At 40.6% G+C, this 129349-nt stretch overlaps 2 protein-coding genes across 4 annotated transcripts; one reads left to right on the top strand and one right to left on the bottom strand.

Moving 5' to 3' along the window:
* The first annotated feature begins 22620 nt into the window (after positions 1–22620).
* ARL1 (ARF like GTPase 1) lies at positions 22621–33999 on the top strand. The gene is made up of 6 exons (XM_037068127.1): positions 22621–22840; positions 25102–25239; positions 27757–27838; positions 28790–28901; positions 31807–31985; positions 32699–33999. The coding sequence occupies exons 1-6, from the start codon at positions 22837–22839 to the stop codon at positions 32727–32729; spliced, it is 546 nt and encodes a 181-aa protein (XP_036924022.1). The 5' UTR covers positions 22621–22836; the 3' UTR covers positions 32730–33999.
* A 3063-nt stretch (positions 34000–37062) lies between these two features.
* UTP20 (UTP20 small subunit processome component) lies at positions 37063–128717 on the bottom strand. Of its 3 annotated transcripts, none has more exons than XM_037067808.1 (63): positions 128634–128717; positions 127643–127723; positions 125059–125125; positions 124820–124952; positions 124313–124501; positions 121531–121612; positions 120697–120834; positions 120090–120245; positions 119333–119479; positions 119115–119249; positions 117616–117693; positions 117009–117187; positions 111122–111277; positions 110901–110989; positions 109291–109396; positions 107011–107161; positions 106678–106740; positions 105768–105926; positions 104385–104461; positions 102819–102898; positions 102336–102579; positions 98375–98557; positions 94513–94603; positions 93326–93411; positions 92593–92718; positions 88197–88363; positions 86133–86341; positions 81264–81407; positions 80486–80565; positions 75306–75523; positions 74653–74797; positions 73505–73592; positions 71524–71667; positions 71355–71405; positions 71095–71247; positions 69167–69322; positions 68701–68841; positions 68122–68259; positions 65069–65208; positions 64734–64816; positions 61823–62139; positions 60288–60427; positions 59889–60045; positions 56417–56515; positions 55092–55259; positions 53738–53904; positions 53049–53190; positions 52088–52204; positions 50499–50669; positions 50132–50263; positions 49595–49705; positions 47658–47737; positions 47163–47232; positions 46847–47029; positions 45976–46107; positions 45367–45499; positions 43708–43895; positions 42385–42456; positions 39335–39631; positions 39002–39128; positions 37674–37819; positions 37192–37391; positions 37063–37136 (listed from the first exon to the last, which is right to left on the bottom strand). In XM_037067808.1, the coding sequence occupies exons 1-62, from the start codon at positions 128676–128678 to the stop codon at positions 37236–37238; spliced, it is 8403 nt and encodes a 2800-aa protein (XP_036923703.1). In that variant the 5' UTR covers positions 128679–128717; the 3' UTR covers positions 37063–37136; positions 37192–37235. The 3 variants fall into 3 exon arrangements, with proteins under 3 accessions (XP_036923703.1, XP_036923704.1, XP_036923705.1); XM_037067809.1 differs by having other exon boundaries at positions 61823–62118; XM_037067810.1 differs by having other exon boundaries at positions 61823–62112.
* Between the last annotated feature and the right edge of the window lie 632 nt (positions 128718–129349).

Below are 129349 nucleotides of genomic sequence, written 5' to 3'. Positions count from 1 at the left end.
TTTTTTACTTCTTTTTAGAGAGAGGGAAAGGGAGGGAGAAAGAGAGGGTTAGAAACATCAGTGTGTGAGAGAAACATGGTCAGTTGCCTCTTGCACACACTCTGACTGGGGGACTGAGCTTACAACCCAGGCATGTGTCCTGACCAAGAATCAAACCAGTGACATTCCGTCTTGTGGGACAACACCCAACCAGCCGAGACATACTGGTCAGGGTAAATGTTTCTCTTTTTAAATAGTTTCAAACTTTAAAGAACTGCAAGAATAATACAGATTCAACCGTTGTTTTGGATTTGCTACATTTCCTTATCTCTCTCTTATTAAAATTTGTGACAGAGACCTTAACACAGAGAGGAATTGGGAGGGATTATAGGGAGGACACTCAGACCCTTGGCCATCACAGGAGCCCTACAGGAAGAACTCTATGGTTACAACAGAGCTCAGTGGTTGTAACAGCCCCTTCCCTTAATTTTCTTCTCTCTTCTGTAAGTACTTCCTCCCTCTTTGTGTGGGCAAAACTTGCATATGGCTCATCACATCTGCATGTTCCAGATTACAGTCCTTTCTTTTTCTCAAATAAGTCCTTTTTTGGTGGCAGAATACCTAGACAACTTCTAACAGTCAACACTGTATTTTTTATTTATGCCTATTATTTATTATGAACCACTTGAAAGCAAGTTTTAGACAACCATGATCCCTTTTTGTCTAAATAGCTCAGGGTAGCTGCCCTAAAAATAAAGATAACAGAAAATACATATTGGTTCCTGCTCCCTGTTCCTGACACAGAGCTCTTGAAATTCTTGTAGATTCCTAAGTAATAAGAGCACTAGGAACATCTTTGGTTGTATGGATCAAGGTGGCTCTGAATGGGCTTCTGGATGGTGCTGAATGGAGGCTAGTCACCAGAAAGGCCAAGTCATGATTCAAGGGAGAAGGGCTAGAAATACAGTTAGTATTTGGTCACGGCTCCATGAAATCCCAGTAGCATGGGGTCTGTGAGCTCTCAGGTCGGTGAACACATCCACACTGAGAGGGTGATTGATGTTCCCCAACCCCCTGGAGGCAGAGTTCCTGCGTTCAAACCATCCTTCCCACAAACCTCGCCCTACGTTTCTCTCTCTCTGGTTGTTGATCTGTATCCACTGTGATACCCTTTAATAAACTAGTAAATGTGTTTCCCTCCAAAATTAATTGAACATAGTGAACCTCCCACTTAAGGCAGTTAATGTGAACTCCAGTTGAAGGCAATTTGGTGCCTGCAACTAGTGTCTGAGGTGGTTTGTGCTTTGGGAGGGAACAGTCTGGTGGGATTGAGCCCCTCCTTCACCTGTGGGGTTTGATGCTGTCTCCAGGTAGGTACTGTTGGGATTGAGCTAAAAGGCAGGACACTGAGCTGGTGTGACAGAGAATTGCTTGGTATGGAGAAAAATCTCCACAGATTTGGTGACCAGAAGTGAAATGTTTTGTGAGTAGATAAATGGAGTTTATTTATAATCACACCAATAGATGCTATAACTTTTCTTATCAGTTATTATTATTAGAATCAAGCTGCTATTCTTCAAAACTTTATTCTGGTGAATCACATAGGTGGTACGAAGTCAGAGTGGCCAAGAATACAGACTTTTGCCGTCACTGGTGTGGCTCAGTGGATTGAGTGCTGGCCTGAGAAACAAAAGGTTGCCGGTTTGAAGCCCAATCAGGGCACATGCCTGCGTTGCAGGCCAGATCCCAGGTTAGGGACTGGTGAGAAGCAACCGATCGATGTATCTCTCACACATTCATGTTTCTCTTCCTCTCTTCCTCTCTCTAAAAAAAAAAAAAAAAGGAAAGAAAAGAAAGAAAAAAAAAAAGAACACAGACCTTAGGGAATCACACATTGGCTCAAATCTCTGATCCCACTTAGCAATTGTGACCTTGAGCAAATTAACTCATCCCTTAGTTTCCTCATTGGAAACTAATCATAATGAAAATTGTACAGTTCATTTGCCTGTAATGAGGAGTAAGTGAAGCAGTGAATACAATAAAGCACTTAGCTCTAGGCCTGGTACAAAGTAAGTGCTCAGTAAAAATTAGTGACTTTTAGCCCTGGCTCCTGTGGCTCAGGAGGACTGAGCGCCAGCCAGAAAACCAAAGGGTTGTCGCCTCTATTCCTAGATTGGAGCACATGGTTGGGTTGTGGGACAGGTTCCCAGTAGGGGGTGCATGAGAGGCAACCACTCATTGATGTTTTGCTCCCTTTCTCTTTCTCCCTCCCTTCCCCTCTGTCTAAAAATAAATAAAAAATTTTAAAAAACTACTGCTTGTTATTAGCACAATTAACCTATTCAATGGCAGTCAGAGACAGCTAGTTCTCCCTAAAACTTTCTCAGCCTTTTTCACCATTGGGACAGGGCCACCTGATTAATTCTGGCAAAGGACTATAGGTGGACATGCCATGTGCCACTTCTAGGCTGAGGTACTGAAAAGCCAATGTGCTGCTCTGTCTTGTCCTCCCCATCTTGTCCCCCACCATAGTGACTTTGGAGGCTGCCTTGTTCCAGGTGGAGCAGCTGCAGGGTGGAGACAGACTGCCTACCACCTATAGAATTTAAATAAATAAGAAGTAAACCTTTTTGTCTGAAACCACTGAGATTTCAAAGTTTCTATTTTACTATAGTAGAATCTAACATTTACTTGATCAGTTTAAGCAGCATGTCCACATAATAATGTGTGAAGGATGACTTGACAGTTCTTCAAAAGACTAAAGACACTGCTGATTCTGTTTACTGATAGCTGACTTTATGTTTACCTGACACTCGTTCAATGAATATTTCTACTGAGCACTAACTACGTGCCTGACTCTTCCTACAAATGGCGAACAACACCGGACAGAGTACCTGCGATCGTAAAGGTAACAGTCTAGTGGGGGGAGATGGTCGTTATTCTAATCATGACATAAGCAGATGCAGAAGTGTAACTGGTGTCTTGCTAAGAAGAAGGGAGAAGACCACGGTGCCGTAGAGGCTGAAACTGAGAAATGGGGTTTGCTACTAGCCGCATGATCTCAGGTAACTTGGCTTCTTGGCCTTCGTTTCTTTGTCAAATGAGTGTACCAGCCTAGCCGATCCAAAAGGTCCTTCTAGCTCTAACATTCTATTTATATTTCTCTGTGAATTCCTCTTTTTTTCCTTGTTTGTGTGAGCACTTTTGTTTAAAATTAAAAATTATCTAATTTAGCAGAAACATTGGCTAACAGAGAAAACAACGTGACTTCTCTTCATACAGCTAATTTAAATCCAATAGTGTTCGGCAGCCTCCCTCGATGTTTTTGCTGAAACATTGGAATGATGCTTACTAATCATCTTTAGGGGAACTTGGTGAACTGTGAGTCAGCAAGTTTCATTGAGTAAGAAAGACAGAAGGCTTACAAGTGTTTAGCGAAGACAAGCCTCTCTGGGGGAGGATCAGAACAGCACCTGAAGAAAACCGAGAGTGGGAGACATCTGTCCTTCTCTAGCTACCGAAATCCCATGTGACTCAGAACTCTTCAGAAAACCTTTGAACAACAATGAAAGTGTTTGCTTGGGAACAACACCATTCTTTGTTTCTAATACTTGAATGTGAATATCTTATGGAAGCTGGAAGTCGCTGAGGGATAAGCAAGGGAGAGAACTCAGAAAGATCTGGAGGCTGAGGGACTTGGCCAGAGAATGCAGACTGAGTCAGGGCACAGAGATACACACACTCCAGGAGGGCCCTGGCCGCCAGGTGGAAGAGATCACCCAAAGCAAAGGATCAAGGGACAAGACATTTCCTTTGCAATGTTGCTACGAGCCAGCAGCGAGTACCTGGCATGTGTATTACTAAGTAAGTTCACTACCTCCTACCAAGTACCATTGGAACATGGAATAGTGTTCATACATATCTAAAAAAAATAACAGTTGACGTGCTTCATGCAAGAGAAGAAAGGGGCATGGCTCCCCGCACCCGCACAACGACTAGAAGAGGTCTTTGCTGCGAGTTCCATACTATCCGTATGATGCCCTAGGTAGGTGTCAGAGGGGCAAAGGGCAGAAAAATGTTAGTACAAACTTCAGTTCATGTGACTTTGATTCCCACGTTGATGCCAGTGGAAAAACCAATACATAGCTGCAAAATAACTTTAAAAATTACATGATTAAGCAAAACTGATATTAACAAGTCAGTTCTTCTTTCTGGAAAGGACTCGAAACTTGCTAACATAATAGCAGCACTTTTCTCATGCCCGTAGCACCATTTTCACATCCCACATTTTGCCAGTTTGGTATTTCCTTCCCTATTGCTTAAAAGATTGTCAGATATTTGAAAAGGAGAAAAGAAGTCAATTAAAACTCACATAGGCTGTTCTTTAAAAATCCTGATAGTACAAGGGGAATTTAAAATATCAAAATAATTAAATATGAGGTTTTTTAACAAGGCAAGGAACTTAGGTTAATATTCCATATTTGTGGGTAGGGGAAATGTTACATTTGTGTGAAAAGTAATTTTTTTTCCAGCCCTGGCTGGTGTGGCTCAGTGGATGGAGTGCTGGTCTATGCACAGAAAGGTTGCTGGTTCAGTTCCCAGTCAGGGCACATACCTGGGTTGCTGGCCGGGTCCCTGGTTGGGGACATGTGAGAGGCAACTGATCATTGTATCTCTCGCACATCAATGTTTCCCTCCCTTTCTTTCTCCCTCCCTTCCCCTTTCTCTGAAGATAAAATCTAAAAAATATATTCTAACTGTATTTTAAAAAGTAAATTTTTTATTCATCCAAAGTAATTCATGTTATTTTATATTCTTTTTTTTAAAAAACTAAGATTTTAAATTTATTTTTGTTATTTTTTTTCAGTATCAGCTAGTCCCCTTATGCCCCCTCCCCCTTCATACTATTCTTGAGTTGTCTCAAACATTATATCCATATATAGCTTGTAAGGAATTCTAAGAAAATAAGAAAAATTTCTCCATAAAAACACACATATCTAGGATTACATAAGCCATGCTGGGGACCCAAGGATTTGCAAATCTTTTTTGTTTTTAATTAGTGGAACTAGTTTCTATAACAGACTCTCACATGAAATGCCAACATATAAAAGATATGAAAGCTGCCTTGGTGGGAGAGGAGACTGAAGACCCCAACACAATATCAATTTAATATTAATTTCAAATAAAAAATGTATTTGCCTTGCTACTTTATCATCAGAGTTTAGCAGAAGATCTGGCACATGGTATGTACTCAATAAATATTTGTTGACTATATTATGCTCTTAGTCAATATCAAACAGAGATCATTCCTTATATATTTGAAAATTTATAAAAGTAATTAAATAATGTAAAAATTGAAAATATTTTTATTAAAGATTTTATTTATCTTTAGAGGGGAAGAGAGGGAGAGAAGGAGAGAAATATCAATGTATGGTTGCCTCTCGTGTGTCCCCTGCTGGGAACTGGCCTGCAACCCAGGCATGTGCCCTGACTGGGAATTGAACAGCGATCCTTTGACTCACAGGTCTGCGCTCAATTCACTGAGCTACACCAGACAGGGCAGAAAATATTTTTTATAATAGTCATACACCAGGTAATAGTTGGCCTTATAATATTTTTAGGGAGAGGGGTATAAGGAGACTTAATGGTAATGGAAAGAAATATAGTAATGATGATATATTTAAGAAATATGATTTAGCACTTGACAAAGCAATGTGAATTCATCTTCATTTGAGAAGTATATATATTTTTCCATATGTTTTTTTCTTAAAAATTTTTTCAATTACACTTTACATTCGATATTATTTTGTATTAGTTTCAGGCATATAGGATAATGGTTAGCCAATCATACACTTTAAAAAGCGTTCCCCCTGGTATTTCCAGTACCCACCCGGTAGCACCCTTACTTATGACGGCATCATTGACTACGTTCCCTGTGCTGTACCTCACCTCCTCATGACTATTTTGTAACCGCCAGTCTAGAAGTGTATTTTGAGTTCAGCCCTGTGCCATGCCAAAGTGAACTGGAAAGATCAAGTAGCTGCCGTCCACTTCGTCTGGACGCTCTTCCCCTGTCTCCCCGTGACTGGCTCCTTCTCATCTTTCACCCTTCAGGCTTCAGCTAACATGTCACTTTCTTCAAGGCCTTCCTTGACCCTTCCATCTAAAATAGCCCTTTCTCCCCAGCTGGGTATTGCACTTCCTTGCCTGTTTCCTCCACAGTATTTATCACATCCCACAGATATCTTGTCTATTTATTTATTTGCATGTTGAACGGGACACCTTCTGCCTCCTTTAGGGCAAGGCACCAGGGCCAACCAGTGTCTGGCCTATCTCCAGGGCTCAATGAATATTTGTTCAATGAATGGAAGAATAAGTCATCAAACTTGTGCAGTGCCCAGCAATGTACAGCAGCCTGTGATGAGCTCAGAATATAATAGCGGTTTGAATAGAGGTTGTGCTTGGAATGGCTGGGGGTGGAGGGGTGCCCCCACCCCTGGGGAGGTAGTCAGGAGGAACACAAGACTCATCAGTTACTCATCAGTAACTCATCAGTTACTACAAGCCCTCTGTTTAAATCCCCAGATCCACTTCCTTCCATCTATGGTACTTATCCTCACTTTCCTAAGCTGCAAATGGCAACACTAACACTAATTTGATGCCCACTAATAAAGGTCAGTTTTGATGTCCATTAATAAAAATCCCTTTTCTCCAAGAGAAGGGCTCACCTGAGACAAGGAGACCCTTCAGAAGAGCTTCAGTGTGTGCATTTAGGGAATGAGAGGCTGGGGTTGGGATGACACACCTTGAGCCAATTAATATAGTTTCATTAAGTGGAAATGAGACTATTTAAACTTTAGTTGGAAAGGGTCCATCAGAGGTCTACCTGCATGAAAAGCTCGGATGCTTCAAGGGAATGACTTGGTTACTGGGGAAGAAAGTCAATTTTGAAGGTTGCACTGTTGTTTATCACTCAGATTTGAAGAGATGGTGCATCATGCCCCAAGCTGGACCTGGACAACTTGCCCAGGACGAGGTGGGGAAAGGGCCGCTTTGCTGTCCCATCAGTGTGGAGAGCGTGGTGTGCGGTGTGCGGCAGCTCCCTGCGGGATGGCTCCAGCGGGTCCACCTGCATCTTTTCTCATTACGGAAGCCGAGAGGCTGCACCTGTGGGATTTGCTGGGGGGCTAGGAAACTTCTGGTCTCACAGAGAAGACAGAGCCTAAGAAACTACTTAACAGTGTTTAATACTGTTAATATATTTCTACCTTTTCATTTTACTTTCTTCTCCCCAAACCTCCCCAATATATTTTGTCACTGTTAAAAAGAATGAGATAAATCTATATGTATTGATATAGAATGTTTGCCAAGGTACATTGCTGTTAAGTATAAAAAGATGCAGAAGAGTGTAAATATTATGCTATCATCTATATTAAAGAAAATTTGCATATATATATACAGTACATTTAGACAACTACACAAGAACATTTATAGTAATTAATTCTGGGAAGGTGACTTTATTTGCAAGCCAGAGTGGGCAAACTTCAGTGGGCAACCAGACTTCATTCTTAGCCCTTTTGTATTGTTTGAGTTTCTTTTTTAGAGATATATGTATATAAAATAGATACTCATATATGTGTTTAAAAAGCATGCATTACAAATCATAAAATTGAAATGGAAAATAACTGGTAAGTTAATCTGAACTTTCTCATATCAACTATTAATAACTATCCCAAATAAAAGGAAAAGAAGAACACATTGTTTATTATTATCATATTTTGAATATATCATTTAGAATATGATGTAGATATTTTCAATTTTCATATGCATCTATACTATTTTTAAAAATTATTATTTGTTTTAGACAGAGGGGAAGGGAGGAAGAAACAAAGGGAGAGAAACGTCAATGAATGGTTACCTCTCGTACACCCCCTACTGGGGACCTGGCCTGCAACCCAGGCATGTTCCCTGACTGGGAATCAAACCAGCAACCCTTTGGTTTGCAGGCTGGCACTCCATCCACTGAGCCATACCAGCCAGGGCTGCNAAAGAAGAACACATTGTTTATTATTATCATATTTTGAATATATCATTTAGAATATGATGTAGATATTTTCAATTTTCATATGCATCTATACTATTTTAAAAAATTATTATTTGTTTTAGACAGAGGGGAAGGGAGGAAGAAACAAAGGGAGAGAAACATCAATGAATGTTTACCTCTCGTACACTCCCTACTGGGGACCTGGCCTGCAACCCAGGCATGTTCCCTGACTGGGAATCAAACCAGCAACCCTTTGGTTTGCAGGCTGGCACTCCATCCACTGAGCCATACCAGCCAGGGCTGCATCTATATTTTTTAAATAAGAAATTAGCTTATGGTTAATTCAGTTTCTTTCTCAGAAGCAGAACACAACAATAGTGCTTGAGAGGGCTGGTTCTTATGTCAGACAGCTTAGGATCTAATCGCAGCTCTGCCACTTAGTTATGTACCTTGGTAAATAAAGTACCTAAGCTTCAATTTGGTTGTCCTTAACATGTGGGAGAATAATGGTATCTACCTTTTAGGGTTGTTTATGAAAATTGAAGGCAGTGAAGCAGTTGAAGGGACTAGCCCACTCACTGACCCAAAGTAAGCACTCGGTAAGTGTTATTATTAGAAAGTGTATACAGTAAAAATAAAGAGCATAAACAGTGGAAATTCATATAATAAAGTCAACATTTGTTTTTCTTTTTTGGAAAATGTGGACATCCAGTGATAGATAATAAAACACATTTAGAGAAGTTTCATTTGTATAATTACTGATCTAGTAATTCCTAGTTATTGTTTGAAGTTTAACTCTCCCAAGGGTGGCAGGCCATAGAGAGTTGAATGGGGTGTGGATAAAACGGCGGGGCTTACCATCCAGCCTAGAAGAACTCTGTTACCTCCTTCATCTACTTGTCTTTCTGATGCTCTTACGATTCTTAGTTTTTCTGTCACTCATCAAGCTAGAAAGAACGATGGACTGGAGGGAAAGAGTTCAAGCTTGTCTCTAACTAATGAGCCTGGTGACTAAACCCTAGTAAGAATAAGATTCATTGTAGTTTTATGTCTCCTATTCAAATGATACAGCACTTTTACTTAGTGTACTCATTTAACGTATATTTTTCAGCATTTTGCAGAAATTGAATACCTTGTGAATAATAACAGTCAAAATACTTACATTTGTGGAGCTGGTACTTCACAGCTTACCAAGAGATTTTACAGTTCAGTAGCTTAAAACCAAAATATCTATCTATCAAGAGCTTAATAATATACAATAAGCCTTTTCTCTTGTCAAAAATGATGAATTCATATTTGTGTTAAAACTTACTTTATAAAACAAATATTGCAAATTGGTAAAAAATTGGCAAAATGGGGTGGTATGTTCTGAAATGCTTCTAACTTTTTTCCCACAATAGTGAGTTAAGCAATATTCAAATATTCAAAGAACTTCCTTATTTTAACTTTAAAATTTAAAACAACTTCTCTATATCAATAATAAAGACTCTTTGTTTTTCACCAGTCAGGGAGTTCACTTCATTATTTGATATGCAACATGATATTTGGTGTAAAGTAAGTTGTTTAGTCAGGCTATTGAAATTATGATATAACACCAAGTCATATTCTATAGAACTGATTTTTTTTTAAAGATTTTATTTATTTATCTTTAGAGGAGAAGGGAAGGAGAGAAGGAGAGAAATATCACTGTATGGTTGCCTCTTGTGCATCCCCTGCTGGGAACTGGCCTGCAACCCAGGCATGTGCCCTGACTGGGAATCGAACCGTGATCATGTGGTTCACAGGCCCGCGCTCAATCCACTGAGCTACGCCAGCCAGGGCTAGAACTGATTTTTTTATCGGATATAATGTCATGTTCTCATGCATAATAAAATACGTATATTTGGTTTTGGAAAGTGGGACAGAAACAGCAGTAACAAATTTTATTACTTCAGAAACTGAAAAGAGAAATATGAATTTTAATGTAAATGCATTTTAGGTATTTTAATATCATTCATTTTTTAATAAATCAAATTGTTTAAATTGGACTGCCCCATTGAGTAGACTGGGGAAATTTCATTTTATCTCGTTTCTCCAAGTCCTGGAATACGATAAAAATCAACAGTAAAACACTTGATTTCTTTATGGAGTAGAAATGCCAAAATGAGCCATTCATTCATTCATATATTCAAGAACAATTTGTTGTGTACTTATTATACGCGAGACGTTACGCTGAGCCTCATAGGAAAGTAACTAGGTAACTGCATACACACAATGATAAATAACTGCTTGTAGATGGTGGGTCCAACCCCAAGCAACAACAACATATACTTTAAGACAATTTAAAAAATCAAGGAGTAGAGCACTAGAGTACCCAGGGAAGGCTTTGCCAAGAGAAAGTACCTGGAAATGTGGGTCAGAGTCATAGAGGGAAATAAATGGAGAGAGCACCCCAGGGAGGAAGAGCAATATACAAAACATTAGCGTGTCAGTCATGCAGAAGTCACACCCAGAAGATAATAAATAGGTTGTAGAACATAAAATGTTGTAATTATTCGAAGAGTGGTCTTTGGACCAGTAAATTAGCATCCCATAGGAGCTTGTAGAAATGTTGAATCAAAATCTGATTCCACATGTTCAAGGTCTTTTAGTGCTTTATATAGACAAGGTCTGTCCAGGAGGTATCCAGCAATGTAATATCAAAATAGACATGTATTGAAGAAGATGCAAGAAACACTGTACTTAGGACAATGATGTCACAGTCCCCTTCAAAGTAGGCACCTTGGTGCCTCACACAGATCTCTCCGTTGCTATCAGCTGTCCTGTCATATTTTCCTGAATTTCATCAACAGTCTGAAAGCTCTCCCCCTTTAAAGGTGATTTTAGTTTTGGGAAAAGCCATACGTGGCAGGACACCAAATATGGGCTGTACGGGGGCTGGGTCACCTGGGTCATTTGACGTTTTGCCAAAAAAACTCTGCAAAAGATGTGATGCATGAGCAGGCTTGTTTGTAATGAAGCCGCCAATCACCAGTTGCCCAGAGCTGTAGCCTTCTGAGTCATTCAAATAGTTTCTATGGAGGAATGTTCAACCTTAATGCAAAATTTGATGCAGATTCATTGTTCTACACACTCAGTAATTTTAATGTGATAGCCACACAGTACATACAGGCACTCAACGGTATCTACCTGCCCCCTGACTAGTATAGTGAACTCGTCATTGTTCTCATATGCACACTCGGGTCCATTCTCCTTGGCTGCCAGATTACATCAATGTCACGCAAGCTGCTCTTGTTATATTAACAATGGCTGGACTTTTTCTGGACAGACCTCATACATTGAAGTCAAGGGGCTTTAATCTAAGCCAATTGGTTCATTTTTCAGAGGAATCTGAACCACAGAATGGCTGGGTGGCTTCCTTGATGATAATGCAAACCTCGCTTTAGAGAGAACCCTGGAAACAGTGAATTTTTTCCTCAATTTTTCAATGTTTGCCTGAACAGAAGAGAGTTAGTAAGTGGGACCTGATGGTGAGGTATTTGAATGCCAAGTTAAAAGCTCAGGCCTCACCCATTCATGAATTCAACAAACATTTATTGACCTCCAACGTGGTAGCACTGGGGATAAAGAGAAGAATAAGAAGGGCCCTGCCCTTAAGGAGCTCACAGTCTTCTGGGAAAGTGAGGAACCAACAACTGTAAATATCTCTGTAGTGAGTTTTAAAGGTTTATAATAGAGAAATTAACCTGATTTATTCACTTAACATTTATTGAGTACCTGCTACATGCAAAATGATGGTGTTCAGGGTTAGTTAGGAGTGAAGAGAAACAGCCAGATGGATTCGTTAAGAGGCTACTGTGCAAGTGTAAGAGGCAAAGGAAGAACGAATGGGTTCTGATCACTGTGAGGTTGATGGAGGGCCAGAGAAAGAAGCGAGTCTGCATTAACCCAGAGGTTACAGTAAGGCGAGGTAGAATTCGAACCACAGAGCAGAGACATGGGGAAGTTGGGAGAGCAAACCAAATTATTGGGGTTTTGTTTGCTTTACTTTTTAGTTTAGGGGATAGAGATGTTTGGTTTTAGACATGTAGATCTTGAGTGAATATCCATAAAGGAGTCTCTAACGAGGTGTTAGAGATTCAGAACCGGAGCTTAAGGAAAAAGCAGGGCTGAAGAAATCCCTGATTGGATGTTTCATCTTCCCAGCAACCCACCTGAATCACTGGGGAATCAGGAGGATTCATTTTGCAGCTCCAAGAGATCTGCTGGTGGCCAGTTACATTATGTCTTTAAATAAAGGCCCAGAGCCTTTTGCTTTCTCAGCTGCTAGCAACAAAAGCTGGTTTAGTGACCTCAGTCACAACCATATGTTCACTAATGTCACTTCATTTCCTTTTCCTGTTAGTGCTACAGCAACGGCAAAAATTGCCAATAACCAAGCTGTTTTTTTCAACTCCATTTCAAAAATTCTACTCTAGTGCATTTTGTCTGTGAGCATTCACTTTGAAGATGCATTGACTAACTTCAGAAACCACAGCTATCCTATATCCCATAAAATTCAACCATCTGTATAAATGTTTATTATAGTTAATGCATACCTGGGTGGCTTAAATCCCTCTAAAGTTAATTGGGTAATTTAATTTTAACATTCCGATTTAGGAATCGCTACATGTACCTACTATGCTCTTGCTCTCTACCACCCGCCCACCCTGACCTCAAAAATGACTATTCAAACTTCTAGCTTCTGTAGGCTCCTCTCTCTGGCATGTATACCTGTGGGATTGACCTATCATCTAGCAGGGACCGAATGAATCTTGCTGTGGTGGATCTGGTGGATGGAGTGTCCGGGGTGATTCCTGGGCACTGATGCCATTGCTTAGTGGTACCTCTCTTCTATTTGCCATGTTGACTCAGTTCATATAACCGAGCTTCCGTATTGGTTTCCAACGAGATACTTGTGATCTAGGCAAACACAGCTTCGTGGGGGAGACAACAGAGACACCGCAGAAGAAAATTAGAGCTGTCATTGATGGTATGGGCTTTGAAGTTGATAGAATTCAGCTCAAATCCAGGCTCTACCACTTTTAAACCAAGTGATCTTGGGCAAGTAACTTCTAAAAAAAGCTAACTAGTTTACTTTTATTGGAAGTAATCCATGCCCATGGTGTAACATTCAAACAGTACAAAAGGTGTACAATAAAAAATAAGTCTCTCTGCGATTCAGATCTGCAGACTCCTCTGTAGAGCAAGCACTCTCAAGATTTTCTTGTGTAAACTTTCGGAATTTCCATGCATATACAAGCATGATACAATACAAATGTGGCTGTGTAAATGTGCAAGCATGTCTATATCAGTTCCTGGAAGTGGGATTTCTGTCACCTGTATGTGCATTTAGCATTTAGAATTTGGTATGTGGAAACTGCCTGATGGCTTGTCAAAAGATTGCACGGTTGGTGAGAGTGACAATTTTCCCACATGCCACTTCTAAAAATTTTACCAATTAGATAGATGAAAATGACATTATAGTGCAGTTTCTTAAAATGTTTTTGAAATATAACACATGGAAAAGCACACAAAGCATAAATGTGTGGTTTAATTCATTCTCAAAGGAGAAAAAAAGTCAAGAAATAAAACATTAGAACATCTCAGAAGCACTGCTCATGCTTCCTCCTAATCAGCACCCCCTTTCTCCTCTCTAAAAATTAACATCATAGTTCAGCTTTGCCTGCTTTTGAACTTGCGTACGTGGGATCATACATAGTACGCCCTCTTTGGTGCCTGGCTTCTTTTGCTCAATAATGTGTTTGTGAGATGATTTCTCCAGGTTGTTGTGTACGGCCCTAGTTTTTTCATTTGCATCGTCATGTAGATTTCCATTATGTGAACGCGTTGCAAAATCTGGGTCTCTTACAGTTTTTGACTTTTATGAGTAATGCTGTACAAATATTCTTGCACATGCCTCTTGATGCATCTGTGCATGCATTGTCTATGCCTAGGAATAAGGCCCTGCCATAGCCGCGCCAGATGGGTCCAGCTTCTTTAGGATGAAAGGCCCCATGGAGAGAGAGGCCAGCCAATTTAGCCCATGTGCCCACTGAATACAGCTGCATGAACAATCCCAAGCAAGACCAGAAAAAGAATTGCTCGGCCAATCCACATGACTTTGATATGTCATAATTATTGTTGGCTTAAGTCCCTACCTTTTGAAGCAGTTCGTTACATGGCCATAAGTAACTGAGATAGAAATCGGTACCAGAAGTGGTGTCTGTTTCTAAAAGAATTATAATCGTAGCCTTTGAAACATAGAATAAACCTCAAGAGGATTCTTTGGAAATCTATAGTTTTGAAGAGAGTTACATTGATGAAAGCACTTCCATTTTAGACGGAAAGAGACAGAGACCATTACAAATGAAAAGAGAACTACGAGTCCCCAACATTTTAGTGGCAGAAAGCAGGAGGACTTGGCCATGTAACTTGTTTTGGTGATGGGGACACCAGTAAACAATGCAAACAAAGGTTTATTAAAAAGCACACTGGATGTGGTCTCTTGGGACTTTGTTGTTTCAAGTCCCTCCGTTTGGAGCAGTTTGTCACACAGCGGGACATAATGGAAATACTACCTTCCATCTATACTAAGAATTAGGAGGAAATAAAGCAAGGAGAGAAAAGCTCTCACTTTGGGTATTAGTAACTCTGATAGAGACAAGCCAGTCTTTTCCATCTGAAAAGAAAGAAAATGAGGAGCTTAAGTCCTCCCTATTGAATGAGGATCTGAAATACAGTCCTGCTTTCAGGAACAATGAAGACAGTAACAGCAAACCATGGTTCAGGAGGAGCCGTTAATGCTGTACTTTATGCCAGCCACATGTGCTCCAAGGGACAAATAATGGCATTAGAAAATATTTATAGTGAATACCTATTGTGTCCTTAGCCCACTTTCCACAACAAACTTCCCCCTTTCTTCACCCTTAGCTACGCATATGGTGCGTAGGAAACCAAATGTGACCCTCCAGGGGGTTCCTGTTCCCTTAGCCACGGTCCATTAGTCCAAGTGTGGGTATCTGATGGCACAGAATTTAGTGTGAGAGTGTGAGGAGAGTGGATGCAAATGGCAGGGGTAATTATGAAGCCACACTGGCTATGAACTATGACCATGAGCTGATGACTGGACGGGTGTTGGGGACATGGAGGTTCACTGAAACTGGTCTCTCAATATTTTGAAATTATGCATTATATTCAGTATATTTTGAATATTTTCACAATGAAAAGTTTTTAAAACGTTAAACTGTTCATTTTTATTTTATGCAAACCTGTACTTATTTTTAAAAGTAAATTTAAACAATAAAAATTCTCAACTGTAGGTGGCAGGACCATCCTCAGAGATAGAGAAACCTTGTCCTAAAAATGTGATACCTCAAAACATCCTCCATCTTTAATATAAGGAGAAAGAAAAAAACCCATATGCATATAATCTAGAATAAAAGCACTTAATACAGTCTACAGGAGTAATTCTTAATCTTTTGGAATCACAGACAGATCCTTTGAGAATCTAATGGAAGTTCTGGACTGTTTTTTCTGGAGGGGAAAATGCATGTGCATACAGATATAAAATTCTGGAAACAATTTCAGTAGGTTTGCAGGCTCCCAGAAGTCTGTCTATGGATTTGTGTGATGCCATGTAAAGAACTTTTAATTTCAAAAAGGACAAAATACTCAGGAATGAGTTGAACCAACGTGGGATATCTGTACACTGAAAACTACAACACTTCTCTCTAAAAAATTAAATATATCTTAACAAACAGAAAGACATCCTCTGTTCATGGATTGAAAGACTTAATATTGTTAAGATGACAATACTCCTTAATGAATCTATACATTCAATACAATCTGTATCAAAATTTCAACTGCCTTTTTTTTTTTCCGGAAATGAACAAGTTGATCCTAAAATTCACATGGATATGCAAGGGGCCCTGAATAGACAAGAAGATCTTGAAAAACAAGAACTAAGTTGGAAAGCTCATACTTCCTGATTTCAAAACCTGCTACAAAGCTTCATGGCAGTGTGGTACTGGCATAAGGATACACAAATACATCACGGATTAGAAATGAGAGTCCAGAAAAAAATCTGTACATTTATGGTCAATTATTTTTGACGAGAGTGCCAAGACCATTTAATAGAGAAGGAATAATTTCAACGAGTGGTGCTGGACCCACTGAATATCCACATACAAAAGAATGAGTTTGTATTCCTAGCTCATGCCATACTCAAAAATCAACTAAAAATGTAAAAGCAAAATCTACAAGACTCGCAAAAGAAAATATACATGTGCATCTTCATGAGCTTTGATTAGGAATGGTTTCTTAGGTATGACACCAAAAAACACAAGCTACAAAAGAAAAAACAGATAAATTGGACTTCACCAAAATTCAAAAACACTTTTGTGCATCAAAGGATGCTCTCAACAAAGTGGAAAGGCAGCTCACAGAAGAAAGTATTTGTAAATCATATATCTGACAAAAGTCTTCTATCCAGAATATAGAAATAATTTTTAGATCTCAACATTAAAAAGACAAATAACAATTTCAAATGGGCAAATAATTTGAATAGACATTTCATCAAAGAAGATACACACATCGCCAATAAGCACATGCAAACGTGCTCAACATCATTAGCTGTCAGGAAAGTTCAAATCCAAACCATCCTTACCACAATAGCTATAATTCAAAAGGTGAGAAACAAATGTTGGCAAGAATCTGAAGCAATGAAAACCCTGAAACACTGTTGGTGCGAATGTAAAATGGTGGGGAACCATCCCGCCAAGCAACGCAGCCATTGTGGAAAACTCTGGTAATTCCTCAAAAAGCTAGAGTTACTGTATGACCCAGCAATTCCACTCCTAGATATAGGTGAAAGAGTACTAAAAGCATATATTCCCACAAAAACTTCTACACAAATAGTTATAGCATCATTATTCAAATAGTCCAAAACTGGGAATAACCCAAATGTCCATCAACTGATGAATGGATTAAAACAATTATATATCCAGTCATTAGAATATTACTCAGCATGAAAAGGAGAATGAAGTTGTGACACATGCTATGGATAAAAATTGAAAACACTGTGCTAACTAAAATAAGCCAAAACAAAAGGATATTGTATGATTCCACTTACATAAAATATCTAGAAAAGGCAAATTTACAGTGCCAGAAAGTGGATTAGAGGTTAGTAGAGACAAAGGAAGTGAGTAGTTATTGCTTAATGGGTATAGAGTTTCTGTTTGGGGTGATGAAAGTGTTTTGGAATTAGATAGTAATGATAGTAATGAACTTTGTGGGTATACTGTAAACTATTGATTTGCACAGTTAAAATTGTGAATATTTTTGTATGTGAATTATATCTCAATTAAATAAAACCTTAGTAAAGAGAAATTCTTCACTATTGGCAAAATATATGTTAATAAAAGGAAATGTTTGAAATATAATGCATATTTCAAATTGTGAAACTCCCACATCTTGTTATGATTTTAAAATGCTCCTTAGTTTAAAATGCAATTATAAATATACACTAAGATAAGTCCTCTGAAGCTTACATTGGTTACACTTATATATTTATACTTATATTCCATAGGTTTCTGCTTCATGGAATAAAATCTGAGCAAAATAATGTAAGGTTTTTTAGATCACAACAGAAACGTTACATTTTTAACTTTGGAAACTGCAGCTAATTATTGAGGCATGGACATGTGTTTAAAAATCAATTGACCAAATGTACAAGTCATTTGGTAAATGGCTCCATTACAAAAGACATTAGAATCCAGTTGCCCCAGACCTGGAAACCAGGTGATCACAGTTACTGCCGCTTAACTCGTTTCTAGTTTATCTGTAGTTGAAGTAGTTGAAACGGAGGTGCCTTCTAGCTTTAAAATTCCGAACTTATTTGATCTTTTTGTGACTTTATAGTAATAGGTGTTTTACAATTGTTTTACTTGCTTGGACTGCATTCAAACACTCACACTTTAAAATCCAGGAAATTATTACTGATGCCCAAGATTTGAAAAAGATTATACTGTCTACTCAACTTTTGATAGATTGGACTAATGGATCGCTTTCTACTGAGACTTTATGTGAAGCAATACCGCCACCTGGTGGCTTCTCTTCTAATATGACAACTTTCTTGAGGACGATAGTTTGGCCTCTCCTAACAAGTTAGGACAAGTGGTTCAGATAGGCCTATTTTAGGAAACGAGTCTAATAATATTACATGATATGTGTTTAAATCATCTAATGTTTGTGGCATTGGACCTACGAACTTATTTTACAATTCAAAAAAGTATCTCAACAAATGTGTAGTGCCAATGTACAAGAACAAAATAGTGAACAAAATAAATATTTGCATTCAAAATGTTACATTCTAGTGAGAGGATGTCGACAATAAATATTAAGCATAATAAATAAGTAAATAATAACATTAGTGGGAAGTTGTATTAAAAAGTCAGGATAAGGGGGCTGTAGCATAGGCTGCAATTTTAAATAGGGTGATATCTGAGCAAAGAATGGGAAGAGGTGCGGTCAATTCTACATGCTCGTCTGAATAATAAAATTCCACAGGCTTACAGTCTAAATATTTAGCTTTAATTGTACAACACTGCTATAATTCTGTTCCCTCAAGTATATTTTAGGAAGCAGAAGCTGCCATGCCAGGTCAATGTTAATAGGAATGACTACATTTTGAAAACTGGTATTTCTTAAAGGCACATACCTTTTCTAAAGCATAATGGCTATCTTTAGATATTCAGAGAAGATACATGAAATGGTTGTTTTCTTACATTATTTTTCACCACCTTAACATAGCATTTATGCATTGAAAATTGTGTTCCTGGGAAAGTAATTACTATAGTCTTAGGATTAAAGGGAAAATACGGTGGAGGTGGGATGTAAACACCAACAAAGATTTAATTTCTCTAGACATTTTATGGCTTTATTATTTATAGGTGTCTCACTTTTTGAAGTTATTTTGTGCTTTTTTTATATGAAACTTTTTTAAATAGTATTTTTCCATTACTGTTTAACCCCTTGGACTTCCTTCCTCCACCCCCTTGAAGCCATTTTAATTTTCTGTCTTAAATACCCTTGGGTTAATTAATGTCTCTGAGAATAGAGACTGTTTTAGACTATTTCCTAGGTGTAGCATATGTGTAACATAGTAAATAGTCAGAAGTTATTTGTTCAAAATCTATTTTAGAAAAATTTCAAAGGCAACACCTTAAATCTTAGTATGTTGGGATTTATCTTTAGATCAAAGCTTTCAGTGAATGGCAAAGAGGTTTTTGTTTTGTTTTTGATGCATCCATGAAACTGGACCAGGCCTTCACAAAGTAAAGAATTAAATGGATTCATTTTAAAAAATAAAGTTCTTGAGGACTTCCGCCAAGATGGAGGCATAGGTGGAAACACTGTGCCTTCTCCCACAACCAAGTTTGAATACAACAAAGGTTTGGAGAAACAAAGACACAACCAAAGGACAGAAAATTGAATTATACGGAAGTCTGACTACATCTAACCATTCAACGGGACGGTAAGAGGGGCGGAGCCAGCAGCGAGCAGGACAGGGCCCTGTCGGGCAGGACAGGGCAGGACCGGGCCTTGTCGGGCAGGACAGGGCCCCCGACCCAGGCGCGCAGGCAGACGGGAACCAGATGGGGTGCGGGGCAGACTGACCGCGGTCGCACATTCGCGCACAGTGAGATGGACCACGCAGGCCCCAGGGGGCGAGGGCTGACGGCGGTGGCACACTCGAGTGCAGTGTGACGAAACGCGTGGGCCCGGTGACGGCAGCAGCTGCGGCACTGGTGAGGCAGCAGCTGCGGCACCGGTGAGGGCCGCGGCGGCAGGCGGCAGACAGGACGCCATAGTCCCTCTTTGACCCCGCCCCCACATACAGCGTCACAACCCAGCGACTGAGTTGCCCTGCGCTAGTGAACACCTTAGGGCTCTGATCCTGCTATGGAACAGGCACGAACAGCCCAAAAGATGGCGCAAGAAGAACTCAAAGTCCCAGAGCCGATAACTCTCAGCGACCGAGAAATTGCCAGCCTCTCAGAAGCACAATTCAAGACACTGTTTATCAGGATGCTAACAGAACTGGTAGATTATAGTCATAAATTAGAGGAACGTAGTCACAAATTAGAGGAACATATGAAGGCTAAACTAATTGAAAGGAAGGGAGATGCACAGGAAACCAATAGTGATGGAAAGGAAACTGGGACTCAAATCAATGGAATGGACCAGAAAGAAGAACNATGCTAAAGGGACTTATCTAAGAAAAAGAAGATAAAAATATGAACAGTGAAAGGACAGCAAACACACAGTTATTAACCACACCTAAAACAAAAGCAAACCAAGAAGACAGCTAGATCAGGAGTGGAACCATAGAAATGAAGAACACATGGAGGGTTAGAAACAGGGGGGTGGGAGGGGGAGAAGGGGGGAGAAGGTACAGAAAATAGCATAGATGGTAGGTAGAAAATAGATAGGGGGGAGGGCAAGAATAGTGGGGGAAATATAGAATCTAAAGAACTTGAGACACGAGGTTATAAACTAAGGGGGGAAAATGGTGGGGGAGGGAGTGTGTGGGGGAGGGGAATGAAGGGGGAATAGAACAACTGTAATGGTATAATCAATACAATATATTTAAAAAAATAAAGTTCTTGATCAATTGCCTAAAGCAGGGGCATCAAACTCATTTTCACCGGGGGCCACATCAGTCTCACAGTTTGCCTTCAAAGGGCTGAAATAATTTTAAGACTGTACAAATGTAATTACTCCTTAACTGTTAAGGAGTTGAAGTTACATTCAGCCCTTTGAAGGCAACTGTGAAGCTGATGTGGCTCCCAGTGAAAATGAGTTTGACACCCTTGGCTTTAAGGGTCTAATTTAAATCACAGTATTGTTTCCATAGTGACTTGTAATTTGGGTGCTTAATGTGCATTATGAAAGGTCAAAATGCTGTCTAATCGTATTAACAACAGCTTTAAAAAAGATTTTAGTCATTTATTTTTAGACAGAGGGAAAGGATATGAGAAAGAGAAGGAGAGAACATGGTGTGTGGTTGCCTCTGGAGCAAGGTCCTCACCCAAAACCCAATGAGCCACACCAGGGAGGGTGTATCGACACACTTTTCAATTTGTATATAGCACTTCAGTTTACGCAACATCCTTACATATATTTCATTTGCTTATTTGGTTCAGAATATGCAGTGTGAATATAAAGTTTGCCATATCTTTCCTTTTAGTTCTCCTTTAAGCAGAATCTGTTCTCAGGGAACTATGTGCATTGCACTGGAAACATACATCTGACACGGATATAAATTTGAAGAAGCAGTGGTCAGGAAGTGCCAAGTGGTAGCAGCTGATCTTGGCAAAAGGAGGGTCTGGGGGTGGATGAAGAATAGGTGGGAAAGGTCAGTGGAATCACAGCATGCTGAGGTTCAGCAGCTGAACAAGGCAACCCTTCCAAAGCAGAGCCTTAAAGGTCCAGGTGTTTAGGTGAAGAGACCCTGAAACTCTGCCCTTCTCAAACAACAAACCAAAAACAAATTAACTAAAACCCAAAACTTTTCCTTTCAAGAAAAATTCCTGTGAATTTATGATTTGGGAGCAGAAGGGAAGCCAAAAGCAATAAGCAAATCTAGTTCAATGTTTAGGCAGCTGGAGCAGTCTGAAAATTGAACTCAACATCAACATAGGCAGCCCATAAACTTCTGTGGAATGGACAAAAATCTCTATTTGAAATAAATACATAATATGTAAAAATTATATTAGGAAGGAGACCCAAGAAAGTGTAACAGTAGTTACTTCTAGGGAGAACTGCAGGATGAGCAGTTAGGCAGTTTAGTTTTCGGTATCTTTACGACTTTTCAAGAGGCATGCTCAACCTTTTTAAAGAAAAATTAATGAGTCTAGGAGAATCCCGTCTCCCCCACTCTCCAAGCGTTGCTGCCTCCTTCCCACACACCTCACTGCCAAGACCCAGCCCATGCCCCTCGAGGAAGCAGGTGTCCAACCCTAATTCCCATGATCTGGATCAGCCATTCCACACACACCACAAATCACGGAAAAGTGGTCAGGTGCCCAGTCAGGTAGACTAAAGGGGGCAGGGCCTCTAACTCTGACCCTGCGGACCTCTGCGACGCCAAAAATATCCAGTTAGCGGCCTTAAGTGGAAGTCTGCTGCACATTGGTGGCGGAGGGGGTCTTCCTATTATTATTACGTAGAGCTATTGCTTTGTCGGAAAAAGCACCCAGGCCAAGGTGGGTCGCACCCGCAGGGCAAGTCAGTACTAGCAACTTCTCCGAAGCTGCAGACTGCGCCCGCGTCCAGTCTGGCAGCTTATCGAAGCCGACTTGCACTTGTGATTAGCGGATTCGCCACTTTTTGGTGTTAGAATTTAAAATGAAATTTCGGAAGCCCTTCCCGTCCAAGAAAGTAAAAGCAGGAGACACTGGGAATTCGTGACTTTTTTTTCTCCCTCTTCTGGCGTTCACAGTACCGACAACGCAGCTTGCGGCGAACTTGCGTCGAAAGCGACGACGCGGACGCACAGGCCGCCGCAGCTCCGGCGCGCAGTCGCGGTGGCCGCTCGCTCCCGCCCACGCCGGGTGGCCGACGTGGAAGTTACTGGCGGAGCGGGCTTCCTAGGAAACCGCCTCCGAGCCCGAGCCCGAGCCCGAGCCGGAGGCCGCGGCGAGCGGAGGCGGCGGCATCGGGTCTCGAGTAGGAGTCGCTGCGGAGGTCCGGGCATCTGACGATCTTCGAGGGCAGACAGGCGGTTCACCATGGGTGAGAGCTCTCAGACGGGCGCTCTGGCGCGCTTCAGGTGGCTGCGGCCGAGGCTGGGGTCGGGAGGAGAAGGGGGGCGCTGAAGACTTCGCTCCCCTTGGCGATGGAGCTGTCGGGGTGGACCCTGCCTGGAGCGGCCCCCCCGGCTCAATTTTCTTCGTCCCAGCGGTGTCGGGGTGGGGGCAGCGCGAGGCCGGGCAGCACTGCGCCCTGGGAGCCCAACCCCAAGTCTTTCCCTCGATCACGAACTTTCCGTCACCTCCTCGCTGGACGTAGCTGGACTTGCTGGGCTAGGCAAGAGTCGGTCTTGCAAAGCTTGGCAATGAGGGTTCTTGGGTAAAAGATGAGATCTGACCCCATAGTGGAAGCTTGATTCTCTGGTCGCTGACCGCATCCATTTAAAAATCCAAAGGGAGATGTTGCTCGTAATTTTGTGTTATAGCCAACTTGGCAGTTGTCTGCTTATCTGTAGCTTTTCCCGTAGAGAATAGAGTAAGATGGAGAAGGACGTGGGGAGGATATTACTGGTTAATAAGTGAAATTTTAATCTCAAGTTCTGAAGTGCCAGTTGAGGGAATTACTTTGTCATCACAGCGTCAGAAAAAGCCTCCTTCCCTGCCAGAGCCCAGAAGGAACGTACAGATTTTTTACCTTGTTCTGTAAATGAAGGTGGAAATTCTTTAGCTTACTTAAATCCCTCCACGGTTTCCTGGGGACTTTATTTCCTACACTGGAACATCACCAGCACTTTTCTGTCTTTTTCCATAACCACCTTCAGTTTTGCTCTTCCGCCTTTTTTTTTTTTAAGCCTGTAAGAGATAGAAAGGACTTTGCCAAGTCCCACCCCTTCTATTACACTTTCCCAGGGTTCTCTAGCCTATGGTGTGTTCATTTATCCAGACTCCCAGCTCTTAATTGTGTCATTTCTTTGTCAGATAACCATGTATTGTTGAATGGCATCACTTGCTTTCACCTTTTGTATATTGTTTAATGTGCTTAAAATCTCATGGGGTTTTTTTTTGGTGGAAAAGAATCGAGCCAAGGTGCTTTTTTCCCCATAATCATAAAGGAAAAAATAGTTGTTTCTTTTGTTGTAAAAAGAATAATAAAGACTCTAAATATCCGCTTTACTTACTCTTAGGGGTTTTCTTAAACACAGTCCATTTCTAAGAGCCCCTGCTGAGATAAAGAATAATTTTTTAAAGTTTTTTAACTTTATTTTTATGGTTGACACTATTATAGATGTCCCCATTCTCTTGCCCCTTTTCCCTCCTCCACCCAGCTCCCACCCCCCAAATAATAATTTAAATTTTTTCCATCTTTGCTGATATATGATTGACAAATAAAAATTGTATGTATTTCAGATGTACAATATATATTTGTGAAATAATAGCCACAATCAAATTAACACATCCATTACGTCACACAGTTGTCTTTTTGTGTATTGTGTGTGTATGCTGAGAACCTCTCAAGAGCTTTCCTAACAAACTCCAAGTGTACACTATATTATTATTAACTATAGTGGCCATGCGGTACATTCGATCTCCAGAATTATTCACCTTATAACAAATGCTTTAAAATCTCTCCCTTTCCCTGACTCAGCTACTGCTGGTAGCCACAGTCCTCCTCTCTGCTGATAAGTGCTTTTGTATTACACCACACCTCGTATATAGGAAGCCTTCTGGAGATATTTCATGATGCATTGATTGTAGTTAAATTTTTAATGATTTTTCTATCAGGTGTTTTGGGCTTCTGTGTCTCAATCTCTTGTGCTGGTTTGTTAATAGAAACCTTAGTGATGAAGGTAGTTATGGCGGCACAGCTGCTATAAGCTACAGTCATTACCTTTCATGTGCGAGGATTTCGTTGTCCCATTGTCATTCACACTCGCCCCCTGGTTTTTAGGGGTAGTAGGGGGGTCATACCAACATACTCACTCTCATGACCAGAAAGTGAGCTCCATAAGGGCAGTGGTCATATGTCTCTTATTTTTAGTGTATCTTCTGTGCTTGCCTGATATATTATCTAGGACATTATCTATATTTAGGTAATATATGTAGGATATATTATCTAAAACAAATAATTACTTGTTTGATATTGAATAATATATTTCAGTGGAGGATAAAATACTCATCTATGAATTGAGGAAAGTGATATAATATTTAATTTGGTAAAGCTGTCAGAGGGCAAGATCAAATGTTTTGTGGGCCTAGTTCATAAGGTGATATTTAATACATTTTTTTGCTTTTATTATTTTTAAGGTGGCTTTTTCTCAAGTATATTTTCAAGTCTGTTTGGAACCCGAGAAATGAGGATTTTAATTTTGGGATTAGATGGAGCAGGAAAAACTACAATTTTGTACAGATTACAGGTTGGAGAAGTCGTTACTACCATTCCTAGTAAGTGTTGATATGATAAATTGTAGGGGCTTTCTGTCTGCCATCTAACATAACTTTATTTCTGAATTAATAATGCACATAATAAAGTAATTATAAGGATTGGAAATGATTGTACACTTCCATTATGAGCATATTATTGATAATGCATTTTTTTCCCATAACTGAGCAGTTTAGTGTACTATATAGACCCTTGGGCACAATTGGATTTTGCCCTTTAGAGCTGTTTTAAAAATTGCTTGAGTGAACTCAAGCCACTTAATCTCACTGAGAGCCAATATCTTTAGTGATAAAATGAAGATAACAAATATCCACTGGTTTTGAGTGGCGAAATATGTGAAATGTATAAAATACTTGATAAATCTCTTTAAAGAAATAGATAGATTTTAAGTGATACTACCTATGGAGTGGTTTTTTCCCCCTATATTTGTTACTATGTATTTTAATTAATATCAATTAACATATCAATATATTTAATTAATATATTTATTAATTAATAAATATATAAATTAATTTTATTTATATTTATTAATTAATATATAGATTAATTTTATATTTAATTAAGTAATTGTATTGATTAGTTATAAAATCGGAGTTGAAAAGTCTGAGTGTCGAATTAATCTTGGACCTAAAACTATCAAGAGAAGAAACATCTCCACTTTAAATTAGTTGTTGATTGTTCTAGCTGACGTGGCTCAGTGGATTGAGTGCCAACCTGCGAAACGAGGGGTCGCTGGTTCCATTCCCAGTCAGGGCACATGCCTGGGTTGTGGACTGGGTCCCCAGTAGGGGGTGCATGACAGGCAACCACACGTTGATATTTCTCTCCCTCTTTTTCTCTTTCCCTTACTCTCTCTCTAAAAATAAATAAAATCTTTAAAAAAAATAAATTAGTTGTTGATACCTTAGAGAAATATCCCCAAGTAGTCCTGTTTGACTCCATAAGAAAATTGTTCTGTTATTTATACTTTTTTTCATTTGTTGACCTGAATTTCCTTATAGATTAATACATTTCAACTAAGTTCAGGTGTTGATAGAGTTTGTTCGAGTGTTTAAATTATGCCTTTAAAGTTACTCTGTCATTCAAGGTATTTCTATGTTCAGTACTATTTAAATTTCCAGATTGCAAGAAGGTGGCTAGTTTTCATGAAAGAACTTTTAAAACTCTGTGGCATCTTTTGTTTCTTTTTGCCACTTTTAATAAATTTCAGTTCCCTTATTTTTTGTTTCTCAAAATTGTGCATCACTGCCGAGTGTTGGTCATCTTCCCTGTGTGCACACAGTCTGCTGGGTGGCTTTTCAGGGAATGCTGATTGACACCACACGCTTGTCCTTTGCACCTTAGCTGTGTTCCTAATGTTGGTGAAGGTGGCCGTGACGCTCCTACCTAATGTGCTTTTTAGTTTTTCACCCCAATTTGTCATGTTACAGTTATGTTTTTGGTTGTAAAAGGCATACTTGCCACATATGCCTATGAATCATTTACCAATATAAACTTAAATCTAAAATAAAATTGTTTAGTTACAGCTGTCAGTTTGTAATACGATTTTTGAAGCTTGTAAAATCTTAGTGAACTTTGTGTATATAACTCCTGAGTTTGTTCTTTTTTAGCATCCCCTGCACTTTCCCTTAGACTCCTTTCCGTGAAAACAGTTGTATCCTGCCTTAGCTGTGCGGTAGCAGGGCTTCACCTGAGAAAGATGGCAGGGAAAAGGGATGGGACACCTCCCTTTGACCATGGAGCTGTGACTTTATCACAGATGAGTGCCCGAGCCAGTCCGCAGAGGGTCTGTGAGGCTGCCAGCCTTCAAGAGCCCAGCTTCCGTAAAGCAGGACGCAGCCGTTGCCGTGTCCTTGCCCACTGAAACCGAGAATCCAGGCTTTCTTGGTTTTGTTCCCTGTTTGTTTGCTACCTACCACAATTCAGGTTTTTGTAATATGCCTGCAGCCGTTCTTTTTAAATATATCTTTCTGAACACTTATATGCTAGCTCTGTANAGTCCGCAGAGGGTCTGTGAGGCTGCCAGCCTTCGAGAGCCCGGCTTCCGTAAAGCAGGACGCAGCCGTTGCCGTGTCCTTGCCCACTGAAACCGAGAATCCAGGCTTTCTTGGTTTTGTTCCCTGTTTGTTTGCTACCTACCACAATTCAGGTTTTTGTAATATGCCTGCAGCCGTTCTTTTTAAATATATCTTCCTGAACACTTATATGCTAGCTCTGTATTATGAGAGGAGTTGAACATAATAGAATGTCCATTGAGCTAAGAATTATGTATTTGCAGAGGTGACTGGGGATTCTTATGTAATCTGAGGGTGGTGCTGATCTTGCTAATTGATCGTGTGTGTGTGTGTGGGTGTGTGTGTGGGTGTGTCACATAGCACATTGTCTTGTCTTAAATGGAATAATATCTCAACCAATAATGTAGTTCAACAGTTGCCCTTTGTTGTGGGAACTCCATTAGCCTGAGTACTTTGAAGGTCAAATGCACTGGTGTTTGCATAAACCACTGATTTATCTTTCAGCTATTGGATTCAATGTTGAGACAGTAACATACAAGAACCTCAAATTCCAAGTCTGGGATTTAGGCGGGCAGACCAGTATCAGGTATGGTACAAAGACCAGATTATTTTGTAGTATGTAACATTGATTGGCTCTTGTAGGATTAACAGCGATAAACCAAAATATATCTTCTCTTGTCATTTAAATGGAAGCCACTTAGTTTAGAATGAGGTGAAACTGCCTGTTCTTTTCATTGAATTATAATCTAAGGAAACCAGTTTTTCAGATACCCCTTAATAAAAAATGTTTTCATAAGAATTTTGAGATCTAATTTTTTACTAAAAGAATCTTCCATTTAGTTCTTTGGTTCTTTCCTCTGTGAGACAGACTATTTTACATGTCATAAAAATGCCTTTCAGAGCCACTGCTTTGGGCTAATGTGAACATAGATGCCTTCCAGTGCTCACGGCTTCTGCCCGGCACCCTGTGCTTGACCCGGCAGCGGTTGCTCTCTGTGGTACCAACTTAAAAGGTCAACAGTGCGTTTCCCAAACATCCTGCTTCCTTTTAACTTGTATTATTTCGTGAACCACTTTTGAGTTTGGTTCAAACTTTAGTCATTCTGCTTCTTGGTATCTTTAGTGAACAGTTTAATGCCTATTATTTAAAGTCATTAAGCAATTTTTTAAAAGAACCCATTCCTCTTAAAGAGTTCCTAGTTAAAGACTTAAAGATGTAATGATTAGGTTGAGTATAAACTTTTTTGTCTGTACATTTAGTGGTTTAATAGGTTTTGAATATATTCTCTCAGCCTAAAGTCTGAATTCCGTGGTCCTGTGATTTAATGTTTATCAACATTCTTTCCACCTTCACGTCTGAGGGATTTGATATATAGATCAGTTAGAAACAATGCCTCATTATGGAGTTGATCCTAACATGGGTGGTGCAGGATTGGCACCTTACCCCCACCATCATTGCCAAATCCTGGCGTATAAATTAACATGATGCTTTCTTTTTTTCAAATAATTATATATTCTCTTTGTGAATTTTCTCTAGGCCATACTGGAGATGCTATTATTCAAACACAGATGCAGTCATTTATGTAGTAGACAGTTGTGACCGAGACCGAATTGGCATTTCCAAATCAGAGTTAGTTGCCATGTTGGAGGTAAGAAAATCTTACAGAGATGTGGGGAAATCATTTACAGTTGCTTGCTGTTTTCACTGTTTATTATTACATGCAGGAACCATTAAAAGGAAAGTAGGGATATCTCCCCCCATGCCTTTATTGTTTTCTTCTATGCATATTACTACCTATTCCAGAAACACTGTTGGGTGGATGATCACAGACAAAAAATATCCAGCCTTGTGACTTTCTTTAAATGAGAATCCTTGATTTCTAGGAAGTTCAGAATTGAATTCTTTTTAAACTGAACTATTCTGTGACTCCTATGAAGTGATTTTTTAGAAAAATGTATTCTAGTTATATAAATTAGTTTATGCATGCAGATATGGGTATAAAGAATAAGCATGTTTGTTTGCTGCAGAATTATTAAAGAGAAATGGATTTCTGGATTTCTGTCGTAATCTGGTCCCTGCGTATCTCTCCCAGCTTTATTACTCTTTACTGTGCCCTGTACCTCGGCCACAGGGACCTTTCTGTTCTTGGACTGCACCCAGCTGCACACCTGACAGCAGGCGTAGGGTCTTTTGCACTTGCTTAGCCTGCGTGGCATGCTCTCCTCGGCCCCAAGCCTTTGTATGACTGTCTTGTCGATGTATTTCATCTTCCATGTTTCTGCCCCAGAGAGGAGTCTGTTATTTTCAAATCCCTTATTCTACTTTGTTCTTTGTACCATTTATTATTTCTTTTCTTTATTTAAAAATATATTTTGTTTCCTTATATCTGTCTCCCATCTTAAAATGCAAATTCTTCAAATTTACCTTAATATCCCTTGTGTGGAACAGTGTATAGCACTTAAGAACTCCACACACTGCATTCGCTGAGATTTGTAAGATTATTTATTGGCTGATTGACTGAATTCAGAGGCTGCATTAAATAATCAATTTAAAGTTTAAAAAAACTCCATTTGCTAAATAAGCTTTTCAAATGTATTAATGATTAATCTAATTAATAATGAAATTGCCTATGCTCATAAAAATTCACTTTCTTTTTCTCACCAAAATTATGATTATGAATTGTGTAGCCATCAAATGTGCTAGGCCACTTGGTTTCCCAGGTAGAAGGATTCTCAGATTACTTCGGATGTCTGACTTGTTAATGACTTGCAAGTCACTGAACTTTGGGTTTTTAAACAAAATCGTGTAATATTTATCATAAGAGCTTCTTAGACCAAATTCAAGTATCAGGAATTTTAAGGGAATGTTTAATTGCCTTGGATATGATGGGTTTTTAAAAAATAAAAGCTTTGTTTAGATGTAATTCACATGGTATAATGCATTTTTATCATACAAAGTTTTGCTTAAAAGAAACAGATTATTAATGTCAGTTTTACAATTCTCAAGTTGTACTAGATTGTTGGTAGGTCATTTTTGCTGTTAGGATTTGACTTGCGTACACTTACGGACTAAGATTTAAAAATTATTCATTCTTTAGCAATTAACTTTTAATTGATTCAGTCAACACATACTTAGTATGTAATGTAAAGTACAGGTAAAGTACGAGTCAGGACTATTACATCAAAACTTATGGACAGCCCTGGCGGAGTGGCGTCTTGTGCACTGAAGGGCTGCAAGTTTGATCCCCAGTCAGGGCGTGGATGGGAGGCAGCCAGTCGGTGTTTCTTTCTCACATCACGATGTTGATGTTTCTCCCGCTTTCTCTCTCTCTCCCCTCTTGTCCCCTCTCTCTCCCTTCCTCTTCCTCTAAAATCAATAAACATATCCTGGGGTGAGGATTAAATTTAAAAAAATCCTTACACATAATTATTTTATTTTACCTTCTTTATACACAAAAATAAATGCTAAATGCTGTAGAGAATTAAATGTAAAAATGGTTATTAATTATAACAATATATAAGTAAATATGTATAAAGTTTCTGGATAAGGAAGGTCTTTCTAAATCAAAGGATTAGAAGGAATTACAAAAGACAGACTTAATTCTATTAATACATATAAAAATCCCCCAAAGCTCAGAGGCCAGATAATATGAACTAGAGTCAGACGGGGAACCGGGGCACCGTTTGAGAGCCGGAGACTGAGGATCGGTGTTTGTAATCATACTGACCTCTGCCACTCATTAGATAAGTGAGCATAAGGCACCAATCTACAGTTCACTGGAGAAAAACATATTGCTGATAACATTTATATTTTTCCTACCCCAATCATCATTTAATGAGATGCTGTGTCTGGGAAAATGCGTACTTTCCAGTTGTACCAAGGCTGAACTAAAGATAGACACTGTCATATCCTGTGGGTGGACTCAACATGTTACAGCTTTTCTGGGAAGCAGTTTGTTTATACATGTAACAAGAGACTGGATACATTTCATACTTTGATTTCATTTTTAGAGAATTAAGGAAATGGAGATTTACCCAAAGACTTTTATGTAGTGACTTTGGTCACTTGGGTTTCTCTAATAAGTGAAAAGAATCTAAAAAGAATTTAATACTGGAAAAGTTATATAGTTTATGGTGCATGTAATCATAGTGTAGAGTATATTTAACCTTTTTAAAAAAGTTTTTAATTATTTGGAAAATCATCCACAATATAATGTTTAGTTTAGACTAAAGTTCATAAAGCAAGGTATAGAACTATATGTAAATGTGATTGTTAGGTGTATAAATTTCTGTGTTAAATACACTATAAATATCTGAATTACAAAGCAGTAAAAAATACCCAAATTTTAACAGTGATCGTGTTTGGGAGGTCGGATTAGAGGTGAAGTTTCTTTTCTTCCGTACTTCTCTGTAATTTGAAATAACATATACTGCTCATTACATATTAATAATTAGGACATGTGCTTTTAAAATAAAGACGTTTTTGGCATGTCTTCCTCAACTTAAAGTGAGCACACTGATTAAAGGAAATTCAGTATCTTCTGTTTAATTTAGGAAGAAGAGCTGAGAAAAGCCATTTTGGTGGTGTTTGCAAATAAGCAGGACATGGAACAGGCCATGACTCCCTCAGAGATGGCAAATTCACTGGGATTACCTGCCTTGAAGGACCGAAAATGGCAAATATTCAAAACTTCAGCAACCAAAGGCACTGGCCTTGACGAGGCGATGGAATGGTAAGCATCATGTTTCCACAAGCCATCTGTGCATATGTGTGTGTTGTGTGTGTACAGCTGCTGTGTACATGTGCAACTTCCCCTTTTGTCTTAAAGGTGAAATTTAAATTACTTAGCAGCTCATCATATAAGTTCCTCCAGCCTTATGTTCCATTTTCCTTAACGTGCATTGGCTTTTATCTCGACCACACCTACCTGATTAGTTAGATAAGCCAACTTTCTGCCACTTTTGTCTTTTTCCTGCCTCACTTCGCCCTCTAATTGTTTCCCCTTCAGGACTTCGGTTAAGGCTGTCATCTTCCCTGATGTATCTCACGCCCACTGCCTACGACACACGTGGGTGTTCCTGGCACAGATCAGTGGTGTAGCACTTGTTACACTGTCTTGTGATTGACTTGTACATCTCCTTGTTGGGTGTATCAGCTTCTTGAGGACGGAGACTAGTTTTCACCACTGCATTATCTGGCTGTACAAGTAGCAGCCTGGAAAGTAGATGTTTGGTTTTTTGGATTACTCATTCAAAGCATAGACAAAGTGAACACTGTAAGACCCTCTTTGAAATGGAGTCCATAACGTCATTTTCTAATATAACTATCTTAGCCTTCATCATTTAAAGTACTTTGGAATCCACCTCCATTTTAAAGTGTATAAATGATCATACTCTATACCTGAACTTTTGAAGTTAATTTTATAAAACCATTTTCTCTTCACAGGTTAGTTGAAACCTTAAAAAGCAGACAGTAATCCAGTCACTTCTGCACCTCTGAAATGAAGACCGTATCACATATCCCTATGGAAACAGCTGGTGTGCTTCACACTAAGTGTTAGAGCTGTGTGTGATTGTTGGCATATACTGAACTGACTACAGCATTTGTAATAAATATGAAAAATAAGTATTTGGTTGGAAGGGTAGCCCATCGTGATCGAACCAATTGAGTATCTGGTCTGTGTAATGTAAAATATTCCTTCCTTTCTTGTGTTAAGGGTATATATTCTATTTGTGCAGAATTCTTATTCAAATATAGTCCTATTTAAAGAATGTGCTCAAATTGAGGGAGAAAACCTTATTTTTGAATTAGTGGTTACAGATTGTTTGTATAAACACTAATAAATATCGTAGCTCAGATATTTTTCCTCTAAAATGAATTAAGGTTTTCCAAGTTTGACTCAGTAGAGTAGTATAGGAATGTAGTGTGGGTAATGCAGTTTTCATTTACTTCGATGACCACTTTATTTAAGCTGTTCCATTTTAAAGCTTTTGGTTATAGGCATGAAGTTGAAATAATTATTTTGTGGTTAACTTCACTGACTCATCTGTAATTATCATTTTATAGTACTTTATATGGTTGTTGAAAAGGTTTTATGTATATTGACCTAGTCAGTTTGTGCAGGAGCCCTGTGATGTAGGTAGAACGGGTTGCAGTATAATGTTTAGGGCCGAGTGGTATGTTGGGTTGCGGGGCTGGCTTGCCCAACTGCTAGTTAGCTGGGAGCAGAGCTCATAATGAGACTTCAGGGTCAGGGTCAGAAACTGGTCCCATGAACTACACTGCAAGTTCCTGAAAATGTCATCTGTGCAACACAGGCGACCTAACTCCTTAAGTAAAATTATGCTAACTGAAGGAGACTCTGTACATTCAAAATAATGTCTGTAAATTTCTTTGTCCATACTAGTAGAGATAGTAAAAGCAATCCTAAGTGGTTATATTTGATGAATTCACAAGACATTAAAGAAAAAATACACGCTGAAGGAAATAAAGATGTATTTTAAGAAGCATTGTAAAAGATGTCTTGACTGTCTTTCATTCCTTTTATCTACTTTTTATTGGACATACAAGTTTGATTGAAGTCAAAATCATGTTGGCTTTACAGGGGAAAACTAAGCATTGTTGGTTTTAAAAATTAGGTTTACCACTAGGCTATCAACAATGTGTGTGCAAAGGAACTTTTCAGACAGCCCAGTCTACCACAGGATTGACTGCCGTGTGACAGAAGTAGACACAGTCCTCAGTAATCACCAAAAATGGGGAGAAATTATTTTTTAAAAAAATTAATGAGATTTTTATTTACTTTTAGAGAGAGAGTGGAAGGGAAGGAGAAAGAGAGGGAGAGAAACATCCATTGGTTGCCTCTCACACATCACACATCCCCAGCTGGGAACCTGGCCTGCCACCCAGGCATGTGCCTTTGGTTTGCAGACCAGTGCTCAATCCACTGAGCCACACCAGTCAGGGCAATTTCATTTTTTAAGTTGAACAGCTGGCATTAAAAAAAAAAAAACCAGATGCTGGTAAAGTGAGCTTAACACCATTGTGCACCTCATCTCAGAAACACGAGAGGTTCCTTTCCTGACCCCAACACTCCTATCAGATGTTGGCCTCTGGCCTCTTTCCTTTACATTTTTGGTCATTCTCAGCTCGAATGTGGCTTTCTCTTCACCTGTGGGACTTAGAGTCTTATTATTATTCCCCAGCACCCATTCCCGATTTGCTGTCAAGTGGAGTTCAGGATCACTGTGAGAACAGAAGTATGGGGAAGTGAGGCCCTGGCTGGCAGGTGCTGTCTGGCACAGGGGCCTCACGGTCTTGAATTCTGAAGATCCATGAAGCTGTGTTAGCTGAAGGCTGACCTTGGATGACCCTGATCTCTGGTTTATCACAAAGACTAGGATGGGGTATAAGAATATATGCTTGCTTTAATGTGGTATAAATGGTAAGTAAGGTCCTTTTCAAGTAGGAAGTAGCTATACAGGTATGTTACAGGAGTCTGTATGTTGATATTTGTAAAAATTCAAAAAATCGAGTTCTAGGCACAAATGGCCACTCCTTCAGTTCCCCATGCTCTATAAAACAGACTTGGCCAAGCAATATCAAAGGTTGGTTTCAGCTTTAACATTCTATTTTATAACTGCTGGTTAGTAGGTGCGCTATGATGTGATTACACTGAAGAGATTGAGAAAGTTCTATTTTCAGGATACTTGAGATGCACTTTGAATTGTGGAAACACAAGCTCCTTGAGAGCAGGAACCATAACTTTATTTATTTATTTTTTTAAAAGATTTTACTTACTTAGAGGGGAAGGGAGAGCAAAAGAGGGAAACATCAATGTGTGGTTGCTTCTCACGTGCTCCCTACTGGGGACCTGGCCCACAACTCAGCCATGTGCCCTGACTAGGAATCAAACCAGTGACCCTTCGGTTTGTAAGCTGGCACTCAATCCACTGAGCCACAGCAGCCAGGGCCCATACTTTATTGTTAGTATCCCTTGCATCTAGTGTGGTACACCTGGCACACAGTAGGCACTCAGTAAATACTGATTAAAACAAAACTGTGCTCCGTATACCTGAGATACTTGTTCTGATTTTTGCCTTAGTGTTAATTTTTGCTTTTGGTATAAAAGCAATACATGCACTTTAAGTTACTTAGAATTCATTGAAATTGGCCTTTCAAGATGTGCCACGTTTATCCTTCTGGCACATCTCATACTTGGAAGTACGAGAACTCCTGTTTGAGACACAAACTACTTGAAACAAAGGTGCTGAAGTTATGAATGTTTGAACATTTGATTCCCATGCCATCTGCTATGATATCTTAACCCCATAATTACAAGGAGCACCGACTTTCAGTCCTGCATGTGCATCTCAATTGTGCCACCTTCAACTTAGGTCACCCTTAGGGAAATTATTTAATCCGAGTCTGTGTCCTCATCTGTAAAATAACCAATTTCAGGAAGCTCTCAGGAGTACTAAGAGGATTAAAAAACTGTATGCAAAATGCCTGGCATGTAAGGTGGCTCTTCCTCCCCACCCCCTTCCCATTACAAAGGATATTGCTTCCACATCCAGTGTAGAATGAGGGAAGACAACATAGATGAACAAGATAATGCCCAATTACCTTCCAAAGTGGTTTATGAGAGTTCCCTCTGCTGTGCTCACCAACATTGGTGTCGACTTGACCAATAGGAAGTTTGCAAAATGGAATTTCATTCTGGTGTTAATTTGTAAATTTCCTTATTAATGAGGCTGAATACAGGCGTGGTTAAAATATTTAACTACTAGACATGGCTGATGCAGGGGGACCCTGGCAGGTATTGACCCTTTAATTTCTGGTGTGGGCGGAGATCCTGAGTCTAGGGACTCAAGCAGCCGAGGTGGTAGTTGGCAGTTTCAACGTAGTAACTATGTACCAACCAGTGTGTACATAACTTTACACGTCAGCTGAATGTTAATGTTTAAGGACCATTTGTCTTTCTTCTCTGCACTGCTCATTTCTCTTTTGCCACTTTTTTGTGTTCTTTGTTGATTCACAGATTCACTGTGATCCTTCATCAGTATATACCAGATCCCAGTTCTGTCTTGTCCTAAGAAGTCCTCAGTGTCAAAGAAGTAGAGTTTACCATGTGTTCCCTTCACAGACAGCACTTTTTGTATCTCCTTTGATATCTCACAGGAAAAGCCCCTTACCCTGTTCTCTTTTAAAAGCATCATGGCAGTGTTCAGCTTATCTCCTGTAAAAATTTTAGAATAATCAGCTTTTTAGGATAATATGGGGAACTCGGGGGATTTTGCTCGGATGTGTACTTCACCAGTGGGACTCAGCTTGGGAGAACCAGCACCGTATGACACCGAGTCTTCCCATCCACGAGCACGGTTGTGCTTCTGTTAGTGCAGATTTTTCTTAATGTCCTTTGATGAAGTATCAGTTTCCTCCAGAATGGTACTGTAAATCATCTGTTCAATTTATTCCTAACTTCTACATTTTGTCTTGCTATTTTTTTTAAGATTTTATTTATTTATTTATCTTTAGAGGGGAAGGAGAGGGAGAGAAACATCAATGTATGGTTGCCTTTCATGCGTCCGTTCCCTGTTGGGAGTTGGCCTGCAGGGAACTGGCTTGCAACCCAGGCATGTGCCCTGACTGAGAATTGAACCTCGATCCGTGTGGTTCGCAGGCCCGCGCTCAATCCACTGAGCTACACCAGCCAGGGCTTTGTCTTGCTATTTAAGGTGTATCTTTAAAATGTTTTTCAACTTCATTGCTAGTATCACATGCTTGTTAGACAGTGAAGATACAGTAGTAGTATGAAATGTTTTAATTGAAAAATAAGAGCATAATTATATTAAACTATATACTCTACAATCTCTGAGAAGTTTAGCTTAAATAACAGAGCCTGCTGTGGTATCTGCCGGGCAGACACACTGAGAAGTCATGCTGTGGGGTACGCGGAGACTCTGTCCACACAGGGGGCACGTCACTCCACCATCGCTAAATCTTTCAGGCTGTGGCTCTTTTGTCTCTTGGCCTTGTAGCCTGGACGCAGAAACTCGATCTTTCTTTTCTTTGCTTCACTTTTACTTTTGTGTTTCTTCAGCTTCTTCTTGGCAGCAATATCAGGATTGGTCACAAACTTGAAAAAGAACAGAAATTTTCTATTACTTTAAAAGTGCATGTTAAACCAATAAATATCAAGGTGCACATACAGACCATTCTATTCACCTTTAAACACAAGTGTTTGCACGGCCGCTAAAGAACACCTGGAGCCCCAGTGATAAAGTCCCCACTTCTCAAACACTCGGGTAAGTTCCTCTTTCCTCCCTGGGTAGGCATAATGCACAGGTGTGCACACAGCCCCAATAAAATTAGTTACTAAGCCTTACAGGCCACGTTGTATCTCAAACAGCAGACTCACCTCCAAAGCCTTTCTCTTCTTCCGAAGGGCCCTCTTCTCACTGGCTTGTTTCTGAACAGACGCAAAGGCTAATGAGAAGCTCTCCAGCCCAACCAGCTTTTTAAGTAATTCTATGATTTCCTGGGATAGATTCTTCAACAAAGGATCTAATCATACAAAAAGTAATAATCAGATACAGTGATGTAGGAAAGGATACATCTGAATATTTATAGAATCAACATGCATGATTTAAACTCCTGCAGCATTATCACTTTTAACCCCTACATTTGTGCAATGAGAAAACCAGCAGAAGTGTTGGACACAGCTCCTAGCCACCACCTCACCCAGGATGCAAGGAGAGATGTCTACTTCTAGTGGACTCCAGGCTCAGAAGAGCTTATTTTGTGAATGAGAAGGCAGTATTTTTGGTTACCTTTATTAATCTGCTCAGTGCTGCAGATGAGGGCAGGTAAGTGTGTTTCTCTAGGCCCTCTCCAATTCATAGGTCACAGAGGCTTAGCTCTGGCCATAACATCTGAGGGCGGGGAGGGCGGAGTGTTAAAGATTCCTTTGTGAAGCTTTGTTTCCCGTCGTTCCCTGCCTTCTCTCCCCCAAATGCAAATAAATCACTCACAGATTTCTGCATCAATTTCAGGAGAGTTCAGTATACTTGTTCAAGTTTCTTGAAAATAGACAATAGGCCTTTTCTCATTGTTGAACCCCAAATGCCTGGCAAATATTAGGTGCTCAGTAAATGTTGGCTGATGAGAACCAAAGCAGACCCAATCTTTACCACTGCTTTTTCCTCTTTAAAGAGGAAGGAAACTTTCAGGGTTTTAGGACCAATACACTTCATTTGTTTTATTTTAAAACCATGGAAGAGAAGAAGGTACTTTATCTTCTCTTTCTGGCCCCCAATTTCCCACTTTTCCTAGTATCAAAATAGGCATTTTAGGATCAGTGAGGTTGATATACCAAATGCACCAGGAAAGAAAAAAAAACATGAAAAAGTATTTAAATACTATTTCATACTTTTGCCTTATAATTCTTGAGAATATAATGACATTTCATTGCTCGTTACTGTTTATAGCACTATGAGGTTCAGAACCACCTCAATTTATAGTTTTCTTTAAGTATTTACGCTTAGGAGTAAAATATCTCTTAAGGAACATTCACTCTTAGACATGAGAAAGTATAAGGGAAAGTAGACAAATATAGCCTTATTTGTTTACTATTAATTGTCTTGATATTTAGCAAGTTTTCTTTCTTACACTTTGCAGGGAGGGAGGACAGAAAAGAAGAGGGCACTCAGGGGAGAGGTGCAAGTATTCAGAAGAGAGGCCAGTTACCCTGGTCTGAATAGGTGCTGTTCAGCTCTCGGAACAGAGGCGCTATGATCACTGGGAGATACGGCTTCACCTTGTCTACTCCGAGGTCCATCGCCACAGCTCCGAGAAACTTAAAGATGCATGTTCTCTGAAAATACACATTGCTTTCATTAGAAGTGTTCCTCTTATCCTTACAGCCCTACAAAGTTAATTTACAAAACAAGGTCCACAGTGGAGCAGATACTGCTGCAGTTCTGGGTGCAAAAGTTCCTAGCGACTTGGGAGGATCACTGGCACCTAGAAATACCTCAAATAGAAATGACCACTTTCAGTCACTCTGCACATTCACCCTACCTTTAAGAGGTTTCTAGGTGAGTAGGCCGCTTCCAGTTTTGCAATCCGAGACAACTTCTGGATCAACCACAGCAGTGTGGCTGGCGTGCTGTGCTCTCCCTTCCCCCCTTCATTCTGTTCGTCGTCGGAGTTCGCCTTCTCATCTGCAGGGGCCTCTTGTTCTGCTTCCTCTTTGGCTTCACCATATCCCACAGCTGCTTGTTCTTCCATGTCTTCTTTTCTCTCACCTTGCTTATCCCCAGAATCAGGTTCCAGTAAATATAAGACTTTGGCTACAAACAACAAATTCTTAACAACCTAAAAATAAAAAAAAAAGTTTGGGCACGCTAGCTGAGATCTCTCTTTACATAGAGCATTCACCTTGTTTCTGGGCCCCTGTCCCTCAGTCTACACTGCTACATCTGGTCCCTAACGAATCACAGGAGATGTGGTCGGGGCCTTGCTCGCATCCACATAGCACCCACATCACCTACCAGCCCAACCGCTCTGTCGAAAGAAGGTAAAAGGGAGCAGCAGACTAACTACTCAGAACTATTTACATTGACTGCTTATTTATAAATGCCTCTTCTATATTTAATTTTATATTATTGTTAAATTTTATACCATGAAATCACATAAAGCTTTTTAGTAAAAGAATTATTTGTCTTCTGCTGAGGAAAGACAATTCTCAGACCTTGTAGTAGTATGAACATTATTTGCTTTCTCTTCAAATTCTAAGAAAAGGAATTCAGTATTGTAATTTAATATAAAAACAATCGGAGCATTTTGGGACTTCCGGCCAAGATGGAGGCATAGGTAGACACACTGTGCCTCCTCGTACAACCAAAACAAGGATAACAACAATTTAGAAACAAAATAACAACCAGAAGTGACAGAAAATTGAACTGTATGGAAGTTGGACAACCAAGGAGATAAAACAGACACAATCATCCAGACTGGTAGGCGGGGCAGAGTCAGGCAGCCAGACAGAGAGGGGTCGAAGCACAGTAAGTGGTGGCACCGGGCGTGAAAGGCACCCTGGGTGTGCAGGCGGGCAGACCCTGGGCGCAGGGTGGCAACAGGCAGACCCAGCAAGGCGGTGATTCTGAAGCAATGCACCGTGCGCAAGACAGCTGACAGGGTGGTCCCACATTTGCGCGCAGATAAACCAGGCAAAATGGTAGAGCGAGCCAGACCTCGCAACCCAGGATCCCAGCGCTGGGAAATAAAGCCTCAAAACACGGTCTGAAAACACCTGTGGGGGTTGAGGCACAGGGAGAGACTCCCAGCCTCACAGGAGAATTCACTGGGGAGACCCACAGGGTCCTAGAATGCACACAAGCCCACCCATGTGGAAATCAGCACCAGAAGGGCCCAGGTTGCGTGGGTGATGCGACAGAGGGGAATGAAATCCGACAGAACTCAGAACAAGCGCCGTTGTTCCCTCTCGGACCCCGCCCCCACGTACAGCTTGCCCCACCCTGGTGAACACCTAAGACTCCAGCCCTCATACGTAACAGGCACAAGACAAAAAAAATGGCCGAAAAGGAAGAACAGATCAAAGCTCCACAGCAAATACAACTAAGCGATGAACAGATAACCAACCTATCAGATGCACAGTTCAAAGCACTGGGGATCAATCAGTATGCTCATAAAACTGGCTGATTTTACTCACAAATTAGAGGAACATATGGAGGCTAAACTAATTGAAATGAAGGGAAATGCAAAGGAAACCAATAATGATGGAAAGGAAACTGGGACTCAAGGGGGTGGACCAGAAGGAAGAAAAAAATGACCAAACAGAAAAGAAGGAAGAAACAAGAATTCAAAAAAATGAGAGGATTAGGAACCTCCAGGACATCTTTAAACATCCCAACATCCAAATTATAGGGGTCCCACAAGGAGAAGAGGAACAGCAACAAGTGGAAAACTTATTTGAACAAATAATAAAGGAGAACTTCCCCAATCTGGCAAAGGAAATACACTTCCAGGAAGTCCAGGAAGCTCAGAGAGTCCCAAAGAAGTTGGACCCAAGAACACACCAAGGCACATCATGATTACATTAGTCAAGATTAAAATGAAGGAGAGAATCCTAGAAGCAGCAAGAGATAAGGGGACAGTCACCTACAAAGGAGTTCCCATCAGACTGTCAGCTGATTTCTCAAAAGAGACCTTGCAGGCAAGAAGGGGCTGGAAAGAAGTATTCCAAGTCATGAAAGGCAAGGACCTACACCCAAGATTGCTCTATCCAGCAAAGCTTTCATTTAGAATGGAAGGGCAGAAAAAGTGCTTCTCAGCTAAGGCCAAGTTAAAGGAGTTCGTCATCACCAAGCCCTTATTATGTAAAATGTTAAAGGGACTTATCTAAGAAAAAAGAGATAAAAAAACTTGTACAGTAAAATGGCAGCAAAATCACAATTACTAACAACCACACCTAAAACAAAAGCAAACTAAGCGAACAACTAGATCAGGAGCAGAACCACAGAAATGGAGAACACATGGAGGGTTAGCAACAGGGGAGTGGGAGGGAGGGGGAGAAGTGGGGAGAAGGTACAGAGAATAAGTAGCATAGATGGTAGGTAGAAAATAGACAGGGGGAGGGCAAGAATAGTATGGGAAATATAGAAGCTAAAGAACTTGTGACACATGGACATGAACTAAAGAGGGGGAAATGCGGGTGAGGAGGGGTGTGCAGGGTGGAGGGGAGTGGGGGGGGAATGGGACAACTGTAATAGCATAATCAATAAAAATATATTTGAACAATCGGTGTCCTTCAAAGATGCAGCCAATGCAGATGAAAAGATCTCATCAACAGCCTCCCACTGCCCCATCTTTGTTGGGAACTTTAAATGGTGCCAAGGGTAATCCCACATGGACTGAGAGTCCATTAGAAATAAGGGCATAACTAACATGTATTTGAGTGTATGTTTATATTTCATTTAGTTCTCCAAGCAGACTAGGAAAAAAGCCCCCCAAAACAACAAACCAAGCACCAAATATGAGATGATTCCTAGAATGTTGGTAGAATAAGTCCCTTGTATTTACCCTGATAAGATTATAATTGTACTTACCTGCTCTCCTTGAGACTGATCCAGGAATTTGGAATGCAACTGATGGCAAGAAGCTAGGGAGATGCTTTTCATCTGTGAAAGAAAACGGACATCGGTACACACAGTACAAGGTATCCCTGAGTAACCATAATATGACAACTAAGAAACACTATTTTGCTCTGACCACTTGTATACATCTGGAGAGGGAAGGTCCATAACCAAAAATTGTTTTGGGTTGGCCAAAAAGTTCATTTTCCCCCCCATAAGATGGCTCTAGTATCACTTTATTGTCTTTAACTTCATTTGAAACAATTTTGCAAGATTGTATTGTGACAGCTGTCATGTCAACGGGCATTCAAAAAAACATCAAAATTGGTGAATTTTTGTATAACCATTTTAATACTAAAGATGTAAGAAAATAAGTAACATTTTCGGCATATTATGTTTTATTATTTCAAGAAAGGCAAAAACGCAACTAAAACACACAAAATTTGTGCAGTGTATGGAGAAGGTACTGTGACCGATCAAATGTGTCAAAAGTGAAGTTTAGTGCTGGAGACTTCCTCCTTGGATGATGCTCCATGGTCAGGTAGAGAGCAGCTGAAGTTGTTATCGATCAAATCAAGATACTGAGAAAAGTCAATGTTATACCACAACGGAGACAGCTGGCATACTCAAAATATCCAAGTCGATAAAGTTATTGGTGAGAATGAGACATGTATCTTTTACTTCATGGAAAACACTAAACATACTTTTTGGCCCAATGTAAGAGTTCCCTTCTATCTGCCACAAGCATTTAAACCAAAGGAAATGGGATACTTTCAAGCTTTGGCAAGATACAGCTCACGATCCCTTAGAAGAGAAATTATTAGAAGAGAACCTGACAACATCCCAATACTTTTTTTCTTCCCTTCTACTCTCCCTGCAGAGTTCCCACAATGAGCCTGGCGTTGTGTTAGGCCCTAGGAACTCAGAGACAGATACAACACGGTCCCTACCTAACATTTTCAGGAACATGATTGTATTTGGTTATCAATAAGGCTAAGTAGGAGGCAGGACAGACAATATTCATCTTAGTTTCCAATGCTGATAGCTTACGCATATAATGGAAAATGAATGTGCTAAATAAAGCAAAGGTCTGACTACACTGATAGTCTAAAAATTACCTTGGCCTTCAGGATGACCCCTCCCTGGTTCCTAATATTCCTACACACTCCCGCACGCAACAAGCTGCAGGCTGGAAGGACTCCTCCCAAGGGCCAACCCCAGGGCGGTTGCAAGAACCAGAATGAGTATCTCACACTGACCATAAAGAAAGAAAGAAAGGTTTTGGAGAAACCTTACCTTTTGGTGAAGGTCAGTTGTTAGGAACCTGACTGCTGCAGGTTCTGAGAGTTTCCTTTTAGTTTTTTTGGCATTCTGTTTTCTAATAAGCTCCTCGGGTTGGCAAGAGGCGAAGAGCAGTCCAAAAATCTGGGCTGCGGTGAGCCACACCCAGTTGTGTGGGTGTCTGAGGTGAGAGTGCACGTGACCTAAGGGAACCAAAATGCGTTCTCAGCCGTCACAGCTTTCCAGACTCTGGTGGTAAGTAGGACTAATTTAGGTACTTCTCCAGTACCTATTACACACTTGGATTTGGGAACTGAACGCAAACAAAACAGTCCCCGCTTCCCAGATGCCCTCACGTATCTGGGGCGCAGTGAGGTCACCCACGCTGGAAACCACTAGCAAACCAACCACCGACTCAGTCAAGTGCACGAGAGCGGGAAGCTCAAATCCAGTTCTGCAACAACTGGTTTCCAATTCAAGGTAGGTAAGATAGTACAACATTTACGATTTCTAAATTAAAATTAATGTGTGTATGTAATATACATATTTGTTTCTCATAACTATTGAAATTGGTGGCGCTAAGTCGCTTCCAGGAAAAGTGTCATTTATTGGTGCTTTCTGTGTGCCAGGCCCAGCGCTTTTAGACCTCACAACAGTCCCGTGAGGTTGGAGTCGTCGCTTCCATTTTATATGGTGGATGAGGAAACGATGTTTCAGCGGGGCTGTGTGCCACGTACGCTGTAACAGGCAGAACCAAGCCTGGGCTCCAGCTCCACCGACCACAGAGCGCATCCTCCTGGACATGCCTCTTTCAAGGCCACACTGTCACGCTGCACTGCTGTTCTCCACACACCCCACTTGGAGTGTGGAAAGCCCCGTGGTGTCGGGGAACAGGACTAAATTCTGCACTAGTGATGCCACACCTGAGTCTCAGTCTCTGTTGCTATATCTCATGGACGTGGTTCTACTTTGGTTGTGCACGAACCTTTGCAATAACCTGGTCGTGTCTCAGTGGAGCCACAGAGGAGGCCATACAGTGACTCAGTAATGGTTTGCCTTCACCTAGGAGGGTAGGGTCTCTTCAGACACACGGGCACTTACTGCACGCATTCTAATGTCTATTTCCTCCTGACTAATCAAAATTAAACACCTTAAGTTTAAAGTTCTGGGACATTATTTTTCATTCAAAGTGTGATATAGGACTATCTGTAGCTATTTAAAAGGATTATTTACTAACTGCATTATAGTAATAGTAATAGTAATACGATTACTTAGGTACAGGATATAAAAGTTTATATGGAATTACACAACCTCAAAAAGAAAAAAAAATCCAAAAGACTGAAGGGAAATATATACCAAATTACCACCAAGTAGCAAGGAGGAGTTCAGAACTTTTTCCCATTCTTATACTCCCCAGTAATTAATATTCTTTCTTTTATAAACAAAATGTATTACTTACAAAGTCACAAATACATGTATACATATTTTAGAAAGAAACATTTTCACTGTAATCAATATGAAAGGGCCTTTCAAGTCCTTTTTCTCACAGACTTTTTTCCTGACATTGTATACTTTCTGAAGTATTCATATTCTAATTTCCCGAATGTGCTCTCAGTAACTCTATCACAACCTCATGTGTTCACTTTTGGATTTAAACGAAAATGTAATACTCACTCCAGATTTTACTCAAGGTCTGAGAGGGCTTGGTAAACTGAATGACATTGCATTCCTTTATGAGTTTACTTATCAGTGTAAGAAAACTAAATAGAAGGCGATCTGCAGCTTTTTCTTCAGTCTCTTCCACGATCTAGAAACAGGACGGACGCAGACGAATTAGCACAAGTTCAGAGCACCTGACGGACACCTTTACTCCAGCGTGTACCCCTACACGGGGGCTCCTCCACCTCAGCACTGCTGACAATTAGCCTGGGAGAGCCTTCCCCGTGGGAGCTGCCCCGCGCATGGCAGTGCGTTCCGAAACACCCATGGCTCCTCCCCACTGGACGCTAGTACTGCCCACCCTGTCGCTGTGACGACCCAACTGCTGTCTGTCTCCTTTGGGGCAGAATCACCCTGCTTGAGGACCTCTGACTGTCCCGTACTACGGAAGGTAACTTACTTTAACCCTCATTTAACAAAGAAGATCCAACTGCATTAAATTCTTGCTTTTATACATACAAAGCATTTCTGAACACATTATTTAATCTACGGACCATACCATTGGAAGCAAAACTATAAAAATTAGCAAAACTTTTATCCCTTAGCTGCTAGCAAATAACTTACATCCTCAAAGTTTTCAGGATCAATTTCCTTCTCGATCACAGGGAGAACAGTTCCAAGTCTTCTTTCAAAAGCGACTCCTTCGGTTTCCACAAACAGGCCGCAGACCAGGGCGGCTAGCTGTCTATTTAACCTCTACCGAAAACAAACCCCCAGAAGACAAGGTCAGCACACCTCGGGAGGCCGTTTCCGGTGCTACAAAGTGAGGGTGGGCCTGACTCTGTTCTCAACCACCCTTCACAAAACCAGAAATCAAGGGAAAACTGATCACTGTGGCGACGAGAATATGGAGCGATCTTCACACCCACGGGCATTTCGACAAAGTGATATTCATCATTATGCACTGAGTAATACATTTTTCTCATTGTAAATTTTTTTAAAAATGGAAAGAAATTTCATATCATCCCCTACGCCACCCCCCACCCTGGACAACTTCTACCTTTAATACATAAACCAGCATTAAGATGTGATGTGTTGTTCATGTCCCACAAAAGATGGGCCAGTGGTGACAGTGGCAGAGTCAACAAGTGGACACAGTCACTGACAAAAATTACATTCCATCAATCAAATAAGCAAAAAGGCAAAACTGGAACCACACACTCAGCAGCGGGGCCTGGCAAACGACAAGACACTCAAACTGTGGAGTAACGGCCTGACCTGGCCCACGTGGCGGGACTACGGGGCACGCTTGTGTTACCTCTGTAACTTCTCACAGTTTCTGAAATTTCACTATGAAAATATATTATTAACATAATCAAAAGCAAATAATAAAGCTACTTGGGAAAAATTAACTCGACAATGAATATGTATTCTTAAAGCACAAACACCAAAAGCTAAGACTTTTCACTGAAATATGACGAAAAGCAACCCGAACCTTCTTTGCTCCAAACCAGTTGGTGACCATCTCGAAAAGCCAATCTTTCTTCTCAAGGCTGATTTTACTGAGTAAGGACTTGATTGTCATGGATGCCATCTTTTTACACAGGGCAGAGCCGTCATTCACCACCATCAGACACAGAGGGATAAAGAACGTCGCGCAGTTCTCGTGGAGTAGCCCCTAGAGGGAACAGGCCCCGGTGATGCGCACGCCCAGACTGGGAGCTTGCAGACGCCCCCAACAGGGAGGACCTCGGGCTCCCACGGGCTCCAGGGCAACCCCGCTGGCCGTGTGACTCGGTGACGTACGGTACCTGAGGGAACGTGTCAAACAGGTAAGCAATCATTTCCAAGGTGGACTCTCTCCCGGTCTCGTGTTCATAACTAGGGCAAGAACATCAGAAGGACCTGTTAGTGCCTTTTCATTTTACCAATAATTATTTTTAAGAATTTGTTACATTGTCTCAAGGTGCCAGCCTATTTCTTAAAAAGTGGAGAACACTCCATTTTCCCAATTTTTAATGCTTGTGTAGATCACACTACTGTGCAGTGTTAAATGTAACTTTGTTCGAACTTGACCCTTCTCCTGAGTGGACTCTAATGAAAGCAGCGGTCGGACTGAAGTGAAAAGCAACGTACAGAATCACTGCGTGAAGCCACACACGATGTTGGCCAAGTCAATGACTCACAGATCTTCCTCAGAGAACAAGCCATTAGGTTTGGGTCTGTTCTTCTCAAAACAGCCACCACATTCAAAGGAGAGAAGAAACTACCCCACTCCCTCTGAGCAGTTTATGGCTTAAACTTACTTCAGTTGGGCGAGCATGAATTCCAAGTTTGGTCTCAATTTATCACCCAGGGGGTAGTCAAGAATGTATTTCAGAAACACCTGGGAACAGAAGTCACACAAAAGATTACTGGGATCCTATCTCTCCAGGGTTCCTGCTTCCTCGGACGCTGTCTGGGACACGTTGGTAAGTTGAGAAGGCCTCTCCGAACAGCGACCGGTCAGGCCAAGTTTACTGCCGTGCCCCTTCCCCTCTCCTCCCTCTTTACCTGCAAAGGTCCTACAGGCCCGACTGAGAGTCCAGCCGGGGCCGGCCCTGGCATGCTGGTTAAGGGCTCCGAATCTGAGCTCACACACTGAAAACTCCTCTCTGATGGTGGGTGTGGTAGACTGAATACAGACTGTGGTTCAACCCTGTACTTACTTCCCCTTGAGTAAGAGTAACAATAGTGGTGATAGTAACATTAATACTGATAACAACTACTGCATAGTTACTAAATATCCTCTACGTGCCTAACACATAGAGGATATGGGTTGTTTCTCCGTTAATTTCCATTACTTCCTTCGGAAGCAGGTGGTTACCCCATTTTATAGATGAAGAGAATGATTTGGCGAAAAAGTAAGTACCTTGCTCAGGTGGCAGTGCCTTGTCTATCTGCAACCAAAGGCTCTGCTTTCAAACTATATGCCCCTCAGCCTCTTTTATTAATAAACTGCAAGAACCAGACACATCATTAAACTTCCCAAGCCTGTTTTTGCCCCCAGCCACAAAATGCGGGTACCATTTCCTCTGAAGGACTGTTACAAACAGAAGTCATGTGTGTAAAGTGCTGGGCACACAGCAGGTGACACTCCTTCCTGACAGTAGTTAAGGAACCTTTCCCAACACAAGCTTCTTCCCTTTCCTCCCTGGCCTCCTTGGCAGTCAAGCCCTCCTTTAACTCTGAGTCTGTATTTCCAATTCAGACCCTTCCACCTTCACGGCTGAAGGGCGCTCCTATGATTAGGGATGGACAAACGCAAGAACCCAAATCTGCTCAGGTCAGTCACCCTACTGCTGATTCCAAGTTTTTTGCTATTTTCAGAACAAAGCGCTAAATCTTTAACCAGACCACAGGTCTCACCACACCTGGCTCCCTTCCCCATCTCACTCACCTTCCTTTATCTCCTCCAACAAGCTAAGCTCTTACCCGCCTCAGAGCTCACCTTCCTCCAGCATGGGCCACCCCCTTCGCCGGGAAGGCGAAGCCTTCTTCTTCCCTCCAATTTGCTTCCACGCCAATGCTCAGGACAAGCCCTGCCCGACTCCCAGACTAGGGTGGTTCTCTACCCGATCGTATGCTCTTATTATACACTCTTCCATATTTCACTAATTTTGAGAAGCACAGTTTTTCACACTTTAATATCTGAAAGGGGGATGAGTCTTACAATAGACGACATGTTACTCCTGCGTCACAGGTTTGGTTTTGTCTGAGACCTATCAGTAATGGTGTGTCCTGTGATCAAATCTGATACTACTACCCACCTCCGGCACTATGTCTGAAATTAAATAACTATTTGTGGAATTTTGTTTTGTGCCTGTCGGGGAGGATTCCGCCACCCACTCTTCCGGCAGCAGTGACACGCAGGGGTGCACGTCAGTTGTCACCAGCTGAACCGCTGTTCGGAAATCCCTGCCGCAAGCTATCACGCCACAGAAGGAAAAGGTGCTCCTTCGTCTACCTGAACGTGCCTCATACAGGGGCTACAGTCAAAACGCTCCGTGTTAACAGAAAACCTAAAACGAGGCTGAGACACTGTCTCACGCTTGGAGTGTACAGGGGGTCCCGAGTCACAGAACAAAGCATCAATACGATACCAAGTTGCCTTTTCAGAATTCAGTCCATGTCAACATCTATCTAAAAACCACACAGAGAAGGCAGGGCCAGTCCTTGCTGTGGGATTCAGTTCCCCACAAACCTGTCTGCACTGGACTCGGACGGGTTCGCTCTGTGCAGAAACCGCTAACTTGGACACTTTCCGCATGATGTCATCAATTTCTGGAACCAGCAACTTCCTTGATAAAATGGCCTAAAATACAAAGGAAAAGACATATTCTTCATGTCCATTGCAGGTGGGCATTAGCTGACCTGATGTTAAAGTGATCACAGGCCACTTTCAAACATAATGCAAGTACCTCCAAAAGAAAAAGAACGTATACTTAAAAATCACTGAAACATGCGATTTTATGTTATATATATTTTACCATAATTATATAAAAGGAAAACAATGTCCAGCATGACAAATACAAATACATACCTGTATTTGAACAGAATTCCCAGGAAGCATTAATAGAAAGCTCACATTCAAGCATTTTAATAACCACCAAAATTGTCATCTTTATAAATTACTCAATTTTGAAAGTCTACAGGTAGTCAAAACACTATTCCATGTTATTTTAAATACCCGACGTGAGGCTCATAAACGGTAAAATCCAACATTCTGATGACACCACACCTTGAGGAGACCAAACGCGGTGGCTTGTCTTGATGTGTCGTAAATGTCCTCTTCGGCATATGCTAGGAGAACCTGAAGCTGCTTTTCGGTCACCTGGTAAGACGTCACCTTCTTCACAAGGATGGTCACGCACTGCAAGTTACAACAGGGAGGTGAATGGCCAGGACCTCCCACAGCTCAGGACCCAGTGAAATCATGAGGACTTAACACAGTATCAGTGCCTTTTCACACAGAAAACCAACCCTCTGGCCTTAGCAAATTAATCTAGAAAAAATTCTGACCAAGATGACAAAGGACAATGTGGAAAACTAACTTGGACGTTAATTCTGGGTCCGGCTTTTCCTCAGCGGAAGTGAAACCGCCTCACCTTGAAACAATTCACCACCAGGTGGAAGTTCTGGCCCTTGGCAGCCCCGAGTTTTGCATAGTCCTTCAGCAACAGGAAGAGGTGTTTGGTCAGCTGCTCCGCTTTGGTTTCTATGGAAGGCAGCGGGAACCTCAAGACCCAGATCAGGCACTGTAACGCACCCGTGATCACCTGAAAACAAAAACCAACAAAACCAATCAGCTTATAGTGACTGCACTCAGTAACCCGGCACCCGAGGCTGTGTACTCCACAGGCGATGGACGTGAAGGGATGCAACGCTCTGCCCAGCCCACTCTGGGTGTAAGAAGACAGGGCGGTGTCCCATCCCCCGCTGTGGAAGAGCTCCCTGCCGCGCCGACGCACGGGAAGACGCATCGCAAGCTCACTGCCCAAATTCTCAACCTACATGGGTTAAGTAATAGCATGGGTTGGCCCCTTTTAACAATGTTTTTGAAAAATACATTATAAATGACTTTTCTGTTTTCTAAAATGGTACATCAATTTAATCATTCTTATTAAGTTTGTATTATGTATACAAAACACTAATGAGTATTACAAATACAGAGACAAAAAGGATGCCATGGTCTGTTTATGGAGCACAGAGCTGGCCCAGAAATGAAGCATGGGAAACAACGAATTATAATTTAAAACAGTTAACTCCTGTGCTAAGGGCATTAAAAAAGTGGGCTGGGACCCAGTGATTTACAAGAGAATCCCTGAACCCCCACGCCGAACCTTAGAGACCGCCTAGATTGGTTTGTTCACCTAGTTCCACTCCACCTCACGGACTCCCACTGCTCTGGCTGCTGTGATGGCCCTGCTGGGCTGGGTTAGATGGAGACACAGAGGACAAAGCTCCGAGGTTAAAAGACAGGCACATAAATCCCAGCTCTACAGCTTTTACCTACTTGACTACAGAGATGTCCCTCAACCTCTTGGAACCTTCACCACAAAACAGACAAGCTGAGGATGTGGGAGGGTGGTGGCTTTGGCGTCTGAGACTGAGGTTCGAATCCTGTATCATAGGTGGCAAACAAGGCCCGAGGGCTGAATCCAGCCTTCCACCTTCTTTCTATCCTGCGGCAGCGCCAAGCTCCTTGCCCCTAGTTAAGGAGTAGTTACATTTGAACAGTCCTAAAATTACACTTGGCCCTTGGAAAGCAACCACGAGGCCAAAGAGGCCCCCAGTAAAGTAAGTTTGGCACCCCTGTCCTGCATCTCTGATCTGGAGCAAGTCACTTGTCTGAGGCCTAGTCTTCGCTCCTGTAAGGCAGAAACAATACTAGTGTATGCCCTTGGGTTGTTCTGAGGGTTCATGGCAGCGGGTGGTGGTGGTGATGGTGATCACTGACATAGGGACACCTCCACGCACCCTCATGAAGTTGCTGCGAGGACCAAATAAAGCAATTAATGTACCCAGAAGGGCTTTCCAAACTGTTAAGGGCTGCCAAAACACGTGGGATTACTAACTTGGGGAGGAATTTAACGCAGGGAATAGAGGCGGTTCAGGATGTCCTAGATCCCTTTAAGAACCCATCTATCTACCTTGTGAGGCACGACCTAGGTGTCCCGCACGGCCCAGCCCTCACCTTCACACCCATGGAACCCAGGCAGTCTACGAGGAGAGGCACAAAGGGATCCAACATTTCCAGAACGTGCTCACTCGAAGACTTGATCTTAGAAGTCTTCAAACTCAGATGCAGGAGCTAAAAGAGTTCAAAAGATATTTCACAGTAGGTACTCCTAAGACCAAATGAGTTAGGTAGAGGTGAAATGATTTTAAGGGACAACCTGAAATGTTAAGATGCTTCTATTTGATATACAAAAAAAATAGAAAAAGACAGAAAACTGCCCGGGAGAGTCTCAGCAGAGGAGGTGGGAGCTCACACTGCAGTCGAGGCTCTAAATTCATTTACCCGCTGGTTACGTGGCATCTACTTGCACCCCAGGCACTGGCTCAGCATGTGGGATGCAGCAATGACCAACATGGACACGGTCCCTGCATGGATGGCTCTTAGCCCGGGACACAGACTCTAGGAAATAATTCTCTGTAAATGCAGGGTTCTGTGGGGGATCTGGGTAGAGGGAGGCCTGGGCGATGAGGTGCTGGGCAGGAATGGTGTGGAGACTTTAAGAACTGAAGGGAAGCGGAACATGTGTTGAAATGGTGTAATAAGAGGCGAGGCCCTTGCAGCCCAAATGAAGGGCTGGCTCTCTCCTAGAAAAAATGGAAGTCAATAAAGGGTTTTTAAACGCTCACCGTCTTTTGAAAAAATTCAAAGTAGTTTACAGGTGCAAACTCATGGGCAAAGCAACAATGAAACCATAGTAAATATTAAGTCAGAAACATTAATTCTCAGGGAGTTATATTATCAAAATCAGTACTAGAAAAGATAAACAGCAAATGGACCAATGTACCTTTTAAAAAAAGTTCCATCATTTACTTACAGTAAGGCACTTCCAGTGGGAATAAACAACACCAGAAATTCAGCAGAGCAGTAAAAGGCACAGACGCACTGTGGGAGGTAAGTCTCACTTTAAGGCACTTACCCGAAGCCCAGACTCAATAAATATGTGCATGTTGGTCTTCCTGCTCACAACAGCTTTCTGCCCGCCTCGCACTGGAGTTGGGGGGAGCAGGAGACAGCTCTGGGGTGGCAGGCGTGGGTCTGGGGCCGGGGCTGCTGGATTTCTGTCAATCACAGTGAAATAAAAAATAAAGAAAAGGACACCTTACGTTGCATTCTCATAAGTTACTGTGGCCCTCTCTGGGGCTGAGAGTTGAGCACTAAAACTAAAGTGCTATTGGCTGTGGTTTTTTTCTCCCTTAACTGCAAGAAACAGAGGCCACCCCCAGCTTCACACGAACAGCAAGGGCACTCCTTTGCTTTGATTTCTGAACCCAAGGGCCAAGAGTCTCCTTTAGAACCCAAAAAATATAAAGGAAGCTTCCCAGGATAGTATTTTTAAATCTTTTAAGGCCTAAATTGCTATTTGATCAGAACACAAGGTATATATATAAACTCTATTTTAACTGTGATTCAATAAATATCCAAAACAGAGATGGTATCAGAGAAATGCAAAAGAAAAAAAAATGGCTAGTGTCACAGCAACCTCATTCATCAGAAAAATATTAATTTTTTTACTAAACAAATTATTAAAGTAAATAAGGACTGAATGGCTTAACCGAAGCAAACACCTAAATAATAGTTTTGGCTTTTTTTTCTTTTTAAACTTACTTTTCTTTCTCTGTTAACAGGGGGAGATTTTCATTGACCAAACCATAACTGAGCAACAGAATGGACTCTGCCATCATTTCCTGATTTACAATTAATCCTGCAATGATTCGGCGTAAGGTCTCATGAACTTTCCGGGCCAGTTTTAAACTGGTGGTATTTTGCAAGATCTAAAGGCAAAAACAAATGTCATTCTGAGGTAACACACAACTGTATTTGGATTTGTTGTAATGGTAGTTAAAAAAGAAAAAAAATATATATATACACACATATGATTTTTAGTATATATATTTTTTAATAAATAGCGCATTCTTAATAAAATTTCAAATAGATTTTGACTTTATATGTTACATACATAAAGTCAAATTTACCCATGGCCTCAACTCCGGAGAAAACCCCAACCAGCGGCGTGAGTGCCTGAATCCCCCGCACTCCTCTCTGCCTTTTGCTGGTGAGGCCTGAGGGTGCTGAGCTGGAGACACAATGTGACACTCAGAAGATGCAGACCCCCCAAGCACATTACAATCTATTCCCCTGCGTAAGACCTGGTAGTAATAACCTTCACGTTGGAGGGATTTGCTAACATGCATGGAAAATATATGTGCTCTGGTCAGTCTCCTTTACCCTCAAAACATATCTAACCTTCTTAGATCAGGCCAAATGCATTCTAGGAACAACTGTGGAGTTAATCTAGCACCCAAACATTTGGAATTAGTTAATTCATGCCATCAGATAGTGGTTTTTGCTCTAGTTTCAGTACATAATGGTGATAAAGAGAATTAATGTTTACTGGATGTTCAGCCATGCAGCAGGTACAGAGAACTTTAGGAAGGGAGGTGAACTACAGTCCCTGCCCAATAAGAGGCAGAAAGAGTTAGCTTCGGATCAGAAAGGTCTGAAACTAAACCTTTCAGACCTGACTTTCCTCCTTAACCATGTTCCTTGCTACCTTCATGAGCCTAAATTTCTGTCTGTAAGTTGGAAGTGCCACTGGTCTCAGAGGGCAGCCGTGCAGATCAGAACAGATGACAAACACGATGTTTGGAACATAATACATGTTCCACAAATGGCAGCTTTCCTCCTCGTGGCATTCGGGGAGCAGCAGTCTGACTCCAAAGGCTACATTCCTAGCTCCTGACTGGACCAGCTGTACTGTTCACTTGCTCTCTCCTCCTGCATCTCACGGTTCACATCAGGGACTCTGATTCTCGGATTAGAACACTCAACTCAGGGCTGCCAGCTAGTGGCCATCAGGCACTGGTGTCCTTACACCAGGGAAATCGCAATCAAACGCAGTATCAAGGTTTGCCCAACGAGGCTTTTTTCGAGATTCCCTGTACTGCAACCAAGTCCTCACCTCTTTTAAGGGAAGGATGAGTTTTGTGACCTGGTCTTTTCCTACAAACTTGCCCAGGATCTCATACGATTCGTAACTCTTGCTTCGTCGTGCCTCCATGACTTTGGAGAGGATCTGCTTTACTTCCTTCTCTTCGGCAATGGCACCAAACAGCTCGTGATTAAAAATCTTTAAAAGAGAAGAGCCAAATGGCAGTTAGGTACATTCGGCAAAATACACCAACATAAGCAGTCTTTGCAAAGAGCAATGGCAGGTCCAAAGCAAGGAAAGCAAGTTGGACTGGACTGAAATTAGATGGTAGGAATTTCTATTACATTTCACTTTTGTCAATGTAGTTTAGGGACCAGTTACTAAGAATAAATACAGAAACACCTAAAGGTTTATATCAGTGGGAAACAAAAGAAGAACATGGTAAGTTTTCAACATCATCAATAGGTTCTGCAACCGTAAGTGAAGTGATACGTAACAAAACCAGTTTTGCCATAGGCTAATTAATACAAATATCTCATCAATGTTATAACAAAATGACATCATTCAAGGACCTATTGCACTACAGAGATTTATACACAGAACTGTATAATATATAGAGAATCTTAGATATTACTAAATAGCTTAATTTCTTAAGAACTATGACATTTCCAACCTAGTTATTAAAATTAATGCATTTAATTGAAAATGTGTCCACAGTTTTAAATAAATGAAATGTGTGGCAAATTTAGTTTCTTCCTAATCTTATCCTCCTCCAAATTGTCAAATTATTCAATTTTAAAAGTTGTTATTAATTTTTCACTATTATAAATAAAGCTCTGGCCGTGGCTGGTATGGCTCAGTGAATTAAGTGCTGCTGGCCTATGAACCAAAGCGTTGCTGGTTCGATCCCCAGTCACGACACATGCGTGGGTTGCAGGCCATGTCCACAGTGGGGGCACACGAGAGACAACCATACACTGATGTTTCTCTCCCTCTCTTTCTCTGTCCCTTCTCGTCTCTCTAAAAAGCTCTGGTTAAACACACTTTTTATAAAGCCATAGACCACGTCTTTGATTACTGTTTGAAAACAGATTTTTGGAAGTGGTTGAAACTGTTGTCCATTTCCAAAGCTCTTGATACACACTGCCAATTTCTTCCCGGAAAGGCCATACCAACTCATGACTGCTCAGCTCACTTCACCAGACTCTTAGCTTTTTGAACCTGCTTGTTTGAGACATGGGACAGTATGTTATATTCATTTTCACAGGCCATTACTCTTGCTTATTTTGTGAACTGATTTTTTGGTGTCTTTTGCCCACTTAAAAAAAATTAGAATTCCTTTCTCTAAATCTTACCTCAATCATTATACCTAAAGAAGAGTCCAAATCTCCGACTTGCAACTTGCTTGTGAGGCCATGCAGCAACATGTGAACCGTGAAAGTTAGCACGTGGACCTAAAATGAATGCATTAAAAAGTATGAATGGGTAAGAACACCACACTAGAAAAAAATGAGAGCTAAAATCTACTGCAAGGGGAACACTCAGAATATATATGTCACTATTGCAGGCAGAAGCTTTGACAAATAACATACTCCATCTAAAATCTTTCAACCGAGTGGTCACTTCATACAAAGACACTCAGAAACACATGACCATGCTTAGGATGATGGCAACTAAACCAGTCCAGAAATTTATAAAAGCACAAGAGCCTTGAACTTTATAAACCAATCCCCAAACTAAGGTGTTTGCCAATGCTGAATGCAATCAAAGCTGGTACATAGTGTTACGAAGGACAAATACATTTTTGCCCTGAAGAGTAACCATAACTAATGTTCCTAAAAGCTTGCCATAGGCTAGGCACGTTTTAATACCCCACATGTACTGAATCATTTAATGCTCATCCATTCCATGAATGATGTAGGTGCTATGTTATCAGCATTTTTTAGAAGAGAAAGCTGAAGCACAGAGGTCAAGCAACTTGCCCAAGGTTGCATGGGCAGGAAGTGGTGGAGGCAGGATTTGAAAGCAGACGGGCCAGCACCAGAGCCCCGGCTCTGCATCGCTCTGCTGTGCGGCCTCTCAAGCTTTCTGATTCTTTGTACTGCTTCTCGAGCTGCGAGACCATCCAGATAAACATCAGACAATGACCACAGGGCAGAGACACACACGTGGTTGTAAGGACATAGACTGGATCTTAGGGGCATAATTTCATATACGTCTATATGAAATATGTCATATTGTGAACTTTCAGTAATTTTACATATGTAAAATTTTTATTAAGGGCTTTATGTGATTTTAAAAAATCCTTTTTGGAGGATGAGGAATGGCACCCAAAGAGTACAATTTTGGTAGTGTTTGAACAATTAACATAAAAATCCAAACCAGCTGTCCTCTATGTTATTATTTTTTTATTCAGTTTTTGGGGATGCATTGGTTAATGAAATTATATGTTTCAAGTGTTCAATTTTATAATACATCATCTGTATGTTGGACTGTTGACCCATTTACCCTTTACTACCTCTCTATTTTAGTTATTTTAGTAAATAATAGGATGGACTTGAAAAACAGGTGGTTAAAGAGCTACTCATTTAAATACCACCAGTGCCCCATTAAATTTTGAATAAATCCTCTAAGACAGAGCTGTACTTTAGTTATCTTTGCATGCATAGTGCTCAACCCATCAGATTCAGAGTTCAAAACACTGGTGATAAGGATGCTCACAGAACTCACTGAGTACAACAAAAACATAAAGGAAGATTGAAGGTCACACTAAATGAAATAAAGAAAAATCTACAGGGAACCAACAGTGAAGGGGAGGAAACCAGGATTCGAATCAACAATTTGGAACAAGGAAGAAATAAGCATTCAACCAAACATCAAGAAGGAAAAAAAAAGAGAATCTTAAAAGCAGCAAGAGAAAAAGCAGACAGTTACCTACAAAGGAGTTCCCATAAGACTGTCAGCTGATTTGTCCAAAGAAACTTTGCAGGCAAGAAAAGACTAGCGAGAAGTGTTCAAAGTAATGAAAAGCAAGGACCTACAATCTAGATTATTCCATCTAGCAAAGCTATCATTTAGAATGGAAGGGCAGAAAAAGTGCTTCCCAGACAAGGTAAAGCTGAAGGAGAACATCATCACCAAGCCATTATTACATTGAAGGAAATGTCAAAGGGACTTATTTAAGAAAAAGAAGATCAGGGCTTTGGCTGACATAGGTGGCATAGCTCAGTGGATTGAGCACGGGCCTGCAAACCAAAGGATCGCAGTTCGATTCCCAGTCAGGGCACATGCCTGGGTTGCAGGCCAGTTCCCAGCAGGGGACTCATGAGAGGCAACCATACATTGATATTTCTCTCCATCTTTCCTTCCCTTCCCCTCTAAAGATAAATAAAATATTTTTAAAAAAGAAAGAAAAGAAAAAGAAGATCAAAACTATGAATGGTAAAATGTCAACAAATTCACAACTATCAACAACTAAATCTAAAAAAACAAACTAAGCAAACAACTGAGACAGGAACAGAACCATAGATATGAGGGTTATCACCTGGGAAGGGGAAGAGGGAGAATCATGGGAAAAGGTACAGGGAATAAGAAGCATAACCGGTAGGTACAAAATAGGGAGGTTAAGAATAGTATAGAAAATGGAGAAATCAAAGAACCTTTATGCATGACCCATGGACATGAACTAAGGCAGGAGGATTGCTGGAGGGAACAAGGTTACTGAGCAGGAGAGGGTAAAGGAGGAAAACTGGAACAACTCTAACTGCACAATCAATAAAATACATATATGTTTTGAAAAGCTTCGAAAATCAGAAATGAAGGAAGAGCAGTAGAAATGATAAATATCTGGACAAAAAAACAGACCATTCTTCTTGAATTCTTTAAAATATGTTTGATGACTAAAAGCATAATTCTCACACTACCTGATAACATTTTCAACATACGGCAATGTAATATATAAACAACTATAAAAACAAAAAGAGAAGAGTGAAGGGACCTATATGGCATTTACATTCTACTTGAAGTGGTAAAATAGGGACACTCAGTAGGTCATTAAAGGTAAGTGTATATGGTAATTCCTAGAGCAGCCACTAAAAAACTATGCAAAGAGAGATGGTCAAAATGAATACTGATATTTTTAGTGTGTTAGACTTACAAAGTGTAGAACAGGAACCTTACCTATGAGCAAATAAGGACATGGGAGGGAAAGCTAACTATCAGGAGTCTTGGCTGGACTTGAAAAGAACAACTTGCAGAGTTTCTTTGACTTGAGATCACCCAGGAATCTTATTAAAATGCAGCTTCTGCAGGTCGGTTATAGGGCCCTGAATCCTGCATTTCTAACAGGCTTCCAGTAGCTACTGATGGAGCTTGCCCAGCGCCCACACTGGGAGAGGTGAGGAGGAGCTAGCAAGTCATGTGACTACTCAGAGAGCTTTGTATTCCCCCTGGAGGTATTATTTTTATGACTTATGTCATAGTTTTCAACTCTTAAACAGAGTGAATGTTCTTTATTCTACACATTTATGTCAATACATTCAATATACATTCAACAAGAATCTTCTGAAGAACTCAGAGAATGCAGAACTTGATAAGGTGATTTAAGAGAAAATGATAGGTTATGTAACCTAGATCTATAATTTTTTCAAAAATCAAATAAAGGAGCTTTGTAAAATGCTGATTAGAAATTTCAGGCCCTTCCTGATTGTGGTATCTCAGCTGATCAGCCACACTGAAGACTGACCCAAAGCACCATGACTTAGTGTTCACACTGCACACATGCAAACTCCAACCCAACTTGAATATGAGGCACATGACGCAGTTTACCTGATATCCGCGGACCAGCGTAGTCTGTAATTCTTTTAAAATATATTGTAGGTAGTGCACACCCAGATCTTCTATTATTTTTGCAAGAGTGCTGCGTGCAATGTCTCTGACTTCTTGTGCTCTGTTCTTGAGAAGGGCACACACTTTCAGCAAAACACTGGAAAATGAGAAAAGTAAAAAGTGACTTTAATTTAGAAAATTAAAAATAAAAAAGCACATAAAATATTAATGCCATTTCTCTCTTAATTGCTCATAAACGTGCACACTCCCAATCAGGATTATAAACCATAGCAAATTATTAGAGTACTTCTCTTCTTCCTGATAAAAGAGATTCAGAAGTCAGGAAGAAAGAACCAATTTTTGATTTCATGAAACTTTTCCAACTGTAACACAACATACCTTGGCAGGTTAGCTTCCATAACTTCTCGTGGAAGGGAATGCATTAGTTTAACCATGGCAAAAGCTAAAGGAACTCGAACCACCTCCTCATCATTCACAACCTTGGATTTTATGAGCTTGTGTTCTTCTTCCCTTTTAGTCTGGGAAAAAATTAGGTTAAAGTAAAATTGAAATAAATGGATCAGGGACCTACCAACACTGAAACCTTTCTATGAAAGATAAGCTCTTTTGATATAGCTGCCATCCGTTTTTAAGTCTAGTGCTTCAAAAAAAAAGACCTGCAAATTATTATGCTAAGGGAAATAAACCAATCAGAGAAAGACAAATACCATATGATCTCACTTATATGTGGAATCTAATGAACACAATAAACTGATGAACGAAACAGAAACAAGAGGCATGGATACATGGACAGCTGTCAAAGGGGGAGGGGGGGACTGGATGAAAGAAGGTGAAGGGATCAGCCAAAGAACACATACGTGTGACCCATGGACACAGACAACAGTGTGGAGACGGCCAGAGGGAAGTGGGGGCAGGAACTGGGTGGAGGTGGGCATAGGGGAGAAAATGAGGACATCTGTAATAGTACCAACATTAAAAATAAAGCAAAAAAACCCCTCTAGATTGTGGAATTTAAAGAATTAGCCTCTAAAAATTGTAAAAATAATAAGAACACAAATGTTTTTCCAGAGGAGCAACCAGAAAAATAATAAAGCCAAGTTTTTACTAATGTGAGTTATAACTGCTGTGAAATATATAAAACTCATATAAAATTTTTATCAGTTGGGACTTTCGAGTATCTGAGTGACATTGCTGTTACACAAGAAATAGTGTTTCAAATAAGATTATTTACTAAAATATGAAGTATTTTACCAAGTCAATATTTTACCAAGTATTTACCAAGTCAGTATTTTACACCAGGGGCTGGCAAAAGTTTTTCTTAGAGGGCCAGAAAGTAAATATTTTTGGTTTGCTTTGTAGGAACTATTCATCTCTGCTGTGGTAACACAAAAGCAGGATTAGACCACATCTAAATAAATAAGTCTAAGTGTGTTCCAATAAAATGCCATTCACAAACACAGGCTGCTGGCAGATTCGAGGCCAGGGCCACAGGTAGCCCACGTTTTGCACTTAGTAGGAAGGGCTCTGGCTTCAGGAGGACCCACTGCTAAACGCTCCCTGTCCGCCAGGGGAAAGGTAATTTTGAACAGGAGAGAAGTGGCCAAGAAGTAAAAAAGGGAAACGGACGCTAATTTTAATAACCTGTTTTAGAAACGGGAGTCATCTCACTACATACTTCAGAGATAAAAAAGCAGGTATCTACCACAGGAAAAGGACAATGAAGGAACACTACTGCCTAGTTGCAGCAGATGAACCTGAAGATGACAAGATGAGAAAGGAGGTGAATCGTGAAATGCTGAGATTAAAGAAAACCCCAAATCTGAAGTCATCAAGAGTTCGGAGCCTAAGGCTGACAGGGCCCCGCAAACAGCTCAATTCCCATAGACCTGCGGGGCCCCAGACACAACGATTACCGTAGATGCCAGGCACTTGTGTAGCCTGGGTAGGATATCCCCCGTTATGGCTCCCTGGATATTTTTAATCGTTCTCTCCAATTCTTCCTTATTCTGTGGCAGGCAAGAGGAGGACTTGGTGGGACACTCGGTTTCCCCCTCGAATGTGCCTTCACAATCGACTGGATCAGGGTTTCCTGGTTCTTCGATGTTGCCTGACACACTCTCACGTCTGTCTTCCATCTCTTCCTCACCCGAAGGCTCTAATTCCATGGCTTCGGGCTCTGGTAACTCAATCACTTCTGTTGTGTCTATGTTTAGTAAACGACAAAAGTCACCTTAAGTCAAATAAGGAAACTACACAGTTATGTTAAGCAGTCTTTTCTACCAACATCCAATAAAATACACCCAGTCACCAACTACGGCAAGCTAACTCCTGAGGAAACCGAAGTCAACGGGAGGGTTATGTTTTTTTTTGTCTGTCAGTTTGTTTGCTTTTTGCTTCCTCAGAGTTCAGTCTAAGATGAAGAAGGGAGACAAGCATACCATTATACAAGAGTGTGAACGCTGGGAACACACTGGGAGGTTAGTGAGGGAGGGGGATCTTAAGCAGAAGAAAAGCTTCCAAAGTACTGTGGTGGGTGGTTTCTAACAGTAAAAACCTACATTCACAAGCATGAAAATCACGATGCCAGGCATCAGTTCTCATGCAGAAATGCTCCTTCCTATGGGGTTCTGTTTATTTAAGAAAGTCCCACAGCCCGGTATGGTGGGTGGTGCCAGCCTTGGCTCTGCTCACCAGCCCTGTGACCACAGTCAGTTAACTCAACCCTCCGGGCTCTGGAGGCTTCAGCAGTAAAATGGAGACAGCATCTACCCTGTAAGGCTATCGTGGGGATTAAATGTGATAAAGTCTATAATGCGCCTAGAATACAGGGTCCGGCAGAAGTAACGCCTACTTGAGTGTGGTTGGTAGGGTAGTAATATGGGTGTAGTAATTCATAGTATTAATTTGAATATTTCACCTAAAATGTCAAATGGTGTACTTGAGTGTGATATTGTTATATTACAGAACTACATGTCTATGATTCTGTAATAAAAAAGGGGTGTTATCTGGGCCAGACCCTGTATGGTTCTGACACTTCACTGACTTTCCAAAAATGGAAGCGATTGGTCTTTGTTTTGCCTACTGGTTACATAGCTTTGGAAAGTTACTTTGCATTTCTGAATCTCAATTTCTCCTACCGAACACACTGGCTAACCAGTAACTAAGGTTCTCATGAGCACAAATGACAGACTCTATAAAACCCCAGCTCACAGTAGGAGCTCAAAAAATTACTTTGAACTTCATCATATCTAAGAAGAGACAGTCAAGCAAATTAAGTATTTTAAATTTTAAGTTTCTATTTATGCAAAATTGCAAAATGCAGATTCAACTGGCTAACGGTAAACTGAAAGGGCTTTAGTACATTGTTTAAGACACAAATGGTTCCTACACATCAAATCTTCTCTACTCATTACTGTGGTTCTAGAGTGTCTTTGCTGTGAATCAAAGAATTAGAGAATTTTGAGTTAGAATGTTGGAGAAATGCAAACCGAGGGCCAGAATATCTCAACCTTGTTACCCAAAACAATAAGCATACATACTTCGGCCTGCATGAGTCCCCATTCTTTTCCTTATTTTTCTGTGCTGGCCAGAACTGCTAGTTTGATATTCGATACAAGTAGTAGTGGCAGGTCCTTGCCTCATTCTGGCTTTAAAGCATAGACTTTTAAACCTTCACTACTAACTATGATGTTGCATTAGGTTTTTTAAAGGCATCTTTTAATAGTTTAAGTAAATGTTATTTATTCCTTGCTTGGTAAGTGCTTTTAAAATGCGTAGATATTGAATTAATTTAATTTTTATTTTTCTAAAAGATTTTATTTACTTATTTTCTAGAGATGGGGAGGGAGGGAGGGAAATATCAGTGTGTGGCTGTCTCTCATGTGGCCCCCACTGGGGACCTGGCTGGCAGCCCAAGCATGTCCCCTGACTAGAAAGTGAACCGGTGACCCTTTGGTTCACAGCCTGCGCTCAATCCACTGAGATACGCCAGCCAGGTAGATACTGAATTTAATCAACCGTTTCCCTTGTATCTATTTAGATGACCAACATTTTCGTATGCTAATGTGTTAAATTCCCGAAAGAGCTGGTGTTAAGGCTGAAATTATTCATGTCTTGAACGTTTGTAGAAGTTGCCTATAGAACAGTCTGAGGCTAGCATTTTCATCAGGAGAAAGTTCTTAACAACCGGTTTAATTCCTTTAGTGGTTACAGATCCATCTGGATTTTCTACTTCTTCTAAAGTCAGTTTTTAGATTTTATTTTTCTTAGATTTTGTACATTTCAGTCAAGTACTCAAATTTGTAAGTATAAAAATCATAGTATTATTTTACCTTTTTATTTAATTATGGCCTTTTAAAGTTCCTAATATTATCATGCCTTCCATTTTCAGTGATCAATCTTGTCAGAGGTTGGTCCATTTATAATCTTGACAAATACTTATTTTAGTTTGAGGATCCTTTCTTATTGTGTCTACTTCATATTTCATTCATTCTTACACTACCTTTTAATTCTTTTCTGATACTTTCTTTGCATTCACTGCTAAATAATCTTTTTAAACACGAATGCAATACTATTAGATTTCTACGTAAATAATCTATAGCTCAGATTTTTTTCACCTATATAGTTTAGATTGGCCTTCTCTATTGTTAAATAAGTTTTTGCAAGTATACTCAAATACTCATTTTAACTTCCACCTGATTCATTCACTGGTCATTGCTACAAGAGCAAAAAAAGACGAATAAGTTGAATTTTGCCATCTTTACTTCATTATCATAAATTATCCAAACACAAAATGAAAATCTAGTTTAAGTTTTAAAAACTTACTTTCTTCATTCTGAATTTTTCTCATTTGTTCTTCGAGAGTTTTGTGGTCAAAGTGGAATGCTTCTAACACTATTACTAGCAAGCTGTTAAGAAAAGACACACAAAATACTTGGTTGTTTAATAATATCATTTGATGATTAAAAGGAGAGGTAATTCAAAGATATAAAAACATCAAATTAATTTTTACCAGCTTATGGTATTTTTGACTTTAACAAACATTACCATAACCTCAATAATAAAATATAAAAGTAAATTAGATTACAGAAAGACTATTTGAGGAAATGACAAAAAATTACATTTTAAGAATATAACAAAAATAAGAAGCTTGACTGTACCTGACACCCAACTTTTGATTGACCTGCCCCGTCTGTAAGACGTGAATGAAATGTTTCAAGTAATACAAATACGCCGACCACGGGAGATGTCTGCACACGGCTCCAATAATCTCTGTGGCGGCGATGGTTATATTTTCATGCTGTAGAACAAACCAAGAGCATCAGCATAAAGAAGGCATTTGCAAGTAAAATACAGAGCTAACTTGGTACATTAAAAAGCTCAGACTAAAGGTGATTTGCAATTATAGAAAAGAATGTTCAAACTGTACTCCATTTCCACCCCTGAGAAAAAACGCTGCCTATTAAAGAAATGCCACTGTCCTTTCATTAAAAGATATTAACACATTTTGAACTTAGGCCGCCCTGATAGGTTCAAGCCCACAAACTGTGAATGAAGTTTAATTCAGTTTGGAAAACTTGGCAAATGCCCAAGGTGACTATATTCTGCACTGCTCAACGTTCGAAAGCACACTCCTCGAAGACCTCTCTTCCCTTCCATGACAGAGAACAGTGACTGGATTTGCCCTCACACGGTAAACCAGAAAAGCAGACAAGAACATACGAGACAATGGTTTTCAGACTTCAGGTATCACACAGGACAGGACAGTGTCCCGGGCAGGAAGGTTAACAAATGACAAGCACCTTGCAATCACCCCCGTCACTGTGTGGAGAGAACTGTCAGGTCCTAGACAGAAGGGAAACCCAGGAAGGCCCTGTCCTGTGTGAAGGAGGTGGAGTGGAGGAAACAGCTGTCAGAGTCCAGGGGCCTGAGCACCAGAGAGGAGAGCGCTACCTAGACAGGGAATCTGCACAGGTATAAAAAGTAGCAGAAAAATAATCTCTAACGAGAAGAAAAATACCAACTGCCAGAAACAGACCCAGGGGTGACAGGGGTGACAGACTTAGAAGGTGAAGGTAGTGAAACAACTGACATAATTTTATTCCATGTGATCAAGGATGGAGAGAAAAACATGGGCATATTGAGGAGAAACACGTAAGGTATAAAAACGGCCCAAACTGAACTTCTGGAAATGGAAAAAACAATTTGTGAGGGACAACACGCAGATGGAATTAAAAGCAGGTAAGATAGTATGGAAGAAAAGATGAGTGTGCTTGAAGACACAGCAATAGAAAATAAAACAAAATGAAAACCTTAACAAAATGTTCAAGGAAAGAGCTTAAATGAGTTATGGACAACTTGGAGTGGCCTAATATACCTGGGGTCTCCCAAGGCAAGACGGAAACCCAAAAATATCTTTGAAAAAACAAGCACCCAAACTTCTGAAGTTTGATGAAAAGTACAAACCCATAAATCCAAGAAGCTAAATTAACTTCAAGCACAAGAAACACGAAGGACTACAGTAAGATACATTGTAACCAAATGGCTCCCAAGGAGGGACAAAGAGAAAAATTTACAGGCAGCCAAGAAAAGCAAAAACTACATCATACTCAGAAAAACAGAGATAAGAATGACTTCTTGTGGGAAATTATATAACCCAGAAGACAGTAGAGCATTATCTTCATAGTACTGAGAGGAAAACCCTCGAAACATTATCTCCCAAAAGCAAAGGTGAGAAAAGACAAACACTGAAAGAATTGATCACCAGTAGAACTTTCCCACAAAAAAATTAAAGGAAGTCTTCCTTTTAGAAGTAAAGTGATACAGGATTACTATCTGGATCTAAATACGTAAGCAAATAATAAAGACCTTTTCCTTATTTTAGAAGATGTCTTTGAAAGATAATTGTTTAAAGCAAAAGTAACAATGCATTTGCTGTGTGAGTGGTTTAAATCTAATGTAGGGGTAAAACCTATACAATGATAACTAATAAATAGGCAGAGAGGAAACCAAATCTTTAAAGAATAGCTGACTGATCTGATACAAGATAGAAGAAAAGAAAAACAAACTGGGACAAGGGAAAAATAACCAACAAGATCACCGACTTACACCTGATCACATTAGTCACAAAGTTGAATGCAGATAGTTTAACACCAATGAAAAGGCAGAGACTGTCAGACTGGATAAAAACGTCATCCTACTAGAAAACAACTTTAAATGTAAAGTCACAAACAGGTTACAAATAAAAGACTGCTAAAAGATGTATCGTACTAAAGCTGGCCAAACCTAAATACAATTTCTTTTTCCATCTACCCCTCTTCCCTATTTTACTGCCATCACACTCCGAGCTGGTTGTGTTTACTAATTCTTTAAATTGGAATTTAAGGGAGTATTCTTTTATTTATTTACATGATTTTTAAACATTTCTTAATACCCTGAAACAATAGAACAAATATATCCTTGTACAAGACTACGTAATAAATAAAAGTAGAAATTTAAGCCACAAGTCCTGATACTACCTCAATCAGATTTTCTGGGTACTATCTTTCCTTAATCTATTTAATCAATACGTATTTATCACGTCCTTACTATGTGCCAAGCACTGCTTTCTTCTAAGCACGATGTAGCATAATAGTGAAGAAGGTCCCAAGTTCAAACACTGGGTCTGAAACTGCATGCCTCAGAGAAAGTCACATAACCTCACTTTCATCTTGCTCTCTTATGAAACCGTGGTAACAGTCTCTACCAAAAAGGGTTGAGTTGTGGTGAGAAAGAAGTAATATTATGTAGTCAAGCACTTACAATAATGCCTGTGACTGGTACAGTGCTACAGGAAAGGTAGCTGTTGTTTTATTTCATTTCTTATGAGCCCTCTGGGAAGACACCTACTCTGAGCAGTGGAGTTTACGCCCTATGATACAAAATTTAAAAGTATGCTGCCTCGGTAATGTGATCGTTCCTACCAGGGAAAATATCCCGTGGTTGGCCTTCTGTGAACTACTAATATCGAAAACAAAAAGAGCATTTTTTAATTTACAGAGCATTTACTATGTGCCAGGCACCACCCGAAGGGCTTCGGAACTGTCCCAAGCCTCTGAGGTGACATCATTCGTTTAGATGCCACGAAATTCAGATTCCATCCCACCACCTGCACTTTGGAAAGTGTGGCATAGCACAGAAAGAGGGTTATCGGTTTCTGGATCTAATGCCCTACCTTGAGCATTTTCTCATCAAAAACTGGAGTCATAGCATACGGCATGATGTAATTCTGAAGAGATTTAGAAGACAGCACGACTTTGCCTTCCATTAGTTGTTTTGCCAGTTTCTTCAGGGCTCTTGCTCTTCGGTGGATCTATGAGTTAGATAAAGTATGAATCAGTTACTGAATAATCTCACCTACAACCGGCTCCATGTCTGTATCGCGTTCCTTTCGCATGAAAAGATTAAGGAGTAAAACATAGTCTGTGTGTTACATGAGCACACACCTGTGCCTTGACTGGATTCCAGAGACATAATCCGTAGCACTGGTTTAACAACGGATCCCTAAACATTTAAACTTCTTTAGAAATGACAGAGAAAGGTAACGCTATTATTACAGTTTGTAATACCACCAAGAAAATCAGACTCCAGGAAACGAGCATCTCCTATGCAAAGTTGGCTGATAGCACAAAGACCAAGGAATGAGATGCTCACAACTTTCTGACAGATTAAAATACGCCTTTGTAAATGAGACAGAACTGTTTGCAATGCTTATGTGATAGGCAGGGGGTTAGGAAGCAGCAATGTCTTCTACCTGAATGTGCTTCATGTTCTCGAAGAAGTCCATCTCCGGGTCATGACAGTCCGTGAGCTGCACCAAGTCCTTAAACTCTGGCTGATTGGGAAAGGTTTGAACTAAACAAGAAAGCAGTGTGGTATAATCCTGTTGAATGCTCTGCAAATACCAAGTTGAGAAAAGGAACATTTAAAAAAGAATTTGCTTCCAAGATAATACAAAGAAACAGAGCCATTAAGTTTTTTTAAAAAGTAAACATTCCCACTGTATAAACAAACTACATAAAATCATAGAGTGATTGCTCTTTCCATGCCCACTCCCAAATATGTGGTAAATATTTTTACACAATCAAGTATTTTAACGAAATGCACCAATGCTGACTGCTTTTCTAAACAGAGAAAGTAGAGAGAAACAAAAACATACCGAAAAACCACGGACAGTAAGAAGTACATAAAAATAAAGTAACAACTGCAAAGCCCAATACCTCTGTTGGGCTCTTCAGTCCCTTCCTCAATTTCTCCAGGAGCGAACGATGAATGATTTCTCGGTAATCTTTCTCCGTGACATTCAGGGCAGCTAGCCTTTTGATGATACTCATCAAGCACATGCTGGCATTATCACTTAAAGACATGTCTCCTAACTGGAAATTAGAAAAACACCCAAATTATTCTCTGTAACTAAGTATAATAAGGAATACTCTCGTAATGAAAAAGCTCCCAAAATTCTGCCCCCGCACTGTATAAAACTTCCTACTAAGAAATGTCCCACAAGGACCTTATACCTAAGGAAGAACCACACATGGGGTTGTGAGGGATACAGTAAATGACTTCGAAGTACCAGGCTCACGTAGAAGTGTCCCCCAGTTTCAGAAAATGCTATGACATAGACTTTGTAATTCATTTTACTTCTCAAAGCAAACAGTAAATAAAAGGTTCGGTAAGCTGTTTTCAATATCCAGTACTAGATGACCAATGAAAATGACCAGTTGGCAGGTTATAATTCTGGTTAGTTGCACTTGAGTGCCTGGTTCAAGAATGTAAGCAGTGAGTAGGGTGGGGGGGGGGGCGGGGACGGCGGGGGGGGAGTATTTCCAAATCTGCCCAATAGGAGGCAATTTAGAATTCCCTGTGTTGGAGAAAATGAAAGAAAGAACCTCCCTCCAAAACAAAACAAAACAAAAACACACAAATAAAGAATTCCTTGCATTAAACTTGACATGATATATAGAGAATGAGACCCAAATGGTGAGATTACTTTTTCATATTTCAGATAATCCTTAGTATCAAATGAATAACTATAAAACACCACAAAGAAATTACTGATGCCATTACATGATTAACTATTAATTAAGGACTTCAGTCCCCCCAGTTTGGGGTCTCAATTCAGTTCAGAAACTTGGTACTTAATATAGTTTCACTTCTTTTTATTTCTACTATATCAATATGAGAGACAAAACTGTCAAGTACTTAGCTATGTGACTTAAAAAAATTGAGATATAACTGACATACCATAAAATTTACCCTTTTAAAGTATACAATTCAGCAATTTTTAGCATATTCAGAAGGTGGTGCAACCATCACCACTATCTAAACTCAGAATATTTTTTTTTAGCTTCACCTGAGGACATTTTTTTCCATGCTTTTAGGAAGAGAGGAAGGGAGGGAGAGAAACATCACTATGAGAGAGGAGCGTCAATTTGGTTGCCTTCCATATGCACCTGCATCAGGGATTGAACCTGCAACCTAGGCATATGTCCTGACCAGGAAATGAACCTGCAACCTTTCAGTTACTGGATGACGCTCCAACCAACTGAGCTACACCAGCAGGGATAACTTCAGAACATTTTCGTCACCCCCAAAAGAAACCCTGTACCAGTCAGCAGTCACTCCCCATCCCTCCCTCCCCCTGGAGCCACTGGTAACCCCTAATTTAATTTCTGCCTCTATGGATTCCTCTATTCTAATACACAGCTTTCTGACTTCTACATATATTATTTTATTCAAAATCTTAGTCTTTCAAATCATGCAAATAACAATCAGGAATATTCTGCAACTAAAATAAATTTTATATTAAAAAACCTGGCCCTGGCTGGTGTAGCTCAGTGGATTGAGCACGGGCCTGCGAACCAGGCGATCGCGGTTCGATTCCCAGTCAGGGCACATGCTTGGGTTGCAGGCCAGTTTCCGGCAGGGACTAGTTCCCTGCAGGGGATGCACGAGAAGCAACCATACATTGATGTTTCCTTCCTTTCTCCTTCCTTTCCCCTCTGAAGATAAGTAAATAAAATATTTAAAAAAAAAAACAAAAAAACCTTTGCCCTCCTCAAAACACAAGTTAAGAAATTAGATCATGCAGTTGTATTATCAAAACATTAAAAAAAACAATTCACAAAGTTCAGCTATAAACACCTACCTCCAGATTATAGAAACAATTATGCATCACTGGAACGAGGTAGTTAACGTCCACGGTCTGCATCTCTTTGATGTAGGAGGTGATGGTCTGGAACGCTGAGAAGCGGACATCGAAGTTGATGTCATCCAGATGTCTTTGATCAAAGGCATTGAGCTACGAGAAATGCCGTTGAAACCACGTAAGTGAAGGCATATAAATCTTAAATAAACAGAATTGACAGCATTATTGAAACAGAAGTGAAATAAGATTTTCTTTCTTACCTTGACAACATCAGTGATATATTTTAACCCACTCTCAAAATCAGAAAGAGTCTAAAAGGAATGACAACAGTGTATGAGTGAATAAGACCTTAACTTCTCTGCCCACCCCCTGTCAATTCCCTGCTCCCACTCCCAGAGGTGATTCAGGGTAAAAATGAGCATCACAGACCTGGAAAATTGTGCAAAGCAATTGTCTTGACAGCTTATTCTTAATAACCGAGAAGAGTTTTGCTAGAGGCTTGAGGAAGCTTGTAGGTTCCAGACAATGTTTTAACAGGTTTTGTACTGTCACCAGAATATCAACCTCTGTATCCTTAAGAAGGAACATTAAGAACAATTACAGTTCAGTGATTTATAAAACTGGTCAACTTGGCTTAAATACATTATAGCACAGAAAACAAATAATTATGTGCACAGCAAAGGAAATAATCAACAAAATAAAAAGACAACCCATAGAAAAGTAGAACATATTTGCCTATATATCTGATAGGGGGTTAATACCCAAAATTTATAAAGCACTTCCAAAACTCAATACTAAAAAAACCAAACAATCCAATGAAACATGTGTAAAGGACCTGAACAGACACTTCTCCAAAAAGGACATACAGATACAATAGACATATGAAAAGATGCTCGATATCATTAATCATCAGAGAAATGCAAATTAAAATCACAATGAGATATAACTTCGTACCAATCAGAATGGCTACCATCAATACATCAGCAAACAAGTGCTGGGGAGCATGTGGAGAAAGGGGAACCCTTTTGAGCTGTTGAAAAGATTGCAGTTTGGTGCAGCCACTGTGGAAAACAGTATGGAAACACCTCAAAAAATTAAAAATGGATCTGTCTTTTGACCCAGCAATTCCACTTCTGGGAATATATCCGAAGGAACCTTACATTAATTCAAGAGAACATAAGCACACCTATGGTCACTGCAGCATTATTTACAATCGCCAAGACATGGAAGCAGCCCAAGTGTCCATCAGTAGGATGAGTGGCTAAAACAACAATAGGATATTTACACAATGGAATATTATTTGGTCATAAAAAAAAATTCACCCTTCATGACAGTATGGATGGATCTGGAGAACATGATGCTAAGTGAAATAAGCCAGTAAGAGGAAGACAAATACCATATGATCTCACTCATATGTGGAATCTAATGAACAAACTGAACTAACAAACGAAAACAGAGATGGACTCAGATGGACAGCAGATAACAGCTAGTGGGGGCAGGGGAGGTGAGAAGTGGAAGGGCTGAGCAGAAAGGAACAAGGACTCATGGACAACAGGGTGGTCATTGCTGCGGGAGGGGGTATAAGGGAAGTAAATGGTACTGGAAAATACAATAAAGATTAAATTTAAAACAATTATGAATAAGAAGTAAAACTAGTTATGGGAAAAGTTATTCCATAGCCTTTTAAAAGTTCTTAGTCATCTTAACATAAAACCCACAATAATGTCCATTAACAATTTCTTTCTTTAATTCTAATAGAAAATACGCACGGTTTTGAAACAAACTTTCTTCTACTGCAAAGCCAAGAACAGCCAAGAAAAATGAGCTTGAAGAAAAACGCACACCTCAGATCGTCTCCAGATCTGTGGTCTTCTAACTGAATTACTATTCCATAATGGATGTTCAGTGTGACTACTAAGGCCTTACAAATGAGTTTGGGCCACAGAAGACTCTTTTTATCAAGTCTGAACTAGGGGTTGAAAATCATATCAGAAGCTCTTAGCTATGTCTACATATTAAAATAGTCTGACTTTTCATTCAGCTTTGCCACTGTGATCCACATTTAAGATTATACAATGCACTTCTTGGGCTCCAGATTTATTACTCTTCAAAGTCGGACAGGAAAAAAAAAATCCTGAAATGGATGAGAAGCTAAACAGAGGAAACCAACGGGCTAACACTTTTACTGTTATGGTAGATGGTGATGTCTCCACATTCCTGCCTGCTCGCATTCCTGATTCTGTCCCAATTTTTCTCTTCTATTTTCAATTTTATATTCCTATTTAAAGTCTTTTCACAAATACTTTAAGACAAATACATCACAGACGCCAACCAATAAAAATTCCTGTTCAGAGATAAGCCTAATAAAGTGCCACTTCAAAGACAAAGTGCATGCTCTGTGCATTTATACCTGAGGGACATTGCCACGGTGGAGGAAAGGAAGCAGGAGTGTGATGAGCAGAGAACTCTGTTCTTTGTCTTTCATCAGTTTGCTGATTCTAGAGAAGGAAAAAACCTGGTAGGTAAGAGAAGTACACAAACTGAGAGTATTTCTCTAAAGAGTTACTTTTTGTAGAAAAACATCAGGGAGGAAAGAAAGGCCCAGGCGACGTTTAAGCGTGTGTGCGTGTATAAAACGTCCCACTCAGTAGTGAGCAGTGCTGCTTCTCTCCAGCTGCAGACTCGGGCTACTGTACTATCGTTTTTTGTGACATCTGATTGGGCAGGGGGGTTAGGGTAAAAGCCAGGGCTGGAATCTGGCAATTAGTCATTTCTTAGTTCAAGGAAATTACATTTTTAAATGCCAAGATTGGTTCAAGAATATATAAAGCAGTACAGTGTAACTCCCACCACAGCTCTACAATGAAGGATTTACAAGCTCCATTTTCCCAGAGAAAGCGGAGACTCAGGTCGATTCACCCAGCCGGGCAGGGGCAGGACAGTTCTTTCAGACACTGACTGGTCTTTCTGGTGCCTCACCTGTCATCACCTTTGCACTACCACGGCCCGTGACAAAACTTAATGAGTGTATTTAGTGTGCTTCCCGCTCTGTGGGATTTTGAAGTACAGCAGTATAAATAAAATATTTCAAAGAAGTTTCTGGAAGGTTCTAACATATCATTTTGCTGTTGCTGAGAGTAACAAAAAAATAAAATAAACTTTCAACAATCAAGTCCTAATACAATTACAGCTTAAGGTACAATCATATTTTTGTACTCATGTTTACTGATCTTGTACTTTGGAGAAATCATAATTATATATACTATTAGATCTATTGCCAAAGAGAATCTTAAAAGACCTTTGTGAGATCTACTTGAAACAGAACAAACTTGTTCTTTCATGTAACTCAAAATTGTAACTGAACAAAACACAGAAAGGCAAATGAAGCGAATCTATGAGTCCACTTTAGAATTCTGCAGTCCATTCTTTTTTTAGTTATGAAGGCAGACACCATAAAAGGTTTCTAATTAATACTCCAGCAGAGAAACGCAACTCTACATTAACCTAAAACAAAGCCGTGGGCGGTAATGTTATCTTTTAAAGACATGTATCACTTACTTGGAAAGAATGCCAAGTTCCTTACTGACTTGTGTCCTGTGCTTTTTCTTTTTCACTTTCTCTGTGCTTATTGTAGTTTTGCTGAGATATTGGAGAATTGCAGGTACATGAGGTAGGATTAATCGTCCTCCTACTGTGATATACTCTGAAATAAACAGTGACAAAAGTTTTGGTTTTAACGAACTATTCTCTTAAAGGATAATTGTACAGTACCTTCATAATGACAGACAAGGGAAGTACTCAACTATGAAAATTTAACAAACTGTAACTCTAAAGATTACGTTACTTTTTTCTTAGACAAAATAGGTGTATCACCAGCTAACCGACAAATGTATATGAGACGCCCCCGAGGCGTTATTTCAACCATTTCTGGGGATGGTGAGAGAACTGGCAGGACAGCACGGCCGGGAGAATTCAGACTGGGCAGTGGGAAGCCCCTGGTGATGGCCTGGAGGACAGTTGAGCTTTCTGGAGCCCAAGTAACCTGCATTTCTACCACTGCAAAGAAAACTCAGTTTATATGAATTGTTAGAGAAAAGGAACTTAACAGCACAAGTTATTCAAAGAGCCAAATTCTACTGACTTTTTCCTTCTTGGGGGAAAAACGCTACCTCCAAAGTCCAGGAATCATATGCTTGGCGCCGCACACATACCATCTGCACTTTCTGGGAACACACATCCCGTCACGGGCAGGCTGGAGACTGTGTCCGTGGGCTCAAAGTCTGGGAGGGAGAGAAGGTCATCGGCTATGTCCATCACAATACTGGCTGTGGCTTCAGAGAGATTCTTTGCTGAGAGAATGGCAAAAACATTGAGCAGGATATCACATTCTGGGTGTCCAGGTTTCTGTTTAGCCAGGAAAGGGAAATATCTGCAATAAAAAAAATACTGAAATAGTCATCTTATTTCTCAGCATTTATTTCTAAAAACATCTTCCACATGAATTTTCATACTGAGTTTAACAAATAGATATGTTTCTGAACATTAGTAAGACACTCAAAAGGGAAATTACTGTAAAATGTAAAATTTGACGGAGAGTAATTTTAGACACCTTACAAACATACAAACTTAGGCACTTTATGTGTTTTTCTCATCTAATCCTCATCAGATCTCTGAGGTAGTATCATTACCTCTACATTCCAGATGAAGAAAAAGACTTGTTCAAAGCCTTTGAGCTAATAAGTGGTAGAGATGAGATTTGAACCACAGATCTCCAAGTCAAAGCCCTTTCTAAAACAAAAATATTAAAGGCGGGCCATTTTTTCCACTGTAAGCATTCTAGAATGTGAATGTTTGTACACGCACACAAATGTAATATGCTACAACATAGGAATTAGGGGCACAGACCAAAACAAACACTTGGTGTGCCAGGACACGCGCTGTTCAGAGATCCGTCCGGGGAGGTGAATGAGTCCATCCCCAACACGAAAAGACTCACGGAGGATGAGAGCACCCTGGCCCACAGACCGGGCAGAGGGCACAAAGGCATGCCAGCCAAGGGCAGATCAGCAGTTGTCTTACAGTTAGAGATGCAACCCTACCACCAGTAGGAAGGTTCAACCTGAAAAATTCGTTACTGGACAAAGAGCTCAGGAACTTTCACATACTGATAGAAAAGTCCTAAGAAATATTCTTCAAACATTTTTGTCTAATAGGTAGTGGGCATAGTATGGACAGACACCAAGGAAGGCACTCTAGATATTATTTCCATTTTACAGGTGGCAAAACCAAGGCTCAGAAAGAGCAGAGGGATGCTAGGTCTTGAATCTAGGTTTGTGTGGCTTCACAGACCCCTCTTACCCATTATGTTTAGTTTGTCTTAAATTTTTTTTCAAGCAGAAAAGGTGAGAGAACTGCTTTCTTTTTTTCAAAGTTTTATTTTTTTGAGTAATTTTATTGATTATGCTATTACAATTGTTCCATTTTTTCTCCCCTTTATTCCCCTCTTCTACCAGCATTCCCCCACTTTAGTTCATGTCCATGGGTCATACACATAAGTTCTTTGGCTTCTCCATTTCCTGCACGATTCTTAACCCCCATCTGTTTTGTACCTACCATTTATGCTTCTTATTCCCTGTACCTTTTCTCCCATTCTCCCCTCCCCCCTCCCCACTAATAACCCTCCATGTGATCTCCATTTCTGTGATTCTGTTCCTGTTCTAGTTGTTTGCTTAGTTTGTTTTTATTTTGGTTGTTGATAGTTGTGAGTTTGTTGTCATTTCACTGTTCATTGTTTTTGATCATCTTTTTTTCTTAGATAAGCCCCTTCAACATTTCATATAATAAGGGCTTGGTTGGTGATGATGAACTCCTTTAACCTGACCTTATCTGGGAAGCACTTTATCTGCCCTTCCATTCTAAATGAGAGCTTTGCTGGATAGAGCAACCTTGGATGTAGGTTCTTGCCTTTCATGACTCGGAATACTCCTTTCCAGCCCCTTCTTGCCTGTAAGGTCACTTTTGAGAAAACAGCTGATAGTCTCAAGGGAACTCCTTTGTAGCTAAGTAACTGTCTCCTTTTCTCTTGATGCTTTTAAGATTCTCTCCTTCTCTTTAATCTTCAGTAATGTAATTATGATGTGCCTTGGTGTGTGCTTCCCTGGGCCCAACTTCTGTGGGAATCTCTGAGCTTCCTGGACTTCCTGGAAGTCTATTTCCTTTGCCAGAATGGGGAAGTTCTCCATGATTTTTTCAAATAAGTTTTCAATTTCTCACTCCTCCTCTTCTCTTTCTGGCACTCCTATTATTTGGATGTTGGAACATTTAAAGTTGTCCTGCAGGTTCCTAAGCCTCTCCTCATTTTTTTGAATTCTTGTTTCTTCATTCTCTTGTGGTTGAATGTTTATTTCTTCCTTCTGCTCCAAATCACTGATTTGAGTCCTAGTTTCGCTCTCTTTACTGTTGGTTCCCTTGTCTATTGCACTTTATTTCACTTTTCATAGCCTTAACATATTTCTCCATTTTGTGACCATACTCAACCATTTCTGTGAGCATCCTGACCACCAGTGTTTTGAACTCTGTATCTGATAGGTTGGCTATCTCTTCATCACTTAATTCTATTTTTGGAGTTTTAATATTTTCTTTTATTGGGGCCTTTTTTTTTTGTCTCAATGCCTGTTATGTTGTAAGGAGTGGAGCCTTAGGTGTTCACCAGGGCAGGGCAACCCATGTCACTGCATTGTGGTGCAGGGGTCCACAGTGCCATTTGCTCAGCTCTTGGCCAGCTTTCAGTCATTTCCCCCACTACACACAAGCAATTGGGTCCTTCTGGTGCTGATTCCTGGTGGGTGGGTTTGTGTACATTCTAGGACTCTGGGGCTCTCTCCAGCAAACTCTCCTGTGAGTCTCCTGTGACTCCCAGGAGGGAGTTTTGAGGCTTTATTTCCTGTGCTGGAACCCTGGGTTGCATGGTCTATCTCGCTCCCCAGTTGCTCCTCCCAGTTTATCTGCACATAAAGGTGGGACCTCCTGGTCTACCAGCTGCTGCCTTGCTGTATGGCCTCTCTGCCTGTCTCCACCCCTCCTACCAGTCTGAATGAATGTTTCTTCTTTAACCCCTTGGTTGTCAGACTTCCATACAATTTGATTTTCTGGAAGTTTTGGTCTCTTTGTTTTTAAATTTGTTGTTGTCCTTTTTTTTTGGTTGTGCGAGGAGGCAAAGTGCATCTACCTATGCCTCCATTCTGGCTGTAAGAAGAAACTGTATTCAACTTCAAGGTCCTAGGCAAAGGCCCATCAAATCTAACACAATTTCTAAGGGTGTTTCTTGAACACTGTAACTGATGTTCCACTTGGACATGCTCCATGCTTAAGTGTATGGCTCAATCAGAAACTTTGATCACTTATTCAATGTGCAATGAATATTGATTAACCACAGATTAAGAGAGGTAACCTTCTGCGGAAGAAGATACAATAGTGAACACAAAACTGTCTCTGCCCAGACAGAGACAGCTGCAGGCAGGGAAGCTATGGAGACAGAAGAGTGCAAGGCAGTGTGCAGTCACAGGGCCTTCCAGGAGAGGTAAGAGCTCAGGGGAAAGGACTGGGCCATATGGGGGCGTCACGGCCAGAACCAGAAGAGGTATTAAGAAAGTGGCCAGGCCCCTAGCTGTGTGGCTCAGTTGGTTTGGGCATCATCCTGCAAACTGAAAGGTCTCTTGTTCGATTCCCGGTCAAGGCACATGCCTGGGATACAGGTTCAGTCCCAGGTTGGGGTGCATGTGGAAGGTAAGTGATTGACGTTTTCCCCTCACATCCATGTTTTTCTCCCTGTCTTTCTCCCTCCCCTCCCTTCTCTCTAAAATCAAAAATAAAGTAAAATTTAAAAAAAATAGAGAGTGTGGCCAGGGACAATTCTGTTTATGGCTTAATAATCTGTAGCATCTCTTTTCACCTTCAGAAATGCTTTAGTTTGGACAAGTGAGGTGGATCTACACTCTGAGAAGGACCCAACCAACAGAAAACTATTGTGAGTCACTATCGTGAAAGTCCGTCATGGATTATTTGCATAAAAATTACACAAACATAAAACATTTCTCAAGTGTGCCTGTGAAGTGCTGCTTATAAATATCCAGCGATAAAGCAAGATAAGAAAGTGCATTCTCAAATTGAGAAATAAATGAAAAGAGCCCTTCCTACCAGTAATAAGTATACCAGACTTTCCCATGGAGAACAACGTCAAGGGCTGTGGTTTGGTTTTGAAGACTATTTAACCACATGGGGAAATGTTCATGACATTTCCATGAAAAAACAAAAATCATGGTCCATGAAAAAACAAAATGGTCCATGAAAAAACAAAATCAAAAGATCATACAGTATGATCCCAACTTTGTAAAAACTGATGCCAAGATTTTAACATCATTGAATAATTCTGAAAAATATTTTATCCGATCTTTCCTTCTTCAAAATAAATTAGAGCAACATTAAGTCAGTTGCCATCACCAAGATAACTGCATAGGTGAGTTCCCACACTTCTCAGTAAATATGCACTTGGTCTGTAACATGGCACCTCTGAACCATCAGGAGATAAAGGCTCTGTGCACGGCCTTTGTCAGAAATGAACATCCTGTATGACAACCAAACAGTATGTATGGTTCAGTGGGACTTTACAAAGAACAGAAGAGATGCAGAAACATCTAAAATGCCTGTGAAATTTTTCTGATTTTAAAGGGAACTGGGAAAAGGACAAAGAATGCCAATTACAAACCAGCTTTTATTTCCAAGAAAGCATGCAGAAAGCGGTAGTATTTATGTGCTGATTTCACTATCTGCTGTGTTTCACATTCTGATTTTCCATTTGCCAGCCCAATCAAACTGCTAACTCAATTATTAACCAATGGAAGAAGATCCCTATCAATTCTGGTACTTCTGATTTTCAAGTTTTAATGAAACTGTAAAAAGAGCAACATGAAAATTTTGACAAAAATGCTTTACAACTTTACATTAAATTGCAAAATGTTATTTCATCTATTTTCTCCTTTTTGGAATCATAAATCATGCAAATGCTCAAAGACAAGGCATGCAAAGCCCCCCCACCCCCACTCTGGCCCACCCAAACCTGCACGTGCCACAGCACCTCAACAGCGTCTTGTGTGTCCTAGACATTTTCTGCTGCATTTCGCATCTGCACACGTGTACATGCACTTTCAGGAACTACACTACACATATTGGTCAGCAGCAGTGTTTTGCTTTAAACCATGTTTTTTGAGATTCAATTTCCTTATTCTCTTTAACCGCACTTTCAGTAGTTCACTGCGTGGAAAGACCGTAAGTTACATTATTAGTGACCCTGACTAACATAATCTGCCCTTTTGGAAGGGGGAGAAGGCCATACCTCGCATTTCTGCTCCAGACACTTATTAGTTTCAGCAGAGGAGTAGGAGAGTATTGGCTCTCGGATCCAAGCCTGCTGATCTAGGACACAAAATAAAAACAGAATGTAAGATAAAAACATACACAGAATTGTAGAAATATAACCACCAAAAAGCTTGAACAAGCACAGAAACTGCACCAGAGGATGAAAGAGCCAAGACGCAGAGATCAGCGGTTAAAGGAGAGACTGAGGAAAACGCAGGCAATCCAAAATAACACCTACAAGGGAAACCGGCAAAGCAGCGCATGCACACGCTAGACACTTGAGGAACCAGGCAGTTGAGGCTTCGCCTGCTCAGAGATGACAGATTCAAGCAGCTAGAGATCCTTCCTAAAGTTAAGGCTCTGCTACAGTCTGCTTTGCTACAACCAGTCTTAGCTATTACCAAGTGGTTACAACCAGAGAATCAAACAAGAGAATGTGTAACAAAAACATGTGTATTTTCCCTCATGCTAAAAATACACAATGATGTGTCTCTTGTTAAAATCTAGAGACACATCATGGGAGATGCTAAAAAGGTATCTTACATTTGCTTAAGAGACACAATCAGATTCAAATTAGCCTTAAGAATAAATGCCACGGTATTGCAGAAACTGCTCTTGAGCTTTAGGTGGTAGCCTTGATGTAAAAGAAAAGACCATGACAGGCATTCACATGTGGGTTTGAAGCCCATGCTGGTACAGTAATGACAAGGGAAGAAGCAAAGGTATCCAGGTGGAATGTAGAAATCAAGATTTACCTGAGGCCAAACTACACCATGAAATACGGCATCAATTTCTTCTGTTCTGAACTGATAGGACTCCCAATCCAAAAAGATATCAGTTACCATTTTGATTCCAAGACGTCTTAAATTTTTCAGTGGGTTGATAAACCTCAGCTGTATCTGTAAAACAAAGATCTTCTATTTAAAAAATGTGATAGACATCATTTTAATCCTTGACTTCTCAGGGAAGTGCTCTTGCTCAGACAGCCAAGAAACAAACTGGAAATCTTGCTATTAAGTCTGTTGACTTTGGTTCTGATTCACAAGGAAAGGTCAACTGAGCAAGTCATACTGGTTTTTTCATTGAACAAGATGTGGAAGCAGAGACCTAAAAAATCTGATGGAGAGATATGCTCCACCATCACTGCCCAGTAAAATCACACTAGAGTATCCTCAGAAGAAAAAAACCCACAACTTGAACAACTGTTTTGTTTCCACATTGTTTTACTTTTCTATTGAAGGCATTGTCTCAAATGAAATTCTGATTTCTGCCCTGGCTGGTCTGGCTCAATAGACTGAGTGCCAGCCTGTGAACTGAAAGGTCACCTATTCAATTCTGTCAGGGCACATGCCTGGGTTGCAGGCCAGGTCCCCCGTTGGGAACATGCAGGAGGCAACCGATCGATGTATCTCTCACGCATCCATATTTCTCTCCCTCTCTCTACCTCCCCCTCTCTATAAAAAATAAAATAAAATAAAACATTTTTAAAATCCTGATTTCTTCCTATGAACAGAACATTCAACCAAAAACCGTATTTTTTTTGCCATCACAAAGCCTTAGATGAAAGAAAAAACCTTCATTTCAAATAAAAGTCACATTCTTTTAAAAAATGTATTTATGTTTAGAGTGAGGGGAACAGAGGGAGAAAGGAGGTAGAGAAACACTGATGTGAGAAGCACTGACCAGTTGCCTCTCGAATGCCCCAACCAGGAACCAAGCCTGCAACCCAGGTATGCGCCCTGACCAGGAATCGAACTACTGATCTTCTGCTCCACAGGACTACGCCCAACCAACAAAGCCACACTAGTAAGAGCCCTTTTTATTTCCACATTTGTATTATTATTTTTACCTAAACTAGGTGTTTTTAATTATCCTTGTTAAAACTAGTCTTAAGATTTCACGCTTTCTCCATACAGTGGAATACTTTGTGCGGTAAAAGAAAATCAGCCAAATAAATTAAGGTATGAGAGGATCTCCAAATATGTAATTCAAAGAAAAGTACAATTTGGAAGACAGTGACATTTGTCCCATAGAGGCACTGAGGCTGGACTGGGGGACGTCTGAACTGACAGAGACTTCTGCTGTAGCAGAGACGGCGTCTTCCGCTGGCACCCCCTCCTCTGCGCAGGGACAGCAATCACAAAACACGGGGGTGCCCTGTTCAGGGTCCGAGCAGGACAATTCATCGAGCCCCCACCTATGGGTCTAACGGTATGACAGCCACTATCTTGGCCTCAGCTTAAAATCTTTTGAAGGAAAATTTGTTAAATTATATAAGAGACTGAAAATGCCAAAGACATCCAAGAGGGAGGAATTATAAATTCGAGAAGGGTAAATAAAGTTTCATGGAAGAGGCAGAATTTCTACTGGATCTCAAAGGATGCAGAGGTTCGGGCCAGGCAGAGAGAGAAAAAGGCCAAACAGGGCAGTTTCTCCCGAGCACAGAATGTTGCAAAAACCAAACATAGTGGGGAAGATTCAACCCCTAAATGTTTTTCTACTTGATGAATATACTGTGAACTCTGGATTTATAAGTGACAACTTATTTTTACATATGACTTTAAATACCTCTATCAAAACCTAAAACCCCCCTGCATATTAGGAAGATCACACTGATGCTCTAATAAATAAGTATCAAGTCTCACGGACAAGATATTAAGAAAAAACAAATAGGGGAGTTATTTGTCATGAAAATCTGATATTCTGAACAACAAAAGTGCTTGAATCTGAAAGAGTACATTTTTTATTATTTTTATTTTTTAAAGATTTTATTTATTTACTTCTTAGAGAGAGGGGAATAGAGGGAGAAAGAAAGAGAAACATCAGTGTGCAAGAAATCCACCGACTGGTTGCCTCTCACACGGCCCCAACTGGGGAACTGGCCCTGAACCCAGGCATGTGCCCTGACTGGAAATCAAACCTGCAGCCTTTTGGTTCGCAGACCAGCACTCAGTCCATTGAGCACACCAGCCAGGACTGAAAGCACATTTTAAATTCCAGTGAATAGGAATAAAGATGCCATTACTGTACAAGTTTGAGGAATTTTATTTCACATATCCATCAACTTTCTACCATGTATTTGTGATTAATTATTCACTATACAAGTTATAAAGATAGAGGAAATGACAGGCAAGGATCAGAAGGTGACACAGTTACAAGTCAATTCTGCTTCAATTCTACTGGTAATATTTTCATTATCAGTTGTATCGTGTTTGATAAAAGATAAAAACTGTTACTGATATTTGAAAACAACCTGGTATCATGAACCCCTGGAGCCAGTGTGAAACTAATCTTAGCACACATGGCATCAAATCAGACACCACCCCCGCCCCCAACCTCTTCCCAAATCACACCCATAGACCCCTCTCTATGGGGCAGGATCCCTGAGTTCTAGTCACTTCTGTAACCACAGCACCAGCCGCCCAGTCTACTCAATAACTATTGAGTAAGCTGGAAAAAACTCCACAAGTGAGCAATTGCAAACTTTACTTCCTAGAGGAATAACCAGCATGAGTGAGTTTATGTGTATTTTCAAGTTATTCCATTGTTTAAATGTAGAGAAAAAAACAAAACTAAACCAAAGCAATCCTCACAATACATATTAGATCCTTGGAGGATCTGAAAAACACAAAAAACTAAATGTATCACTTAGCTCAAACACACAAATGTAAAAATGTTATTGTGAAATAATTCTTTACAGCACCTCAAAGAAGTCTTTACATTTGTCCGAAAATTTAGTAAGAAAATAGGAGAACTGCCTACCGCTCATGAAGCTTAGCACCTCACTGGCTAATGAACTGTGACATTGCACAAATGATCCTTTGAGTTACTGACTGTTGACACAGGAGTAAGGCTGTCTTACTGATTAACGTCTAAGTTAACCATAAATTTGGAGGGCTTACAGAGGGTTTATAACATCTTTAACCATCCAGATTTAGTATATCAACACAGAGATAAAGTCACTGTCACTTGCTTTAAAGCATAAAAGGAAATTCTCACATAATAACTGCCTGCTCTTTTCCGGTGGTTTTCCCACTTCCAGTCAAATGGAGCTGGGGACCAGGTTTAGCTCCCCTCTCAGACACTGAACAACTGAACTGAATATATGAGACAACAGTTTTCAGACACTGGACAGCAGGCAGCAGATGGCAGTAGTAAGCCCCAGCAGAAAAGAAATAGATGAGGTGAATGAACCCCACACATTCCCGTCACCCTGCCTGGCCGGTTTCAGGCACAGCGTGAGAAGAAAGAACCCAGGCAGCATCCGGCCATCTCTCTAAGATGGGAAGACACAGCCTTGTGGCTTGAGGGGGTGAGCCAAGGCAGCTAGAATTCACAGGGAAAAGTGTACCAGGAAAGAGAAAGCTACACACAAAAATGACTTTAGAGATCTGTAGATGGGTCTCATTTTATTTTCCTCTCAGAATTTACCACCAACTGACATTATCCTAATTATTTATCTGTAACTTTTCTCCCCATGATACTGAGTCCTTAACTTTCTCATTCTTCCAACCTAGAACAATGCCTGGGACTTCAGTACATAATGTGTACAATATTTACTGAATAAGGAAATGGAGAAATGCTTTGTTCACTGCTCCATTCCCAGTGCTTACAACAGTGGCTCACACATAGTAGGGGCTCAATTAATATTTGCTGACGGAATGAATGAAAGAACAAGGAAGACAAAACCATGCCTACCAAAATGGAAGGTGTGTGTTCCGAATCTCTGGATCTTGTCAATCACAGAATATTATTTCATTACTAAAGCAGATTTATATCTATGCATAGCCCCAAAAGCTGCACAAAATTTTGGCTCTCAATTTTTGGTTATTGTGACTATATTTGAGAGGCAGTTCCCCAGGCATAGCCATAAAACAAAGGAAATAAATTTCAGCCCCATTAAAGCTGTGCCTGTTTATCCTGAACTGAGAATTAAGGGCAGAAACCCGAGTCTGGATCTTCACTTCAAGTCACATTTTCTCCAAGAGCCTTTAGCCCATAAAGACAGTAAGTTTCCCTAAACTCCGAACAGTGTACTCTGGCCACATGCCTATTTCCACAGAATATGCTGTCTTGAATACAGTTCAGAAAACACTCAGCAGCACCTTGTGCACCCTCTCGCTTGGCAGTTGGCTAGCTGACTTGTTTGCCCTTGCTTCTTGTCTTTGTTCAAAACATTGCACTTACACAACAATTACGCATTTACTGCCAAGCGAGCTCTGGGAACTCTGTGAAAATAACAAAAGGATGCGAACAGTATTCTATTCACTCCCCAACTATTCTGGATAGATGCGCATGGGAAGATGTCCTACATCTCTAGGCTCTTAAAATGGAACTCCGTCTGACTTTGATTTCTGAGATGGATGCAGAACTCACTACTTTACCTCCTTGTAAGTTACATGTATAATTGTTACATACTTGATATAATGTACATTTTCTGGCTATACATAAATATTTATATAAAAATGAAGAGCCACATTATGTGGAAAACTGTTTTCAAGACATTTTGCATAAGAAAGATTTAACCTGGAAAGATGTTAGGGATCCAGGTCCCCACCAAGTTCCCCAATAAAACACAGACTCATACTGGCCACCAAAAAGCACACGTGGCGGCTCTCTCTCACCTTCTCCCGCTGATCAAGGATGTGCGACACGGCCGCTGTCATGCAGAGCAGGATCTGCAAAATGTTTGGTAAGTAGGCGCCGATCAGGTGACTAATGTTCCTCAGCACCACCTCAAGGCTATTGAGGACTCCGTGCTGGCGACCTAACGGGAGCACTTGGGACAGGTCCAACCCTTCCACTGCCCGAGTGACGGCGGAGTGGCACTCTCCTAGAAACACAGGTGGACAGAGATGTCGTATTAAAAGGAAATATTACTGCTATTCTTTATAATTATGCCTCCTTTCGACTTCCCTCAGTAATACAGTATTTCTTATTATTATAATACTTAATAGATAACACACTTTTGTCATTTATCCTGATCCTTACCAAATATTCATTCGGTGGTCTAGGTATGGTGGGTTTTACTACAGGATGAGGCAAAGTGGGTTTACACTTGTTCGTTTGGAAAATAATACAAAAGTTAATTAAGAATGCAAGAATAAACTCTGTGTTTCACGTACTCACAACTATAAACCTACTTTTGCCCCGACCTGTATCATCACTTTATAGGTGAGGAAACCGAGATACAGAAAGAGTAAGAAACCTGTGACAGAACGAAGTCTCTGAGCCTGACTCTCACCTCCCCCCGCCCCAAATCTGAGTTCCTATGTCCTTCCTGCCATCTGGAAACTTGCCAAGCATTTTTCTCAATCACAGCTTTCCCTGCCTACGCAGATTACAGTAATTTTATAGAAAATGTTTTGCTACCTATATTTTAAGCTCCCTGAAGGCTAAGAATCAAATGTTTTCTCTTATAGACCCTGGGAAATAAGTAAAACAATAATGCTTTGTTGTTTTATTTATTCATAAATTTCGAGCAGCCCGTCAGTAAGAGAACCATCCACCGCACCCTCGGAGGCTAATACAGAAACTTGCATTCACTAGAGCCGACTTCCTTCACGGGGCAGTTTTACACTGAGTGAAAACCTTTGTAATGGCTAGATCCATTACCACAGAAAAAAATAGAGAACAAATGCAACACATTACCCTACACATAAGTACATACATGCTTGCCTCAAACAAAGCAATTATGGAACTATGTTAGAGGTTTTGTAGTCAAAAAGACCTGGGCTGAATCCCAACCATTTTCTAGCTGAGTAGTCACAGATGAAATACTTAACCTCTCTAAGCCTCGGTTTCTACATCTGTAAAATGGGGCAAAAAGTAATGATACCCCATGTGGTTGTTTTAAGGTTCAAATGAATTGTCCATAAAGGGGCCCATCATATCTTCTGGCAGGAAGTAAGCATTCAGTGTTAGCCATTACTATTATTATTACGAATTACTAGAATGGCATGCCGGAGAACATACCACAGAGCATTTACAGCTCACCGAATACACTTACTATACTTACTTCGTCTAGACTAGGAGGTTGGGAGAGGAGATTATAAATACTGATATTTCTATTTTCAACCGAGTTTTGGATCACAGGGTATATTCAACAAAGCATTACTCCATAGATGAGTTACTTGGTGAATGAAAAATACCAAGGCAATTAAGATTAATTTTGTAGCATGCTTTAAGTTTCCAAGGAGAAGCCTATTTGTTGTATGTAGATAAGTACCACTGTATGTAGATAAGTACCATTCTCAAATGGCCGAAGGGCACAATCACAACAACACAAATACACGTTTTCTAATTTGGAGCTTAAGAACACAGATGCTGATCAGGTGTGCTCAACTGTGAGCTCCACCCAATCAATCAAAATTTACACTGAGTAGCATTTCAGTAAAAAAAAAAAAAAAAACACCAAGACCGGGGGTGGGGGGGCAGGGGGGGCAACCCCATTAGAAAGACACCAAAGAGCACGGGAGACCCAGCCTGGAACATCAGGCGTCCACAGCAGACAACACCCACTCAGAGTGTCAGANAAAAAAAAAAAAAACACCACCAAGACCGGGGGTGGGGGGGCAGGGGGGGCAACCCCATTAGAAAGACACCAAAGAGCACGGGAGACCCAGCCTGGAACATCAGGCGTCCACAGCAGACAACACCCACTCAGAGTGTCAGACAGCGGTAGTCACCATTTCTGAAGTGCTTCACGGGCTCAAACAGCAGGTCTAAGAATATTTCAATCTCCTCAGGCTGGGTCCCGGCGAGGAACCTCAGAACAATGGCCATGCGGGTGCCTGATGCAGATTTTCCCTGAGTTTTACTCCCAGTCTTATTCTTCATTCGGCCATACAAAATCCTAAAAGTCAAAAACAATTATTTTGTTTGAACATTAAACCTAAAGTATAATACCAGTTGTTTTATTTTCCTGGAAGGGGTAGCAAAGCAACTCAAGAGTTTAAACTATAAACTAGGCTATACTATAAAACAAGAAAGAATGAAACAGAAATGAGATATTTAACATAAAGATTTGCATAAACGACATCAACCACAAACAAGGAAGCAGGAAGAAAGAAAGAATAAAGGAGGAAAAAATAGGGGTAATAGGAGTAAAGGAGTAATAAAATAGGCCAGCAAACAGTAAGTCTAATCAGAGCATGCAAATAAGTATATATAGACTAAAAGGAAATAAAATAAGGATACAACTGTAAGTAAGATAGGGAAACTATAAAGATTTCAATTAAATGGGTAATTTTCTGGGGGAAAACACCACACGTATAAATAAGAATAAGAACTTAAGAAGAAAACTAAATAGGCCAGTAATCATGAGTAAAAGCGGAACTCATAGTTTTCCAAAAGAATTTTTAAACATTCAAGAAAAAACAATGTCTATGCCATAAACTTTCACAGAAGAGAGTAACTAGGAAGCAGTCCTTTACCATTTATGAAGATGGTGTAACTATGATACTGCAAAGGGTTAAGGAGCAAAAATAAAGCTATACACCAGTCTTCCTATGAACATGAAACATGATGTTTCCAAATACAGGATCCAGGGCTGCAAAAAGCAAGCCACATAAGGATTATCCCAGAAACGCAAGAAAGTATCAGTAAAATCTATTAGGCTAATATAGGCAATGGCTCATAGGAAAACGTTTATATGATCATTTCAATACATGCTTAATAGGCATTTTAATAAAACTCATCCATTCCAGATGAAATATTAAGTAACCTAATAATGAAAGCTGCTTCCTAACATGATTAATCCTTTTGACTTCATTAATAGCCTCGTGAAGAAGGTTTTAACCTTGTGGACCTCGTGACATTGTCTCAGCGACAGCCCAAGTCAAGAAGGACCAGACCGCACTTTAACACCAGTAGCTGTTTCAGAAGCACTGCTGTGAAATCCAGGAGCAAGACAAGAATAACCACCACCATAGTTAATTCCTCTAGGCTATGTAGGTAATACGTACATTCAAAACAAAAGAAAACAAAACAGGACTTCCTGTCAAGAGTGACGTGTAGGTAGACATGCTTCGCTTCCTTGTGCAACCATACAAAGAATTACAACTAGATCTCAAAACAAATAACACCCAGAACTGTCAGAAAACCGAGCTGTATGGAAGTCTGCCAACCAAAGACTTAAAGAAGCCACATTCATTCAGACAGGTAGGAGGGGCAGAGTCATGGGGACAGGGAGGCAATATGGTACACGGCGGTGGTGGCAGTGGAACGGACAGTCCCATATTCACCTACAGTGGGTAAAAATATGGAGGGACACCTTGGGAGTGAGAGATCCCAGCCCCAGGCCAGACGGCAGAGTCCAGGGTTCCAGCACCGGGAAGCTATATCCCTACTACCCCTGGAGGAAAGAAGAAACTGCCAGATTTTTGCTGCTAAAGGGCCCACACAGACTTAGAATATACACAAACCCACCCACTCTGGGATTCGCCACCAGGGCAGCACCTGGACAGGCACCAGTCGCATATGCAAAGTGGGTGAAGTGACTGGAAATGGGGTGAGTGTCAGGCAAACCCCCAGAAGCCAGGCAGTGGCATCGTCCCCTCTTCAAACCTTCCCCCACACAGAGCCACAAAGCAGCGGGGCAGGCTGCCCTACCCTGGTGATTACCTGAGACTCCACCCCTCACAATTCACAGGTGTCTTTCCTACAACAGGCCACACTACTAAGACAAGGAGTCAAAGCGACTCTACCTAATACACAGAAACAAATGCAGAAAGGCTGCGAAATGGAGGAGACAAACAAATGTGGTCCAAATGAAAGAACCGAACAAATCCCAGAAAAAGAACTAAAGGAAATGGAGACTGTTAACCTATCAGATGCAGAGTTCAAAACACTGGTGGTCAGAATGCTCAGAGAAATCATTGAAAACAGTAAAAACATAAGGGAAAAAATGAAGCCTATACTAAGTGAAATAAAGAAAAGTATTCTGGGAACTAACAGGGAAGGAAAGGAAGCTGGGACTCAAAACAATAAATTGGAACAAAAAGAAGAAATAGACATTCAACCAGAAAAGAAAGAAGAAACAAAAAATTAAAAAAAAACACAAAAAACAAGGATGGCACAAGAAGCCCCTAGGGCATCTCCAAATGTGCCAACAGCCAAACCGTAGGGGTACCAGAAGGGGAAGAGGAAGAGCAACAAACTGAAAACTTGTTTGAAAAATAATGAAAGAAAACTTCCCTAATTTGGAACAGGAAATAGACATACAAGTCCAGGACACACAGAGAGCCTCAAATAAGTTGGACAAAAGGAGGACCACACCAAGACACATCACAATTAAAATGTTAAAGGTTAAACACAAAGAGAGAACCGTAAAAGCATTAAGGGAAAAGCAGACTTCCTACAAAGGAGTTCCCCCAAGGCTATCAGCTGATTTTTGAAAAGAAACTTTGCAGGTAAGAAGGGACTGGCAAGAAGTAATCAAAGTGATGAATAGCAACGACCTATAACCTAGATTACTCTATCCAGCAAAGCTATAATTTAGAATGGAAGGGCAGATAAAGTGCTTCCCAGATAAGGTCAAGTTAAAGGAGTTCATCATCACCAAGCCATTATTACATGAAATGTTAAAGGGACTTATCTAAGGAAAAGAAGATCAGAACTATGAACATTAAAAAAGCAACAAATTCATAACTATGAACAACTGAATCTTTAAAAAAAAAAACTAAGCACACAAGCAGAACAGGAACACAATTATAATACGGAAAACATCTGGAGGGTTAGCAACTAAGACGGGGAGGGGAGAAAATGGGAAAAAATGGTGCAGGAATTGAGAAGCATAATTGGTAGCTACAAAACAGACAAAAGGACGTTAAGAATAGTATAAGAAATGGAGAACTCAAAGAACTTACAGGCATGACCAATGGACATGAACTAAGGGGGCAGGATTGCTGGAGGGAAGGTGGGTACCAGGTGGGGGGCAAGGGGAGAAAACTGAGATAACTGTAATAGCACAGTCAATAAAATATACTTAAAAATCAGAAAAAAACATTTTATATCATAGAAGAAAACACAAAATTCGTACTGAAAACCATAGAGTTCACCTCCTGGCTAGTGGGGTAATCAACATGAAAGAAGCTATGTTGAATGCTTTAAATTGTGAAGAAAAATAAAGAGAAGTAAGGGACTAAGAAGTGATAATGGGGAGGTATGATTTTTATATCAAGAGGCCAGGGAGGCATCTCTGAAATGGTATCTGAGATGAGGCTGAATGAAGAGGAGTTAAGTGTCACATGTTCCAAGCAGAGGGGTAGCAAGTCCTCAGACTCTGAGGTGGTCTCTGATGGGGTAGCAAGTGGGAGAGATGTGGTCAGGGAGTCTGTCTGGGGCTAGGCCATGCTAGGTCCTCTAAGGAGTTGAAAGGACTTTCTATTTTATTCAGTAAAATGGTTACCTCTAAGGGCTCTTTAAATAGGGACTAATAATCCAAGAGATGACTATTGTTTAGTATTATTTTTTTGACCAAAAAAATCCAATGAAAACTATTAAAAGTAATAGAAAAGTTTTGTGGTGAAGATGGTTAATTAATTAACACAAAGTCAATAGCGTTTATACCCCATACTTATTTACATACAAAATAAAGGAATTAGACCTGACTGGTGTGGGTCAATGAGTTGGGCACTGTCCGGCAAACTGAAAGGTTGCTGGTTCGATTCCAGTCAGTGCACAGGCCTGGGTTGCGGGCCAGGTCCCCGGCAGGGGGCATGCGAGAGGCAACCAATCAACGTTTCTTTCTCTCTGTCTCCCTCCCTTCCCCTTCCTCTAAAAATAAGTACATAAAATATTTTCAAAATAAAGGAATTATTTTTATTATTTCTCAATAATAAAACTTAGAGCAATATTAAATTTAACTTTATCATTATTATTTAGGGACAAAATATTCTGAAGTCTCTACAGCAGACCTCAAAACATCCAATTAAAAAAAAAAACTATGAACAACTGAATCCCAAGAAAATGCAAAACGAAACATTCCACTACAACTACTGCAAGAACCACCATACCACCAATACTCACGATTGTTTTTGTGATCAACTATTAAAATAATCAGACTTTAAACAGTCCAAATACCTCATCAGAATAGGAAAGAGATCCGCTCGGTGGGCTGTTTTCACTACTGCAGTATCTTCTGAAATGCTAAAATGCACTATCTCTTCCTTAAAGCTTTTGTCTTCAAGCAATCTTTGCAAGTTTTCCCTTTAAAAACAGAACATAGTACAAATCATCACTCAATAACCAACGGTATTTTATTTTAAATGCAAGGTAGCAAGAAGAGTATATGTGTAACTAAAACAGATATTAAATAATAGTCTATATAAAGTAGTTGACATCCATAAAGAAAAATCTTATAGAAATACCTTTCAAAATGGCAAGCTTTCAAATTTTAAAGGATAAAATTTGAAATGGATAAAATCCTTTTATAAAGGGTTTATAAAGAGTTGGACTTAGTTGATAATTCAGCTGTTTCAAAGAGCGTAATACAAAGGCTTTCTTCAGGTCTTAGACTGATAATTATAATTTGCCAAGTAGTCGCCAAGATTTTTAAGACATTATATAAGCAAGGAGAAATGATATAATTTTCTCAACACATACTTTTCAATTAACGTTCTCTTTCTTACCTTATTACCTATGGAGAGGCACTCTTAGCAAACGAATACACTCCCTGTTTTCACTTCTTACCTAAAGTACCATCATGACTGCCTTAGACAGGAGGGAAATTTCCCAGGCTTTAACAAATATTTTAGAAGAGGCCCTCAGGTAAAAAGATAAAAATCAACCAAAGAAATAGCTTCAAATAACTCACCTGTAAGGGAGGAGGTGCGGATGTTTATATGTCATTATACAATCCAGGGTGATTTTCTGAACTGTTTGATCTTGGTGTAGCAACAACTAAGAATGATATTTCATTAATAAATCAATGAAGTCACATATACACATGCCATACGATAGTAATTCTTTTGTGTTAATCTGCAAAATTAGATTTCTTACAATCTAAATTTTTAGACATGGTTTAACACTAATTCCTGACAAAAGCCTAGCATGTTCCTGGGATCAAAGGGCCAAGAGAATGCGTGCAAAGAACAAACAAACAAACAAAAAAACCCCCCAAGCTCTGACATCCGCACCCTGCATACCAGACTTTCAGGTTCGTCAATCTTTTGGCCAAGACCAGTTCTCTGCATAATCAGGAGTCGCACCAAATGAGCCGGCCCTGTGCTGAGTCAAAGCTCTTTATGATGCCATGAAGGTAACTGCTGTCCGTGAAATACTAGGGAAGACCTGGCTCTGAGGCCTCTTTGATCAGCAGTTCAGAATTTTGCTTCCTATAGACAACTGGGACTTTTGAGTTCTGACTTTACAAACAAGTTATACCTGAATTATGGGCAGACATAGATAAAGTCTGCTAAAAGGAAATATTTAATCTACAAAGCACCCAAATGAAAGAAGAAAATTTTGTTTCCCAGTTAGCTAAGAATGATATTCAATTTTTATCTACTTCTGACATCAAATTTTTCCTTCAACCTTTTCTAGAATTGGGGTCATAAAATGGTGACTGTAACAAACTGCTACGCCAGCTCTCTGTTTCCACCTAATGTAAAAAATCCTGAAACGCTAGCACGCCACCAGGCTGACTTGCCCAGAAGTGAAAAGTAACCAACTGCTCTTGGCACAAGCTCCACCACCTTCTAAAGCTACTTCCTGAGATACAATTATGCTTCATTCTACCCAGTATTAACATAGCCAGCCCATCAATGTCTGGTCACCCAAAATGCCTTTAAAGTCAACTAAATCAGTACTGTCCAAAACTTTCTCAAGATACAGAAAATGTGTACTAGTTTAAAATATAAATATATATATATATATATATATGTACACTTAAAATGCAGACATGGGCTCTGTACAATAATTATTGAAAGCCAAAAGTTATTTTGACCAAGAAAATGGTAGAGAGTAGTGCACAAAAACTGCAGAGGCAAGAAATTTACTTACCTGAAGATAGAGCTCATATAATTTGGATTCCAGATATAAGGCCCGTGGATTTGAAAACTTAGAGAAAACTTGCAAATGAGCAATTAACTGCCTAAGAAAAAGAGACAGAAAGAGGGGGTACTACAAACTTAACCCGAGATTATTTTCTTAAGATAGCATCAATTTTCATCTAACAATGACTTCAAAACCCCTAACTATAGTTTTGCTGTTAATTATATACGGTGTTAATTATTTGCATTTAGAAAATTCTTCTCCAGAAATTCCAAATCTCAGGCAGCCCTTCCCCTTAAATTCACACTCCCCACTGCAGAAAAGCATTCAGGATGTGCTGGGAATGGCTTCAATCAAGCCACAAGTAGACAGAAAAGTAACCAAATACTAATGCGCTCCAAAGTTGTGTATATATGAATGTTGGAATGATTCCTCGTCTACTTTCTATGTAGTAAGCAGGAAAGTGGTAAAATATATTCTTCCTCACGTTCACGTAACATAAATACCGATGTCAGGCAACAGAAGTCCAAGTTCAGGTAACCACGGCTCTTGCTTACCAAGGAGGAAGAAAGAGCAATGCTCTGTGGCTGAAAGTTCAATTAGAAGATGGGAGTGACTCAGGGTTAATTACATCAGCTACTAAAATAATGAGAAGAGAGCTTTTACTGCACTTACTAAACTTTCTAATCCACAGAGGCTATAAAGCTTTAAAAATACTTCAGAAAACTGTTCCCTCTCTGTATATAATTTATAAGATGTATTAAAACTTAAAGAAAAAAAAAAACCCTGAATGAGTAAACCGCTATGACTTGGAGAGGTTTCTTTTGCCTATTTCAGGGAGAAGTGAACAGAGGTAGAATCAAGCTGCAGATGTACGACCCTGTCCTTCTGAGCTTTGGGACACTGGAGAAAGTTAGTTAATTCAGGTCTCAGACTCTGTTTCCTCATCTTGACAAGGACGAGACCTCCCACGGTGTTAGGTGAGAATTAAATGAAAGAACACAAGTTGTGGGGCTTCTGCTGCTAACAATGCTTTTCTCTGCCCCTGCACTAGAGAAAGCAAAACTCAAAGTTCTACTAGTTAATACAGAGAAAACAAAGGGAAACTGTAGCCTCATTAGATACTGCAGAGAAACTGGGGGAAAGTAGCATAAATGTCTGTGCTGGAGAGTATGATGTGTCCACTTGCTTAAGTTAGGGTACACACTCGTGTGGGTTTTCACTGCAGCACTGATCAAGGTGCTGTGATTAAAGTATTCTGTAGATATTAACATCTATAATAAGTGGACTTTTAGTAACAGCTTATCCTCAATAATGTGGATGGGACTCATCCAATTAGTTGAAGGCCTTAACACAAACAGGTATTTTCCAAAGAAGAAATTCTACCTCAAGACTATAACATAGAAATCCTTCCCTGGCAACTGGTGATTGGTACCTTCATCACAATAAGACAACCACTCATGCCTCACTCGAAGCGCAATGGTTTTTGGCGACACATCAATTCACCCAGGTGACTCAGACCCCATACAGCCCAGATTTGGTGCCCTGTGACTTTTGGGCTGTTCCCAAAATTAAAATCACCTTTGAAAGGGAAGAGATTTCAGACTGCTGATGAGATTCAGGAAAACATGAGGGGGCAGCTGATGACAATTAGGAGAACAGTGTGAGGTCCCAAGGTGCCTACTTGGAAGGGGACCGAGGTATCATTGTCCTGTGTACAATGTTTCTTGTACCTTGTATCTTCTTCAGTAAATGTCTCTACTTTTCGTATCATGTGAATGGATAGTCTCTACAGACCTTACACACATATCTCCATTGTACTGGTTCTGTTTTTGAGTGCAATGTCCTTCTGATTACTTAGCATGGAGTGCTTACGCTTTAACAAGTAAACTTTAAAATCTTTTCCACTGAGACATCCATTCCTCTCCCAACATTTATTAAGTATTTTTTTATGCACCAGTGAGCCTTTCTTAAATAGCCATATGCAACAGAAGCTAACCTCCACGTTCTCATTAAATACTTATCAGTGAAGAGCATGTTCCATGAAGGATTATGAAACTGGACTACAAATACACTGAGAGGCACCAAGAACGTCATCACCAATTTATTCATAGTTTCAATCCTGTGTGTGTTAGCAACAGCCTAGGTCTGACTACATGGGACAGGAAAACCAACACATGGTGGACCTTATCCTTGAAGACTTTCTGATTTTCATGTAAGACGTATAAAAATTAACTACCACTCAAGGCAAGAAGTAGCACCAGGACAGAGGCTTTCATGAAAGGCTGTTATGAGAGTGGGATGTCAGGTAAGAAAGCTTTCAGTTTAAAAGACAAGAATGCCTCACTGAGGGAGCTATGTCTTGAAGCATGAAGAGAATTTCACTGGGCAGAAGTGAGGCAAGAATGCAACAGAAACAGGGAAGGTTCAGAGTGAATAAGGAAGAGATCTGACAGGATAAACAACTTACTCACTGATTCACCAAACAAATAGGAGGACTAACCCTTTGCTGGCTATTACGCTGAAGGATGTGAAGAGGAAAACAGCGATCTGACTTAGAGAAAGCCATGGGGAATAGACCGGTGAGGGCTGTGAAAAGGAAGACGCAGGGAAGAAACTACTTTCCACGCTCACCCTGGCTGGCGTAGCTCAGTGGATTGAGTGTGGGCCTGCAAACCAGATGATCGCAGTTCGATTCCCAGTCAGGGCACATGCCTGGGTTGCAGGCCAGTTCCTGGTGGGGGACTCATGAGAGGCAACCATACATTGATACGTCTCTCCTTCTCTCCTTCCTTTCCCCTCTAAAGATAAATAAATAAAATCTAGAAAAAAATTCTTTTAAAAAGAAAAGAAACTACTTTTGACGCTTGGCCATGACCTTTCTTGCCTCTGTGCTTTACACACTATTCCCAGTAGCTGGCAAGTCCTTCCCCGCCTTAACTGCCAGGAAACTTTTGTGTTTCAGGGTCAAAGGTGTCTCACACTTTGTAAAAGTCTTTGCTTTGTGGTAGAATTGCCACTTTTTACTGACAACTTGTAACACCTTTAAAAATACTGCCCCTAAGAAAATATTTCACCAGGCACTAGACTGTGCTTCCTCCATCACAGGGACTATGTACTGTCTGTCTTTGCAGCCCAGCACCTGGCAAAAGGCACTCACACAGTTGCTGAATGTATGAACTAATAAATGGCTCATGGGAACAACTCAAGAAATCAACGTAGATTCAGATCAAAAGTGTTAAAACAACACAACAGCATCAAATCCAGTGGATCTCTGACACCCCAAATCAGGTAATCTTCCAATAACTTTTATCAGTATGATCACTTATTTCCCTAAGGTTTCTAACAACTTTGGTAAGCAAATTGCCCAGAGAATGAGAGAGAATATAACAGCATGAAAAAAGAGGACTCGGAAGGAGACAAGTCAGAAGGCAAAGTAAAACTGCGGACGCGCATATCCAAAAGAGGAGACATGTTCCATTCTGCATCTCCCTGGACACAAGGCCCGGGCACTAGGAAAAGCGAACAACACAAGTCAAAGAGCACTTAACAGCTCTGGGGCCCAGCGCTATCTCACATAAAAAAGGCTATGATCAGGTGAGTCCAACTCGAACATTCTGTGGACAAACAAGAAAAAAAAAGCAAACAACCACAAATTTTGGAAGACTGAGTTTTGGGGGGCTGTAAAAACCAAACCAACAAACAAAAACCAGGAAGAAAAAAAACCAAACTAGGGAGATACAGCACTTATGCTTTCTGAGCAGGTCATCTTGCCCAAGGCCATCTCCCATCTGAGCCCTAGGAGATCGCACCCCTTTCCTCTGAGAACCCAGAACCAGGGACTGTGATCTGGCAGCAATGCTGAACTCACTTCGTTGCAGCTCTTCTCGTCCTTTTCTTCTGCAAGGGTTCATCTTGGGGCAGTGCCTCTTCCTCCAGCTCTTCATCATCTGCAGCAGCAGGTTCTTCTGTTTCCTCCACCACCACCCCTTTGCTCTTTCTTCTCAAATCCTGGGTTGGAGCAACCTGCAGATCTGCAGGGTAATACTCATTGCTACAGCGGAAAGAGACACACAAGGGGGATGAAGCCGAAATGTCCTAATTCTGTTTGTGACAGATGTAAGCCCACAGTTCACAGAATCACACATGGAAGAGACATTTGAGGCACCTTAGTCAAGCCTGTGCAACAACATTATTCTTTTGTAGTCAGCCCCCACTGAAGTACCCTATTTAATGAGTCAATCACTAATTGCAGAAGACAGTCCATTCCGCTGTTACACTGTTGAAAATACTTGAAACATGTGGTTTGAACTGAGCTGAAATCAACCTCCCCATCTCTGAAGAGACAACTGGGGAAGGCAGGTGTAGGGGTGAATTACAGTGAACACTGAAAGTAGAGCATTAAGACCATGTTAATCACTTTTAAACCAAATATACCTACTTTGTACGGGGCTGTAACAAATTCAGTCCTCTGGGCACCTGGTCTGATAAGACAGGTGGAACTAACACCCGCATTGCCTTTTGGGCAGTCACAACATGACCCAGGCTTAAACTGAACATCCAGGTGATAAAAATCTTTTAAGTCTTTGCGTTTGTCTCCTCTACACTAAGCTTGTGCAGCTGGTATTCACATTTGTTCTCAATGAATTCCATCCTTGAATTTCAGTCCGCTGCTGAAGGTAACTGACACTATCTTGAAGGCTGTTTCGGCCATTCCCTTCATTTGTTGTGTGTTCCTCTAACCCATTCATCCAACAATAATGTTTTCGTGTCTGCTTTGTGCACAGCACTAAGATACAGGTGTAAGAGAATTAATCGGACATTAAAGTCCTCATTCAGAAATACACTGATAAAAATAGCATGTTTTAGGATATTACCTTAACCCACACACCTGCAGGAAAGTCCAGGTTAATACACTAAACCACTACAGAGCGTTGACATGCTACCATGTTCAACTTTGTGTTCTTGGGTACTAGGATCTAGCAACTAATAAATCAAAAAAATGGATGAATAAATGAAATGAGCCAAGTCACTCATTTATAAACTGTATCATCATTGATTTAATAACATCCATATTATACTCTCAATAGTCAATTAACCACATGACATATCTTTAACCTTTATCTCCATGCACAGCATGCTCACTTATTCATGTATTAAATAAGATAATTCACACAAAGCACTTACAAGAGTGTCTACACAACAAGTACTCATTCATTAAATGTCACTGTTACCTATTATTGGGATGTTTTTGCCATTGTTAGTCATTCATTCCTGCTTGATTCTCATATAATTCTTCTCAGAGAATGTTGACAAGGGATTCACAAATTAGGTCAACATCAAATTATCTGACACATAAGTAGAAAAGTAAATTTCTAGATAAAAATTAAAAAGCCCCCAACATATTTCAAAGCCAGAATTAAAGGTGACATTTGGGTTTTCCATTAGTTTGGACCATCTGTAAAAGTATTAGTTATAGGTAGTCAGTGTCAACTAGTTTTAATTCACACATTTTACGAAACTGTCTATTTTTCATCTCTACGTCTTCTTAAATTCAGAGACCCACCTCCTGTCATTGGCTCCTTTCTCTATTCTCACCCTCACAGCATCTTGTACTATTAGAAGAAGGTCTTTATCTTTAGGCTAAGGGGTAATCCATTTCTTTTTTGAGGGAAAAACTTAAAAAATTAACATAATAGGAAATTCATATTCTAACACCATTAATACTAGCTTCCATATGCATGGCTCTTTGCAATTCACAAATAACTGATAAACATTATTTTACATGATCTTCAAAAGAAGGCAAGCTTGCTAAATATTACCATTCTCACCTCTATCAATAAATTAAAGACTAACAAGTTATGTAAAAAAATAAAATCATTACTCTTTTCCCATCCCATCTACTGACATGCCCGCATCTTCGCTTGTAACCTTTGCCATAATGAATTATTCATATAATCCTTTTCACTTATTCATGGAATCCTGTTTCATTTTAACTATTCAAAGACATGGCTTTAGCAATTTTATCTCCTCTTGCGTTACAAATTTCCCCCTCCCTTCTGGGTCTTTCATAGCAGCATTACATACATACATGCTGCTTAAATCTTAAACAGCAACCTTGACCATGGCTCCCTCTGTTCCTACATCTCCCTCCACTTAGGTCTCTTAAACTCATTTTAATCAGGCTTTCATCCTTACCATATTAACACAAACAACTCATGTTAGGGTCACTTCCAAAGACAATGGGCGGGGGGAGTCATTTCTTACACATCACCTGACTGATGTCTCAGACACATTTGATTCCACTGATCACTCCATCCTTGAAATCCTTCCTTCAAAGAATACTATGTGGTCCTGGGCCTTCTTTTATCATTCTCCTGGCCTGCTTATCTCTCAGCCTCTAAATATCATTGTCAATTCTCAGGAATCTTTTTCTACATTTACACACCAAGATGTGATTTACCTCCTTGCCCATAATTTTTAAAAGCCATCTGTATACTGATGAGTCTCAAATGTATTATCTTTAGACCAAACTTTTCCCTTGAACTTGAACTTCCAAATTCAAGAACCTACAGGACATCTCTAACTAGATGTCTAGTCAGTATTGGAAGCTTACCATGTCTAAAAATGAACTCTTGATCACCTTCCCCCGCCGACCCAATCTGCCAACTTCTGCTTTTATCCCAATCTCAGGAAATGGTAACTCTAAGGCCAAACCCTCAGAGACATCAATGATTCCTCTCCTTCCTGCACTTCTCCTGACTTGGCCTCATCACGACACACCTGATCTGTTGGCAAAGCCCGCAGGCTACTGTAGTAGCAATTCTTCAAAAAGGTATCTTATTGAATTGAAATCCTTCAAAACCATCTGGAGTTCAACCACCTCTCATTACCTATACCACCTTCACGTTGACCAAGTCACCACCTACCCTTCACCAGATTTCTACAGCCTCCTTCAAACTCTCCCCCTCACAGCTCTCACCACCACCATCCCACTGTTGACTCTCAACACAGCAGCCAGAACACTCCTGAAGAAACCTGAAGTCATGCCATCCTTTTTAAAGCTCCCAGTGGCCTCCCACTTCACCAACAACAAAAACGCAGGTCCTTACTATCACTCAAAGGTCCTACACCACTTGGTCTCGTTAGCTGTTTGCCCTTGTTTCCAACTACTTTCTCAGGGGTCATTTTCTCAGTGGCTGTAGCCACTCAGACTTCCTTGCTGTTCCCTGCACCAGCCCTCCATGTGTGGTCTGTAGCCTGCTGAACTCAACCCTACAGCATCTTCCGTCGGAAAACATGCACCGATTGATTAACCAGGACCGTTCTGTACACTGCCTTACCTCTAGTTTTAAAGCAACCCGATTCTCACACAGCTTATCTAGTCAAAATGAAGCAATCCTCCAGAATGTTGCTATTTTTTTGAGAGCACATTCCTCAGCATCATGGGAAATGATGGAAAAGAGGTTTGAAACAGAGTGGCTGGGTTACTGAAAAAAAACTCTGAAGCCATAGGCAGACAATAAAACAATGAACAAACAGAGAGAAATAGCAAGGTCTTTGTACACTGAGCTAACTCAGTGTGGCCATTTTTATTTTGTAACGTGAAATATTTTATTAACATTCTTTGTTGGCCAGTTAAATTCATGTAAAATTAAGTGGAGAACATAACTGGTTTAGTTGTTGGCTGTCAGAGCCAGGGCTTTACAGATGGGCCAATGACTTACAAACATGGCAGGTGGACAAAGAACTCAGCCAATCTGATACGCTGTACCTTCTCTTGCAGGCACTGAGGACATTCAACCAGGAACATATTCCAGGAGATCACTTACCTGATAAATCTCAAGAAAAGCGGGGAAAGCTCCCTGGACCGTGGCTCTACCCTTTCTGGAAATTTTGCCAGAGCTTGCCACAGCAAGAATCGGAAATTGGTGTGGTCCAGTCTTTCCTGACAGTTGGTTCTCAATGTCAGCTGCTCAAGATAAAGTGCTCCAACATCTCCTTCCTGAGATCGCGCCCAACTTTCACCTCCAACAGACTTCTCCTCATCTCTTGTATCATTTTGCAGTTCTTTCTCTGAAAGAAAAAAAAGTCACATAACCACCAGAGAAATGTTAACATTTGTCCTTTCTGTTTCCTTAAGTAATGCCATTTCTTCCTCTAGCAATACAAGGGAACCAAAAGCCATACCCAAAGGCTACCGAAGACAATATAGTTCTCATTTCTGCTCCCCAACCCGATGAGTAGTTGAGCAATAAAATTCGGCTGAAACAACCACTGCTCTCCCCAGTCCCACCTGACACCTCCTTACATACCAGCATGTGTAGCTGCATGTTCTAGATGTTCATAGTAAACTTTCCAAAATTTCTTATTTTCCATTTCATGTGCATGAGAGCTAAGAAAAAAGATCACAAAACAAAATATGTGAGATGATCCTTATTTTGAGAAATAGGGGGAAAAAAGAGTGAAAGGATATAACTAAAATGTTAATTAAGTCATCCCTAAATGTGAGGTTATAAAGAACATTTGTATTTTTCTGTATTTCTCAAAATGCCTGCACTGATCACAAATTATTTTTATAGTCATAAAATACTAAAAGACATATTTAAAAACCTAAGTACATATTCATAAGAAGGCTATTTTTAAAGCTCAATAATGGGAATGGGGCCTGGGGTGTGAGATATAACCCATTAAGTAAGGATAGGCCTGTATTTAGGAACAAAAAACAATCTCAGTTTGTTTACAGATAACTTTAAAATGTTGGCTTTTCTCCCACCAAATTCAAATATACTTATTAACACAAAGGCAAAATAAATATTCACTAACTGCACGAAACATACCTTTCAGGGCTTCAAGAAATTAGCTCAAACATATGTGTTCACATAATTTGATATCCTAGCAATAGTATTCTCAAAATGTTTATATTCTTTTCTGTACTTAGTTTTCTAAGAATATGCATAAACTTTACACAAGAAACAAACTGTGTATGTTGCTGACTATTTGTAAAAGACAAATCAATTTTTAGCCTGAAGGATGAACCCAACAGTGAGCGAGCCCAGCCAGATATGGAGGACCGTAAAAAGCACTCAGGAACTAGGGAGCTAATAATTTTGATAATGGGCTACTGGTAACACATGTCAGATTCTTCCTTAAGGGTAAGAAACAACATTATGAAGTTGGTGTCAGAGGCCTCGCTTCCATCCAGCATGCTGGTCTGATGACTTTAAAGGCCAGTAAATGGCAGACAAGGTGGTTCCAAATTGGCAAAGGGTTTGTTTATTCTGCTTCTGTCAAATAAGAACTAATAGTTAGGGTTTTGTGAGGCCACACGTGAGATATCTCCAGTCTGACAAAAGGCCAGAGCAGACCATCTGAAGTCAAACAACTGCCAAAGAACAAATTTCTACATATGAGGCTCAACATACATATTTTCTATGTGATGATTAAGGTCCTTTTTAGAGATAAAGGAATTTTTGGATACTAGACAACAAGAGTTTTTAAGTCCTTATTTTTATATTAACTTTGGCTCAATGATTCAATATATATAAATAAAAGTATGAAATTATTATAGAGTACTTTGTTACTGAAAAAATTCAATACAGATGTATCATAAAAAGTACAAATAGACAGTCCTTCAAAGTTATTTCAGTTTACAAAGAAACAGACATATAACATTTGAACTGTTGAAAAACTTGGCATCAGACAGAATAATTCATATTTCATAATTCATATTTCTTTCCCTTGTCCCACAAGGATTTATGGTACTATAAATATTGTACATGCTTATTCATTTAAATCACACCTAGAAGGAGTATGATACTGGTTGCACCACCCTGCAGTAGTTAAAACGTAATAGCTTCATCCATTTAATGCCTGCTTACCTTATGAGTTCAATAACAGGATCCCAGAGAGCACTGAAGTTAACATACAACATGCCTAATAAATAGCGAAGTGGCACCTGCAATTAGACTCATTTAGTAAATGGGTAATGAACTACAACAGAACAGCATCGAGATGCGAATACCCCAACTCAGACAACTGGAGGTCTGGAAAGAGGCTTACGCTTTACAAAAAAGTTGTAGGTACAAATTTAAAAAGCAGTGAGTAATAATGTTCCGACTCTCCCCAAAATGCCCCTTGCTATTTAACACTGAAAAATCACTAAAGCAAATGTAGTATTCAAACTCACTCCACATGTTCATGCTCAAAGGATGTATTTAAATAAACAGATTCAACTCATGATTGAATTCCCTAACAAACACTGCCATCCCATCACCTTAAAAGACAAAATTTGAACCATAATCAGTAAAGCACAGATGGCAAGGAACCCAAGCAAGTCTGCTGGGAACGGCAGCTGTGGCTTCACAAGCAGATGTCTGTGTTCTCAAAACCATGCATTAGCCCTGGCCGGGTGGCTTAGATGGTTGGAGTGTCGTCCCATACACCAAAAAGTTGCGGGTTCAATTCCCGATCAGGGCACATATCCAAGTTGTGGGTGTGATCCCCAGTTGGGGAGTGTGCGAGAGGATCGATGTTTCACTTTTACACTGATGTTTCTCCCTCTCTCTCCTTTCCTTTCTCTCTAAAAATCAATAAACATATTCTTGGGTGAGGATGTAGTAAATAAGAAAAGAAAAACCATGCATTCAAGGAGTTGCATTCGAGGGCCTAAAGTTTCCTCAGTCACCTTTTGAAATGAGAGGCATTGCTGGCATCCCCACGTGCTGGGAGGCATCGTGCAGAATGGCAGTTCTATTATAATTTGGGGATGGGTGTTTGTAACTATTTTAGCAGCAGAACATAACACAGGACAGTAATACACAAAGCAGAGTAGGAACAGAACTGCTCTGATGGAATGGGGACTGCCTCCAACTTGGCCTTCTTCCCAGAGGGATCCGTGATGTATCTTCAAGGATCATGGACAGAAAATCTCCCTGCTGACTTTGTGCAGCAATGAACAAATCTGGAGAAGATCAGGCTTTAAACTTCATGTCCAGTCCTCCTGTCGTCACTTACTACCTGCCTTCACAAAGGACACACAGCCTCGGGAGAGGGGGAATAGGACATTATTTCCGCCACTGCTGAAGTGGCTGACAGAGCCATCTAACTCAAAGGACCTAAGAGAACTGAGGATTTATCCAATTTCAAAAATTACTATTTTGGACGGCCACTTGGTATGTTTCTCTTTTCAAAGGTCAGCCAAACAGATCTAAAAGCAAAATAGAGAAAAAATAGATTAAAAAACAAAGGACAGTGTCTTATACCTCCTGCAACGGCCCATCAGGGACTGTGGTCCGCACCACATCGTGTCTGAGCTTTCTCAAATGCAGAAGCTTCTCTCTGTAGTCATTCACAGTTGCTGGGACCAGCTCTGCCTGGCGCAACACAGCGAAGGCAGACTGGCGCTCCGAGGGCCCATCATCCTGAACAGCCAGGGAAAAGAGAAGAGACGTGTCAGTATCGCGATTCCCCAAAAATGCATTAAGTGTGACCAAAGGTCTAAAACATAAAAACTGGGACGAGTAATGTTTTAAGTAAAATAAGTAATACTTTTTTGTGGGGAGGCGAGGGTAAATGATTCATTTTTCCTCACACCACTGACTTTCCGGTAGGTAATTCAGGTTTAGAATCTAGCATAGAAATAATGCAAAAAACAGGAAAGTAATTCTAAAAATGATTTGAATAGATTGATAACATCTGTTGAAATGAAAAAAATGTGTGTGCATTTTCATTATATAATCCTACCCCTGATACAAGTAATTTCTACCTCAAGAAACAATATCCTAAATTACGGAAATACTTCCCTATACAAAAATATCTGTGTAAGGATGTTCACTGCAGTATTACTGGAAATACTGAAAAACTGTGAATAACCTATGTAAGCAGCCATCAACAGGGAGTTGATTAAATAAGATATTTTAAACTGTGGGCTGCTATTCAAACTTCAAAAGAAATGATGTAGGATGAGAGGTAATGACATGGAAAAACTTTCGTGACACCATGAGTTTAAATTGCATATATATATATATATATATATATATATATATATATATATATATATATGGTAGATATTTATCAAGTGAATGTTCTATGAAAGTGTAATTTTGGAAATAAAAACATTTATCAGACAACATGTTCAAAAAGTTATCCAAATTGAAAAACTACAAATAATACCTCCATTAGTTCTGGAAGTCGAACCTCGAAGTGGTTTAGGATCCTTATTGTTAAAAGCCGAATCTGGAGAAAGTAAAAGGCACATTTCAAAGTCCAAGGTTTAAACGTAAGAAGAAACTGATAAAGAGTCAGTGGGATCCAAGTTTTACAGGATTATGAAAAATGCACCCCAATCAGACCTGCTGCAATCGGTGTGCATGTCAGTGCTCAGGAATCACTGCTATAACCAGAAATCACCCACAGCAGCCGCTTCTGAAGAAGGGGCTGTTACAACCGCCAGCAATCCACGCAAACAGAAACCGAGACAGGAAGCATGCCAGGAACCAGCGTTACCTTGGATATGCCAGTTGAAATGTTTGCTTGTAACTTGGGAAATAATTCCATCAAAGCTTCTTCAGAAAGTGGCCCTTTGCAGCCACATAAGGACAATCTCTGATAATAGAGATCAGCCAACAGCAACACAGCTGGCTCCGAAGGAAACAGTCTGCAACAAGATATTTATTAGGCCCAAACTGTCCCGTACACCACAGAGCAGTTGGACTACAATACAATCCACAGAAAATTATCGCTGATGAAGGGAACGGAAAAGGGAACAGATGAGTTTTACTAAGACATTTACCACCATTTTAGACATACACCTAGTGACAGTGAGTGACATGCTCTAGGACACACAGCAGGTTAGAGGCAGAGGAAGGATGAGAAATGCTGTTTTGACTAAAATCCAATGTGGTCTTTTCAGTCTGCATTGTTGTAAGTGACAAGGACTCTGAGCTACCGAGGGAGGCAGTGCAGAGGAGGGGCCCAGCACCGCAGCCTGGGCAGGGCAGCCCCATCACCACCAGCAGGATAACCCTGGGCAAGCTGCGCAACCTGTATGTGCCATCCTCCTTTAACAAACATTTGCTGGGTGTCTGTTATGTGCCACTGACTCATCTGGACACTGGGTACATGGGTAAACCAAAGACAAAGTCCCTATCCTCCTGGCACTCACATTTTAACAGGGAAAGGCAGCCAGTAAGTAAATAACAATCAGTGTGACAGTGAGGACTGTGGTGGAGAGAAGTTAATCGGGGAAAGGAGCCTAGACTGAGACTGGGTTGTAAGGGTGGAGGGGAGTGGGGGAGTCCGGGTGAGGAGTGCTATTTGATATGGAGGTAAATGTAAAGAGATCCTAACTGGTTTCTCTTATTCCCCTTCAATCTCTTTTCAATACATCAGTCAGGGTGATCCTATTTAGGCCTAAGTCACTCCCCTGCCCCAAATTCCCTTGTCTCCTTTCACTAAAATCAAAGTCAAGGCCCTACGAGGGCCAAAGGTCATACACTGCCTGCCACCCCCACCCCTACGCCCTCTTGTCCTACTGCCCATTCCTTGCTCAGCTCAGCCTCGAGTTCCTTGTTGCTCAGACCGGCCCTCTCCCCCAGCCCCTGCCATGGACACTCACTTCTCTGCGGGTTGGAAGACAGAGAGCCCCAGCGCCCCAGCGCCCTCGCTGCTTCCAGGTTTCTGCTCAGATGTCTCCCTGTTGGTGAGGCCTTCCTCCATTTCTGTAAAATGCTATTGCCCCCAACCTCTGGACTCTCCCTGTCCCCCGCCTCTGCTTTAATTTTATCACCACCTAACATGCTATTTATTTTACTTATTTACTTGGTTTATTGCCCCATTTTGTTAGCTCCACAAAGTCGGGGAATTTTGTGTTTCGTTCACTGTCTCCCAGTGCTTAGAACAGGGGCCTGGTACAGGAGAAAAGCGAATGAATATTTATGGAAAGAAGAACATGAATAAATCTGTTTTTAAAACACAGGAGAATAAAATGTCCTGAACTTCAGAAACAGAAATGAACTATTTTACCAGGTTTTCAGAAGGCCTGTCCTTTAGAAAGGGTGCTAATAAGGGTGGGCGGTGAATGGCTAATGGTCATGTGCTAATACCCTAGCCAGAAACTCAGGAAAACTGGACTGTTCTGGCATTCGAGAGGGCCACAGGGAAGGTTTCTGAAATGCCGATCCCTTCGAGATGAGAGACCACATGAAAGTAGCAGGAATGTGTTATGCAAGAGCCACGCAACTCCTGACAAAAGGTCGGCACTGTGCAGTGTTATGGCCGGGGGCAGTCAGCATTAAACACCCTCCATGGACCCTACAACACCAGTTCACACACACAGGAAAACGCCCCTCTACCAAGATAAATCTGTATTTAAAGACTGCTAAGAACTGTATTTATTTTAGACAAGGTTTTTTTTTTAAAAAAAAGATTTTATTTATTTATCTTTAGAGAAGGGAAGGAGAGAAGGAGAGAAATATCAATGTATGGTTGCCTCTCGTGAGTCCCCTGCTGGGAACTGGCCTGCAACCCAGGCATGTGCCCTGACTGGGATGGAACTGCAATCGTGTGGTTCACAGGCCCACGCTCAATCCACTGAGCTACACCAGCCAGGGCGAGAACTGTATTTATTTTAATTGGAGCATTTAAATCAATTATAAATCTGCTATGTGAATACAGCTCAGGTATAAAATAGATCAATATAGGACTTATTATGCCCAAGAGTTAACAAAAACCTCAGCCTTTACAGTTTATTTGCTATTAAGGTAAATGGAGAGTATGTTTACTCACAAGAGTAAATTCTTCACACGTTCCACAGGAACCAAATTAAGAAGTTCAGAAGATTCTTCTAAACTTAGCAGAGTATTTACAGCTTGACAAAGAACAAATAAGATTCCTGAAGGCAGAAAAAAACAAAGAAACCACATTACTGACACAGTATCTCTGACACAGTAACTACCAGACATCTCATGTATATGACACTTTATTTACACCAACTTCTTCAATTTGAGCCTTCTATAGAATTACCTGTCAAGCACCAGAACTTAACAGAAGGGAACTAAAACCTAAAGGTTCAAAATCTTGTATTTCAACTTTCTGAAGAGAAAAAACAGATTTAGAATTAGAGAACAAAATGTACGTTCCGTGAACTGAGATGAGGAGGAAGTTCAATGGTCCCACTGATTGGCATGATCAAAATGAGAACTTACGAGGAGGGGAGAACGGGACTTTGTAAGAGCTAAGACACTATCTTTGTACAAAACCCACGTGGATTTCATGCCTCTGATTTATAAGGCGTCACATATCCAATAGCTACTACCCATAATCCACTAAAATAACATTAGCGACACCTTCATTTAATGCTAGAACAGACGTTGGCAAGCTAGGACCAACAAGTCAAATCATGTAGGTAAGTCTGTTCTCATGTGGCTGGCAAGGTCAAGTTTTCTTCTACGTTGTTAAAACGTTTAAACAAACAAAAATATACTTCAAATCTGAATGTGGCCTACAAACCCTGAAGCATTTACCAACTAGTCCTTCACACAAACACTTGCCAAGCCCTGCTCCAAGAACGGTCTGTCCAGTGGAACTTCGCGCACAACGGTAGCAATGTTCTCACTCAGGCCAAGGGGCAGCCATGGTCCATGTGGCAGGCAGGCAGCAGTCACATGCAGATGCGCCCTTGAAACGCGGTGACTCTGCCTCACACTCCAATGGGTGCTTACTATCTCACACAGAGTCTAGCATCTTAATAGTTAAATGAATGAATGACTGCTGCTAGAAAAAAAATACTGTGCTAGAATAAAACAAAACATGTACTTTTAAACTGCTGTTCTCAGACTAGTGAGGAGTGATGTACAAGAATACAACAGGAAATGATGTTTTGGGCAGACTGGCCAAATTCTGCCTGCAAGAGTCGTGTTCCTAGAGGTGTGTGCTTAAGCTGAGTTTTGAAAGAAAAGTGAGAGTTTGCCAAACAACTGCGACCTAGAGAGAACTGCAGGGAGAAGGGACGTACACGGGCGGCCAGAGGGTTGGAAGAGAAGTGCACTGCTCGGGACAAGCACATATCTGGAGCATAAGGTACATACCAGGGACAGACTGGGCATAGAGACGGGGAATAAAAACACAGGCTGGGGTTCAAGAATTGCGGGAGGGGGGGGGCTCATTTCTTTGACCTTCAGATGCAGCTTATGTTCACGCTGCCCTAACCTGGCCACCAGGTTTCGAAGTGCAAGTGCAACACCTCCCCCTTGCCCTCTTTTTCCCCAGTATCTCTCATAGGCGGTTATGCCGGGATACAATGCTAATACTGTTCTCTGGCATTCTGTGGATTTATGGACACACAATGACAGGGTGTGTCAGTGAAGACGAGAGAACACACGGACATTATGACTGACCTTTACCAAAGCGGCCTCTGTCAACAGCCATGGAGAGTGACTCTGTGAAGCACGTGACCAGTGGTATCACCTTCTCTTTCTCAAGAGGTCTATGCAGGAAGTGGGGAGGAAAAGGAAAAGTTCAAACTGGCTTTTCATGCAACAGCAAGGAATGGCTAAAGAAGGTTTTACTCAACATGCTAAGCGTCTCTTTGAAAGTAACACCTAGTGCATTTTCTTACCTAACGTGAGGTAACACGACAAGGGCTGCCCAAGAACGTGAAAGGAAAGTAGCATCTTTGTTGGGGGGCAACTGAATTATAGATAAAAGATGGTCCAGTACTGGGTTCTGTGCCTTCCCTCCATGAGATCTGGTCTTCTTCTGCCTTACATAGGATCTGAAAGACGAAAAGATAAACAAACATTCTAAATAGAACAGAATGTAATCGCTCTTGCCTTCAGAAGTCTGAAATTCAGTGGGGCTCCTTGCCACGCGTGCAGCACCTGGGGAAGGAGGGAATGACGGCAGTGGTGGCTGAACACGAACCACCAAACAAATGTGTATCATTTACTGATTTTCGGCGACAGCCTTTTCAACCCCATTGGTTCTGCTTTCTTCTATTTTCTACTTTAACTTGCTTCGTAACTTAAAGTATTATCTAGTTTTAAGTATTTCTGAATGTTGTGCAGATAAACATTCGGAACAAGGTCCGGCAGAAGTTGACGCCTGTTGAGTATGGTTGGTAGGTTAATAACATGGGATAATAATTTATAGCTTTAATTTGAACATTTCACCTAAAATGTCACCTGGTGTGCTTGAGTGTGACATTGTTATGTTACAGAATTACATGCTTATGATTTTGTAATAAAAGGCTTTGTAATAAAAAGGGGGCGTTATTTGTGCTGGACCCTGTATTTTTAAGAACTGGAGAGTTAATCTATTGGAATAAACTGACTGCACCATCCTTTTTCCTTTTTGACTTAATATTACCATAGTATTCCCCCCACCCTTTATCTGCAGTTTTGTTACAAAATTCCGTAAACAACTCATGCATTTTACACTGTGTGCTGTTCTCAAAAGGGTAATGGAATCTTGCACTACCCTGCTCCAGACCACCCAGGATGTGAGCTGTCTCCTTCTCCAGCTTCTCCACACTGAAGAGCAGGGGCCACTGGCCCGTCAGTCCCTTAGAAACTGTCTTGCTTATCAGATGCACTACCAAGATATCACAGTGCTCTTGTTCAAGGGACCCTTATTTTACTTAATAAGGGCCCCAAAGCACAAGGGTAGTGATTCCGGCAATTCAGATATGTCAAAAAGAAGCCGCACAGCGCTTCCCTTAAGTAAGAAGGTGAGTGCTGTGCAGTGAACTATTTTGTGAGAGGGAGGCTGCACTCACCTAACATTTAGTACAGTATATCGTTGTAACTGTTCTATTATTGGTTGTTGTTGTTCATCTCTCACTGTGCCCGAACTGCAAATTAAACTTTATTATCAGCATGTATGTACGTAAAGGAAAAAAGAACATAGAATACATAGGGTTCAGTACTAGCTGAGGTTTCAGGCATCCACTAAGGGCCTTGGAATGTGTCCTCTGCAGCTAAGGGGAGAGACTGTACTTCAGAAATGTACAATGATGTCGCAGACTTACTGTAGTACACACGACAGAAGCCACGAAAAGGATTAGAATTAAAAAGTAACTTTCTATGATGCTTTAATCTGATAAATGGTTACTCGATGACGTTTTCTGAGCTGACCTTCCGTTTTAAGTATCTGTGACCTTGGCACTCGTCTCGTTAGTTTCTTTTTATTTTTGCCAATGAAATATACCTCAGTCCTCTTTAAAATGGAAATGTTATCAAAAGAAAAAACATAGGGACATGTAAAATGATATTCTTATAATTTATCCACTGTGTGCCAGTTTGCTTACCTTGTTACACAAGAGAAACGGAGTATCGGGTTTGTATTCTTTTTATCATTAAAATGAACCATAAAGTTGCATTCCATCTTGTTTCATACTTACCAGGATATTGAATGTTTGAAGATTATGACAGTTAATTTCCCTTGCAGTTTCTAAAAGTTACTACATCTTGGTATATAGTCTAATGCTAATCGTGACTGAATCATCTGCAAAAATCTGACAAGTAAAATATCAAGACGCTTTGAGAAAGCGTGTCCTTGTTCACTTTGCCGTCCCCTCGTTTCAACCCATCTGCCACGGCTCCTCCAATAAAATCCACTCCCCTCGCTTCGTTTTGGGAGGTTCTCAGCCATCTGACCCTCGCCTACTTCGCTCATTCCCTCATTCCATTCTCCTCCTAGGTCAATGCTCCTCATCCACACGGGCTTTCTTTTTGTTCCTCGACATCCTGGGCGTATCGCTGTTCCGGAGCCTTTGCAGTAACTCTCCCCTCTGCCTGGAAAGCCTACGACCAAGCCTTTCTTGGCCAGGCTGGCTCCCTTCATCGTCACAACGGACTCAAAGGCTCCTCTCCAGAAAGGAGTACTGCTTTTCCACCCCGTCTCCCTCTCAACACGTGCTTTATTTTCCTTTTTATCACTGTCTAAAATTATCTTGTCTGTTTCCCTGCCTCACACACTCCCCCACCCGAAGAATGTCCTCTTTTCAAAAGGAGAAACCTTTTGCAAGGTGACTGACCATTCACAAGTACCCTACTTCTGTGAAGGTGGCAGAAGGTTTTCTCAGAGAACTAAACACAGAAGTGGTGGCACTTGCCTTGTTAATATGCCTGCACTAATTTTTTACACTTATCATGTCACATTCTAAGAAGGATCTAAGATGGCTGAGACCACAGTGTGGGGAGGTCTGACCTCCAGCCTCAGTTGGGCCCTGGGCTTCACCTCATGGAGGGCTGACAAAGCAGCTCCCTCCCATTGCCTAGAAACCATAGTTTCGGTGACTTGCAAGGAATCTGTCTGCTGGAGATTGGCTTGGTGTTGCAATATCAAGAGAGAAGTTCCATGGGAATAATTCCATAGGGGTTACTCATTACCTATTCCTCAGGAATCAGAGCTCCTCGAAGTTGAGCATGTGCTCAAAGAGAGGTCGGCAGGACCAGCAAAGTGTGAAGAAGACGGGTTTCTTCAGAATCACAGGCTGTTTAGGCTCAAAACTCACTCTGTGGTGTGACTGTGGGGACAGTGACACCCACCTCTAGGGATGTGCTATTGCTTCAAAGCTGATTACTCAGCGCAAACTCACAGAATGCAGCTACAGATCCAACCAATCCAAAAGAAGTAAAAGAATCCTTTATTCCTATGTATTCCCATCTATAAACTCAAAATGGAACTGGTTTCCTAATTTATAATTTCTAGAAGCATACCCCCTCCAACTATCTGAAAGATGGTAAGAAGGATTCTCCCACATGTACTTTGTTTTCATGGTCCAAAGAAATTGTTTAGACCATGCATTGTTTTTAATAGAATTAAGAAAGTAATCCACGGCTATTTTAACAATTCAAACATTGCAAAGGTATAAAATCTAAATGTTAACCGTCACTTTGTTCTTCCTCTTGCCAGCCTTGTGACGTAAACAAAGCCAATGGTTTTGCGTTTCTTTATGGAGATGTCAATCCTCCCCAAGTTCATCTACAGACTTAATGAAATTCCAAACAAAATCCTGGCGGGGTGTTCTTCTTTTTTGCATACATAGGTAAATTTCTTCTAAAATTTATATAGAAATGCAAAGAAACAGGAATAGCTGAAACAATTTTGAAAAAGAATAAAGCAGAAGAATATCGTCTCAAGATTTTAAGTCTTATTTTAGAGCTACAGTCACTAGACAGCGTGGTATTAGAACAGGAGAGACACACAGATCGATGGGATGGAAGAGAGAGCCCAGAAACAGACCCACATGGAAACGCCTGACTGACTTTTGACAGAGGTACAAACACAGTTCTGTGAGGGAAAAAAGCCTTTTGGCAAATGTTGTCAGAATAGTGGACATCCATTGGCAAAAAAAAAAAAGAAAAAGAAACTTGACCCAAACCTTATACCTCACATAAAAATTAACTCAAAATGAATCATGGACTTACATGTAAAACATAAAAAGTATAAAACTTCCAGAACAGGAGAAAACATTTTGGACCTACAACTAAGCAAAGAGTTCTCAGACTTGACATCAAAAGCATTATCCATAAAAGAGCTGATAAACGACCTCATCAAAATTTAAAACTCTGCTTTTTGTGAAAAAACTTTAAACAAAAAAACACAAAAGAGCTCTGGTGTGGCTTAGTGAACTGAGCACTGGCCAACAAACAAAAGGGTCGCTGGTTTGATTCCCAGTCAGGGCACGTGCTTGGTGTGGGCCAGGTCCCCAGTAGGGGTCATGTGAGAGGCAACCACACACTGATGTTTCTCCCCCTCTCCCCTCCCTTCCCCCCTGTCTAAAAATAACTCCACATAAGGAAAAAAGCAATGTTCACAACAGCGCTATTTACAATAGTGCTGGAAACAGCCTAAGTGCCCATCAGTAAATGAGTGGATCAAAAAACTGTGGTACATTTCCACGATGTATGGATGGAACTGGAGAGCATCGTGCTAAGTGAAATAAGCCAGACCTCGAAAGACAAGTACCACATAAGTGGAACCTAATCAACAAAACCAACAAATGAGCAAAACAGAGATTTGGAAATAAAGAACAAAATGAGAGTGACCAAAGGGAGAGGGGGATGATGGGGGAAAGATGGGGGCAAGCAAAGGAACACGAATAGAGGACTCATGGGCATAGACAATGGAGCGGGGTGGGGGGTGCGGGGGGACTGGGAAGGAATGGGGAAAAAGGCAGGACAATAGTAACTGAACAACAGTAAATAAAAAAAAAGAAACAAAAGAATCAGAAAATGGGTCAAGGAAGCCAACAAGTACGTGGATGACAAGCACATGAAAAGATACTCAAATCATCAGCCATTAGTGAAATGCAAACTAAACTACAATGAGATACCACTGTGTCCTGAAAGACCGGTAACCACATAACAGTGTCACCGCCCAGTGCTGCCCCTCACACTGCTGCTGGGGACATGAAGCAGCACAGCCTCTCCGGACAAGCCTGTGGCAGTTTCTCAGAAAACTAAGCCCGCACTTACCACATAACCCAAGTCCACTCTGGGGCAGCTGTCTCCGAGAAACAAAAAGTTACGTATGGGAATTCTGTCATGCACAGGAATGTTCATAACAGCTTCATTCACAATGGCTGAAAACTAGGCTTGACCTAACCGTCTTCCAAAAGGTGACTGGTTAAACGATAAGCATGTGAAGAGGCATTTGACATAAAAAAATGAATGGATTCCTGAGGCATACAACTTGGGTAGGTTTCAAGGGAACCATGTTAAGTGAAAAAAGCCAATTTCGAAAGGTAAACTATGTACAACTCCACTTATATAATATTCTTAAAATGACGAAAACAGGGAGTAAATTAGTGGTTCCCAGGTGGTAGGGATGGAGCAGGGAGCAGCAGTGTAAGCATGGCCAGCAGAGCACCAAAGACCCCTGAAGTGAGGGAATGGCTCTGTACCCTGACTTCCCATGCTACACCTGACTTGTCCTTTACAACAACGTGTGTACACACACGCACATGTAAGTGCCTGCAAAACTGGTAAGTCTGAATAAGGTCAGTGCAAGGTCAAGTCTTTGATGTCCAGTCTAAGAATTCTTTGCCTAGCTGCTGGTCCCGAATATTATATAAAATGGAATTGTGCATTGTACGATGTCAATTTTCTACTTGTGATATTGCAGTGAATTTATATAGATGTTATCACCAGCAAAAACTGGGTGAAGGGTATATGGAACCTCTCTGTACTATTTCTTCCAACTGTACATGAATATACATATTTTTTTAAAGGCTACAAAAATTTACCAGTCACATTTTCAACTTACTATCCTCCTGACATCACGCAAGTTAGCCTATTTGTATCCTCCATGTGTTTTCCCCCTGCTTTCTTACACTTTCTAACTTTGCAAAATGGGACCATTCTTTACACACGGTTCTACAACTGCTTTTTCCACATAATATATCACAGACATCTTCGCAGCTTTTACAGCATGTGAATGCATTATTCTTCAGTGGGCTATCCCATCAACAACACAGGGGGTGAAGACGGAGCACTTACCCCGCGGTCAGCCGTGCGAAAACCAGAGGGTACTTCTCAATTGCCATCGAGCCGGCCGTGGGGGGTGCAGCTTTGTTCAGAATGAGCTTGGCCAAAGTGGCCAGAGCTTCATCTTTGACTGTAGCGTCATCAATCAAGAAACAGTGCTCAATATATAAAAGAAAACTGGGCAGAAAAAGCTAAAAATAAGAAAGGAAAATCACACTTGTTAACCGACATAAATTTCAGAACACCTAAGGAAAAGAAGGTTCTAACACTTCCACAAAGGAAAAAATAGATCACAACCAAGGATCAGGAATCATAACAGTACCAGACCTCTCCACGGGAACCATGAGAGCCAGAAGACAGCAGAGCAATGCCTGAAAAGCTGAAGGAAAACGACAATCTAGAACTCTATACCCAGCCTACAAGCAACGTAGCGGGAGGAGACAATAAAGACAATTTTAGGTGTGCTAAATCTCCAAATTTTATTTTCATTAACCCCTGAAGGAACCTCTGGAGAATGTTCATCAAAATAAGAGCATAAACAAACAATCACAGGCTTTTAAATTTATTTTACCATGACAGATTAAAAACAAAACAAATCAAAACTTAGTATCTTGCTCACCTGTTCAAATTGCTTCATAGCAAACATGACCTCGGAAAAATCGAAAAGCAAACGTCTTTCATACTGGCTCTCAAAAGTCTGTGGACAACAATTAAAAAATATTAACATAGGTACAGAGAGTACCTTCCCCATTCAAAACCTCCAAGGTCCTCTGACTTGCAAACAGAAAGTAGTGGGGTGCTGGATACAAGTTAACACAGTCGCAGGAGGTGAGAAGAACTTGGCTGCTGAGTCTGCAGCTGTGCAAGGAGGACACTCCCAGCTGGGAGACACAGGCTCGGAGCCATCCTAGGAAAGCCACTCGAGTAAGTGGGCACCGGCCAATCAATGGTGGGAGTGGTCGGCACCAGCCAATCAGCATTCTGCCTGTCCACAGGTTAAGCCTTCTCCACAAAAGCTCACACAGATGTGAAGGGCCCCGCCCTTCTAGTGGTAACACAGGGCTCCGCCAGAGCTGCTCACTTCTCTCTAGCTACAGAGAATTAAGTAAGAGCCAGCAGCCCGATTTTATATCCTCCTCTATACTTCCTACTGCTGCACCACATGAAGCTAGGAAGAACCTAACTGATCCATTTTCAATGCCACTTCCTCCAATCCATCTTCTCGACTCACTCAAATGTACATTTCATCAAGTCATTTCCCTGCTAAAAATTTTCCCAGGGCCCTTTACTACTTGCAGGATAACATCCAACCTAACTTTTCAAAGCCCAAGAGAGCCAAGCTCACAGGACATACATCACACTTCCTCAAGTGTCCTCATGCCTAGATGGCAAAATTTTTTGAACACATCTTTGTTGTTTCCTTTCCTAGTTTTTAACCCTTTCTCTGCAGGCAGTCCATTATTTAACTTTCAAGGGGTATCCCAAATACTAGTCCTTTGAAAAGAAATCTCTGTCCCTCAACCCCAGACAGAATTAACTATTGTTTCTGTATGATGTAAATACATTAGTTCAACAAATTATAACTACTCACTCTCAGGGCCCTACTTTCCTATCGAAAACCATGGGCATGCCCTGGCTGGTATAGCTCAGTGGATTGAGCACGAGCCTATAAACCAAAAAGTCACTGGTCCAATTCCCAGTCAGGGCACTTGCCTGGGTTGTGGGCCAGGTCCCCAGGGCGGGGCACTCTAGGGGCAACCACACTTTGATATTTTTCTCCCTCTCTTTCCACCTCCCTTCCCCTTTCTAAAAATAAATAAAATCTTTAAAAAACCAATCAACCAACTACCCAACCACAGGCACCGTAGTGGCCACTGTGAAACCTAGTCCATATCCAGCACAATGTAGGCTATAGATATTTGAGGTGTATTTGCCGAACAGACGTAGCTTTTATCACACCTTGTTTTCCTTATTACAGCATGCAGTTCAAAGATTATTACTAAGACTATAAATTCTCTGAAGGTAGAGCCTTTGCCACACTTCATTTATACTTCCCAGGAGGCTCATGCAATGCTAAACACATTAACTACGCAATTAATATTGGCTGAAGTAAATTACTTTTTCTATGGTTTCTTTGATGAGGGTCTCTGGCAAGGACACATTTTCCCCTAGGATCAAAGCAGAAATTACATCCAAGAGGCTTTTCCGGCAAGATGTGGAGAGATGGGCTATCTGTAATGTTTGAGACAATACCTATAAATAAAAGAAAAAACAATGATCATTTAGCAACCCATTTTTAATGACCAAACTCTAAGCAAATTGAGTTGGGAACTCACCTTACACACATCAACAGGTTCGGTTATCTTTGATCCATTTCCATATTTCACAAGTATCAGGTATGTTTCTAACAACCTTTTAATCTGTTCAGAACTTTCACCACAGTTAGCTGGAGTTACTTTTGTGTGTAGATCCAGGAGTGATTCCTGCAAACAAAGAATTTAATTTAAAAAAGAGGATATTTAATAGAGAGAATAACTATAAAACACCTAATTCATCTGTTAACTGAATAACAGAAGTATTATGTGAAGCAGTTCAAATTTTCACTGGGAGTCACATTTACTGGGAGTCACTAAGGACAAAGACAGCTAACACTTCTGAGTGCACAGTGGTTATTTATAAGCATTCCCTCACAATCTGCAACCATGAAGGAGGAAGTACCAATATTCCTCCCCCATTCATCAGATAAAATGGGGGAAGAGGGACTTAAATGAACTTTTCCTAGTCACACTAACGATAAGCAACACGGATAAGATCTCAAACCCAGGCAGCCTGGCTCCCAAAGTTGCTCTTAACCACTATGCTCCTACTGCATCTCAATGTATGAGCGCAAATAAAAATAGTACAAGGGATTGATGGAAGGGAAATCCTAGTCAGTGTGCAAAAGTATAAAGGCAATTATAAAATACAATCTCCAGGAGTCATCTGCTAAACAAGGAAGAATAATCAACTCTTAGACTCTCATTATAATCATTATAAACATTCCTGTTAATCAACTCTCGTATTCCATACAAATCCTGAAAAATTAGAACTCACTTGCAAACATTCAAAAAATATACCAAAATGTTCCTTGTGGATGTAGCACACAGTAGATTTGACCATGTTTTTTAGTGTTTCTCCAACTAATATCCATGCGAGCAGAGTTTCTGTTTCAGTAACTGGCCCTAGTTTTTGCAAAATTAGCTTCACTGCCTGTGGGAATATAAGAGTCATTAAAATAAACATGTCAACCCTCATTTTAAGTATTACACTGTAATTTCCCACCCTGATTACACTGGTTACCTGAAAATCGAATCTAGGAATAATCATGGATAGGGCACTCTGATGGTTAACTGTCTCCAAAGGAATTCCAAACTAGGATGGGAATTTTACCACCCAGCTGCCCCCACCACACCCACCCTTGCTCATTAATCAATTAATGTTACCATCTGGAGTCCAGGAGGCAAAGAAAGCAACGACCTTCTAAGGAAACACACCTGGCGACCCAGAGCCTCCGTCAGGTGACCACCACTAGTACAGCCATGGTGCTCCCCATTCAGTGCTCACTGTTCTCAGCCATCGTCTACCCACCACTTCAGCCAATCTTTTGTTTTCTTTTTAATCCCTTTCACACAGGTTCAAAGTACTCCTCTCGGTTATTTACCTTCTCCGTACAGGAGTGAAACATATTTCTCACTCCTTTGCACATTTCAAAGAGCAACTGTCCGACTCCTTCTACCTTTTCTGGATGTTCGTCAAGATCAAGAAACATTAAATTGAAAAGTGCGTTTTTATCAGAAACCTAAAACACAAAATATAAATAGAAAACTGTATTTAAAACATAAACATAGCCAGATAAAGAAATTTTACTTGCTATTCTACGGACTCATATTTAAATAATATAATTGGGACAAAATTCTAAAAGTAATGGACACTTTTAATGATCTCAAATTACTGTAACAGTATGCTAAGACTTGTAATGTCACACGAGTGATTACTTCATTGGAATAAGGGAAATACCAAGAAAACCTACACAAGGAAACATCTGTCTTTTGCAGGAAATCATATATTTTATGAGTACGAAACATTTAACACCAATGTTCTCATTTTATTACACAACCCTCTAAAATTTACTATGGAAACCAATAAAAATGCTACTATGTAATTAGTTTCTTCTAGGGAACCATTATAAACATTCCTGTTAATCTCACTGTGCATGTATTTACTGGCTTGAATTAGGGGTACTTGTATATACACACAATGAAAACTACCAAAAACCTAAAATCTAAATAATAATTAAAAAATGACCCAAATTATTGGACATTAGTGAGAAGACTAAGCCTATGGGACCACAAGGTTAAAATACAGGTGTGTGCATGCGTATTTGTGTGTGTATATAAAATTAATCTATGATAACCACTTTATAAAAGATATCAGCTTTTGTTCAGCAGATGCTTGAGGATTAATAAGCAATAAACACATAAAACATCAGACTAACCTTTCTCATTAAAAAAGTAAAGCTTTCAGCAGCAAAATTTCTTATATGTAGTTTTTTATGAGCCAGGAGTGTACTATACATCCTGTAAATGAGAAACAAGACAATGTTAATAATGTGCTATTTACACGTCGACTATATATCCAGCCAACACTCTACCAGATATGCAAGGAATATGCAGCAGGTATAAAGCAGGAAGTTTAAAATCTCATTCGACTGCCAAGAGATCCACACATTGGAACAGAAGACTGAAGGCCACAGAAATTAAGAAGCACAGGATCAGTGGCACTGGACTTACAGAAAGGTCTCCAGGAAAAGTCGAACCTTATAGTAAGATCTGAACAACAGAAAGAATTCGGGTGAATATCAAGGTGCTTGTCACTCAAGATAAAAGCGAGATCAAAAATGGGATGGGAGAAACAGTCATGGTTGAGAGAGGAGGCGGCAGTGGGTCAGGCAGCACAGAGAAAGCTGCCTCCTGAACAGACAGTTCTGAACACCAAGCAGAGGACTTTGGACTCTTTGTCATATTCCTATTACCTAACAGCCCCTTGCTCATAACAGGTACTAATACTGGCGAAAAAAGGAATGAATGTCTTCAGCAAGATTAATTTGGCAGCAACATATGGGAAGAACTAAAAGAACAAAGAGGCTAGCACTCCAACCAGAAAGCTGCTCAAGCCATATAAGCAAGGGTATGAACAGGGCATGAAAGAGGTTGGTGATGGAAGGGAATGGCAAAGGATGGACCCAAGGGACATTTCTAGAGTCCCTGCAATGGAACCAAAGACCTTACAGTGTCTACGAGGCTCTTTATGACCTGGCTCCCTAGCTACCACGACCCCAACATCACCTGATCACTCTCCCTTACACACGCTGCTCAAACACCCCAGCTTCTTTGTGGACCCCACATATGCCAGGCATGTGCCCAAGATGTTTTCTCTCTGCTAACATGTAAACTTTGAAAGAAGAGGGATTTTTATCTGTTTTATTTGTGACTGAATCTCAAATGCCTGACAAACAGCCAGTGTTCAGCCCAGTGAATTGATTGAGTGTATGAATAAGAGAATTCTGAGGACCTGGAGACCTTGCAGACATGGTCGAAGGTGCCCCTAAGGCACCAAGTGTAAGTGATGGGAGGAATGATGGCATCACTATCAGACACGGGGCAACCAAATAGCACCTGGCATTGAGCACGTATTTACTGAACACATGAATGAATGAAAAGACATAATCAGCTCGAAGGGGAATGTACTGACTTTGGTTTCAGTCATACTAAAAGCAAATAAATTTAGAACTTAGGAGATATAAAAGTAACAGAACTCATGAAACCAAACAAACTATATGTCCCCCCAAGATCTTGTTGGGGTATTTTTTGTTTTTTAAAGATTTTTATATTTATTTATCTTTAGAGGGGAAGGGAAGGAGAGAGGGAGAGAAATAGCAATGTATGGTTGCCTCTTGTGCGTCCCCTGCTGGGAACTGGCTTGCAACCCAGGCATGTGCCCTGACTGGGGATCAAACCTCGATCCTCTGGTTCACAGGCCCATGCTCAATCCACTGAGCTACACCAGCCAGGGCTCTTGTCGGGTTTTAATGAAGTAATCTGGATTTCTGATACATTTGACCAAAAGCTTCATAGAGAACTAGTAAAGACTAGAAAAACATTTTTCTCATTCTTTGTTCAAAGTAAGGTAGAGTAAAGGGAGGAGCATGACAAAGACAGAATCTATGGTCTTACCCCATACCCACATCTATATGGCTGGGGAGGAAAAGAGTTCATCTTACATATCCACGTGGCAATTAAAGTATGTAGGACACCAAGTAGAAAATTCCACCAAGTCCCAGATTAACCAGATTGTAAATAATCTTTCCCTTATTTTAAACAAACAGTTACTACGGAACTCATTCTCTTTCTCTGTTCACATTTGGTCACAAATACTGACTGCCTCTTTTGGCTTATAGGTATGATGGGGTTAGAGAAATACAGATGTTTAAGATGAGGTCCTGAAGGAGTTTGTAGGCGAGAGCATCACATTATGAACAATTATTAACAGAAGTTGTGTAACATAAGTGGTATGGGATGCCACAGGGGTAGAGTACAAAGATCTCACTTCTGGTCAAGATGCTCGGGTATATTAGCGGAGGTTGTGAAATCCGAGCCAGGTGTTAATGGGGCAGGGATATGGTTTCAACAGCTGGATATGAGAGAGGGTCAGGTCAACGCAGACTGGTAAAGTGAACCGTGGACTACTTTGGCTGGAGAACTGATTTTACTAAAGGAAGTAATTAGAGATGGAGCTGGAAACATAGTCTGGAGTCAGACAGAGCCAGGGAAAAGATAATTAAAGAACATAGGTAGCTATGTCAGTAGGAACACATGACAGGTGGTAGGCATGTTTTAACTGAATATATGCATGAGAGTCAGAAATTCTCTCCTGGTGGTCAGTACCAATAAGTGCTGTCAACAAAAACATAAAAGCTTACAAACTTAAATGCCAAAAATGCTCATTATTGAGGAGGACGATTCTATGTAGGAGCCCCCAGCACACAGCTGTTTCACAGACACAATCCTGAATACTGAAACACACACACTGCTTCTGCTCTCAGAACTAACGCAGACGAAGGGCAGGACCACTGCAAACAGGCACTGAATGCCTAGATTACTCCAGGCATCTTTCGGAGACGATGGAAATGCAATGAATTGTCAATAAAATATAATAAAAATTAAAAGCAAAAAAGAAAAAAGAAAGAGAAACTCCTGTATTAGAGAGAAAAGAGTCACCTGTATATGTTGGACATGTCCTTCACCATGAGCCTCCACAGGTACTTGTAAAGATACGACAGTGAGGTGAAAGCCCATTCTAACAACTCGGTGTCCTGAGTCTCCAGGATCGAGGTGACGGTCAGGAAAAAATCCCGAAAGTGTGGATAGAAGTCTGTTTGCAGATCTCTTGCCAACTGTACAATCAAACTGAGTTAAAAATAAGAAAAGTAACAATTTGTGAAACATACAGACAAAAAACAAACCCTGCAAATCTATTTCATAAATGACAGTTGATCACCTGTGATGACAGGATTAATTAAACCGAAATCAAGTCTCAAGAGAGGTAAAAGTATATACTTATGATTCTGCTTTATGGCAATGCACTAATATTCGGACTAACAGAAAAGATAATTTTTTTATTTTTAAATTACAAACATCACACCTAAGGCATATATAGCTATGAAACATGACCATTCATGAAATTCAGACAAACGTGCTTGAGCTTTCTCTCAACATGCTACTCACTCCAAAAGGGGCTGATAGGCAAAGCTGTTCTTGACTTGCAGGTGAGTCTTCAGGCTCTGAACTATCTCGTTCTGATGATAGACCAGCTGATTGAATGACTGACATTTATCAATAACTTCTTTGTAAAATTTTCCTGGATGAAAAAAAATATGTTCTGCTTTTCCATCACACCACTATTTAGTTGTTTTGAACATATAAAATATAAATGACAGGTGAAACAGAAAGAAAATAGAAAATACCAAAGTGTTCCGTGAGGTTCAATTCTCTCCACTTCAGTAGACCCTCAAAAAAGTAGGTTTCAACCTCCTGTCAAGATGAAAGCAGTCCATGTATCAGACAATTCCAGGACAAACTATATATAATCATAATAAATAAGAATAGTGGTATATTAATATCTCAGAATAATGATCATCAAGAGTTAAAATCTTACTTTTTTAAAAGGGCATTAACCAATACACTTCAAAGGCATTCAGGTATACAACAAGGACAGATGCTTAATAAAAACATTTTCTTGATTTGGTTGCAGTAAGTAATTCTCTAAAACCTGTATAATAATCATACTAAGGGAAAAAAAAAAACTTTTTTCTTCGTTTTTTACATTTTTACACCCAGAAAAATGCATGGACTTTTCACAGTTCTTTCATTTTACTTTTGGAAATGTGAACTGTTACGAGACTACGGGAAAGTAATATGGCATTTCTATTAAAATTAAAAATGGGTATACCCTTTGACCCAGTAATGCCTCTTTTGGAGATATTTCTTATAAAATTTGCAAAGACATAAGTATACAGATGTATAACCGTTTGAAACCTAAACACAGAAGGCATTCCTAGCCTAGCACTGTGCCTGGCACATGTCCACCGTTTGTGATGGACTCTGCCCCTGTCCCTTTGTAATGAGACATGAAGCCCCTACCCCAAGAGACGGAGTCTACTTCCTCATCCTTTGAATCTGGCTTGGCCTCATCCTTGCTTTGACCAATAATATGCAAAGAAATAATCCTGTGACTGCCAGAGCTAATCTGTAAGAGCCTTTGAAGTTTCTGCTTTCACACTCTTGGAACAATTCTGCCATCATGAAAAGAAGCCTTGTCTAGCTCATTGGAGAACAGAGGCTACAAAGACAACCTAGACCAACAAGTCCCAATTCCACGGTCAGACATTCATTTGACTGAGGCCATGCTGGACCATCCAGCCCAGGATCCTACTCTAGGCTCTCTGCTAACTTAACACTAAATCCTCTACAACTTTTAACCTCTCCATGCGTTAAATTATAAACCACATGCTGACTGTTAAATCTGTAATTCCATCTCTGAAGTCACCAAATCCAAATGTTTTTTGGGAAGGATAATTTGGATGACCAGAGGTATATCAAATTTAATAAGCCTTAAACAAAACCAAGCCCATGTTCCTCTTCCTATAAATCTATCTTGATCAATCAGATCCTCAACAACTTAGGTGTTAAAATCAAAAACCCTAACCCCATTCCCTTCCTCCCAGCATATCCAGCAGGTAAGAAGTCCTGTCGATTCTACTTATTTAATATCTCTGGAATCTTTCCCTTCTCTCCATTTGACTCTCACTACCATAATCATTTCTTACTTAGCCAACTACCAAATCCTTACAACTGGTGACCTGACCTGTCTTGCTCCTTCCTCCACACTAATGCCAGAGAGCTCTAAAACTAAACCTCATCATGTCACTCCCTGCCTTAAAATCCTAGAATGACTTCAGGATAAAAAGCCAGACTTAGCTGGACATATGAGGTCCTTTATGATCCTTGACTATCCCCCCTTTTATTTCCTCTCTCCCCAGGTACCCCTTCCCCCATTCCAGCCATTATCAACACACTCAAACATGCACCCTACATACAATTACAACCACAAAAAACTGCTCTATAGTTCTTGAACGTGACTCCCATTCTCTAGCCTCTGTTCCTTTATACAGGCTTCTCCCTCGGCTTAAACAACCTTTCCTGTCCTCTTTGCCATGCTAAAACCTATACAAATAACAAGATTAAATTCAGATATCACTCTGTCTACATTATTGTTTTTGACACCCCATCCTTCATCCCCAAGGAATTTAAATTAGGCCCCCATGACTATGAGTTCCCAATGCATTATGCGCTCTTACCTAGATAACATCATGTGACACACAGAATTCATACACTGGGGACAAGGCACTCAAAGAGGGAGTGAGCAGAGTCTGACTAGAGCCAAGCGCCACATAGTAAAGAACTGACATTGAACCCCTAGGCTGCAAGCATATTATACAGGACCTTTAAAGGCTAGCAGAGAAATAATTATTTGAAACAACAAGCAAGATTTTTGAGTAAAGGAGTTATAGCACAGTCAAAAGTAGAAAAAAAATGATGTAGCTGTAACCCCTTTCTTTTCATAAAAGAAGAAACAAAGCACCAGGGACGTGACTTGCCCAAAATCTCTTTAAAATTGTAGCTTCGGAATATGGTACTACAATAGTGCTTGGAATGCATGCAGGAAAGGGGGAGGCTGGAATCACAGAAGCCAGCTGAGTATCAACACAGTTATCTTACCCAGAACCACCCAGGAGAACTTTCTGAAATGCTGGAAATGTTGCATATCTGCACTTGTCCACTGTGGTAGCAACTAGGCACACAAGACTACTGAGTACTTAAATTTATAATTTAATTTAAATACAATTTTTCATGTGTCGATATTGTATCAGGTCTAAATCCATTTTATGTTCATAAAGCGATAGCTTGAAAAACAATCCAGCTCAAGAGAAGACACTAAAAAACTGACTATGAAATACTTGAAGACTGGTTAGTATAACATTCTCTTACCTCATCGTAGCTTGCAGTTCTGTCGATGCGGTGAATAATATCGATGTTCACATTCCCCAGTCGTTCAGCAAATGTAAGAAACTGAGGGGAGTGGAGGGGCATATTTAAGGTACATCATCATTTAATATTTATCACATCTTCAGTACAGGTTTGAATGCTGTATAACAATCACATGTGGTGGATTTCCTCTTGAAAGTCGAAAGGTTAAAGTTTCATTAAGCCTCCTTATGTACTATCATTATATATCATTACATATAATGGTAAAAATGTATGAGTTTTAAAACTAAAAGTAGTTATCACTGCTGAATCAAAAGATAAGTGTAATAAACGGAAAGACACGGAGCCTTAAACGCACTGCACTACTATACGGAGGTAACTCAGAATACTTCTATCAATATATTTGCGTAAGTTCTTCCACTTATCGTACTTCAAGTAAAATTTCCATGCTAGACTGTGGAAAGCTGGTGATGTGACCCTGCTATTATCTACTGCTAGATTTCACAGCTGTCTAAAAGCACAGGGACCTGGCTAAATCGTTGGAGTAATAGTGTTATTGAACACCTAGGAACCTAAGGTTATACCATAGAGAAGAAACTCTCAAGCGACAAAGGGAGAAAATGGTGCAGTAGCCATTGGCTGGAAATCACTCACTTTCTCCCTCCGCTCCGCCTCCTAATTTGGCATTTAAAGATAAATTAGCAGGGGAGAGCAGCGCCAAAGGAATTAGTCTGTGACACGGAATTTAACTCTGGACTGAAGAGGCTCCCTACGCACTCCAGAACCCACAAACCGTGGGTGAAATTTGCTGCCAGAAATTTCCAACCCCATGTTTACTACAGACGAAGGTCCCTCTCTTTTGCCGGAGCCTCCGATCAAGAGACTCACACTCGGCCCAGAACACTGCGGCCCCGGGAGTACCACTCAGAGCCAGTACCGCGGCTGAGACGCCAGGGACTCGGCTCCCGGCCCAAGCCGGTGAGTGAACACTCACCCGGTGGGTGTTCTCGGTCTTGTGGGAAACGGGCTTTGTCTTCATGACTGCAGAGGAGCAGCGGCCCACGAGCGTCTGGGGAAGGGTCGAAGGGATGCAACTGAAGGTAGGGAGCGGAAACGGGATGGCCCACTTGCACTCTCGGGTGCCCAGGTATCCAAATTCTTTCTCACGTGTGTCTTGAGCTCCTGGAGGCCGCCATGTTGGAGACGGGGAGGAATCTGAGGGGTCACGTGGGCGGAAAAACGGGACCGAGCAGGCGCACTGTCCCGGAGCTGCCTCGGAGACAGGTGGGCGGAGGCGCCGGCTGGCAAGTATGTGCCTGGGGTTTTATTCTCGTTGGTAAAGGTGTGTAAGAAAAATGTGTATCTTTATCGTAAAAGGAAACATGTTTGTTATCATGTTCAGCTAACACTCTGCGGAGTCCTGCACCCTGCGAAGTTCTTTACGTCCGTAATTTCACAATAAAGCATGTACAGTGAGCACATGTATCAGGAATCTTTGTCTAGCAATAGGCGATAAAAATGTATTCGAGGTTCTTAGGGTTTGCAAACAGAAAACGCAACTAGGCAATACTCAGAGTGTTCTGAAAAAGAAAGTTAAGCTGAGGTTTCGTATAGTACAGAGATCGTTGTTGAGAAGCAGCCCCGCATTCTTACCTGGATTGATAAGTGATGGTAGTAATCTTGTAGATCATCCGTGCTCTGAATGACCGA

The sequence above is a fragment of the Sturnira hondurensis genome, unplaced genomic scaffold, assembly GCF_014824575.4.
Source record: "Sturnira hondurensis isolate 20B ecotype Veracruz unplaced genomic scaffold, ASM1482457v3 Scaffold0017436, whole genome shotgun sequence".
NCBI classification, from domain to species: Eukaryota; Metazoa; Chordata; class Mammalia; order Chiroptera; family Phyllostomidae; genus Sturnira; species Sturnira hondurensis.
The sequence above is the reverse complement of the archived record's forward strand: the minus strand, read 5'-3'. Positions and strand labels throughout refer to the sequence as shown.

Bases quoted from the DNA above. Each gene is read 5' to 3' on its own strand.
- ARL1 (XM_037068127.1), top strand. The intron at 25,240-27,756 runs GTAAGTGTTGAT...TTTATCTTTCAG, and splicing joins AGTCGTTACTACCATTCCTA to CTATTGGATTCAATGTTGAG. The intron at 31,986-32,698 runs GTAAGCATCATG...TTCTCTTCACAG, and splicing joins CTTGACGAGGCGATGGAATG to GTTAGTTGAAACCTTAAAAA.
- UTP20 (XM_037067808.1), bottom strand. From the start codon at position 128,678: ATGAAGACAAAGCCCGTTTCCCACAAGACCGAGAACACCCACCGG. The intron at 117,188-117,615 runs GTGAGCAAGATA...TCTTATTTTTAG, and splicing joins CTATGAAGCAATTTGAACAG to CTTTTTCTGCCCAGTTTTCT. The intron at 107,162-109,290 runs GTGAGTAAACAT...ATCTTGTTGCAG, and splicing joins CGTGTGAAGAATTTACTCTT to ACTGTTTCCTTCGGAGCCAG.